The following is a 120511-nucleotide window of genomic DNA, read 5'->3' on the forward strand; positions in this document are numbered from 1 at the left end:
GCCTACGTTTGGTGCAGCAGCAGCAGCAGGGCTCATATCCACACTAACACCTCCCGGGAGCACACGGAGCACTGGGCTGCACTCCGCTCTGGCGTGGAGCAGCCACTGCTTGGCTGTTGTTCTCGCTGCTGCGCTGCCCGGCTATTTCCCTGGTCAGTCTGTTGCACTGGTTACGCGCACCAGCTGGCACGTAGCGGGCTGGTTATTCACCCTCAAGATTTGCCTTTTCTGTGTAAATTAGGGAACGGTGATTGGAAGAAGTGAAAGAAGGAGCCGGCTGTCCACAGTCAAGCAAACCTCACATAACGGCACAGGACATTTTGCATAACCAAGAGCCACTGCCCCCCCTGTAGAGATCACATTGCATCAGACCTTTACCTAAGCTTACAGGGTAAGCTGGTCTGTACACGAACACAGCTGAATCCAACTCTAATCGTAACTTTTCTCCTCCTTTCGCCTTTTCCCTCCCCACAGTCATTCCTCTTAACCACATATGTCTAATGCAGCAGTACAGGAGGTCCCTACCAGGGCTCGGGCTTCAGCTGCCATCCAAAGGCTCTGCCCTGGAGCCCGCAGCGTGCGCCTTCTGCAGCGAGACCAGGAGGCACCCAAGCGCAGAAATCCTCCAGCCACGAGGTGTGACCCCAGGCCTTCACAAACACCTCCTGAAGCACAGACAAGCAGCAGCCGTTAAGTGCTATCGCCATCGTGACATGGGAAACAGCCACTTCAGAAAATGAATGTACTTAGCAGAAAACTAAACTGAAAAAAAACAACCAAATAACCAAACCCACAGATTTTATATTTTTCAAGATGAAGGGAAGAACAAAGCAGAAAGGAACAAAATTTTTACTAAAATTTGAAAACTGTTCTGAAGTTGGGAGGGACGGGATGTTAAAGATCTTTCCCAGTATTCTTGCTCATTATTATTCACAGTCTTGTTAGCAGCAAAGACTCCAGCTCCCAGTAAAGACTTGTCAGGCGTGGTGCTGGAGGAGGAATACTTAACGGAGGTATTGTAATGTCTCCATAGACGCGATCACCAGACACATCCTTGACCCTTTTCTCCCATTGAATCCAATAGGGAAAAGCAGGAGATTCAAAGCCAAAACAGATTACAGGGAGGTCAAGAGGAGCAGCCAAAATCTTGCTACTGATCTAAAAATATCAGCAACTTTCCACAAAAAAAAACCTAAAACATTTTTGCTAATTTCACTGACCAAAAATGAAGCTAGAAAAGATACCTTTAAAGGCTTTTAAAAAAATGTATAGTTTAAAAGTTCCTGACTTGCAAAGGAGGCAAGTAAAAGTGAAAATATTCGTCATAAGTTCCCTTCATTTGATTTTGGAAATGTGCCAGCAAAAATCAGCCCAAGATGAAAGACAGGTACAGGAGATACATGCCAGATGGCAGATCAACCAGCTTTGACAGATCCCTCTCCTATGGATTAGAAAACCAGGTGCTGGACTTTCAGCTTGTGTAATTCAGTTTGGATTCACTGACTGCAGCCAACCAAGGTTCTGTTCTCTTGTCTCCATTTGTGCTGAATAACCTCAGGAAGTAAAATGAAAGACAAATGGTAGACTCTCTCTTACTTTCTTTTTTGAAAAACCTATCTATTCTTGGGACAGATACCTATTTCTGAAGGATTTGCATCATGTCTCATGAATAACATGAATGTTGGTTTTTCCCAGGCAGTTTTGTTGGTCCTATCTCCTCTCCCATGCATGGGAAACAGAGCAATACCAGGTGCTGTTGACTTCAACACCACATAAAACTCCCAAATTAAAATTAACCAAACAGCTTAACTAACATGAACACCCAAATCCTCAGCCATGCAGGGAATTTTTAATTCCTTCCTTGTCCTTCAGTGATGAGCTTCTCAACTTCATACTTGCCCTTATGTATTTTTCCTAGTATTAACCATCTATAAGGACTACTTATATTTTGACAGGTCTCAAGATACTCCTGGGACCATGAGCAACCTGTCTGTACCCTGATTAATTTACAACTCAGAAAGAGAGAGAAACAAATAGTAGGGGGGAAAGGTGAGAGCTCATACATAAGCGAAGCAGTACTGACAGTGATCATGTTAGCATTTTGTTAGCATTTGGAGCAGGTTAACAAAAATTATCTGCACTATTTTAAAATTTAAAAAAACCACAACCAACCCACTGTGTTTTTCAATGAAAAATTATTGCTTTTAATATTAGGTGCCACACATCTGGTTTCATACTGAAAATATAGATTTTAAAAAAATTTTTTTCCAACCTAGCATTACTGGGTTTGCCCCAGATTTCTAGGTCTTTCTAGCAGAAGTAAAAGTTCCCACAAAGTGTTGTGGGGGAATGAATAAAATGTGAAAAACAATTTCATGTCAGCTCAGTTCACCCACTTCTTGTGGACATCAACAACATCGCTGAGTCTGGAGAAAGAACTGAAAAGCAATTTGTGGAGGTCTTACAAATGCTTTTCTTGAGATGCCCCTGCAAGTAAAAAATCGGCAGAGAGCATGGAGGGGGAGAGGACCCTGGATAGCTGAGGTAACGTGACTGTGCAAACACGGGTTGGAAGAGGAAGGCTCTAGAAGTAGGCAAGGAGGTAGGGTAAGGAATGGGGGGTTAATGCACTAGAAGTTTGAATTGAATAGGTCATGAGAAAGGAGCTGAGACGTGCTACCAAATGAGACAGACCAAGGGCAATAACAAAGCTGAGCAGCTGCGCATAGGCAGGTACTGCAGTGAGCCATGCAGGCAGCTGGCAGGCCAGGAGGAAACCGGTACCCACTCAGGCAAGCAAAGGCAGTGACTGGACAGGAGATACTTAATGCACTGCACACAAGACAAGCTGGGAAGGGTGGTTGTAAGTTCAAAAGAGAGAAGGAGAAATGGATGAGGTGGTATGGGTTTGTTGGCCAAGTTCACAGCAGTAGGCACCCAAGAGAGGCACCAAGTAGGATTCAGGTTAGAACACAGCGAGTTATAAAGCCATCAGGGAGGAGATGAAGCTACGTATGCTGGATGTAATTTGAACTCATAGCACCAGAATCACTTTTCTCTATAAAAGCTAACGTCAGACTTTGTCTCAATAGGCTGTTTACTCTTTGCTGGCAGTTTTGAAAGGAAGACAACCTTTGTGTCCCAAAAACAGCCTTACAAACAAGTACATTAAGATTCTTTAATCCATTCCCACAGCTGCTGTGTATTTGTCTTGGAGCATGACTTTCTGTCATTTGCTATATTTCTAAAATTTGTGAAGAACTGGTTTGCAAAGGGACAGACAAAGCAGGTTTAACCTTGAGAGGGTATGGCTGATCTGTAAATTAAAATCAAAGGAAGCGAGTAAAGCTCATAGAAACACTCTGACAGAAACACTGCCAACTCTAAGCACAGAAAGCACAATGCAGCGCTCAGGAAACGTATTCTCACACAGGGATTAGATACACGTGGACTCTCCCTACAAACAATGGGACGCCAGTCCTGGCAGAAAGTCTCAGGCACGCAAAGCCACTCCTCCCACCTTAAAAGACTTTCTGCTTATTTCTCTTCCTGAGCTTAACACAAGCTGGCACGGGCTGAATGAGCATTAGGGTGAGAAGAATGAAGTCAGGGAAGAGGTTTCAAGGCTGCTGCAGAAGTAAATCACGCCATGCTTGGTACTTAGGGGAACGACCCGTCTTACAGAAGAGATAATTACTCCTTGCTGTTTCTGGGGGGTACCTGTGTTACGAATGGCAGAATGGCCCAGTGCACAGACCTGCAAAACCTAGCACAGGAGATGTGAATTGCTGTGAAATAGCACTGCACTGACCGCAGCGACACCACAGCTGCTCCCGCACAGACACCTCCTCATTGGCATTGCTGTCACAAGGAAACTGTCAAACACTATTCATATCCTCCTCTGCCATCCAGATCTGGAAAATTAAGTCTAGGGATGAGGCTTAGCAGTAAGAAAAAAGGGTAATCCACGATTTCCTCAAGGCATATCTAGCCTGGTGAGATAACGCTATACTGCTGAAAAAGCCCTGTAGCTGTGAAGAATTCAACCTAGAAGAGAAATAGTGAACATCCTGCAGCCAGAAGAAGAGCTAGAGCTTCTAAAACCTGATAGGATCTCTAACATACAGGTATTGCACCCAAAACAAGGTAATTCCAATAAAGATAAATCCATAGCAGAACTGAAGGTTCAGTTCAGACTCTTAATGATAACCTGATTTTATACAATATGGACAATCAGTCTGCGTTATAGTTCAGATACATTTACTAAAATTCCTGCTTTACATGTTTATATATGTGGTACGTCAGAAAAACTAATTTCTTACACCTTAAAATCTGAGCAAAATGTTCTGGAAGAAAAACTCAAAAGGAAAAATGTAAAGGCAAATAGGAAATTAAGAATCTCCATGGTCAAGAAAAGGACAGCTTTCAACAAAATACATCCTGGCCCAACAGGGCAAGGATAGCCACAGTTTAAAATAAAAAAAGTGATACAGCAGCTATCTGTCCCAGTTTAGGTGTGTAAATACTGATTCAGGGGTCGCACTCTACAGTGTCAGTAAATCACGTGTTGCAAAGGTGAAGAACTGCTTAAGAAACGTTTCTCAAAAACTGACTGCTGGGAAAAATTTACCTGCAACAGGGACATTCCTGGGGAGCTCCCTGAAGATTTAGGAGATTTAGGAGTTGGTATACATACAGTGATATCCAGAAAAAAAAAGAAAAACACATATCTAGAATGAATGAAGAGAGCAAAGGCACAACCCCAAGCTGAGGCTGTGGGCCTCTTTAGTGACGATCCTTAGGAAAGCAAGGAGACTCCTTTTTTAAGGCTACCATGTCTTTGCTCTGGAAAGGTGTATCTGTCAAACATAGCTCCTAGTAATAAAGAATAAAATACCGCTAATTAGGGGAAAAGTGGATTGCTTTCCTTGGTTTGACAATACCAAATACATTTTATGATCAGAATGTGGGAAAAAATATTTGGGGAAAATGTGTCACAAAAAAAGGGGGTGGGAGGTGGGGGACCTCCGAGGGGGGCCAAAACTAGGGTCTAAAAACAACAGCCACCACATAAATTTACATTTGACTATAGTTGACTAGCATGCCCTGAAATAATATTAAAATGGGTCTAATTAACACAAAACTCATCCTCAATACAGAGATGTGCAAACTTTTCAAGGGAACACAGACTTTTGCTTGGCATGAAGTTCTTGAGTAACTCTCTGGCTCCTGCCAAGTTTTGAGCCCTTCTGACATCTACAAGGCAAGGCAATACGTGGTTGGGTGTGAAAATACACGGCACTCTCTAAATGACAGCTTCCCAGATTAGCATCCCTCTCTAACACTTCACTCTTGTCTCAGGAGAAACTCAAGCAGGAACACTGCCTGAGCAACACCTGCGGGACCAGTGCTGAGGGCAGATACCCAAACGGGCAGAGCAACCCTTGATAGAAACAATTACCAATATGTTGTTACAATGCAGTGGGAGGAAAAACGTTAACTGATCTTACATCATTTTAAACAAAAAAGGGGTTATTCTGTGATCACTGAGATGCAACGTGAGTGCTCCTGTGGTTGCCTGTCTCCAAACTGATGTATGGGTTCCCTGATGTCTCGTAGGGGTTGCAGCAGTACAGCAGCTTTTGCTCAGGAGGGTGGTAACAGGGATGTGTATCCACAATACTCATAACACCTGAAAAAAACCAAGCACTATCACTCTGTCCAATTTGCTATAAACAGTCAAGGGGGTTGACAGAAATAAGAAGAATTAAGGTGAATAGACTGGTAGACTGATATGCAATATACTTTTTTTAGACAACCCGGACAGAAATGCTGTAAGAGACAGAACATTAGACATTTACTCTGAGATGATAGCACTGTGTTTCACTTTACAAATTTTTAAGTATCTGGAATGCAAGCTTCAAACACCACAGCACTTGACTCTTGCACTTTGGTTTTGCCTTTATCAAACCTGTACAAAATATCTGACTGTGGATATTGCACACTACTGGTAACGTGCTTCTGTTTTCACAGCTGCTTGTGAAAGCGTGTGTACCCTTACACCATCCTCAGCTGTGGCCACAACTTCTTGCCTGTTAAACTGTTCATTTATGGTGATGCTGCTGATCACATTCAGCCCAGTGTAACTCAAGAACTCAAATCCGGTGGAGTTGGCTAAACACTGATGTGGGTGAGAACCAGGCTCTCTAACTGTACAGCAGGTAATTGCCTGGAGATGTGCTCTGAGTTCATTGCAACGTGAAAAAGATTCTCCAATAAATATAGATGCTATGTAAACTATATGTGACTGACAATAACCAATTTAACTCAAATCACTTCTGCATTCCATAGCTTTCCTTTAATGGTCTTTTGAGAGGACACTTTAGGCTTTTATGACAGACTAGTGGGCAATGACACAGCTCCATTAATCCTCTCCTCTAGGCTCAGAATTTGAAGATGAAGCTCCCCAATCAAAGCTACATAAGTTCAAAGATACATTATCTTAATTCATTAATTTCTCTATTGCTCATGTCCAGTGCACTGGAAAAAAGACACCTCATTTTGACATGCATCACCACCAGTGCTAATGCTCTGTTTCCAACATTGCTTTGGTGATGAGTGAAGTTTACAAATTAGACAAAGCTAGAAATGAAGTCTCCTGAAACAAAGCTACTGTCTCTTCCTTTGAATCCTGTTAGAATAAACTCATTGAACTATTGAACTAACCAAAATCCAGCCAGGAAAACTAATATGATGAGAGTCCCAAACCCCAGAGAGGCACTTGGCCAAACCAAACTTCAGCACAGCATAGACCCAGACAGTAACAGGCAAGAAGTGTCAGCAGCAGACAGGACCGAATCTTTCAGCCTGAACTCTTTTTACCCTCTGGGGAAATGTGGATCTCAGTCAACACTTTGAGTCCTCAGACTATTTCCAGTTGAAGTTCATCACCCTGGTCCCAGCGATTTTAACAAGCTCTTCATGGGTGCAGTCATCCCATGTCACAGGACCAGCAGGGCTCAGGGAGACGCAAGGTCATAAAGAAAAACAGGTTCCAGCAGGCCACTGAGAAACAAACCCTACAACTGTACAGAGACAGCTTAGGTGACCACAGGGTTGCCAGTTTGCTGTTGTCTATCTTGAGTCACCAACTTGTCAGCAACTGAAGAATTACTCAGGGAGGAAGATGAGAAGAGTGAGAGATGACAAAGCTCCATCTTTCCCCTATGAGCATCGCTGCCATGGCCACGTCACTCTGTAATTGTCTCATTGCAGTCGTGCCCGTGTCCTTTCTGCAGGGGTCTCCGTTTTGACTCCACTGTAACACAGCTGGAGAGTGCCAAGCCTGTTCTTTGTGAAAGAAGAGCATCGAGGCCATGCTGAGGGTGCGTATAGCACCCCTTATTTACAACTATCATTAAACAATCCTGAATATCCTCTACCAGTCATCCTCCATCTCTAAACCACCCTTACAAACGAAGCAAACAGCAGGCACACTATGGCATAGCAAATCATTTGTGCTGTCACACACTTCATGACCTGTGAAATGCCCACTCCAGCACAGGAGGGAAAAACGCCCCGACCACAGAAATACATCAAGACCTGCAGGGCTTTCTGAAACACAGCTCTGCCTCCAGGGGAACAGCCTTCTGCCTTTGGGAAGACATCACTCTTTATAATTTATAACTTACCAATTCTGATATCACAGTAGCAACGATTTCATACTTGAGCTGAAAGTCCAGGTCAGTCTGTAGTCTTCTGCATAAGGATTAATCAATATAGATTAATTGAAAGAACACCACAAATTCAATTTCATGGTGCTATTACTACACACCTCTGCTTTACCTCAAGCATGCTTTACCTTCAGCAGTCTCTTTAAGCTATGTCTACTTTGATTAGATTAGACAGATAAATCCTGATAAAAACAAAATGGTTTGGTCATTTGAAGACACTTTCAAATCAGACATTAATTTATAAAGTTCTGACAGTCTAACAAGACAAGTTTCATACTTCACAGGGCTTCATATGATATTTGATTCTGACAATGTCTGCTATATCCTCTTATCCTCAAAGGTCAAATATGTAAATCATGGCCCAGTATAATAATTTCTTGCTTTGCCTGCCGCTGGCATGTGGCAAACAGATGCTGAAACCCAGCTGTTTAAATCCTCCATCAGTCATTTAAGTTAAAACCCAGCAGTGAAACAACTAAAAGGTATGTTTTCAGAGCAGTGTGCCAAACTGTACCCCAGGGATTTCCACTCAACTTGAAATACTAAAAGACTCTGACCCCTTCGATATGTAAAGAATACAACATACAGATGTTGCTTTATAAGGAAAACACATTACGAATTACTCACAGATTAAGCTGGAAAGATAATACAATGTTGAGTTTGACCCTAAACATAAGGCTAGAAAATTAAAGTTAGTTTGCCTTTTTCATTAGTGTCAGTGATGACTCTATGAAGGGATCAGATGTCCTGCAGGCTCCAGCTGTGTGGAACTGAATTTCTGAACCTATGGCCCTTTAGCATCACCCAAGCGCAAGGCACCTATAGGTTAAATTTACAAGAGTTAGCAATGGCCAAACCTCCACTGACACTTTGGGAAAACTGTGCTGGTCCATACCCCTTTTAGAAAAACCCTTCCCAGGGTGCAGGAAAGGCACAGGTACTAGTGCAAACCCAAGGGCCACAGTCCAACAGTTACCAGCTTTCCTGCTTCGGGTGATACCCTGCACAGCATGGAGAACCCTGGTGGAACTACCAACGTGTCTCTAATGAGACTGGTGACAATGACAGCTTCTGTACATCACAGTTTCACAGCCTTTTTCGACGGAGAAATCACCTCATTTTTTTGAAATCCTGGGAGCCACAGTGTTGACAAATTGTTTAAAATTGGCTAACCTGTTCTTTTCCCCCATTTCAGTTGTTTGACTGCACGTACAGGGCTGTGTCCATGCAAAGGTTCCCCAAACCTCCTCCTAATACGCGGGTAACAGGCAACGACTCTGGGCTGAGGAACAAAGATTTGGTTTGCTCAGTCTCCTTGCCTGACCCAAGGGCAACTCTGGAATGAGAAGGATTCTCCATGTCAGCGGAATGAAGGAACTTCAAACCATGGTCCAAGGGACCCTGCTTTGGGGTTTGGTCTTGTTGTCATTGGCAAGGAGATTTTATCACTGAAGCCATTGGGCACTGAATCTCCATACATGCCCTAAGGAAGGCTCATGGCATTTCATCCAGAGATGGTTTTAGTCTGAATCTCTCCTTTGCCAAACCTGCTGGACCATGGTTTGAAGTTCCTTCATTCCCGTGACATGGAAGTATGAAATGACTGGAGGCACTACATACAGCTCCCCGCTCCTTCTGTTACCCTATCTTCAGCATTGAAGAGAAGGACCCCAACTTCCCTAAACCCCACACAGAGACCAGCTTAAAAGAGCTGCATGCAAGGACAATTAACTTCTCAGGGCGCCCTTCCCTCCAGATTCCCATCACATGGCATGACACTTCATTTGGGCCACGGCTAATGCAGGGATACAGCCAGATGCCCTAACCGCACATCAGCGAAATGCTCATCCGTACCCAAGGAAGTGCCAGACGGTGAGACAAAACTCTGGTGTCCAACCAGCAGATCACCACAGGCAGCCAGAGCGAGAGATCCAGACTCAGCCTTTGACTGACGTGGCTACGACAACCCTATCCCGGTACACCGAGACAACAGGAGTAAAGCATTTTCCTGGACACAGACAGGTTTGACATGCTCAAAAATTACTTGTTTCCCTAATACCTTAAACATCTGATCATCCCTGAAGGCAGATAAATGTTGGAACAGGTTTTTGCCTGGTCTTTGTTTTCACCTCATTGTAGCACTTCCAATTACAAAGCTTCATTCCAAACAGACATTTTTCTCCCCAGTGTCCCTTCTCCTCTGCAGGGGTGGGTCAGGGCAGCGCACTTGGTGCAAGCCGCCTTCTTCCATTGCCTACAAAACGTCAGTCTGCTGCCATTACAGGACGCCAAAACAGACAGATTCTCAGCATCATGCTGATGTTCACTCCAGTCGGGACAAAATACCTCTCCTGTATGCATTTGGTATTCTCCAGACCAAGAAAGTGAAGTTACACTGCTGAATTTCCAGTTTTTTCTCACATCAGAGACTAGATAAGCAGTTTTTTTCTCAAGACAGCATTTTTAGGTAAGTAATAATAAGGGAGATTCTCAGAGGAGAAAAGACAGAATTAGTAACACTGCCATAAAATGGCAACTGCACCAGGAAAGGGTAGTTCCCTGCTCTTGAAAGTTAAAAAAAAAAAATCTTTTCAATTTCCCCAGTAGCAGAATATAATCTTTTAACAATGCCGCCCTGTTCATAACCAAATCCTTTTGTGCACAGACATTGTGTCTAGACAGCCTTAGAAAAATGGTCTCTACTTCACATGAAGGGGTTGGGTTCTATTGTATGTGCTTAAGTGTTTAACTGTATGCTCACGTACCGTTCACAAATAACGCAGCATAAATTCATTCCACTTTTCTCTGGAGCTGATGGGTGCTTCGCTGTAAGACAGGCAGGAAGCAAACCAGGATCACATATTCTCTCTGAAGCTTATAACCCTAAAAGCTTTCTAGAGGTCACCCAGCTAATACACACACAATAGCAGATGATATTAATAGGATAAATTTACTGCAGGAAGAGGAAATGAGTCCACATCGCTCCTGTTAGTACCGACCAGTTTCCCATATAGACACAGCAGATTTGTCCAATCTCCTCACAGATCTTTATTTTGCTTTTGGTGACAGCAACAGGACTTCCATCACTGACTCTGGCAGGAAAAGTCCTGCAGTTTACAGAAGAGCTGTACTTAATCTGTCTCACCATGTTTCTTTTCTTAGAAGAGGGAAGATCTCCATCATTCAAGCAAGTAGGTATGAGTGCACCCAAGGTAAAAATAATAAAATATTCTTTTTTAAAAAACAACCTTAACCATGGATAGAAACACATGGAGTTTATTTCTGAGATTAAAACATAATCCCCTTCTGCAGAGGGACAAACTCTGTTCTAGACTAACACACACCCGGTTTCTACATATCCTCCCCTCTAAGCATCTGACTGATTTTGCTTATTGACTTGCTATGTTCAGGTCTTTCACATCCTCATGTTAGCAGAGGAGAGAATGTCTTTCTTCTAGAAGAGCCAGGTGAGAGGCACGACTTGCCCCACCAGGGGATCCCACAGGAGGACAGGCAATGAGGGTATAAGCCTGGAGGGCAGGAGGAGAAGGCTCAAAAAAACCAGCTGGAGTCTACATGAGCTCCAGGTCAGAGGCATGCAGTTTGGGGTGGCAGTGGATTTGGCAACAAGAAGTGTTGCCTCTTGAGGGACAGGGAAGAGTTTAAGAGAGGTTGAGAGATGGTGTCTGGTAAGAGGAAGAAAAGGAAAACTGAATGACAGGGCACGTGCCAGGCTGGGGCAAGGAGGGACTGGGAGGTGTCCAGCCACCGAGGCGCTCAGGGAGGTGTGTTGCAGGAATGGAAAATCTAAGGACTGGGGAGCCCAGAGGGAGTGGGTGAAGGTTACCCCACGGCCCTCTCTCCCCAGGACTTGGCGCAGGGACAGACCATACCTGTACAGAGCATCCTCCCTGCATCATTCACAGCCCCATCCACTGCCACGGGGATGCCAGAAACCCTTCTCCTCCTCTCACCTGCTCACTCCTCTTTTTGCAGGCAAAAAAATAACCACTCCACCTCTGCAAAGAGATGTTTCCAGACAGTAAGATGCTACTTGGAAAAATGTATTAGCATGAACAAACTGATCAGGATAATGGGTAGGAATGACAGAATTCAAACACATGGAAAACAATTCAAGGTTACAGTAAAGGAAAATACATTTCAAAGCTGTGTTTTAGGGACTTCGACTGCTGCCAAGTCAGGCAGCACAGGTGGAGACAAGCCAGTAAGGAAGTAAGGTCACACAATTTTAACTGCTAGTATTTCCACAGCAAGCTTGAAATCACTGCCTCTAAGCCTTACCTGCATTTTGCATATCCTGGCTACTGAAAAAGATTGTTGTAAGGTAAATGCTCCCCTTCCATCTGATTTTTCTGTTTCTGTTCTGTTCAATAAAGCACTGAGATATAATACTTATCCCAGTTCTGCCTTGCAACTATCCTCCCATAATGAATGAGGGTTGTCAGTCAGTCATCCCACGAAATCAACCTTATGCAGAAGCAACAGCTTAAAAGCATTGGAAATTTAGTTTTTATTTATTACTGCAGGATCTGGATTTCATGCTCACTCTCCCTGCTGCAATAACAATGCAACCAAAACAGGACATTCGACGTCAGTGACTAATTGAAACCTGATCAAAAAAAAAGAAAAAAAAAAAAAAGCCAGAAAACACAAAAACCCCAGCATGACAGGTTCTGTTTTCCTAGACAATGAATCCAAGCATTTACATTTAATTATTAGCTTTCAAATCCCAATAATAGGTTGGATACTGTTTCATTAAGTTATATATTGCATACATTTCATTGCCAACGATTTGAAACTGGTTTGCTAATTTAGAATAGGAAAAAAGCAAGCAGTTTAATGATGGTGGATTTAACAGGGATATAAATTATTCTTGATTAAAAGGGGAGAAAAAAAAGGGGGAGGGCGTTGTCTTAACAGTCTAACTAATTTAGTTAATCTCTTCCTCATCACTGAATTCATAAACTAAAGGGTAGACTCTGTATAAACCTGATACCTGCTGCAAGATAGTGTGGGTTCCTGCATCTGAATGGTAGGGTTCCTTCTTGGTTTGGTCAGGTCTGAAGCACTTGGTACAAACCAGGGGGTGGCTGTTGGAGTAGCGCTTCTTATAATCCAGGCAAGGAGCCTAATATCCCTTTATGGTAAAGTTTACTAAGAAAATAAATTCTGTGTTCTCACGCCACGTGCACCTGACTGCTGGCAGTTCTCTCCTCTGCAGCTTCTGTCCCAGTTAAGTTCACCCACGTGTCAGAGCAGCCGGTGCCTCAGGCTTGGCTCCTGCAAGCCAGACCCAGGGAGCCGGGTAGGAGAGACAGGGAAGCCAAGCGTCGGTATCTGCACCGCTCCTGAACTCCTTGATCTTTGTTACTAAAGGGAATTTGGGCTGGACAGAAAGTTACGCACACAGACTCACTGCAACAAAAACAGATGAAAATTCAGAGAAAAAAGAAATTGAAAGTTGCTGGGCTAAAATGCCACGGGATAAGCAGCCACCTCTGTTCTCCTAAATTCTGACAAAAACCTACAATCCTTGCATATGCTTGGCCTGTCTAGACTGTAATTAGCAGAAGAATCAAAAAGGCTTATGCAGCCTCTGAGGATCTCATTTTTCTAGATATTGGTCAGAGATACCCCTAAATTAAGGCATTACATCTCTAGGAGCCTTGAGGCACAACTGGACATTGATTTCCATGCATGGAGGAAGGCTCGAGGGAGGAGGAACGAAGGTTGCGCTGGAAGGGGGACTCACACAGACTGGAAGCACAGCTCTTGAAAGCAGCTCCTTTTTTCTTTCATTTGGCTTCTGTGTTGCATATATTCAAATTGACCAGCAGCAGAATTAGCTCTGCAGCAGGAAAAAACAGAAATAGGTCCAGTGGGAAAAGAAAAAGGGAAGGAAAAAAAATTATTCCCTGGGTGATCTTACATTAGCATGTCATATCAAAGTCCTTATCTCCTATATCTTTAGCTGTTCTGTTACATTTACAGCAGAAGCATTTATAAATATTGGAGTAATTCTCTAAATTTCAAAATTTTCAAAGCACTTTACCAACAAACTCTGAATAATCAAATAGACAGCAATGGGATCTGAAGCAGGGCGGGGATTTCTTAATGAATCAGACTGGAAATTTTAGGGTGATTCAATAGATTGGAGGTCATTATAGAAATAGAATTGCAACTGAAAAAAAGCATTGAGACACTTTCCGCTAAAGCAGAGTTATGTTGCGATGTCTGGAGAACAAGGCTCCATGGAACCTCTCCAAAAAAGTCCCAGTTCTTTAGTTAACGGCATGGAAAGGCATTTGCTTAGATAAGGCTAAAATACCCACTGGTCCATTGTCACCGATCCTGTCCCCCTTTATGGCGATTTTGAAGAGAATGACAAATTTTGCTCAGATTCAGCCCATTGCAAGCCTTGAGGCTGGCCTCACCCAGCTCCGGCAGAAGGGAGCGCGTACAGCGGGAAACCTTCCCTTTTATCATTGAGAGGAATCTTTGTCCGGCCAGAATCCACGTTTGAAATCTAGTGCATAATCACTACCCGTGACAATTACTGTCTGATGAGCGTCATCGACAGCAAATAGCAATAATATCTCTTTGTGCCTGTGAAACAGTCTGTGGGCTAATAAACTAATTACCGCTGTCTGAATGCCACGTTTCCTTGCTCCAGAAACCAGGAGTGCGTTTTGCCAAGTTTCGGTTTACTCCGAGATCTGTCAGCTGCGCACTCCAGCCTGCTGCCTCCAGGACAGCTGAAGTGGAAGGCTGCATAATGCAGATGCCGTCTAGGTTTGAGGCAGCTACTTACACAGCCATTTTCCACTTACACACACTATTACGTAGCCGAAGGGATAGTAGGAAAGCATGGCAGTCATCGCATTGTCTTAGGGACAACAGATCAGCGTGAACTGTAGCGCTACTCGGCGCACTTTGCGGAATTAATATTACAAGATGCTCAAAATCGAGCTGCTGTTTGACACCGCTGAACCATGTCCACTTCACCAGAAGGTGAAGGTTCAAAACGGACCTGAGCCTGCTTCAGTCAAACCCTGCTTCCAGGTAACCTCTGCCTTGTGCTGCTGGAGGTCTGCGCAGCCTTTCACAAATGCGGGGTCTGGCTTTCCTTGCTGTCGGGGGAATCGCCCTTCCTCCTGCTCTCTGTTTGCCCCGCGCCGCTAGCCAGGGGCTCTGTCAATATTGCTTCTTGGGTTGCTGCTTTCTCGGTCGAAGTGCAGAGGCTTTGTACACAAGCAAAAACTTACCCCAGGTGGTGACAAAGAATTTTGAAAACAAGATGCAGAACCTATACAGAATATCCCTTTCTTAGTGCCTTTTTGGAAGACTTTCCCAGATTCAAGGATAATGCCGGTTCCCAGACGTTTTCCAGTGCGTATCAAAGGCATGAGCCACTGCCCAGCAATACAAAACATGTACTTCTTTAAACGTATCGCAAGCTTTCCATCCTTCCTGAGTGATCCCTAACCTGTCACACCTTCAGTGTCCTCGGGGGTGGGGGGGTGAAGCACTGAATAGACAAAATGAAGAGGAGGGCAGGGAACAAAACCAGAAAAACAGTAAAAGATAAAAGTTTCAGTATGACAGTTTTTATGTGCTGGAGACCCCCAGGAAAAGCTGCAGTCACCACTCAGCAGGGGGTTAGTGTGCTTTCTTTCAAGGTATTTACTAACAAATTCAGGATATTCGCTTTGGTTTTAGCACTTAATCTTTAAAACCACAGATAGTTGTGAACTTACAATGCAAGACTTTGTCTCAATTTCTAAGACCCAAGCTACTGCTTCACCATACAGGGAAGCAATAATTGAACACAGACTTGGGAACAGCCTTTACCTGCACATGAAACTGCTTTTGTAGGCCACCGACTTGTGACACAGGGTCCAAACCTAATGTAAGATAAACTAGGCACTCTGCTGTTATAGGAGAAAACAAAATATTCCTGAGAAGTGAAGACAAAACCAAAAAATTAGCAAAGCAATTATCAATACCAAAAGTAGGAAACCAAGTTTTCAATGCCAATCCTTTAAAGCTTGTTTTCTAACTTGCAAGTACTGAAAACAAATCCTTCCCTGAAGGCCAACTTACTTACTGCATGTTCTCATCTTTTTTTAAAAAAAATTGTTTTAGAAAATACTTGCCTAAAGAGACACAAAGTTGTAAAGTGATGTGAATATTGTATAACAAGTATTTAAAGAGATCTGTGATAATGAGCTCTTCTAACAAAGGCACATGAGATCCAACTGTTGGAAGATTAATTTGGAAAAAAATCAAAAACGGAAGGAATTCTTAAGAATTCCTAGGTTCCTGGAATAATTCATGTAGGAAACTGTATTTTAAAACCAGTAGCAGATTAAGTCAACCCAACCTTACTGCAGCATCCATATCTACTGCGCTTCTACTAAACCCGCTGAGCAGCACTGCCCCTTACCAGGCTCTATCCGTGGTCTCTCCAGGTCTCCCCCACGTACTTAACAGCCTCGAGCCTTTCTCTTCGCTTCCAAACTGCAGGGCAGGGCAGCACAAGGACCGAAACAGCAGAATGATGCTGTAAAAGAGCAAGTTCCTTCACCAGCTGCAAAGTTTAAGGCTCAAAGGGTTTATGAAGAACCCCGTGTGGCTCTAATGCCTCTTTTCTGTATCCACCGCTCTTTGCCTCCCTCACAGGCTGGGCTGTGTGCAGTACAAGGATGCTCATCAGCATAGAGGACCTTTAAAAAAAGTAAATTTAAATGAAAACTGAGCATTTCTACGGTAATTCTGGCAGCAACTTGTATTACCACCTCATTGTTTGGGTTTGTTTTTCCTCAGATACCTGCTCTTATATTCAATACATGCGAGGGGGTAACTTATCGCTGAAGTTCACCGCAGTTTAGATGGGGGGAGGTGGAATAAAAAGCCAAGCACCTGGAAAACACTTCATTGCTTCTTTATTTAGATGCGCCCGCAGTACAGAGCCTCTTGAGCATGTGCAAAAGAGGAAGATTACACATTTATAGCTGGGAGCACCATTGAGTTCGAGTTTCTTTGATACCATTTTTAAGAAAGTAAACTATTTCCAAAGAATGACATCTGAATCCAAGAGCTTAAGACCTGCTTGTACTTTATCCAGAGGTGGAAGGTATTCTTCTTTTATTATTACTTCGGTGTAGAGTAGAAGACATTTTCACAGTCTGGTTGGACCAGTCTATATATTTTCATATGCACCTTTTAATATATATAAAAAATGTTTCATCTTCCCCCCTACCCACAGATAGTTAAATGCATCTAAATTTAAAAACAGTAATGGACCAGAGCATTCCTATGGGGAAAAATGAACTTTTGCTGCCCTCTCCTGCTTAAACAATGAAATGCTAAAATATTAAGATCTATGAACCTAATGCTAGCCTTGAAACAAAAAGCATGACAGGTCATTCGCTATACTACAATCAAAAATAGGACAACAACAAGAAATGTATCAGTACTATTTATATTTGAAAACTCCTCATTGTTACATGAGGTTATGAATACAACATATTTACAGTAAGTGATCCAAATAACAAAAATTTGTATTCAGAGAGGTCATGATAAAATGCGTATGCTTCTGTGGATGCGAAGCAACACTTGGATAAAAGTTTTCAATCAAAATTAATTCCATTTTGTTTCAAGATACGGCTTCATAGACTTCAAAACAGAATACTGGGCTATACAAAATCTGCTGCACATACCAACTAGAAAAACTAATTTGTGGCTCACTCCAGAGCTGCTAAGGGAAGCAGGTGAGCCAAAAATGAAAAAAGCCACATGTAAACAAAAACATTCCTCAACCTTGAGCATTGTCACCTTCGTCTTGTTTTAGGGCAACTGCTTTGGGATGGTATTGTTACACAATTAAGAGAAAAGGCCATCTTTGTTTTCCAAGACAGAAATAAAAGCAAATTATTTCAGTTTTACTTGGGAAGAGAAGAATCTAGTCTTTCCCCTTCCTCACAAAACAATAAAGAGGTTTTTTAAGCTCCTAATGCATTTTCCTTTCCATAAGGAGCATGAGAGCCTGAGGCTGTACTTACGCACATTTAAGTACAGCTGCTGCATTTCTTACTCAAGCAATTCTTGGCTCTAACACCCTTGATTTTTCCATATATAGGAGGAGATAAAAAAATAAATCAAATCCTTTTATTTATGCTAACAAAACCAAGATTAAATTTACTGTAACCCCGCTAGCGAACACTCCAATGGCATTAGAATACTTTTATTTAAAGCATTCCAACCTTTGGAAGAGAGACAAAAAACACTCAAAAAGCAATGAAAGGAAAACAATAAGGGAGACTTGCAAGATGAAGAAAGCAATGTGCGCCCAATTTAAAGTATATGAGAGGAACTTCTACAGTCGTTCTATCCCCACAACCTGATGCAATGCCCTAGTATTGAAAATGCAGCTCTTTCCTTTTACCAGTGAGCAACCCTTTCTCCTGAAACCAATATGGCACAGGATACGAGCGACCACCCAACAACTGCTGTACGAGCAGTTAACAAAAACATTTACACAAATAAGGTAGTTTCTGGAACTCAAAAAGCAAATGAAAGCATAATTAAATAGACGCACTGATCACACTTGGGCCCATATGCTGCCGCCGCCTTTGCCTACAACTCCAGTGGGTACCAGTGGGAGCTCTGCAGAGCGCCAGGGCATCGCATTTGGATCGCGGCAAACAGTGGATCCCGGGGGTACGGTCGTATCACTGTGGCAAGTGCTTCTTCATGTACATTGCACCGTGCAACCTAGTGTCGTATCAGCCTTTTAGAGTCAAGTGACTAATATCACATCGTCTCGTTCACTTAAAAAGAAACATTCCTTCTCGGAAGTGATAAATCATCTATAAACTTTAGATACTCCCCACTATCCCCACATCAGAGGTAACATCAGAGGTTAACAAAATATTGCAACCCATCAGGTTCTCATCAGTTTTGTATGATCAACACCAGAATATCATGTCAAAACCAAAAATAGTTATGAACAAACAACACTCACCTAAACTCTAAGTACAGGACAAGGTGCTTTTTCTAATTTCATATTGTTGTGTTTTACTCCACCAGGTGGAAAATATTAATCTTTTCTTCCTGCATTGCATTCTATCTCAGTTTTTCACAATTGAACATAGTCTTTGAGCATGAATTTAAGTCCACCCTCTCGTAAAGCAAGATCATTTCACACAGAAATCACACTAGCAAGTATTTTTTGGTAACAGAAATGAAAGACTGTCAAAATCAATGGGCTAAGGGATACGATTTGTTATAAATTTATTTAATCTTCAGTATTTCAGCTTGCACCTTTGCTTCAGCACTTTAAAATAAAATGTTTCAACTATGACAGTAACTGCCTAATTTACATTGCGTCCCAGTCAATGTTCTTAAAAGAAGCTCATATTAATCCCACTAAACCATGTTGTGTTTGGTGTTGCATAAGACTAGTTCCACGTTTGTTTTTTTCAGAATTAACAGTGCCAAGTTTTTACAAAATCGTTGTTCACAACATTTGTGTGCGCAGACCCAGGAATACAAACTGTGACCTGATAATCCTGAAACAGTCAGTAGTCTAGGAGGGAATTCTTTTTTACCTCTTTTCCACACCTGAAAACAAGAAAACTTCAAGTCCTACTGTATATTTAAATGGTAGGAATAAAAATATACAAGCTTGTATTTATACTGTATTTCTATCAATGGCAACAGGTCATAAATTCATGTTTGCAACTATCACAAAGACTCATGAACACCAATTCAGTTTTATACTGTAAATACTGCTGGATTGATGGTTTAGGATTATCAATTCACTGTTGTCATACGTCTATAACAGTTCAAAAGCATCCTGGAGAAAAATCCTGAAACACATACCTTTCGGTATATAATAATGCAACTGCATTAGCTAAATATATACTGTACATAAGTCTTATCAGCATTTTACCTACCAAAGATGTAAGATTCCACTTTCAAATACAAAGCAGATAGCCAATAATGTATACTTATAATACAGCCCTCTTTCGTTGTTTTTGTGTTTGGTTTTTTTTCTTTTGTTTTAAACAATTTGGTCACAATGCACCTTTGATATAAAAGCATTTTAAACTTTATTATTAATACTCAGAACATTAGGATTTCCAGAATTTTTTTCAGTAGCATTTGTAGAACCTCTTTTGGTAACAAATACAGTAGTTAGGAATGAGCATCCAGATGAGAATGCAGAAGTCTATTATCCAGAATCCTTTCCAGCTAAGACCATAGGGCTGGTACTGTGATGAGTAATAGTACTAGAACCACAAAAACACTACAGTATGTTTCTTAGAGGCTACATCCTCTTTTGCTGGAACACTTTATAAATACATATTAAAAAGTAAGGCAACAACTCCAAACAGTCCAAACTGCTATCTCAACTCGATTTCCAATTAGATCCATAACCACTGGAGATCAGTTTCATCCTTGCACTGTTTAGCACTTGTCTATTCTTTCGAAATGGTCGAATAAAAACATACTGTAATAATTTAGCAATTAGTATTTCTAAAACAAGTTCCGTATGTGTGTCCAATGCCGCATCACTAATACTGGTTAGGTACTGAAGTCCAGGGTGTTACCACTGCCCATTTTTAAAGGATTGTGGACACAAATTTGGATTTGCAATAAATAGGTGCATGAATCCAAAGCTCCCTTTACTACTATGTTTATCACCTACTTGTTTTTTTTTAACTCCTAATGTTCAAATTAAGGAAGCACCAGAGACAGCCTGGTACTAAAAAAAAAATGCTCACACCAGTAAACAAAACTTTTATTCAGGACCTGTGTTTTTCAGGGCCCTGATCTGAATGGACATTCAACTTATGAAGATGTGCAAAAGGAAGAAAAGTCAAATTACAGTAAAGTTATCCAGAGAAGGAGGATGTTACACAAACTCATAAGGAAATGACAGTCTTTTTTCTCTTTTACTATAAATACACTTAACAGTTTAGCAGAAAGACAAGCTAAATTTTAAGATTGTTCACATTTGAAAGTTGTATTATACTCTCTGCTAACGATAAATAAGGAACAGGTCCTCACAATGGAATTCGACATCGCAATTTTCATCAACAGATCTTTGAAGACTGGTTTTAAAGAAGGGTCAAAACAATGACTATGTTTGCAAAGTTCTGAGAAGTCCATCTGCTGTCCAAACTTTGGATTAAAGTCCTTATTTTTTTTCCTTTACTTAGAGACAGGTATATACAGTGCTGTTGTAATAATGAAACAAATGTGAAATCTACTGTAAAGTTGCACAATACAGAAAACTGTTGCTCCATCTTCTACTACATAAATGTGTGACTCCACAGGTTAATAATGCTGTTTTGTTTTTGTGTTAAGTTGGAATTATTCCATCACGTCTAAGACCTCTCTTTAATTCCAAATCCTCCAGTTTTTTCCACAGTTCTTCACGCTCTTTCTCTTTCTTCTTCTCACTGATAGATGAAATAAGACAAAAAGTTAGCAGGACAGAAGACTATAGAATATTTATGTTAAAAAATATAAAGTTGACATTAATTAGCAGCACTAATTTTGTTGAACACAACTTCAATTTTCCTAATTTTTCTTTCTTTCTTTTTTTTTCATTTTTGATACCTACCATCAGTATCACTAAACGAAACAGTACGGAAACAACATAAACCAAACTGAACAAAGTGACAGTGTTCATAGACACTCATTTGTAATGCAGAGGAAAAAAATGGCAGTGGACATCTACTATGGAACAAATATATCATGATTATAAAAAATTACATTTCAGGACCAACTTACATTTAATTATTTTCAGATTTATTTATTTAAGGAAGGTATTTTTTTAATCATACATATAACAGGCACTTTCTAGAACAACCATTCCCTTATTCTTTTAGAACCACTGTTCTGACTTACATTGGCTGGTCACTTTCATACAGCTTAGGTACCAGCCAAGGGGAAGTTCAAGCTACAAGACGTGCCTTTTGTTCAGTGACTTACTCATTTTCCTTAGCAAATTCCTACAAGATCTACATAGCATCTCCTTTAATAACAGACTTTAATGGCTGATTTGATAAAATTGAACAGCTAACCTAACATTTACTTTATCTGCGTTATTTGCTTTCTGAACTTCCTGTCTCTGTCATAGCTTGCTTTGAATAAACTTCCTTGACCACTGCAAGGTACAAAATGGTTTCAATTCCTATTACCTTACCTTTTAGTTTCAGATGAAATGGAAATCTAACAGTTATAGAAATACAGATTCTCTGCCAGTCACAGAAAAGAATTCTTGAAAAATATTTCAGCAGCTTAGAAACATCCCTACACATCTTGATTCAGTCCAAATGCCAACATCCGGTTCATTTATTTGAAACTTTGATTTCCCAAGAGTATTTTAAATGTATAAAAATACAAAAAGCTTTCAGATAAATCCCTGACAAACAGTAAAGAAGAAGGAGGAAAAAAGGGCCCACCGTCACTAGATTCTAAAGTATTTAAAATTAAATACAAGAAAGTGAAATAGCCTGACATTTTCAGGCTACTTACCGTATTTGTCTTCTAATCATTAAGAAATATATGCCTGCTTACCTAAAAGACTATTAGAGGATGATCACCTCAGCCAACTTACCTATTTGACCTATCAGTCATTAACATTTAACATATTTCTCCTCAAGCTTTAAGTGGTCTCAAAGCTGCCCTTTTGAAATATGATTTCATTAAGATGCCAAAGATTTTCTGTAATCGTTAAGGTAAAAATCCCAGTTTATACATTAAGGTATTTACATGTTTTAAAACATGTAAATAAAAATGGTGAAATGGTTAGCACCAGCCTTGATGTGAGATACAACATCAGTAGATTCAAGAAAAATTCTTTGTGCATTTCGGTCAATAAACCCTACCCCTTATCCAGACACGGGACATACCACTACGGTGCCTGGTCCTGTTAAGAGCAGAGTTCCTCGCCTTAAGAGGCAAAGCGCAGTCACAAATTGGTTCAAGTCACTGAGCTCCTCAGCAAATGGCTGGGTTAGATGACCATCCCTAAGATTCTCTGCCTTTTCTGCTAGAAAACCACACAGTGTTGCCTCAACTGCACTAGCAGATTAAGCCTTATTTATCAACACCTGTTCAGAACTGATCTGGCAAGGTGCATCCAAGCCTCTAAAAGTAAAATACTGTATTAATGAACTAACTTATTAAATGTAGATTATTTTTTTGTGTGTATTAAACTTTGTTTCTTACAACAGCGAAGCTGAACACAAGGACAGTGTGACTCTGGCCACACAATTTAAAAAACGTGGCCTCCAGGAGACTTCACAGGCCATAGAACCTAACAAAGTCTGAGCACATACAGTGCCCTTTGCTCTGCCTGAGGGAACCCTGAGTCACAGAAAAGGTATGACTTAAATGAAATTGCAAACTGTTCCTCAAACTTCCTCAAGTTTCCTCACTGTTTTCACCTAACACTTTGGATAAGCTGTAACTTTTGAGAAAAGATGCTGCACTATAATTGGGAAATGAAAATTAAGGAAAATACAAGAAAAGACAAAAAGCATTTTACTAGGGTGGAACTAATGTTCGTATGAGCGGTGTATCTAATGGAGCCGGCATGCTAGAAGACAGACACAGCAAGACCTCTGAATAAGATATGAAAGAGTTGAGAGATGTCTCTTTGCTTTGAGGTTACATCTAGCCTACGAACAGTAGTTTGGAAAATCAAATCTTAGGGTTTTCCCTCATGTCTCTTTCCAAACCTCAGTGTAACTTTTTTGAAGCCTTTAAGTAAAGTGTTAATCTTTAAAACCTTGGTTTTCTTTTACTATTGAAGATCTCGATACATTTAAGTCTTTTGGAATGCAGAGTCAAAAGAAATTCCATGAGGAATACAGATTCCCAGCAATGCAATGGATACTGTATTTCATAAGGGGTAAAAGAACAACCTGTGCATGATATTATCTTATATCTTGCAAAGGAAAGCTAAAGAGCATGCAAGGGGAAAAATGAGGCATTGCATCTATGCAACCGCATCTGAGTGTAAGGGAAAAACTAAACAGCAGGCCTTATGCACAGCTGACAAAAAAAGCTTTAAAAAGTTACCGCTGACGATCTGACTTGTAAGTGGCTGTCAGCTCGTCAAACATGGTGCTGTTCATTTCCATAAATGCCTTCAACACATTGTAGACTAAAGCCACAATAGCCCTGTGAAACATTAAAAAAAGAAAAAAGAAAGGAGTTTATTAGTTTCAGGTAAAACAAACATGAAATAAACGTGTCTTCTCTTACCAGCATTTCTGCAACCGGTTCTGCTCTTGCAAGTATGATAATGTAAATTCTTTGATTTCAGTGAAACTACTTTTGATTAACATATTTAAAGGTGAGAATCAGCCTTCATGTCTCTACTGACTACTTAAATGGAGCAAACCAAAACTCCAGGGTAAAAGGTAACAACAGAAAGCTATTACATATAACTATAGACGACTCTTCCCTCATGCTGTGGAGCAATTCTGAATGCAACTCCAGGGATTCAAATCATCTATGCTGGCAGGAAGAATAGAATTTAAACACAAAATAGGAGTGATTCATATTTCCTTATAATTTTTCTATGAAGCTGAATATTCAGTGCATCTATGCAAAATACAAAGCTGTATGTCAAGAGTGATTTCCTTGTACTCATATATATTTCATATTCATTTTTACTTTGGTACAGTAAAAAAATTCTTAAAAACCCGTAAATCCTTCAGATGAGTGGTGCAGTATCTGTGTAAAACGGTGTGTGTGTGTACATACATATTAAAGAATGAAAACTTATGCATTTTATATATATAAATTTATATATTTATATACATACACATAATATAATATATATATAATGCCTATATATATATAATGCCTGCCTACTCTGCTTATTGCTGTTCCTGACCTTTCCCGAGAGCCAGTACACACCACTGTTTATTTGAATTTAAGTTGCTTAATTGCATAAAACAGGACAGGCGTGATCTGTTCATTACAGGAAGAAATTATGTAGAATAATAATACTAATAATAATAATAATTTCAAAAAGGCTTCAAATGCATTCTGTCCCACAAAGGTTCAAAAAAGGTAGCATCAGCTTACTCTTTTACACTATCTGACTGGACAACTAACGTAAAATATACTAGAATTTCCAAAGTAAGATGGGCCTGCCAATAGCCTGATTATCTAAGGGTCAAAATTCCTTCCTGGCAGAGTTGAAGATAAAGAAACTACAAAGCAACTGAAAAGGGAGAAGGCAAAGAAATCAATCTAAACAACTTCCAAAGAATTTGGAACAGATTATCAATCGAGAGATCCCAGTTCTTGATCCACTATGATGGTCATCATGCTCACACACGGGGCTGCTAAGAAACAGCTCTTTAGCCGCAAGGCAGTGAATCAGCATTTCAGGTGTCAGAAACCTTTGGAGCTAACGTATGTATCAGACAAACCATGTGCCATTTCCCACACACCTCTGTCTGTCATTCACCTCTTCCAACAAACTTCCTTCTTTGTTGCCTACATTTAAAAATGTGCTTATAAATTTGGGCAGGAACATGGGCAGGTTGGAGAACGGTAATGCGGTACCCTGGCGAGGGGGCTTTCTACAAGGGCCTGTAAGGATAGGACAAGGGGGAATGGCTTTAAACTGGAAGAGGGCAGATTTAGATTAGATATTAGGAAGAAATTCACTACGAGGGTGGTAAGACACTGGAACAGGTTGCCCAGAGAATTTGTGGATGCCCCATCCCTGAAAGTGTTCAAAGCCAGGCTGGATCTGATCTAGGGGCAGGGGTGCTGGAAATAGATAATCTTCAAGGTCTGTTCCAACCCAACCCATTCATTCTGTGATTCTACTACGCCACGGAAAGTGTCTTTTTGTCACCCGCATTGGTTACAGCTTTCCAATCGCATTAGCTTCGTCATGTAAGCATACAAACTTGAGGGTTTAGTAGGTACAGAACAAAAAGACTAACGTCTAAAAAGACAAAATATTTTACGAATACTTTACAGTAAGGTCTTAAAGCAACTGGGACCTGAATGTAATGCAGCTCATTAAAAATACTGGGTTTACTAAACGGTAATCATCTTGACTTAGAAAACCTTTTCAACTAAACTATAGATTACATGGCATCTAACTGCAATAATATTTTTCATTAAAACACTTTCTACTAGATCATTCAGTTTAAAAATAAAAATGTCAAATTAACAAGATATCAATATGAAGCAACTGGTCAATTACTGTGCATAATAGAGAACAGCTGTATTTAAATAAATTTAGAAAAAGCAACCTAGTGTAAGAATATGATATCTATGATTCATAAACATTTAGAAAAATGCCAGTACCAGAAGCATCGGTCTCATCCATGATACAGCCACAAAGCTTTATTAATGCCAAGCAATATTCTTCTAGACAATTTACAATCTGGCTTAAGACATTAACCAGTTTATAAAAACCATGTAGGCAAAACACTTGATGAGCAACACTTTTTCTTCAATAACAATGTAACATCTAATTTCCCTTTTTTCCAACTTGTGAGAAGGTCTATTTTTACCCCATAAGGTAGTGATTTTTGTAAACATACCAGATAATTAAAAACATTTTGAGACAAGCTCAAATACAGACTAATTTACATTGGCATTAACAGAGTTGCACCTGCTCATACCAGCTTTGGGTCTGGATCTCTTCCATTCAGCTGACATTCCCTAAGTTTATCAGTGGTATGTCAAATGGTAAGATAAAGTGTAATGGCAAAAACTTACGGATTCCAGTGTTCTTTAGAAATCCTATAAAGACTGGAAAACATGATGGGAAGTATAACATTTGAATTCTCTTCTATCAAACTCATGATGTATTCGTTATTCCAATAATACAGTGCTCTTTCGGCCACCTTTGAGTCAAAAGAATAAAATATTAACAGGAATTCAGATACCTATAATTCTGTAATTTTCTGAAGGAAAAACAAATCACAGAAATTTCACAAAGATCAATTAACAGGTATCATTTACTTTAGAATTAAAACTCTAATCAGTAGTATAAGAAGCATTAATGGAATTAAGTTTTTATTCCATAATTCAGATCCCACAGCATCCACTCTCTCTTTCCCTGAGCAATATGTTGTTACTCAGTGATGACCAGGTGCAGACACTGCATTAACGCTGCAGCTGTGGAGAAGAAGAGAGAGCAGCCAGACTTCTCATCACCCCCTTCCCTCACTGCTGTGACTGCAATCGGAAGGAAAAGAGCTGTGCTGGGATACCAGAGGAAGGAGACAGGGAAAGGCCCAGTAGCTGGGTTGAATAAGTGAGGAGAGATCTTAAGTGTGGGGAAGGTATCAGTGATAATAATCACCTTGGGGAGGAGCTGGGGGAGGGGTGGGGGGTGGTCAGAAGGGAAAACACTGATCTAAATTATGCTGAAAACAAATGTAGTCCAAGGAAGAGCGAAAAACAGTCACATCTGCCTTTGTGCTAAGATGCATCACCTAGCTTAACATAAAAGACGCTACAGGCCACGAATCCTATCTCCTCTTGACATACGATTCAATTTAAATCCTGTTTGTTCCCCTTCTTCCCATACACAATGTGAAGAAAACAGGCTATGGGTTCTATCACCTCTAATACAGAGGGAAGTAAGCAGGAAAACAAGAATGCTGCACAATACTGCCCTAAAAAAAAGGGAACAAATACATCATACGTGGTCTATCGGTCCAAAGGCCATATGATGAGTACCTGTAACCTACAGTCAGAAGGGCTCAAGTCTGTTTGGATACAGTTTAAGGCCTTACGTGGCTCAGAACAGTAAGTGCTGTGCTGTCACCCCTGGCACATCTAACAAGTTATTCATGGACCTCAAAACTAAAACTTCCACTGCAACATACCCTCTTCCATAGAAATCCAGAAGACAAGTAATTTAAACCACATAACATAAAATACTATTTACATCTGGGGCAGCATTATGTCTGAAATTGAGATTACACATTCCTATACAAGCAATAACCTTTACCACTGACCTGAAAATGAGGGCTAGAGACACACTTGGCAATTTGTTTAAACAAGGGTTCCTGGATTTTGACAAATTGTGATGGTTCAATTACATCCAAGATTTCCTCCAGCTCTCCTAGGAACATGACCTAAAGACAAGGAAGGAAGCATTAAATATAAAACCTCTGAATAATCTTAATCAGCACAATGCTGTTAACCCTCCAATACCACTTCAGGGAAAAAATGGAAGCCTTATTAGCTCAGCAAGACCACCTCTCAAAAAATGCCATCAGTTCTACCTTTAGCAGCTTCCGGATTCAGTCTCTCAAAAGAAGGAAGATGAGCATGTGCAAGTGCTGTATTTAAAGTACTCCTTTACAACAAAACTCAGAATTGCACCAGTATATCCATGCTGAAAACCTAGCCTCATACAAAGAATTGTCTGGAAGAAATGCTTTACTGTGAGGGTGGGTGGTGGGGCACTGGCACAGGCTGCCCAGAGCAGCTGTGGATGCCCCATCCCTGGGACTGTTCAGGGCCAGGTTGGACAGGGCTTGGAGCAACCTGGGCTGGTGGAAGGGGTCCCTGCCCATGGCAGGGGGGTGGAACTAGGAGACTTTTAAGGTCCCTTCCAACCCAAACTATTCTGTGATTCTATGCATTTGGCCAAGGCTTAATACTTTATTAACTAAGGAGAGTCTCTTAATTTTACTTCATTTTTGGAAGCAATATTCAAAATACTGGGTTTGCTGTGCCACAAAATCTCATTAGGGAAACTCAGATTTGCATCAAGTTTGAAATTAAAATGCAAAGGTCTAACTGCATCTTTTACATGTTTAGCAGGTAAATGCCAGACAATAAAATATCTTTCATCCTCCCTGGAAAAATACTGGCCTTACGTATAAACTATTCCAAATCTAACAGTTTTCCCATTTATCCTCAACTATCCTCCTTTCTGAAACAAAAAAAATCTCTGCAGATTTTGTGAATAGAAACCACAGTTATCAAGCTTTTCTCTTCATAGTCAAAAACATCCAAAGAAACAGAACTGAAGTATGGAGAATCACTTAGAAGAATTAATACCAAGATCCACCACAGCATGTGCTATGTACCTGGGAATAGCTAAAGATTCCCTGCCTATTTTATCATAGAACGAAATAACTCTTATGTTTTGTTAACAGTAGCGTATCACTCACCTCTTTCTGACTGCAGGTTTTTGGCCAGAATTTCATTAAACCTCTAATAACCTAAATTAGAAGGCAAAAAAATTTAGATTTTTTACTTTTCTCTCAAAAGGGCAAGCCATTTATGATACACAAAAAAAAGTATTAAAGAAATATTTACTGGTTCTGTGAGTGAGGGGTCTTTCTCCAGAAACTGTACTATGCAATACGCCAGCTGTGAAGCAGTAAAGATTTAAGAAAATAAAGTTAGAATGTTTCTATGAAGAAATCACAAAGAAACATTATTTTTTTTTAAAGAGAGACTCAAGGTAAGATGCTATACAGCTTTCTCAAATGGCATCCAATTTTAAACTGAGATGCATAGTTTGCACTGTGCAAATCCACTCAAAGTTCAGTTAAAAAACCCAACAGAACACATTCTTAAAAAAATTAGGGTACGAAGTAGCATATACAACAAAAATCAGAGCAACTTGCAATTCTAGATTGAGTCATACAACCAATGTTTTGAAGCTTCTGTTACTCTCTGAAACTGCGTCTTTTTACACATTTTACAGATCAACAAAATAATGAAAACTCTTGCAAGATGAGCTGACACAGCTAAAACCTGGAATAACATATTCAGAAAGCACAGTTTTATCAGCATAAAAAAGCCTGCACTATCTGAAAATCAGAGAAAAAGGCAACAGGTATCACTTATCAGAGGAAAAATTATGTCATGAAAGCTGAATGTATAGAAAGATGTATGAGAGCGTAAATGCAGTATTAAGGAATCTGCAAGGGAGAATGTTAAGGATTATGCAAAAATGTGGGCATTAGTATTTGGAAAGTTGCCAGGGTGAAGAAGAGCCTTGACAGCACAAGACTAAGGAAACCCAAACATCCTCCTGGGAGAGGGAATGGGAAAGGCAGACTTGTGAGAATGAAAAAATAGCAGAGAGGAAAACCAAAAGAGAGAATTTAACTACTGAACAAAAACCCCAAAATATTACAGATGTATGTCACACTTCTAATTATCTAATCAGAACAGAAGCAAGACATATATCATAGAAATCATATTTTAAAAAATCTATTGCATGTTTTCTACATTTTGAAAATTTCCCCCCACCTTTTATGTGCTACACAATTAAATTTCTAAAGGAACCTTATATCATTCTAACTCAGCAGAAAATATTTTCACAATTTCTACCTGTGCATGGAAGAGGGATAAACTCCTGACAGTATGTAAAGGGATCAGCACCTTCACCAGAAACTGTTTATGCTCTGCCTTAAGAGGTAAAGCAAAACCATTGATAATACTAGAAATTAGAAGAGAAATATTTGTTAGTGTTATCATCACAGAAAACATTCTTGAGGTCTGAACAAGCACTTTCTACATTAAAATAATTTGACAGTCAGTACCTGTTTACAAAGAGCAGGCTCGTACCATTTGTAAACAGGTGCTGACTTTTCTCCTGCTTTATATTAGCAGTGTAGTATATATCTAGGTAGTAATTCAGCTCTGACTTAGGAATAATCATAAGAACAGCTGCACAAACCTGTTGCCAGATAAGACTGTCTATGTGGTCTGTACATTCATGTAAGCAAGGTGTTCTTGAGTAATTAACTTACCAGAATTTAACTTACTCAAAATATTCACACTGTTAGTGTGCTAACAAACATAAAATTCTGCAGCATGTAAAGATGAAGTGCACAAAATCTAACACACACACACACACACAAAATCAGTCCAAAACTTTTGGCTGTAATTTGCATCCAGTTATATACTCTTGGCAAAGATGTGACAGACTTGCATGTGAACTTAAAATGAGCATGTGCACACATCTGCTTTCAGAATCAGGGCTTATAGTAATACTTTTTCCGAATCCGACACTATTCTGACATGTCCAGAAAGGAAGTTTGAGATAGGTAATAAATAAAGACTCATTTACCTTCCTAAAATTTCCAACAGTTCAGCTACGCCATTGAAGTGTTCAGTTTCATAAACAAATCTAAAAAAATAAGAGAAGTTAAATATAAGTAATAGATCAGTTTCCTAAAATGTTCATAAGCAAAAAGTACCTTCTTCCACAACTTACCGTAGAAAAATATTATTAATCTGTTTTCGGATAAATGCTCTAAGACCCAGAAACTTGCCATAAATTCTGTGCAAGACTGTTTTTAGGTAGTCTCGTTCTCGAGGGTCCTCACTGTCAAACAGCTCCAACAGCTGTGTTTAAAGGAAAAACAGAACTGAAATAGTAGATATTTAACAGGTATAACACACAGACTTCCATATAAAAGTTAAAATTCACGAAAGCACATGCATGTAAGAACATATCTGCGTTACCCAAGGTGTAGAAATACAGTATTAAAAAAATCTGCTGTAACCCCAGCACATCATCACGAAAATCAGTTTATTAATTTCCACTTCTGACATAACAAAACTTTGGAAATCTTCAAACAACTAATAAAAATCCTTCTCCCCAAAATGAAATCAATAAACTCCTAGATGCTGTCATATCTACAAAATAAGTTTGCCTCTTACCATCCAGCATTCCTTCACTCTGCAGAACGAAAATATCATCATTTGCTCTAATATTTTGTTCCAACAACATTGTGTGAAGGTCACATCTTTCACTTGTAATTTATATTAATGAGCTCTTAAGCCTTCCTAGGGATTGCATGGCCTTCACGCTGTGGAAAGACTCAATGGTGAAGTCTACGCACTGGCTTTGCTGTTACAGGATCTCCACCAACCACCACAAATGAAAGTATCAGGGGGAATTAATCCTCCAGGTCGAACAAAATGGTAACTTCAATATCCAGTTCAGAAAAAACAAACAAACAACCAACCACAAAACAAAGCAAAAACCCCAACAAAACAACAGCAGAAACCTCACCTTTACTAAGTAACTCTTAAACAAGATTTTAAAACAGCAAAATGATTACGTGGTATTCAGTCAAAAGAGAACACCAGCTGGTGCCTTGTACAAAATCCATCCTGAAACACTTGACACCTGAAGTTGCCTCTAAGAATTAAGGCATGAAATGAGCACCAGAAGTATCACCTGCAGACCTGTGTTCTATTCCCCTTGAATCCTCTACACAAAAATAAGAGCTTCCCCTGACCCCTTCTTCTTCATCTTTTTTGACACCACAACACTGCCTGTTCTAGCAGACATTTGGAGTAAGAAGGTTAACTTCATTTAAAAACCAAGCATACCAAACAAACAAGAAAACCCAAACCCCAAAATCTCCACCCCCTCAAATACACAGAAAATGGGGAAGTTCAACGTAGTAATCATAAGTGACCAGTATCTCTCTTGTATGAAAAAGAAATTAACTGTAAACCAGTACCAGTCTTGCAAAAGAAACGAAGACAGTTTGCCAAACAGGTCTTACAAACGTCTAAGATACTGTCAGAAAATTATTGCATGAATGGTAGAAAACAAAATTATCTCGGATTCACAAATAGATAAATTAAAAATACCTATTATAAGTAGCTACGTCAGTGTATGTATACCACCTGATCCCTGCTACACAACTTTGAGGAGGCGAAAAAGAAAAAAAAAGACAGAAAAATATGATTAAAGTTGTTAAACTGTCTGGGATTTTGCTTTCTAACATGCAGGTTTAGGACTGATGCACACATTCTTCATTATTTTGGATGTTTCTGTGGCTTGTAATGAGCTCCCACTATCTTTTCCTTGCAGTAAGAATCTGGTGGGAATTTCATGAGGCACCGATGAGGTTTGTCAGCTGCCCTCCAGAGGTTATAAACACATTGCTTTGTTCAATTAGGTCTACAGTTAAATAAATAAATAGTCACCTCATCCTTCCCCAAATAGCAAATTTCACCCAAAGACAGCAAACAGCTGGAAACACTTATGTTTTTAATTTTCTTACTGGATTGCTTTTAGGAGCAAAGTATTTATATTTCCAGTTCTCTTATACAGATCCTCTGTGGAAACGTTGCTGAACTAAGACTCAGTCTCCCATTTAAGAGACAGAGAGAATTATTTTGATATGTCCAATTTGTTGTCAGGTTTCAACAATGAAGTCTTATTTTTATGGATAAGCTGCAAGAGTTCCACAATTTATGTGACTATTCTGACACTAAACTCACATAGAAAAGGGAAATAAATTTTCCAAAATAGCAGCCTCCATAACATAGACACTTGTGGATGTATTTGAATGGTATGTCTCTTAGCAACCACTGCCTACCATTTCAGGCTGCACAAGCAGGCTTTAGAAATGAACAGTTACACTGTTAAGTACAGAAATTTTATCAAAACATACAGCTTAAAGCCAGAAACACATCTGTATTGAAAAAAAAAAAAAAAAAAAGGCAAAAAGCAAGCAAACAAGAAAAAGCTTGAAAAATGTCCATTAAAATAACTGTAACATTTTTTCATATAGGCATCCTTACTGCCAAGCAACACTTCATTAGTTCCTCAATCTTTTCACAAAAATTAATTTAGACAGAAAGATGATTTCAAAGACTGTCACGCCTGTGTTATCAGTGTCGTGAAACACCAAACATCCTTAATGCTAAGTCACAAATCAGTTCCCCATGTAAGCAATCTGTAGTTGCAGATTCTTACAAGTTACTCTAGCCACACAACAAACACAGTAAGCAGCAGAACACCTCAGTTCCTATAGGCTAAAGAACTTTTTATAGAAAAACGTGAATTTAAAATTGACCCACTGTGTATAGCAAAATATATTAAAATGCATCACCTAACCATGTGGCCAGAACTTACGAATTCTTAGAATTCTTTTGAACCCTAATTGTTGTATCATACATTTTCAGATACGTAAGTTTTAAAAACTCTGATTTTCCTCCTTCAGCAGATACCGTTCTTTTATTTAGTAGACTTAATAAAGACTAACAGGATTTTAAAAAAAAAAATAAATAAACCTTGGTTTAGACCCATTCTCCTGGGCCAAACTGTAAAGGTTTGAATGCCTTGGAAGGGCATGGGTGGGATGCCACCAGTCATGACCAAGTTCAGTTCAGCTGCACGTAACAGGAGCATCTAGGAATTATTTTCTCTCAATTTTGAAGTAGAACAAAAGCATTCCTTTAATGCAATCTGCTATATCTGAAGAAAATAAAACCAGTCCGGAAAAACCTGTCAAGAGCAATTACCCCCCCATGCATATTCTTACATTTCTACCAGGTGCTGGACAATCAGATTGGCGCACCTACTTGTTCAAATCAGTATTTAGACGAACAAAAAGGAAACTGCACCATACAGGTTTGGCCCAGATGAAAACGCTCTTGTATTTAGAAGGTGGGAGAAGTAAAGACATAAATATATCCTATTGCTTTTGTAGGGTGAAGAAAGTCCTGTGATATTAAGAAAGAAACTGAAGTCCCTTCTTTGAATCCTTTAATTTAAGGACAGAAATTGCTCTCTTCACTACATTTTTCAGGTATTCTTCATACAAATAATACACATGGGCAGCAAAAGCGCTGCTTCTATGGCCTGAGCACTACAGGGGAAAATAAAAGCTCTATGACAAAGGGGTGAGAAACATCTTCAGAAACGCTGAGTTTCTTCTGCCACTTTTTGGCTTTCATTGAAGTCTCAGCCCGCAAGGAAATTCCCTTTTCTAACTAAGTAGGATTCTTTCTAAATTTCCCCGATTTCAAAAGCAAGCTATGGACAGCATTAAACAGGAAGCTCTTTCTGATGCTGTGGCTAGACAAAAATTCACGGTGGAAACAGAAAACACAAGATAGGTCTATTCCCAAAAGCTGAAGACAAAAGTTGTAGCTGTGGAGTTTCCTGGCTTATCCCAGAAAACATTTTCCTTCAGCCATCTCTGTTCTGGTGTCTGTCAAGGCCTGGATGAAACTTCCTCAGTAAAGAAGACCAGCTACTGGAGTTTCAAGTGAAATAACAAAGCACACCAGAAGCCTAGCTTGTACACAAGGAGGAGGAAGATTACATAGGTGTCAAATACCTGGCCACCAGCTGACCAACTGACAGCGGCCATCTATTCCATTTACCCATAAAGATGGCCAGGAAAATGAAAGCTACACATTCTTTGCCAATGTCGTTTATTTTTGATGCTACTTCTTCTTCCCTGCTTTTAACAGAGGCTGAACTTTACATGGCCTTTTGATGTACTTCCTCCCTGACCACTGCTAGCATCACTGCTTTCAGTACTGTACTGGGAACAGGTTTGTCAATGAACTTCTGCCCCTGTTGCCAGCTCTCCAGCAGAGTCAGAAGGGAGAAATATTCTCCTATTCCAACAGAAATATTTTAACGATGTTAAGACACATTAAAACTGGTGCTTAAGTAGCCTATCTAGATAGCAGCATTTTTAAACTACTCAATAGTAAACCTTTCATTTTTCAACAGTTACTGTTTCGGCTCCCTCTCATAACCAGTAAGTCAAATGTTTTGATTCAGGTATCAAAACAGGAGACAAACCAACTATTTTATACATATCTATAGCAACAGAGACTGACATACAAACGCACAGACACATTTCCCCTACCTCCACAGACTGAAAACTTTCATTGTATATGCTTATTTGCAACACAAAAAGGCTAAACAAAGTTACACTTTCAAATTCTAAACAAAACCTTTTTAAAGACACTTTTTTCAAAAGCAAAATGAAACCTTAAAGAAAATGGATCAGCTTACCTGCAATACAAATTTCTGATCTATGTACTTTTTGGCAATGCTGGGCTGAAATTCTTGGCTTTCCAAAAATCGTATGAAAAACTCATATACAAGCTGCAAAAGAATAAGAAATATCCATGGCTTAGTTTATGACTTAATTACTCTTTATATTTTTAAGTATTTCCTTAAATTCTTTCGCTAGAAAATAATATACTTATTTTCCTACAGAGCAAAAGGTTAAAAAAATGAAGAATATTTTCTCCTTTATCAAATTGCTATCTTAGTCAGAATTAATTACATGACCTTTTAAAGTTAGCTTTGCTTATTTAACTCCAATGAAAGACATTTCATCACCAAGAACAAGCACTGCCACCTTGTAATGCTTGTTATCATCTTGTAAAGCTTCCTAGAGTAATTGGAAAGCACATTTAAACTGCCCTCTGAACTGCTGAAGTCACATCAAATACAGACATTACTATTCTGAAAGGGTTGGTGAAGAAATACTTAAATTAAATTAGGAAGTGCTTAGAGTAGCGTTGTACTACAACATGAAACACAGAACAAGAATACAAACTGGAATTTATTCAGAAGTTCCTGACTTACTATGAAGACTAGCTCAGAGCTAGAGAAAACCTGCTTACTTTCAAGAAATTCCATCTCTGCCTGAAATACTCAGCAGGACAGCAACAGACTTTTCATTTAGCAGAGAAAAAGAAGAGAATAAAAACCAGGCAAAAAGGAAGCAAAGTGAAACAGGGACTGTTGTGGCCTCGTAAGACAGCAACTCTGATCAGATGAGCAATTCTCTTTGCTGAACCTTTTCAAGAACAGCAGCCATTGAAAACTGTTTCCTTTCTGACTTCAGTGAGCATGATTATTGATACCGAAAAGGAGAAAGGAAGCTAAACTACATTTTAAAATAATTTTAAACCTTTCCATGCAAACGCCAACATGCTCCAATACTGCTACTGCTGCTTTAAGTCAGTGCTCTCTGACTTCTAAGAAGCAGCAACAGGAAATCAAAAAGAGCGAGAGAAGTTTAGAAATATGACATGGAAAAAGTGACAGCTTACATAACTAACTTATCAGGAAATCAATTCCATCACCTTCTGACAAATACTTTGGTGCATTTCTTCCTGACAATGGTAAATTATCCACTGCCTAAGAAATTCCATCATTTCCATGTAAGTAATAACTTCTAAAACTACAGCACTAGCGTCAACGAACATAGGATAACTGACATGTATGCCTGTGCTGTTTCCAGGCAGGCAGAGCTGTTCAGAGCTGGCTTGAAGCTTTTAAGATTCTTATTTTTTGTGAAATTTAAATATAAATGAGGGATGAAACCTACATTTCAACAGATTCTGAATTTGAGAGCACAAAAGAGTGAAGCAAACTGCTCACATGCAAGGATTGTGCACGCAACTGTCCACTAAAATCTTCATTTCAAGCTGAGGTCAGTCGTGCTCCTCTGCTTACAGAAAATCCGAGACCCACAAACTGTTACTCAGGCAAACTTCTAAATTTACTAGCGCTGTAAGCCATTGCCCTGACTAACACAGACAGGACCTGCATCTGTATTTTCTATAAGGGAATTTATTGCATTAGTATCAACAATGCTTCCTCCAAAATTAGTCGATGGTCTTTGTTCCAAACACCTTGTGTTGACACTTGAGGTACAGAGGAACGGATGATAGCACAGCAGTGAGCATGCATCCCTCTACAAACACCTGAAAGCAAACCCTGACCCAGGAAGCGGAAGGAAGACTTGGGGATGTACCCTGTCATTCATTTTTCTGATCAGCTGCCAACACCTGTGTACTTTTCTATGCAAATTAACTACCCACGGTAAAGCAAAAGCGCTAGCCGTTATCATCCCCGCAATGCTCTTGTTGAAGTTGCTGAAGAACACTTCTGCATCAGAGCAATTTGAAAGCAAAATAATTTTTAAATCAATGAAGGAAAACAAGAATATGAGGGACACCATCAATGCGACTTTGAAAGAAAGCTTCAACATTTTGCAAATTCCACGAAGTATGCTCCTGTGTTTGTAGGTCTATTATAGTCATGAACACTATTAGTAAGCGTCAGTGTCTCACAGGCTAGTTCTGATTCACAGGTTTTTAAAAAAAGCTGAGAAAATTATTAGATAAAGTATGCAATGATAAGCATTTTTTTTCTGAAATAAATTATCAAAAACCTGTAAATGTGGCCATGATGCCTCCAAGGTGGGCTCATCTTCTTCAGGATCAAATTCATTGCTGTCACTAGGTGGGAGAGTTCTGAAGATATTGCAAGATACCTGAAAAGCGAAAGAAAGAATGATGAGATCTATTTTTCAGATAGTTGCTAGTTTTCAGGGCTCTCTATGTCTATCCCTACCCTACCATCCATCGCATAAGCAGTATTTCTTTTGCCTACTGTCTGACAAAGTCCTTCAGCAACAGTACAGGTCTAAGGAACCTGTCACTTTACAGACCAGCCACCAGCCTCAGCTTTCCCTTCTCCAGGTTTTGTTTTTGTTTTTTTTCTTCTTTCCACTGATATCTCAGCATTAGCCAGTCTGCCACTACTTCTGTCCACCATGTTCCAGAGAAGCCCACCAACATCTAATTCCCAGTCCTACTAGGCATCAATGGGCTGAGAGCCATGACTGTTCAGGAGTTACGGGAAACACCACCAACATGCATTTAGAAGTGTTTTCATAAAACACTTGGTTATTTTCCTTTGCACATAAAAACATTAATGATACCTGCTTAAGGTCTCATCTGTCAGCACTTGTGAAGAATTTGCCAGTGCTATTCACACATTTATATGCCTGGTCACCTCATGCCAAGTACAGAACCTGGTACTAAATGAAAGCAACAAATAGCATTTGTACAACACTTAGCCTACATTTTATTTCATGGTTGGTTTACTTTGCTTAATCTTATTTAGAGGTACTTTGGTGACACTGCTTGGTTTTGTGAAGTTCATGCTGTCAGCAAAGACTGAATTGGAATGCTTTCCTGGGTTAATTACAGTGCTGAATGGAGCACACAGCTTATTATGCAGCAAATCTGACAAACTACAAACATGTTGTAGGGCCTTTCCTGCACTTTGAAGGTGATGTTGTGCCTTCTTTCCACTCTGCTACTGCGTTTGATCCATCCTTAAGCCAGTTAATCAAACAGCTGGGGAAAGCAGCATGTTATCTCCTAATCCCGTCTATACAGGATCTCCTCATTGCAGTTCAGACAAACTAAGCTATTAATAAACAAAACTAGCATGTTCTTCAACATCCTTATTTATTTTTCCAGCCTTTTACTCCTGTAAATGATGTAAAGCTAGTTTGTAAGGCCTGTTTTCACTATGTTGGCAACTTAGTAAGAAAGGGCACTTTAAAGCCAAGAGTTTAAATAAAATCCAAACTGATAAAACAGGTGGGAAAAGGCAAAGTGAAGGTTTAGAATTTGCAAGACAAACAGAACAGATTCAGGTACTCCATAAACAGAAAGATGAAACAGAAGACTGTAGGAAAGCACGTGGCACTCCCAGTGAGGAATATTCACTGATCATGAGGGAAAGACCAAATAAGAATAAGTATGGTTAAACAAGCAAATATAGGAAAAAAAGAGGTCACACAGGTTTCTGCTCGGACTTTTTCCTTCTTGCCACAAGAGGGTGTATTTCACTGCAGTTACAGTACAACACTTCACAGAAGCCACCTCTGTACTTGCAAAACTCACGTTCTCAGGTCGCACGACTTTCAGCCTTAACAGATGCAGCACTTATTACAGCCTGTGCTGATAAGATCCTGAACCCTGCTTGCCCTGTATGCATACCTGCCAAGTGATTACCAGCAGTTATTAGAATATATTTTTTCTCCCTCCTCCATCCTCTTCCCCTGACTCATTCATTTCTCTCAAGAGCCCCTCCGTGGAAGACTTTTCTAGTCTCATGAGAAAAACTCAAATAGCTACTCCAGGAATACACACGTTATAGTTTGTCTTTCCCCAACGATTCTTGAGCTCCTCCGTCTTCTATCCCTGATACGCAAAAGCAGGGACAGGAGGAAAGTGATGAGAATCAGCAGGACAGAGTTGTTTCTATGTTAAGAGCACAGGGCAAATGAGGGTAGACAGCCCAAAGGATTCCCACATAAAAAGGTGGAAATGTACCTGTTGGTGCCTTGGAGCTGAACATCTGGGATTCTGCAATCCCTACTGAAGCATGTTTGGTTAATGCTTCACATTTAAAAATCCAAGTTTTCTCATGATTTGGACCAAAACAGGGAACTAGCAAAACCAAAGGCACTTAGCAGCTATTTTTTTTTTCTGCTTTAAACTTAATTTGAAACCACAAAGAATTTTTGCTGCAAATTTAGCCATACATAAATTAATGAAATTTGTACCAACAGATCGGAGAAAATGTAAGTATTCATTAGCTGTTGTGTTTAGAAAATTAAACAAATATTCAATTATGGTACAAACAAAACCTGCAAGGAAAAGTACATACTTTCCGAGTGAAAAGTTAAACCAAGACAAATTCCTGTAAGGTTTAAATGCAGTCAAACCAAGCCTCGAGCAGTTAGTGGCAAAGCCTTAACAGCATGACAGAAGTACGAAGGGTTCAGCAACAATTAGTTAAGCGCCAGCACTGACACCTGAGTCTTGAGCTTGTAATAAAACCAGTATGATTTCTGGTGAGTGCCTATTAAGAAAAGGCCAGTCTCAAGGCAACTCAGAAGCAAGTTTTTTGCAAAAGAAAATTGACACGCAGGAGTAAAATGCAATGTAAGTTACAATATGGTCCTAGTATACAGTTTGCTCTCTTTAATTTTCTTTTTTACATTAGGAGTAAAGATAAGCTATATGGAGCCAAAACAGATACTCTCCTGAAAAGCACAAGCAAAACAGGTTATCTTTAAGTGTTTTCCCCAGGTTATCATAATTTTAAAAGATGTGTGCCATTACAGTTACATTAATCACCACAACACAGCACGATAGCTCATTTACATGCAGTGTCAATTTATAGCATGCTTATCTAAATCAGTAGCCTCTGGGTGGCTAATGTTTATAAGCCTCTAAGGGAGAACCGAAGGCAACAAGTTCTTCCATGCATGAACTGCCCAGCTGTACATCAGAGACTTCGACAGCCACCACACAAAGGCAGGAATTGGCTACAAATCTGGAAGGAATAATTTCTCTTGGATAGGCATAAGGTAGCTACTTAATATTTATCCCTGGGCTCCAGCAGCATGCCAAAATTCCTTCAGCTGGATAGCTGCATCATTTCTCTTCTGACCTCTGTTGGATCATCAAGCCAAAGGCCAGCCCTGCCAGCCTGTGCATACAGCCCCTGATGATTCTTCTCCCACAGCCACCACAAACGACTGCTGGTCAATACGGATTTCCATCTCCCACTGATTAGGAACGCCTTCAAACCCAGATGATATTTTTGCAAAGCAAATTTGAACTCTAATATTCTAGAAAGTTGTGTCTTGACAGATCTCTCCTATTATGTCCTCAGAGACATCTGCATGCTGTCCTCCGTGACTGTCCCTTCCAGAAGCACACGCCAAACCAAGCGTAGAAAAGGACATCACTGCTCCCCCTCTGTGCAGAATCTGAACATTCAAGCAACCAGAAGTCAGTTTAACAAAACCAGTAAAATCTACCCATTGGCACCGAATCTAAAATTTCCAAGATCAAGTTGGGAATGCCAAAATGATAGATTTTTAAATTGGAGATGCCCAGAAACCTCTAAGCTCCATGTCAGTGTGTCAGTCAGGCACAACTTCGACCAGAAGCAAGCAAAAACTTTTCCAGGCAATTACAAGTCAATGTCAATTTGTTAAAAACAAACAAGAAGATCGGGAAGGCTGCTCTGATACCCCCACAAAGAATGAGCTGCAAGTTCTGAACAGAGCTGATGACCAGTACCTGGCAATGCAGAACCCAAAACCATGAATATGCTGTTAAAAGTAACAAGCTTCAAGAAAACCTTGATTTTATCATCACATTTATATCTGAAGTAATTTTTAGAGAAGAAAGTACTAAAACCTTAAGTCTGAAGTCAGCAATAAATGTTCTGAGAAGCCCTCCCTTTGTCCCTCACTGGACTGCTATAAAAATGACAACGCAGTAACAGAAACACTTCACAAATTCAATTTCAGCTCAGTGCTCCTACTCTGTGCTGTTTGAAACAGAGATTTTTATCAGTAATAGTTTTCCTGAATGGAGCCTGAAGTGAAAACAAACATGCACACAGGGAAGCTTAACACATTAGCTATACAAAACCAGGGGAAGTGAATACCCAATTAGCCCACAGGGAATACCTGTTGTATTACCAGTAGCTGGAACCACCCAAATAAACCCCAGGTACATAAGGAATTGAAACCAAATATCTCTGCACACACCGTGTTTAAACTACTGTGCATATTAACAACATCCAGTAACAATAAAATGTAATTAAGCCATAACGTGAAGCCATGCCAACTGGGAGACAATGGCCCTTAATGGACTCTAATCTTGTCCTTCTGAAATACATCTGCATACGTTTATCTTTTTGATATTGTTTATGCATTTATATATTTTAGAGCCTGATGTACTACTGCGGTCACTCAGCTATATTCTCTCTCTATAAACCATTGAATCATTCTCAGAAGTTTGACTGAAGTACATCTTGCAAAAAGTAGTATCTAATTTTATGTAAAAATCATAAATGATTCCACCAGCATTCTTTTCCTGAAGTTTTACTACTATTAAACTACACCACACTGCTGCTGATTTCAAAGTTGAATCTGCCCTGTTGATTCTCGATAAACCACCAGATCTCTTTACTTCTGTATATATGTTTGCATATGCAGTATGTATGTATTTATATATAGACATGACACTTCCCCAACTTCTGTGCTGGGAAATGGCAAGAAAGAGCTTTTGAACCCAGGCAGTTGTTGGTTTCTTTCTTTGTTTTTAATCCTGTGATTATTTTTGCTTCCTTCCCTTGAGCTCCCACCTGTACACAGCAGGTGCACTGGGGTACGTATAAAAAGTCAGACCATCTCCCTCTTGTTTCCTGCATGTTCCTGTTTTATTTTTTCAACATTCACTTCTTTGAACGGTGCATTGTACCAGAAACTCATATTAAGATACTCACAACAGTAATCCACAATGCTTAGGTCCTTTTCTGCACCACTGCTTGCCTGAATACAGCCTTTCAGAGCTTAATATTAGATGCCTTCTTTTTGCCCAGCAGCATTAATTTTGACTTGGCTACATTCAAATGGACTCTGTTGCACTGCGAACACAGTCAACAATCCAGATCACACGGTGGGGGGAAAAAACGTTCCTCTCATCTTTTCTTGACCTTTAAGTCTAAAAATTCAATCTGCAAGAATTTAGCTCTGGATCAGGGCTCCTAAACTTGTTAGCTTACAATTTCCCACTTCAGCAGCAGTAGCAGCTTCCATCCATACAGATGAGCAAGCAGCAACACCAAGATCCTTTGGCTATGCTCATAGGAGCAAGTCTGTAGAACAGAAGAGCTGGTGCTCTGGTGCAATGACCACACCATGTACGTTTGGAGGGAAGAGTTTCTTTCTAGTGATCTCTTGCATTGAAGCCCATTAGCAAGTTGGAAAGCTTAGGTACACTCCTGGAGTAGGCATTTATCCAAAAGGAAGAAAATTTACAAACCCCGAGACTCCTCCATCACAAGCATCGAAGTGGAGTGAGGAAAAAATGGGAGATCCACTTCAAGAGCACATTCACCATCTCAGAAGTGCTAGCACAGCCCCATCCCCAGGCAGCCCCGGGTAGACTTCTCGCTGCTGGAAACTGGAGCTCTGAAATTCCACTCTAGGTCACCTAGACCTCAAGCACAACCGTGCACCCTACTACTAATGACCCTATTCACTGCTACCTCCATATGTAACTATGATTTGAGATGATCCAATGGAACAGTTATTAATTTAATGTGTGCCCGGTTGATACTATACAATACAATCTAAAAGCATCATAGCAGTAAGTCAAGTATCTTGGACAAATTCAAAGCACAGTACCAGCAGAAAAAGCCCCTCGTCTGTAGAGCAGGCATCAGATCAAGTGAAAGCCTGCCAATACATAAACTTGAACTCTAGACAGCATTACAAAACTCATACTGTCTCAGACTCCAAAGTGAAGAACATAACAAAAATTCAAAACCCAAGAAAACTATCCCCCAGAAGATTCACATTGTGCTTAACTACAGATACAATGCCTGAAAAGTATTAAAGATGACACAGCCAAAATGAGGGGTTGGGGTGCACATTCCTTTGAGATAAAGTAAATAAAGAAAGAAATAAAGAAATAAAATAGCTGCAGTTCGAAACAAGTACTTCTTGGAACAAAACTATTCTTCCAGTTTATTTCTTTGCTCTAGACCTAGTCACTGTACCATTATGCAGATAAGAGTCTGACGAATGAGAGGCCTATGTAACCAATAGGAGGAATAATGGATACGGGTAAATGTAATTACATACTGTCGGGAAAAATTATTAGGAGCAACTACTGCAAGAGGAGCTGCCTCCAACTGATTTTTTGAGAGGAGTACAGAACATCAGAGCCTCTTCTTTTAATAAGCATTGTGGGTTTTGTGCAAACTAGGTGTATAAAGAACATGAATAATAAAAAGCATCTAACAGCAATTTGGAAATAATGCGTAAAAGAAACTGAAGTCAGATTCTTTTCTTGCTTCTACAGAATTGATAACCCTCACAGTAAAGAAACAAGAACAGAATTTAAAATCTGATGTGATTTTTACCTTTTTTTTTTTTAACTCTGATAGCATGCTTGCTCCATCATGGCTACATCTACATGGCAATTTTTAATCAAAGTCCATTTTGGGGGCATCAGAGGACATTGCATCTTCCTTTCAGCATTTGGGATGGTTTCAAACAATCTGTTCAACTTCTACTGATTCAAGTTGAGTTTAAGATTAATTCCCAATATTTTACAGAAATCCTGAAGTTATCGAAGAGGCATTATTTATCAATTCTTATAAGGGTATATGATTTATTTCCCTTAAACTCAGAATGACATTCAGTATTATATTTTTAAATATAATGCAAGAACCAACAGGAACATATGCACAGGGTTTTAGTTACATCAAAAAGGTAAGACTGAATGTAAGTAGACTTGCATTAAAATCTCTATCCAAGAACATTTAAACAGAGAAAACCCTAAACAAGATGAACATTTAGCGAGCAGGGTGTCATACTTAGTCATATGTTATAGCTAAAGCTATAGAAAATAAAGAAACTCATAATGCCTATGAAGTCTAACAGCTAGAACACTTCCTAAAAATAGGTTCCTTAACATACTAAAAAAATCATGGCTTAACAAGATATTCTTTATGTTTAAGGTCTGTCACAAACTCCTGATCAGACTCTGCCCTCACATCTGTTGAGACAAACCTCCAGTAAAAGGAATGTAATCCCTCTAGATTTATATCAGTAGAGAAATTAATTAAAAAAAAAACACAACTTTAAAATGCAATTCTTGGTATTTATTTGGTTATTAATTTAACCAAGTTTCTTTCATTGTGTTGCTCAACATAGCTTCTGAGCTGCAAGACATCTAATATGGTTTCACTTTGGCTATAGAGATTACAGTCTTATTTTACTTGATTCATCACTACAGAAAAGACAAAGTTGGTAACATGAAGCACAAGGCATTTCTGCACTTAAGAGGAGAACAAACACTATTCCATTCTAAAAGGTGTATCTCAAAAAAGTTTCATTAGCAATCTCTTAGGGGCTGGCAACCATTCACACATGCTGCATAGACATCACAGTAAAGTTTAGGGGGTGGGTTTACAATTCTTGAAGCAGCAAGCAGGAGAGCTGAAGTGTTGCTCACCAACAGAGAGATTCATTCAGATTTCTCAGTTTAACAGCTTGTCAATTTTTCCCCATCCAATTTTTTTAAATGAAAGAAATCAGTTTCCTCAATCTGTGTCTTAATACCCAGAAACTACATACACCCTTTAGGATACCACAGATAATAACAAACATTCATTTCATTCAACTACCATCGTTTAAGCTACCAACAAAATCAGCATCATTAGTTTAAGCCTCCACATTTTGCTCAGACAGGAACAAATTTTAGATTAAGTGTCCAATTATTGGCTCATAAAGTCGTATTACTGGCATTTCCTTCTTAGCAGAGTGTGGACTAATTGGCAAGGGCCTTTTTTCCTAAGACCAGCCTAATTTTAAAAAATGTCATATGCCCTTCTGAACAACACATCAAACTGCAGGGGAAGCACGCTGAGCAATACCTTCCTGAATAAATCTGTCCAGCTTATGGCCATTAACACAAATCCCAACCGTTCTTCCCATCAACCGATATTGATGACAGTGACAATGCCACTGCAAGCTTGCTTTGGTGGCCATTAGTAAATTTAATTATTTTTTTCTTTTTAAATAACCAGTAACATGCCAACCGCTTCTGCATATACCAAGCTAAAGACGGTGGCTTAAAAAAGTGGACATGCACACAGGCTGACGAAGAGCCAAGTGATCCCACATTTAGCTATATACATAAACATTACATCATAAATTCAAGAGAGCAAGATGGAAATACGTGATACTACAAATTGGGGATGAAGGTTTTAATGGCATGAATTTAGGATTACTGGAAGTAAAAATCTCCAGGAGCTGTTATGCTGGCTATCACAAACGACTGTTTTTGAAACCCTTAAGTCATAACACCTCCACATTCTAGAAGTAATTAAAAATCTCAGAGTTTCTGAAGAATTTTACAGGCAACCTTTTCTATCTTAGTATCTGTAAAGCCAATGAACAGAGAATGCTAATATAAACGTATGTTCTAAAACTTTAAAACAATAAAAGGCTCTTCCACAGATACTACTTTTTTGGACGTTTTAGAAACTTAGATTTAAGGCAAGAAAAGACTTTGGCCATTAATTCTTCTTTGTAAATATTAGTAATTTTTTAAGTATCAGCTTCATACTGGTGCGCCTTTTTTTCTGCTCCGAAATGATGCCAAAACTCACAAAACACTTCTTTCTTTTTCCTCTATTTACAATACTTCCCTTCACCTCCAAATAGCCCAAAGGGCTAAACAGGAAATATTAATTCCTGGATTCATAAACATTAAATATAACAGGGAGGAGGCCTTTCAAAGGGACAAAGAACACATGTGCTCCATTTTGATCAGCTTTAAGATACTGGTCTTTCAATCAAAACACTCCCGTGACAATTGTGGCAGGCACGTCAACAGGGACATTGATTTGTTCAGGACATAGATCTGTCTTCTTCACTATCATGACAGGTGTGAGATTGCCAATGTGACAGTTCCTTTGTGAACACAGTTGGAGACCTAGATGAAGACCCTCAAAAGCAGATAAAGGCGGCAGTTGCACTCATGAAGTCAACTGTGTGCAGTTATGTCTGTCTCAGTATACGATTACAAGCACAATTCTGCTGGAAACAAACACATGCACTTTTTGCAAAGGGCAAGTTACACCAATCAGTGCTTCAGCACAAAGTGACTAATGCTGTCTCTTTACCAGGCAGTATGTGCTGAAAACTTTGTTTTATATAATATTGGAAGTCCTGCCTTTCCCTCTAGGACCTGTATAACTGTACCAAAGTGATGGGAGAAGTCTTACTTTTATAGGCAAAGAACTGGAGGGAAAATGGTATTTGCACCAGATAGCCTATCTGTAAAATACAAAATACACGCAACCCGCAAAAGCCTTGATGATGTGCTTTAGTAGAAACGCTGCATTAGCATTCGTTGGGATGATCGACAGAAATCACTCATGCATTTGCCATAGATTCATTCACATAAATTCAATACCAGAGTACAGCATCCTGCTCACATGGAATAAAACCACCAAAGTGTTTTTCCAAAAGCACATGCACCAAGAACGCTGCTGGCTGGGACAAGCACAGTTGGGGCGCTCCAGCTGCCCAACAGCTTACTCTTTCATAGAGCCACAAGTGTCTGTTGCAGGCTAGAGTTTCTTACAGAATTTAAATATTACAACTGTCCAGGAAATTCTTTAGGAAAAAAACATGTCCACCTCCCTAATTACTTAGGCACCTTTTTATTTGTAAAAAATCCAAGTCTGGGCAGTCAAGGGCCACTGGGTAGCCGTAAACAGGACTTGAGAATATTCTCAGTCCTCCCCTGCTTAAATACCCTGGGGCACTGAAGAGAAAACATAGCTTGAGGTCAGCACTGGAGCCCAAATGCAAGACATGATGAAGAAGGGCATGCATGATGCAATGAAAGGATCAGGGGAACACTGGAGGAAAGAAGATAGAACAGCTTTCCATATCCAAAAATGAGCTAAGCTGAAACTGGAATTCCTGAAGCTCCATTAGCAAGCATCTGTGAAGTCCACTGGAAAAATTTACACTGTATCTTTACTTCCAGTGACTCCTCCATATCAGTGTTACAGACCATATTTAAAAACATTATTTAAAGCCATGCCTTTCAAGCTATGTAGGCAACGCATCATTTCCTTAAGATAAAAACTGTTTTGTGAATCAATGTGACTGCAGGGGCAGTAGGACATGCTAGCAAACAGGTTTTGCATCTCTTCTACAGTGCAAGTTCAGCCTGAGTCATAGTTATCATTTATGATTCAAACTGAACTTCATGAGCAGTTACACGTGAAATTCTGGTTTCTTGGGGCCCAACCTAAGACAACACTAACTTGCAGAGTCTTTATTTTACAAATGTTGCTGCAGTAAACAACTATAATCGAAGTCAAAGCGAGAACACAACCTCAGTAACAGAAACGCATTAAAAAAAAACCAAATACCAAATTCTCCCAGGAGGTAAGTTTGGAAGCATCTCCTACACACAGGAGAAGTACCTAATTTTATTGAAGTTACCTGCGCATCAGTGTCCTGTCTATACAAAGGGTATGATATAATTTGTTCATCAAAAGGGGTACAAGTAAGATTAAACTAACATTTGCAAACCATTTAAATACTACAGTGCGGCACCAGCAGAAGAACTGAGCAAACAACCAGTAATTCTGTCTTCAGACTGGTATTTGAATGGCAACCACATGCTGAACAAATAACATAACAGACTGAAAAACACACAGTTCATTCAGTAGATTGGTCCAGTAGAAAAGAGAGAAGGGGAGGGTAAGGAAGAAGGGGAAGAATCTGATCACATAATTATCGGCTTTTTAACAATGCAAACACACAAAGAAGCCATATTAACATTTTTCTATACACCCTTAATTCTGTTTTTCCACTATTAACTGCTTGATGATTCTGTCACAATTTACAGCTATTTTTAAGTATTACAGACAAGCAACACAGCATGCATCTGTGTGCCAGCAAAGAAATGAGGAGCACATATAATGTAATGTAAAATCTATTCATGTTTTCCTTCTTACAGCACATAGCCAGTGGATTCCATGCTCACACAGGTACCATTAGAAAACCAACATCACCAAATCTATATTTAACTAATTGCCTTCTCATCCAGGTAACAGGTTAAAGGGTCCTGTATGGTAGTACAGAATAAACATTTTAAAGCAGTGATTGATTTTGCCAATCACAATGATCATTCTTCACCACATAGCTAGCATCTGGTACTGTTTCCATTTTTATATTGAAAACACTATTTGACAATTTGTATATACAAGGTATGGCTTTGTTGTTGAGTAATCTTGCTCACTCTAACAGCAGCTGCTATGAATCCACATAATAAACCCAGGACGTTTTCACACTGATCCTATACAACATTTTTAGCATTTATTATTTAAAAATCATTACCTGTGCATACCTTAGGCTATCTCCACCTAAAGTATACACTCAAGAGCTTGGATGAATTTCAAAGAAAGGTAAGGAACTTGCAAAAATTATTCCATTATTTATACGGGGCGTGGGGGTGAGGGAGGGGAAATGTGAGGGACACTGATTTTATGGCTGCTGGCTTTCTACATCAGGAAACAATCCAGGTTTCCTTTCATACACTTGTTACACTGTAATAACCATCATCTACCTGACTTTAATTAAGAATATATAAGAATTAATATTTTTGTCTTTGGAGAATTATCCTCTAGTGATGTCTAGTACAAAATATAAACCAAAGGCCTTATTTAATCCACCTACTCCAGGGTTCAATTTCGCCCACAACGCACATCTGGAATTGCAAGTGGATTTAAAGAGACCACGAGAAAGAAGGAACTCACCATTCTAACTACTTCAGGGTAAGTCTGCTCTGTCAAACAGCCTCTGCTTATTGTAATGTAGTCCACCAGTTCATTAAGAGTGGAGCGCTTGTATTCTTTCATTTTAAGGTCTGAAAGCGTGTCCATGAAGTCAAAAATGACACAGCACTGTTGAAGTTTCTTTAGGAACAGTTCAGGCTGCTCTGAAGATGGAACGTCTATGAAACAAGAAAGGAAATCTTGGTGAGTCTGGCATCTTATTATACAAAACAGGATTTCTTTTTGAACATAAATTTCAAAGGAAAGCAGCATTCATAGAATTTTGTAAAACAGAGCTCAGATTAACAAACGAACCATTTATAGGAACTGTATTACTATTGTATGTTTGAGACCTTGAACAACATAGTGCGGAAGTGATTTAATCACCTGCTATTAAGAAAATTAAGTTCACCAGAAAAGTCCAGGCTGAAGTGGAGAAGGCGAACACAACATTCAAGACTTAATTCTACGATATACCACTACATACACTGGCGGCTGACATTCACCATCGTTAACTTACACTCCAAAGAAGGATGAAAGAACTGTCAAACACATCAAGCTTGAGTAATTTGTATTTCTAAAAACACTGCGTCATTTATAACCCTATATGAATGTACATGAATATGTATATGAGTACACAGCAAGACTATAATTCTGCAAACAAGTTTTCAGATTCAATCATTACCCCCATGTGGACCCTTTCCAAAGCAAAATCAATTTCACTGAAACACAGTGAGGATTTTTTGCTGTACTATGAACACATAACATGCGTTAATAGGAACATTTTCACACAAAATAATAGTATGTGCTTGACCAACACAGTGAGCAGAATGTACTACTTACTGCTTTTGCACTGTTTTCTTAATTCTCAGCAGATAAAAGACAATAAAACACTAAAATTAACGTCAACTTCTTAGTGGTTTGTTGGTTTACCAAGTGCGTCAAAAGAGTACACAGAAAGCTTAGTTCATCTGATGTTCACATACACAAGAGGCTAACAAGAGCAGAAAGCTGCAGAAATGTAATATGCATTTTTACTCTGAAAGTACCCTGTCAGACTAGCGGGTACTTCAGTTCCTTTGATCTACCTTCTGGTTTTTCTTTCTTTAAAGGCACAAATGGTCCGTCAGCACTGGAATCCAGCAGACGACCTTCCAAACCACAATACAACACATAAATACATTTCAACTAGAAAATGTTAATACTAAAGGATTGATGTTTATTTCTTAAAACTTGGACATACTAGTAAAAAAACAACCTTAGACGGAACTTTCTGTTGTTGAGCTAAGGAATACTTGGTAAACCCTGGAAGCTGTCAGAAATTGTATAGTAGTTTTAAGGACAAAGTACCATGAATTTGTTTAAATTAAAACCATGTACACAACAGTTACTAGGTTCAAGTTCAAAAGACCTATGAAATAGTACAAGGTCATAGCACACAACCGCATATTTAAAAAGTACTGATAGAAATGCAAGGACCCCAAGGCACTTCACATCAATTCAGTGCATTGCTTCAACACTGAAAAGAATAAATACGGATTGCAGATGCTACATGCTTTCTGACCTGGCATGATAAAGCACAACAGTTTATTCAACCTTTTTTTCTGCTCACATCACTGCAGTAGTGGCAGGATTCAATAGGTTAGCAAACTGCATCATGCAAAGTACAACCAAGATCTTGGTAAAAGTCTAATTGATGATACTAGGCAGCACACACCGATCTCATATTTATTAGGCTTGGGTAAGCTCTACAACAGCGGTGTCCAAAGGAAATTAAGCAGGGGGAAGCAGTTAGTTATGATACCATGTTTCTTATCACTGGAATCGTTCACCCCACGTTCCCAAAGGCTACACTTATCTGTGGTACTGAAGATGCAACAAACATGGTCCTGCAGAACCCTATCAAGAAGAGCTACACAGGAGAAGAATCTCCCCCAAACACCTCTGGAAAACCAAAGGTCCCCAAACCAGGTCACCCTAAAGCCATTCCACTGGCCTCGAACACGTTTCAAATGCCTCACAGCAGGCACTGCTGAAACCTATGATAAGCCAAGGGGTCAAAGAAACTCATTAGCCTGCACCCATTACAAAAAAGACCACTTTTATTAGCAACCCTTCTAAGGTTACAGCCTTACAGGAGATAAAGAGCCTGGGGAAGCAAAGTACTTGTGGATGCTTTCTTGACTACCTGCTTTCAAATAATACAAAAAAGGAGAACGGACTTCAGAGTTTACTGTTATTAGCAAGCAGGCAACAATTAATCAATTAACAATTTATTCCAAAAGACAGATTTAAATACAAGCTGGGTGTGCGGGGGGGTGGGGGTGGGGGGGTGACAAAAGTGCAACCAGTTACTTTTCAAGAGTATTATTTTTAACTCTAACTTCCATTCTTTCTTATGCCATCACTCACCACAGAACATGAAAATATGTAAATGGTATCAATAAAATCTGCAACGTTATATGAACATAATGGGGTTTGGGTTGCATTGTTCTACATGGCTCACACACGTTTACTTTGACAAACAAGGGCATCATAGTCAAAGAAAAATACAGGCTGCACACAGATGGGAATCCATTCAGATACAATTCAGCACAAGTTATAACCAGACTCACATGACTCCAGATCACACTTCATGTTAAGGTAGGGTCAGTATTAAATAAAAATTAACAAACAACTAAAGCATTAAAATAACTGACAGAAGTTTGGTTTTCTCCAGTTAAGTATCTGGAGGTGTGGGAACAAAACAAAAAAATGTAATTAAGTTTTTCTCAAGAAAAAACACTCTAAAACACTACAAAAAATTCATGCCAGCCTTACTATGTCAATAAGCCACACAAACTACAGGGGCAAACTAAAAACAAACAAACAAACCAACCAACAAAACCCACCACCACCCAATCAAAAAAACCCACAAACAAACAGCAAAATCCCCCAAAGCCCCACAAAATAAAACTCCACAAACCAACTGTTCTGGTCATATCTGGTTTTCTTTATTAAGGAAGTTGCCACTCATACTACAAAATAAAATTGTAAGAAGTTTCACTTAATATTTCTCACCGTTCTTGGGAATTCCAGGTGACTTGGAATCAGGGAAACAATGCCTAAGTTTTTTCTACTTGGTAATGTGGGAAAAGTATGTAAGAGTAAATTTTAGGGGATCTTAATAAGTATAGCACAAGAAAAGGGCAGCAGAGATCAGTAAAATCAGTATTTCATGTTCCCAACCTTGCCACAGAGGCCACGCCATTAGCTAGTCTGGGTCGTGGTTTTTTTGATTGGTTTTGGTTTGGGGTTTGGTTTTTTTTGGAGTTTTCCTTTATCCTCTAATGCCTCTTTCACAGCTGTACAAACCTTACTGAAAGGTCACTAAGAATGGACTTCCCCAGCCATCTTCATGCCACTATTCAAGAGCAAGGAGCACACTAGTACTTGGGGTATGGACGTATTGAGCTCCACAGCAGAGCTGAACTCCTTAATGCAATGACTTGAAATGAAACACGCTGTTCCTTACAGATGTTCGCAGTTAGTTGATGAAAAACAGCAAATCATTTTCTTCTCAGCAGACGGATACTCAGAGCTTTCAATGAATTCTGCAACAGTTTACTCTTGTTCTGACGCACAGCCAAACATTCAGGCTGCAAAACTTAATAACCTGCGATATTACCATCGTGTCTACTTTCAGTTGGAAGAACTGATAATTGAGCAACTGCTCTAATACATCTGTGTAAAAACCTATAGTACTTCAATATTAATCTATAACAAAATCAAAATGACACTACTAGGTGGTGTGTGTGATTTATGACCAATGCACAGGAGAGCATACATTTATTAAAATAAAAATTTAAAGAAAGATAAACTTCTGTCTGGATGACTGTGAGAATTCTCATTTTCAGAAGGTCTCTGCTACAAGCTAACCTTCAGGCTTGTCAGTTTTCTCTTTAGCCATTTAAAACTGTACAAAGCTTCTGAAATACACCTGGTATTCAAAAATGCAAAAAAGAAATTGGTTTAGTGAAAGCAAGTACTAATATATCTGAACAATGATAATGAAGATAGAATCTGAGCCTTTAACAAAATCAAGTGTTTTATAAAGTTATCAGAAAAACTAACAAAAAATACTGTAATTTATTTTAGACATGGACCAACAAATGTTACTACAAGGACTGACATACCAATTCTAAAATGGCCAAAGTAATTCAGTTTCTCTCTTAACAGCCTTATTCAAAAATAATCTTAATCCAACCAGCCCATCCTTTCTCACCAGTCCTGTCTGCAGCCTCTGCCTTTTGCGTCCTTTTATCAAACAGACATAAAAATCTGACAGCAAACTTTTACTGCAAGTCTCTAACATATATAAAAATATTCATGTTTACACTGCATTCATATTTTAATTAATTTACAAGTATATGATTTTGGATTATAGAAAACTGAAACTATGCATCAGAGCTGCAAAATAGCATCCAGAAAACTGAGCTAGGGTTCTCCCCCAAGTGCTTAGTGAAAAGCCAAGAAGGGGGAGATGCTGAGCACCTGGCTCAGTTCCTGATCCACTTCAGCCTGTAGTTTTGCAATGAAGGGTATGATGCCGGGAAGTGAAGAAGTGAAAATGGGGGAGGGACTGAACTCCTTAAACCAGCATGGCAGCTGTAAGGAAAAGTCAGCGGATTGCAGACACAAGACAGCATAGGGCCTAGAATTACAATAAAACAAGACAAATGACACAGATTACACATAAAATATTAAGCAAAACCAAGATATGCTCACACATGCAACCCTGCACCCACATGTGTACTACCAGAACATTTATTAATAGCTAAAATCAAAATGGCCTTGGAATAACTATTGCTTCCAGTGTATATAGATTACTGTTATTAATTAGCTTGAAGATTACTTTTGCATAAAGAACTAGCATCATCTTCTTGTATGACAGTAAAAGCAAAGAACACATTAAACATAAAAAACAAAAAACATACTAAAAATGAAGTATGTCCAGAATGGGGGATAGACAGATTAATAGTAAGTTTTTTACTACCACAAATTTTTAGAACTTCCTTACAATTTCCCAAAATCTGAGAATGTATTCACTCACCTCCAACCACTGAGATTGTTTCCCATATTCTTTCCCAATCAACTGAATGGCAAAACAAATCCCCTTTTTCTTCAGTTTCTATATCTTCCAGTTATTTAATAAACCTAGGACTATTATTTTCATAGTTAAGTATCATGGTTTGACCCCAGCCAGCAACTAAGCACCAGAGAGCCACTCACTCACTGCCCCCACCCCCAGCAGGATGGGGAAGAGAACTGGGAAAAATCTAAAACTCACAGGCTGAGATAAGAACAATTTAACAACTGAAATAAAATTAAATATAATAACAACAATGAAAAAGAGAGAGGGAGAGAGGAATAAAATACAAAAGGGGGGAAAAAACCACCAGACACGTGGTCACAATACAACTGCTCGCCACTCAGCCAGTCCCTGAGCAGTGACCCCAAGGTCACAGCCAACTCCTCCAGTTTGAATACTTAAATACTCAGCGTGATGGTCCATGGTATGGAATATCCCTTTGGCTGGTTCAGGTCAGCTGTCCTGGCTCTGCTCCCTCCCAGCTTCTCGTGCCCCTGCTCACTGGCAGAGCATGGGAAACTGAAAAGTCCTAGACTTAAGGTAAGCATGACTTAGCAACAACTGAAACATCAGTGTGTGATCAACATTATTCTCATACTAAACCCAAACCACAGCACTGTACCAGCTACTGAAAAATAAATTAACTCTATCCCAGCCAAACCCAGGACATTAAGTAAAATGACTTTGTGACATAATAGCTCTAAAAAACCCAAACAAACCACTTCTGCTTTGCTGCCACTCACCAAGCCACCAAGTTAAGCATAACCAACTACTGAACCAAGGACCTACCTGCAGAAAGTAGGCAGCAGTGCATAAACATCTTTATGTCTGCATCTTTCCCCCCCGTAAGTCACTATGAAGATTCTGTTTTGTAAGAAGCTAACATTCAAGTTTTTAGTCAAATAAAACTTGCAAATTTGATTTTGAAAGCCTTCTGGTCTTCTTTGAGAAGTTCACTTCAGCAGAAGGTCCAGTAACACCCAGCCCAAAGCTTTCAGCAACACAAGGTCCTATCATACATATACCCCAGCACATAACGAGCCACATTTCTATAAGCCACTTTTCACAGCAGATAATTGTTCCTAACATGCCAAAAAGTACAACTGTTTGCCCTCTCTTTCTTACACACACTTCTGGAGAAAAGTAATCACTATCCTGATTGCATTAATTCAATTTTCCTGACTGGCTGTCAATATTTTGAATGCTTTGTTAAGTCAGTGATCGTTCATTTATAATAGGTGCTTTTTTCAAAGCTGCTTTCCCAACCCATTCTCTATACTTAATAATTACAGAGGCAGGGCAGCAGTTAGGCACCAAACATATAAAGTCTAACCAGTACCAACATTATCCACACAGCAATAAACACAGTGGGACAAACTCAAACCGACTTTTATGAGCGAACATGCACAAAAAGCAAAGCACAACATTAACATACTGTTTCCAGCACATTCAAAAATGCATGATTAGAAGTGCAACACCGGACACACTCCACCACTTTTCCTGGTAATCAGGGGCTTTTCAGATAATCAGTCACAAAATTGAAACTATTCCCCTGACCATAAATTTCTCCCTGATCAAACTGAACGAGTTCTCACCAAGTGGAAGTCTCCTGGGTAGCTTCACAGGGGTCATGGATACTGCAAATCCCTCTGCTGCTTGCTGATACTCCCCGATCACTTCACAGAGGTCTTCAACAAACACCATTTACTGGGATGAGTAGTTTGAAAGCAGTGTAGATCTACCACTTGATTTGAGTGCTTTGAGGCATATGGAGTAGCATTACAAGCAACAGGGGATACTGCTTAATAGATATACTCTTAAGACACAACAAAATTGTATAGTGTGGACAGACTTTTAAATGTATTAATCAAAATTCTGCCTTTACACATGTATGTAAAAATCTTACGAGCTTCAGTCCCTTAATAGAGAACCCATAGAGGAAGGGTTGCCCTTTCCTTCATCGCAAGACCAAGAATTAAAACCAAATTGACAATAAAAAGAACTTCAATAAAGCATATTTTTAAGAAACAGACTTCTGAAGTTCATGAAACTTCAAAAAACTTTTTTGCCTACTGCCACAGCAGACATGGCGCAGGCAACAGTGCAAGCCCCCTCACTTTCACCCATACGGCTCAACCCAGAGCCACGGCAGTCAAGGTTTCAGTGAGAAGATTCCTTTAGGCTACGCTTTGGCAATCTGTGACCAACACTTGTTCACCCCACCACTGCCCAGTGGTGTCTGCGCTGTGAACATCTTTCAACTTGGGAGCAGACCATGACCACAAGCTTGGTTGTCAAAGCTGCTGATGAGCCACCGCAAAATACTATTACATCCACACCCATTGCAAAGGACTGTATTAGTGCAAATCAGCACCAATGATGTGTCACTCTCAACCGAGCAAAGAGCTTCTAGAGTGCCCTAGGTTTTACAAGTCTGGGTACTCTTACTCATCGCTAACCTAACATGATGAATCCATTATGAAACAGAGTTATATCAAACATCTCAGATAATAATAAGCAGCCAAAGAAATACATAATGGATAGTGAAAATACATGAGCAACTAATGGAAGACAAGACCACCAGGGTATTTGGGTATACCAATGGCTGTTCCAGGTCTCTCAAAAATAGAGGCTTGCAAGATACTTGGTTGTTGTCATGGTTTAACCCCAGCCGGCAACCAAGCCCCACGCAGCCGCTTGCTCACTCCCCCTCACCCAGAGGGATGGGAAGGAGGATCAGAAAGGGATGTAAAACTCCAGCGTTGAGATAAAAACAATTTAATATGTAAAGCAAAAGCTGCACAGGCAAGCAAAGCAAAGCAAGGAATTCATTCACCACTTCCCTCGGGCAGGCAGGTGTTTGGCAACCCCCAGGAGCGCAGGGCTCCATCACACATAACGGTTACTCGGGAAGACAAACGCCATAATGCCAGATATCCACCCCTTCCTTCTTCTTCCCCCAGTTTATATACTCAGCATGACTCCATATGGTATGGAATACCTCTCTGACTAGCTTGGGTCACCTGTCCTGGCTGTGTCCCCTCCAATTCCCTGCCCCCCCCCAGCCCTCTGGCTGGCAGCACCGAGGAAACTGAAAAGTCCTTGATTTAGCATAAACACCACCCAGCAACAACTAACAACATCAGTATGCTACCAACATTGTTCTCACATCAGAGCCAAAACACAGCACTGTACTAACTGCTAAGAAGAAAATTAACTCTATCCCAGCTGCAACCAGGACAGCTGTATACAGTGTCCCTCACGATAGCACTAATAATCACCACTTAATAGTAACCGTGTCTTTTCATAATCAGGTAGCAATGCCTTCTGCCTTAGGTAAGTCGACAACACTTTTCAACCCCTCATTCTTCAATGAACAGGAAGAATTTAGACTAAAGGAGTAACCCAAGACAGTCAGCTTACCCATTCTGCCTACAAATACATTCAAGCCAAAAGTTACCCTTATCAAAGATGATAGCAGACAAAGTATGGAAAAGGATTCGAATGACACAAATTTTAGAGAAAAACTGATGGGAGAAAAGCAAGTGGACGAACATACCAGAAGATTTCAGAAGACATGGAAGAACAGCAAAGCAGCTGTGAATATTATAACAAGGGGACAGAGTAGGAAGCCAAAGGCGGCAGAGCTACAACATAAAAAAGTATTAAAAGACCAAGAGAGGAAAGCGAATGAGGTAGACCATGAGCAAGAGACTTGGAAATGACAGAGAGGAAAAAATTATTTGGTGAATAGGTAACACAATAAAAGTAGCAGAATACTTGGAAAAAATAGGGGCTCAAAGCTCCAAACATCAAAAAAGGGGCTAGATTTGATTAAGCACCTACATATCTGGAGGTTCCTGACACTCTGTGACACCTTTATTTATGGTGAGTTTGCCCAGACATCAAATTAACACTTTTTTTCACTCCCAAGCTGATCACAGGTTTTGTATGTTGCTTTCTACCCCTCCCCCCAAAATTTTTATTGATATTTCAGGAACAATGATTAGCAGTATTTTTTTTAATGGAAGCAAAAAGGCTCGCAAAAATACACATAAATACGTGGCATAAAATCCCTAAATAAGACAAAAATACTTTGCTGAAACACTAAGAATTATTGTGGCAAATTTTCCTGGACTGACTCAAGTTTCTTTTCTACTGGCTCAGAAGTTCATGCTAGTTGTTTTAAAGTAGGTTATTACTGAATTGCACTTTCAAAGTACAAGCTAACCTTCACTCAGAAAAGCGAAAGTCGCCAGCTTGCTGAACAGTCACCAGAGAGCTGCTGTCCATGTTGGTCCTGCTACCTGAGAATACTGACCCGAGGTAGTGAAGGAATTATCAGGATACCTTTGCCACACACCTTCTGCCTAACCTTCTACCATTAGATATGAAAGACATAATTCTAACCTTTCGAAGTCTTCTACAAGAGGAAGAGGGGAAAAAAAAAAAAAAAGACAGATTTTAAATGTTCTTAAAGAAAAACAAATCATCATCTTCTACTTTCTACATTTGTATAAACATAAGCATACATCCACTTACAGGACTTGTGGTTGCTTTGGGGTTTTTAATGTTTGTTTGTTGGTTGGTGTTTTCTTTTGCTTTATTTTTAGGCAGCGATCCATTAATTTAGCTAGGTGTGTAAAAAAACAACCCAATACTACGCTGAGAGAGAATACCAAACCCCAGGACAATCAGCTCATGCTTTGGTGCTCCCAGAGCTGTATTAGAACACCCTTAGTCTAAGAAACAAAATATACACAAACTTAAAAATCTCTGAATTTTAACATCATGCTCCATGACAAACACAAGTCTGACTCTACATGAAAAGTGTTTGTAGAGTTTTTGAGACTCCAGGATTAGTAACTATTATTACTTACTCCTTTTCTCAATTCTAGCTGGTAATGCCTCCAGTGCTGAACCTTCCACTGGTTCCTTTCAGCTCTTACCAGAAGGAGCTGTACACCAGATTAGTCAGGTTTTCCTGTAGGCATTTGAATAGTAAAAGCTACAGGTAGAGCAAATGCAAATCCATAACAAGCCTAACTTACCTACTTACTCAGCTCCTCTACCCTGAAACACATCAAAGAACAGAGACAGAAAACACCATGTAAACAAAGCCATCTCCTTTTCCAAGTGATTTCTCAAATTACAGACATAGAGCTAAGCTACACAGGAGTAACGTAGTGCTCCACTGGGTCACCCTACTGCTGTCTTCCTTTAAAATCACGTCTTTCAAGCTGTTTTCCAGTATATTTTTAACTGCCCAGCTAGTCTCCAGACCCTGCCATCCTCCATCCATTCCTGAATTCCTAATAGAGCACTGGAATTCCAAACATCAATAGACACTCAGCTCATTATTTCAACTTCGTCATGCTCTGCTCATATCACTTTTATCTTGTACTTTGTTTCTGTTAATTTTAGAGAGAATGATGGATTACACTGTAGCTACAACTTTATCTTGTTACATCGTGTGCAATTTTTTGTGTGTGTTGTAAATTAATGGCAAATCAGAAAATGGCAAGACTAGCAATTTATAATGAGCATCTCATTGTTTCCAGGTTCCTTGGATGTCAAAAAAAAAAAAATCTAAAAACCTGAAAAAATGTTTCAAGTTCCAGGCTACTAAGTAACACCTTTGCAAAAAAACCACCATGGCCTGCTGACCTAAGCCAGAAGAATCCTTAAGAGGATTATTGTCTTCCTTTTGATAAGATTCTTATCAGATCACAATTTTTTTCTGCATGACATGAGAAGCTTTTGCTCTATAATGATCATTAAATATAACAACACAAATATGTCACAGCAATCTTACTGTTACCTTCCATTCTAACCACAGTCACAATGCAATTCAGGATTTGCATTGGAATTTATTGATTTGGTGCATTAAGTACATAATGAAATCATGATAAAATTATATATCTGTAGATGCTTCCTGTAAGAGTGCAGAAATTATACCTTGTTTAGTAAGTGCTCTGAAACTGCCATCTGTCTAAATAAAAATATGCAGTATTAATTTTGCTCGAACTACAGAGTTGCTCTATGAAATTTACTCAGAAACACTTAAGACACCCACAAAAAAAAAAAAAAAAAAGAACCAAGAGCATGGGAAACCCAAAACATAACTCCCATTCAAATGGGCTCAGAACAAGTGCCACGATTGCTACTCTGCTTGATACTGACCCATTAATTTATCCCAGAAGTCACAGGAGTACTTTATTCTCCAGTGAAAGAAGTAATTAAGTGAGAGCTATTCTATGTAACAAAACCCATTAAGAGCTCAGGCTTATATTTAAAAATATTTATATTTATTAACTTAAATAATATACATACATATAAAATACAGGTTTCTATAACTCTGTTTATACACTAAGAAAAGTTTAATTGAACCCTGAAAGCATAACTTCCATTCCCTTCTCATTTGGTAGGATAAATTTAGTCAAGAACATATTCTACTCTATGCTAATTCACCACAATAGTCTCCCACATTTTCCAGTAAGGCACTACGCAATCCAACTGTCCATCATGTGTTTGCTTTCTCATTCTCTCCGCAGAGGGAGCCATGTATGTAATGGAGTAAGAATTTTACGGAACCACACACGTGTAAGATGTTATGTTTGTGTAAGAAAGAGACAAATTTTAATAAACATACCCAACAGTTATGATAAAAGGCGCAGAAACAAGCTGATGGTGCATTCTAAAGTCCCCACACACACAGGTGCCCCCACCCCCCGCCCGAAAGCTCAATTTCTTACACACGTTTTCTCTTTACTGCAGAAGATCCAGTATGACAGATGAACAAAATTACTGGATTTTGGCCTTCATTATTCATTTAGTCTTCTAAATACTAGTTTCAGCCCTCAGATCAGAATCAACACCTCAAGCCGGATTCACTGTTATGCCAAAAACAAGCTGGGGTTGCAGAGGATGATGCATCTGCAGCAGCATATCCCTCAGGAACACCAGCCACAGCATCCACTACTCATCTGCATTTCCTGAGCAGAAGAACATAACCCCTACTACACTCCACCCATGAAAAAACCCAGGCAAACCTGAAGGTACAACCCTGATCTACACACTGAGATAACATCTCCTTGCCAACTTAGAAACTAGAAAGCATTATTCAAAAGACGCTACGTGAGGACTTTCCATCCACAAGCAATCCACGTGGTTTCTTTGTCAAGAAACGAGGTTACCACATCATTCCCTCCTTTAAGATATGTTCCTTGCATAAGGCCTTCTACTGCTTATGCTCAACCAGCTGCCCTGAGATATGGTCATCTGTAAGGCTCAGACTGTGTTATTCAATACCTTATGACAGTACCTCAAATTAGTCAAGCTTTAAGGGAACACCCTTTCTCATATTGCCAAGCCCAGTAGACCTGTCTAAATGACAGAAAATAAATAGTCTAGTTTATTTTTATTTTGCAATTACTGTAGAGTTCTCCCTCATTCCCACAGAAATACATCCCCATTCTAGACCATTTAATCTTAATTTTCAGATTATTCAGGATCTGGAACAATTCATAAGTAAAAGGGAAAAACATGACATTTATATAATACTCCCCTGTAACCTGTCAAGTTAGTCTGTGTTATGCTGGATATTTGATTATATTTGCATTATCATTACATACGTCCATGTAAAAATACCAGCTATTCCTTTAAAAATAGGATCTCCTCCATCACAGAACAGCACAGCTCAGTTTTAAACCAAATTTCATTTACTAGTAATTATCATTCACCTTTAGAGTGCACCACTCTGTTGTAACTAAAGCAGGTGTTTTTTCTAAAATATGGAAACCTGACTGATATAGAGTATTAGGCTACTTTTCTACCTTTTAAACAATGAGGTTTTTTAATGCTTGAATCCTAAATGGGGTAAACATTTTATCTCCCCAACACAAGGTTCAAGAAATAAAAGCCTAATTTCTGAATATTTGTAATTGTCTAAAGAACTACCCTGACTGTAGCCTTGCTTTACCATAATGTGCATGGACATTTAAATTTTTTTTACGTTTCTTTGACTGACCTCTTCCAAAAACACTAAATTAAAAAAAAAATGCAGTTTTATTTTGGCAGAATATATTTACCTACATGCATGCATATCAATCATAGGGGGTTTTGTCCCTCAGAAATGCCATCTGCTACTGGACAGGCAAACCTTGGTTCAAGCTCAGATCACTGAGCCTTGGCACCTGAAGTGAATTTCTCTAGAGATTACTTAGCCCCCCTCCAACATGACTATCAATGTACAACAGCATATTACCTATAAAAACAAATATTTGACCCATTACAAATGAGTTTTGCATTAAGTTCTTAAGGTTCATAAACTAGTTTGAGAAAACTGAAAACTAGACAGACACGGTTATGTCACAAAACTAACGTAACTAAAGATCACTCTGCTGTGCATGAAGTCAGTTTTCAAAACTTTCTTAGTTTAGACTGTTACAAGTATTAGCCAGGCATAACAGTTCAGGCATTAAATACAATTAAAACATTTCCTCTGTGGTTACCAAATAATACTCTTCATGATCAACTGCTACCCTCTCTACCTCTTCCAAACTACTCATTAGTTAAGGTGCTTCTCTATTGAAGATGATAAACTGAAATTAGATTACCAACAATATTTATCCTCAGCTGTACTGTGGTTGCAAACTTAATCTTCAGTTGGCATCCTGGCCAAATTGAAGCCAATGGGAATGTTACATTGGTTCATTAAAATTGCAATTACACCTTTGCTCTAATCGGCAGAAGAAAGCTTATTGCTTACTAATCAAAAAAAGGAAAGCAAGCTCACCAGTTATATATTCCATGAAAAATTAATGGAGAAAAACTCAGCAGGAGAAGTGCATATTTTGCAGGTTTATACACACGTGGGTAAGCCTGAAAGCTCCTCATCGTAAGTGAGGTAATCCAAATACACTACTGGAGAATGAGCATAACTTTTAAAAGGCATTTTTTTAGAGTCTTTGCAGGTACAGATCACTGATCAAGAAAGCATGTATAGCACAGCAAACGTGCTTTGTATCTGACCGTATGAATACACAGATCATACTTTCTAAAAAGCATGGGCAAGCTAGAAAATGTAGCAGGCTTACTAGTACACTTACACATCCTTTGTGTATTTAAAAAGAGGACTTGAGGCACATTCTTCCTGCCGCCTTTACTTTTTTCCATGAAATATCAAACTCACTAATACGTTATTAAATGACAAGCAGAGCATGCCATTTACAATAAAAATTAGTATTTTAAGTAATTACCTCCACTAGACTGAAGTTTATCAAGAGAAGGCAGACAGCATTCTACATTCTCTTTACTTCACATTCAGGCTGTATCAGCAGGCACATATACAGATGGCCCTTTCCCAATCCAATAGCTAATATGCAGTAAAAGTAGGTCAGCAAAAAACAAAAGAGTTTTAAACTATACTAATCCAGTGGCTTCAGTATCCTAGAAATGACAGAAAAGGACCATCAAAACTCTTGTGGTCATAGGACTAAGTTATAACTGTAAAGACTAGAAAGCAAAATACAACCCCATGCCATCAAGTTCTCCAGGGTACTTGGTCTCAGAGACACAGGCAGTAATCAACTAATCACCTTCAAGCAAACAAGCTGAAGCAGCACTTCTGTGTGCCTTACTCCTTCCTCTGAGAGGCATTAAAGTATCAATCCTTAACCTAAGACCTAACAATCTAGCAAGCTTTACACCCACTCCCCCTGATTCCTGTCATTTTCAGAGGATGTTACAGCTTGTTTCACTTCAGTATCAATGCTAGCATTATCTGTCTTGTCAGAAGGCAGCCAAGAACTCAGCTCAGGCATTCCTTCAGCAGCAGGGGCCCTTCAATTTGAGCATCCAATTTGCTTCTTGCCATTTCTCAGGGCTGCTCCTACCTTTGCCTGCTCATGGAGTTTTGTACAATCATGTCTGTAATACTCCTCTTCAGAAGCTTGCCTCTTTGTCTTGCTTTTCTCAGTCTGCAGCCGAAGACCTCCAAAACAGCCCCCAGCTTCTCCAAATGCCATCTATTTTTACCTAGGCGATGCCATCTCATTCCGGATGCTGCTAATTGGCCCCTTAGTCACAACTGGAAAAGTAACCCAGTTGAGTAACTCTTTCTGAGCTGCTGCATTGAGGAATCTGTATGTCTCATACTTGCATTAATTCAGATGAGGAAGCTTCCAGTAAATTTGTTCCCATGCAAGATGAAGACCAGAGTTTAATACAGATTAACCACATTTTAGCCTCTAAAAGTCTATAGCAACTTCACTCATGCACTTTTTTTGAAGTAATAACCTTCCCACACAAGAGTTTTCTGCATTTAAAGTTCTAAATCTTGTAAGGAAGCACCACATAAAATAGGAGATAACTGTAGCACCAGAGATCAACTGTACTTTACCTAGTCATCAGCTTGTTGGGCTGGTTTTTTTCCCCCCACATATTACCTAAACCAATCTGTAAACTCGCCAGGATCTACTCAGAAGAAATGACAGAAAACCCATGTAAAGTTACATTTTTAAAGAGTGAAGGAAGCAATGATAATACACACTCACAAGCAACCCATTCTAAAACAGGTGTTTTTCCACACAGACCTTCTTATGTACATGATGTAAAACAGCTGGCTTCACAGCTACAAAATTATGTTTCAAGCAACTCTGCGAGCCCCGCTTGCTTCTTAATCACTTTGCTAATGAAAAGTTAAGTTGACGCATCTGGGAATTTCCTCCCAACTATTCAGCTTCTGCATAGTTATCAACTAAATTGGTACAAACAGGAAAAACCAATCATGAGACAAGACAGACCAGTTAGGCAGCTTTTACTAGGAAAACACTGGGAAAAGTAAATAACTGAATTATTTAAATTCATCCTAAATTACTTCACGGTCGTTGTAATACTTTACTATTCCACTAGAAAGGCAAATTTAAATGCTGAGTATTTAAAAGCCATTACTTCAGAAACATAGAACTTAAATGAGAAGAATTACCATTTTATTAAGAGAACTTGACTCATTCTTTACTAATGAAGACTGCAATCATTTAATATTAATACAATGAAACCCTTCTAGAAAATCTGAGGTTTCCACAGACAAACACAGCAAGCATTTTTGACAACATGAATGCGACTATCAGATGTCCTGAACATCATCTGTAAAAACTAAAAGCAGAGCTTTTCAACAGATTAGTAATCCTGGATTCAGTTAAATGCTGGCAGGATTAATACTGTTTCCTAGGACGAAAGAGAGATCCTGTTCCACCCGATAAAGACAGCACAGGCTGCCAAAAGTAAAGGGAAGGGCCTTCAGCTGTGGATCATTAAGAAACAGCCATTTTAAAAAATGGCATGTTTTGGAGAACATAGCATCCGGTAAAACGGTGGAGTACTTTTTCCATGTGGACCCAAGAGAACTTGAAATGATTTATTCTGCAAATGAGAAACTGAATGCTTCTATGATGGTTTGTTTTGCTGAGAAAGGAACTTCTTTCCACTTGAAATGAAGGCAAAACAAATCTGCTTTAAATGTGATTCTGCTAAAAAGAATAAACATGTACAAAATCCTTGCCCTGCAAATCACCACCACCATCAGCCCTGCACATCCCTACTTCTTACTCTCACATTAGTTTTGTTTGAGTTGGTTGGGGTTATTTTTGTTTTTAAAGAAACAGTTCCATATAGCTGCGTACAACTTTGAGCCTGACTGAGGACTCAAGCAATACAGCAAGAACTCAAGTTCATTGTGTCACTGAAAAGGATTGCACATCTATTTGGGTTCAAATGTATGGTGCCACAAAACCAATGAAGAATCCTTGCTTCCCGTGACAGGTCAGTGAGGGACGTGCAGTGCCTGGAGGCAGCGAGGAGTGAGCAGAGGGAGCAAGCCCCCGTAGCACAAGCAGAGCCCACCACAGGAGCACCACGCAACCTGGGCCCTAGAATCCAGCTCAAGAGCATCCCTCCTCTTTCTCTAACTCCCAAACCTCATGCTTGTTGGTCCAAAATGTTGGAAAAATTTAGAGCAGTTTCTAGCTGTGGAAAAAACTGCGATGGGACAGGACATGGTTATTCCCAGTTACAGACTCAAGATTCTCCATAGGATGTTCTGTTCAGGCATAGCCAAAGCAGTTTTTGCACAGACCAAGGCCTGAGGGTTGTTGACCATTTTACAGGAGGCTCATCTCCTCCCATCTCCGAGGCAGATGTGGCAGGTCAGGCGAGTCAGCGTGAGTTACAATAATCTGCATCAAGCCTAGAGACACAAGGGATCTCTGGTGGTACTCAGCTCCCATCACCCCAAATGCCCTGGGCTGGGCTCAGCCACAGAAGAGGACAGCACTGACTTCCCATGGCATACGTCCACCCAGCACGCTTCCTTCTCGGCTTGGACTCGCAGGTCCCTACTGCCCATGGGGCTTTTCTGCCATGTCAGTGTCATCTCTTGCACTCAACCAGGCCTACCAGAGATGGATAAGCTCTCCTGCATTGTCTGTCCTCACTCAGAAAAGGTGCAAATAGCAGCCCGGTTTGTCCTCTCTCATGCACGCAGCCTTACCTGGGCACGCAGGTTTCCTTGGCCTAATGCAAGGTTTCCATCAGGATACAGGAAGGTAGGGGAAATTAAAAAAAAGGCTGCTTGTGCAATGAAGAGAAAAATGGCAGGTTCTTCTGCTTTGGGCGCTACTCTTCCCACTATGAGATAATCCTTCCTTCAGGCATTGGCACCACCTCAGGGTACTAATGGTGCAAGTATTTACCCCCTCCCTTCAATAGCTCAGATCACCTGGAGAAAAAACAAATTCAACCAGCGTGTAGATAGATGCAAGTTTATGCATCAGTATTTTTTATTAAAATAATTGTAAGGCAAAGAAAATTATATTATTGTATTATAACCTACTTCACCTGTTGAGGAATAAAATTTTATTATCATTTCTACAAATCCTCACAATCCCTAACTAAGATCATATTAAGTAATGCTTGAATTTTCCTCTTCTTTTTCCAATGTTACAAGCGCTCAGTTAAAAAAGTTGAGGGGAAAATGGTTTAGATATTAGAGCAAGCTCAGATACTGCAAACACTTTGCCCGCAGTTAACACTTCCCTCTCTCTCACTTGCAGAATAACTCAGCCCAAGCAGACCTCTCCATCCCTCCCTACTGGGCCTGGTTCCAGTATCAAGAAGCTAATTCCCCTCCACTGCACTGCACCTGATTGCAGCCCAGCTCCTCTTACACAACAGGTCTGGCCAGTTCCTCTCTGCTTCCTGACTCTGTGACTGAGCAACAACTTCCCTTGGTCTTCCCCCTTCCCTGATCATCCAGTCTCTTCTTGTCACAACTTAGCACGTTGCCATTATCTCTTTACTTTTGGGTAGGTCTAAGGTAACAATCATAGGTCATTTTAAGTTTCTGGGCTTCCCCCACCTTAAAAACAAAACAAAAAGTAAGCTTTTTTTTTTTTTTTCTTAATAGAAGTAATGAACTCATCGAAATCTGTAGGAAGAAAAATTTTAGAACTACATGAAAATGTTTAGGGGGAAAAGAAAAGAAAAAAAAAACACCAAAAAAATGATGGCCAGATGAAATGTCTGAATTATAATAACTGAAACTCCTAATGTTTTCTGAGTGTCCAAGGGGTAGAATACACAGGCAAACAAGAGGTGTACAAAATTCCCACTGGACTGGTATTTTGAAATTAAGCTTCTTTTTTATTACACCTAATAAGCAACGCTGCTGTCCTTCCTTAAATCAAACAGAAACACAGTATTTTTTTCCTATAGAAATATTTAAAACATAAGACTGGTACAAAAGCTTCCAGATTTACGACTTCCACTTAAAAACTTGGAAAATTCAAATTCTAACTTGTTTTTTAAAGCAAATTTTACCTTTATTCTTCAAAACTTGTGTTAACTTTGGCAAAAATGTGCAAAAAGTAAAATATACTGCAATCTCTCTTTCAAATTAAAATACAAACTCAGTCTCTCTTGACATCCTTGCAGAGGTCACCCCTGCCTTGCTAATGTTACCATGTAACACACTAGCCAGTTAACACAGACATTAACACACATCTCCCTTTACATGCCTACCTCTCAAACAATGAGCCTGATTCAGCAACCCTTAATCAGGCAAAGTGCTAATATAATCAAATTAGACTTGTTTCTGAATAACATAAAACGCGGTGTTAATTCGGAAATGCTGGGAAAAACGGTTACACCGTGGAGACTGAACACACACTTCCTCAGATTTTAGGGCTCTCAAGGTTAGAAGTATTCTGAAGATAGGATCAGGTTATAAGTTGATCTAATTTCCACTCTCATGTCTCATAAAGCTCTGTAAAGATAAGACACATAAAAGTATCATGTAAAAAAGTAAGGGTCACCCGTCCTCCAAGTCCACTGCTTTGCTACAGTATGCATAGATAGAATATTTTTAAATTAAACCTGACAATGAAAGTTTACAGCTACTAAATAAAGCCATCTCAGGTTATAAACCAAACCAAAAAGCATCCTAAACTTAGAAGTTAAAACATAAACAATTACAAAAAGCAAACAACAAAATCAACAACAAAACCCCACCAAAAAAAAAACCCAACACCTTATTCTTTATGCATGAAAATTTCACAATGAGCAGTCACTCAAAATAGTATCTCAGGAAATCCATCTTTTAAGTATATAAGAAACTATAACAAAAATATTTTTTAAAATTTTTTTCAGTCCTCTCCAACTTGAAGAACCTTACCTTCATTACATCCACAAGATGAATATTGTTCTTTCCATCAATGTAGCACTCAAAAGAACATCCCTCCTTTTAACCCCAGTGCTTACTGAAGGTACGTTTAGAAGTCCAACACTAGCTTATAGCCTAATTCACTTGTCTAACAAGTGAATTATATTCATAACTGGATGGTGATTAACACTAAACAACTCAACCTCACAACACAACAGCACAGCAAATCATTCTTTTCAAACTGCCAATCGTTGAGGTCAAAACATTCATGCTTTTAAGTCAAATTACAATCAACTTCCTCCCCACCCATTCTATTATTTGTTATTCATGCATTGACAAGAGCATGGGAACCACTTCACAAAAAATCATAGGTGTCTTAGAAGAATCTACACTACCTAAAGATTAAATACCATTTAAAAACCAAGAGAGAGAAAGGACTCCTTAAGTCTTAAAAACAAACAAACAAACAAAAAAAAAACCAACAAACAAAAAAACCCAACCAAACCCCCAATCAGACTTATTTTCCCCTTTCATTTTAGATACTTCCTTTTATCCTCCCATCATTTCATTCATTATAGTGCCCCCTCAACTACAACCACCGTAGTATCAAGCCAAGCAATTCCCTTCTATTCCAAAGGTTTTTTAGAAGTTACCCAGACGAAGATAGCAACGCTTTGAATCACAAGCAGTTCCCAAGGTTCAGTGCCAGCCTCCAAGAAAACGTTAGGTTTAGATTTTAAAAAGTGTAGTTGTTAACAAAAAAATTAAGGACTACAACAACAAGCTTCCTATTTTATTTGCATTCAGAGCCATGCTATAGCCCCTCTCTCTATCTTTCTAGTCTATGTTGATGTTCAGGAAACTGCTTATAAAACAACTATTTTCTAACAAAATGCTAGCAACCTCCTTTGAAATACTACTTTTGACAGCAGCAGCATACGAAAGGCAACAAACTTGTAAGAGGTGAAGTTTTTCAAGGCGGAAACTACAAGTAATACTGCTGACACGTTTCTGAACCTGCGAGCTCTTGGTTCTGCCTACCCACCCAGGATCTTCAGAGCAGCTGTGACGTAGGAGCGACGGCCATCGTCCGGCTCGGAAGGCAGCTCCCCAGCTGTTTACTGTCTCTAACTTCACTCCAGTTTTCGTGGGTAAACACACGCTGACCAGTCCTTTCATTATCTGCATAATCCCAGCCTCTTTGATTACTGGACTGTAATACCAGTGCCCGAGTGAGCTTTCATTCCTGAATTACGGCCACACAGAACATGACCGGGAGAGTGCCAAACAAGATGATTAAGCAGCAAAATATGACCAGGCATGAATTACATTATTAATATTCCTATCTATCATTAGCTGCAGAAACAAGGGGGTTGTGCAGCCAATAGCAACTATGCATAAAGAAAGCTCCTCCACTCTGACACACTTTCAAAATAAGAGCAACTATTTAGAGTAATTTTATTCTTCAGTTGCTTTGACACCGAACTGTATTTCAACAGTTTACAAATTACTTCCTTCTTCAAACTCAACCTAGAAACAACATTGGAGGGAACTCCTCTTTTAAAAAGGCAGGCTCAAATTACAACCCTTTATTTTCAGAAAAAGGGAGCATAAACATTTTTCAACAAGCGATGCTGAAAAGCTTTCATTTCAGCAATTCACTGCCTGTATTTAAGTATATATCAAAACTCCACAAATTTTGGATTCATCTGCATATTGTGTTTCATTTCCTCAAATTAATTTAAAAAAAAAAATAATCAAAAACTGAGTTTTAAGGAGTCTGCATGAAACAGCCATGATAACATCCTTCTTTTTCTTTTAAAAAATCACATCATCGGCATCTCTGAGATTTCACTCATTTCTGTAAGGGCAGCCCTTCCCTTCTACCTTCAGTGATCTACCTGACTCTTTTTTAAGACATTTGTTTGGAAATGGGAAGGTGAATGCCTAAGAAGGGCAAAAGTTAGCATAAGGACATGTAACACATCACACACAATAAATTACTGCATTTTACACCACAAATTTAGTGGAATAAACATACTGAAAGTCTACACAGATTAACTTTTTGTGCTGTAGAAGATCACTTCACAGTATTGGGAGAAATTGTTCACTATTCCCTGAGGTTTTGACCCAAAGAAGGGAACAGCAAGCAAACACAAGACATTTGCCACTGAACTGTTTTCAGTTGACAACAAAGATCACAAATGCACATGGTATCACAAACGCACACGGTATCAGCGTTCTCCCCAGCAGTAATGCAAGAGGGGATAAAGGGTATGCAAAGGGTTGCACTCAGGACAGGCAGAAGGCAGTGAAAAAATAGAAACGCTTAAGCAGTTTAAAATTATGTTATATCTACAGCCTTACTTTAATGTGGTGAGGCTTGCTAAAATGTGCTAATGAGAAGAAACAGATCTAAAGAAGCAACAAAATGAACTACAGATCTGAGTAAAAAAATAATTAGAAAAAACCCAGCACACTACTCTTCAGAAGAAAAAATTATTTTTCATAATGAAATAATGAATTATTATAATGAATTAAAAAAACAGAATAATTACTTTAAAAAACAAAAATCTGGCTAGGAAGGAAGGGATTTCATGCTCAAAATGAATGAATGAAGCAACACTGCTCCACTCTGGATCCTACCTGAATTTCACTAAGCTGCATTATTACCTTTAATCAAGACTTTTAAAAAATGTTTGTGACAGTCTATGATTTTTTTAAAAGAAAAGCAAAAATAATTCTATCAGATTTGCTTCTATTAACATAAATTAAAGCAATCCTTTAGTTACGTGGCTGTAATAAAAGCAGTGAATCTTAAAGAATTTGTATAACATTGTATTCCATTTTATCTCGTTTTTCTCAATCCAAACAAAAATAACATTTTTAAAGACAGTCACTTTTATGCTGTATTACTCACAAGGTATTAATTTAAAAGAACACTGAGAAATAAAAAGATTCAGATTAAAAACAACCATTAATTTTCTATTCCAAATTTGAGACATCCTGATTTTTCTGAATGTTTACTTAGTGCTGTGTAGTATTCAGGACTAGTTCCCACCAAGTTCACTTGCATTTCAAGTCGTCATCCATTCTGTACATCACAACCCAGTGTTTCAGGCTGAGCAGCAAAAGAGCAAGCAGCTCTGAGCAACTAGCACAGCATCGCCCAAGATATACAGAGCAGAGGAAACAACAAAGTCTTAATTCCTCCAAGGAAATATCCAACTAGTCTAATTTCTGAAAGCCCCGCTTTTTACCCAAATCCCTTACCACTTTTCCTACAAACTTTCAAAGCTTTTAAAATGGGTAAAGCGGGGGGGGTCTTACAGCTGCTAATTTAGGAAACTGCAAGATGGAAAGGGCTCACAGAGCAGATAGTCCCTAAGATTTCCTAAGGAAGCACCCCCCCATTAATTAAGTCCAGTAACTCGCATTCAACTAAAATGTAACTTTTAGATGGAAACACGTAAACAGACACTCTAATATCACTTTAACCAGCTCCTGCCAGCAGATATTTTTCCTCATTATTAAAAACACATGCCTAATTTATGGCTTTAGCTGACAGCATTAGCTCTTCTTGTCTTAGACCAGTATTTTCTCACCATAAGACACTATGACCATATCTGCTCTCAAGCTTTTTGATAAACTATTCAAACAGATACTTTTTTAATTGTATGGCATAAGGCATTTTCTTTGGGTCTTTGATCATTTAATGGATCTACATCTCTCTCATTCTCCTATAGCTTCTTCAAGTATGCCAAGTCCCAGATCACATGATGCATCCTAGTATTGATCTTAGCAGTGCTACAAACAGAAGTGACACTGATGCCTCTGTCACACCTAAGAGGAAACAAATCATCCTCATTTGCTCTCTGAGGATGACACATGTACACTCCGGTTAATAACAGATGCTAAAACACCTGATCATTCTTAATTATGATAAGCCTATCTAGCTGTTACACACAAAATAATATTCCACTGTCTCAGAACTCTGCCAAATTTGGGCTGGTGTTCACGCACAAAGCAAAAGTCTAAGCCATGGCACAAAACCCACCCCTGATGAACAGCAAGTGACCACTGGAAAAATTCTAAAGCAACCATTTCACATGGGCAAAAGTGTACTGCTGAAATAAGCTTCTAGAAATTCTACCAAAAAAAATTGAAAATTTATGAAACTGTGCGTACAGAACTTTCAGCCACATTACTGTAGTAACAAAATAGTAAGCAAACGACAAAAACACATTTATGAAAATTGAAAACCCCTTTCTATCAGAAGCAGAACTAGTAATCAAGACAGATACACACAAGACTCAAAGCTCTTACTGTTTCTTTGCCTTGCTTTAAAAACAGAACCGTATTCTTTCTTTCAAATAATTTTGCAGAAATCTCAGATTTTAGTTAAACTTGCCTACAATGAAATGATCATTTCTGGAATAATTACGCCATGGAAAGCCACATTTTCCATTTAGACTCAGTTGAGAGATTCTTGTTCATTTGATTATTACTTTGTGAATCACTCAATGTGAAGCATAGGTGGGACACGCTGAAAAGATACTTTTTTCCTACAGTTTCTGCAGCACCTGCTAAAAATTTGAGGCACACAAAATTAAACCTATTCCATACAAAACATTAATCATCTCTTTTGACTTTTTTCCAGGTAGTTACAAATGTGTTCTACTGGAAATGCTTATCTCCACATGTGGGCAAATCTCAGCTTCTGAAACATAAATATCTCCATTGATGTTAACTATTTAATGACCCAACACAAGAGATCCTGTAATCAACTCTCCCTATGGAACAGGTCATAAAGGGAACTACACTTATAAATTAATTAGAAGTTCATACTCCCTGCTTAAATTAACTACCCCTGTCCTGAGCAATGGCTTCCTTAGGCCTCTTCTGTTTAGTCACACAGCACAACAGCTTCACACAACTTATCTCCCCTCTCCATCCGCCAAGAGGAAAAACAAAAAACGCTGGGGTGGCTCATTTCATGCATCCCACACAGCATCTCACACGTCTGAAATTACACAGCTGAAGAGTGTTTACACGCCGGCTCAGCAACAAGGCGAGAAACCAGGGCAGCACCCAGGACTATCCAACCTGCAGAGGAGGCCAGTGCAGGGATGCAGAGAGTGTAGATGAAGAAAACTTCCCCTCTTGGGTCACACACGGAGCTCTGCCTGCACCCCATAGAAACTCAGTCCCAGTCCCCACCACCTCACTTCTGGCCTCCTTAGGGTGCTCTCAAAGGCTGCAGCACAAAAGAAACCTTCAGGTAAATTTCCACAGTGTTACAGCTTAGAAAACCAGTAACAGCAACTGATACACTGAGTATTCTGAAAACTTCAGAAGACAACACTCCACAGCTTTCAGCTTAACTTACATAATCAGAAACAGTATTACTCCCTTTGAAAATGAAAGCCAAAATGTTGCATAAACAAACATAATTTACCAAAAAAAATTGTAAGATGGGGGGTGGGAAGAGAAAGAAGGGCTTGGGGTTGGATTCCCCCCACCTCACATCAACACTAGCAAAATATTTGTAGCTGAACTCTGGGGTTTTTTTATTCACCACGAACAGCAAAACATATCCAGACAATAAGTACGTTTTTAAACCAAAACTCCTCTGTTATTTTTTTCCCAGCAACTCTTCCAGTCATTAAATTGTTTTTAGGCAAACCTACTAAACAGCTGCTTAATATTTTCAAGTAGTTTTGGTCCAGGTAGCATCTGCCAGCCTCTTAGCTGCATTTAGTATCCTCCCACAGCTGAAGGCTAACAGACTTCTCTATTGAGACTTAAATCAGCAGCCTCTTTGTCTCCATGCAACTGCTCTTTTACTGAAAATGGTATGGAAGCACAGAAAGCACAGTATGAATTTAAGCAGTGAAGCTTGTAGAAAACTTCTTGTCGTCCAAAAGGAAAAAATGGAAATTCGCACTTATTTCCTCCCTGGAAAAAGTAAAATGCAGGCCTGCCCACCCTCCCTCCAGTCATATGGATGCTATCGCAATGGCATATGCAGGTGCAAAACAGACATTTCAGTGTTGAGATTCACTTGCTGCCCTTCCAGGGAATGGATTAGATGAAATCATTTTTCAGGGCAAGTAGCAGACAAGGACCATGCTGCTTTACATGCTAACTTTTTTTGGTTTTATCTATAAAGGAAATCTCTACTCATGGAGTTAATGAGCTTTCCTGTGATTTGCATCTCCTTGCAGGATTCTCAGAAGTTTTACAAATACAGAATGCTGAAATGCCACACTAGCTTTTTCCTCCTTTTTTAGTATTGTAAGAATGTGGGGGATTCAGTGCTCACATGCTCCTAACCATTTGTAAGAACAACAAACGTCAGGGCCAATGTGCCAGATTTACCTAACATTGCCAATTTTCATCTTCTAAAATACAAGCCCAGGAATATTTAACACCAACTACTTAAAAACAAAATAATAAAAAAATACAGAAGCTCTGGTGATGTTTGAACCCAGGCCTGCTATGTAGTATGGCTTCACTAACAAAAAAACCTGTGCTGTGCAAATTTGCTATTTAATATAATCATTATCCTCATCCTCCAAACCCAAACACCTTGTAAAATCAGACTAATATAATCATTATCCTCATCCTCCAAACCCAAACACCTTGTAAAATCAGACTACTTGTCACTAGGTGACAAATGGTACCTAATATCTTAGTATTAGACAAACACAGAAATCTGACCTTTGACAACGTGTTTTCTTTAACGATCTTCAATTGCTGTCAGTTGCCAAAACATACAAAAAAAAAAAAAAACCAGCAACACTTGGGAAAAGACCTTCAGCTGTATTTGCATCTAACACTTCAATATTCACCTAATAAAACACTCTTACCTGAAATTTACATATGAAAGCAGTGGTTTTAAATAAAGTTTGTTTGGGGTTAATTGGGGGGGGGGGGGCGGAATCTTCGGAAATTTTGACAGCTGATTATTGATGACTGGTCTTCCCTATTCTCCTATTCTACTTGAAAAATGCAATTTATCAAGTCCATCAATACAGACACCCCCCAACAGCACCAACAGTTTTGTTAAAGGGTCACATTTTGCCTAGTAATTAATATAGGCTACAGGCAAATCTTTCAGAAGTTTTTCATCCTCCATTATTCTAAGGAAGCAACCACAACAGAAGCTTTTTGTGCAATCCTTAATAAAACCAGCACACCAAATTGTCAGAACCACTACAAATCAGTACCAGGACGCACTCTTCCTTCGAAGACCAGATTTCTAAGCACGCATGTGCAGGCACACACACATCCCTCCTTGAACCCACAGCTAAATTTGTTTCAGGTTAATGCATCCACTCAATCTCAAATGGTCAGTGCTAAGAAACACACACTCTTGGTTTCTACCTTAGTTGTGCATTCAAAGGTAAATATTTTTAAGTTCAATTCGACTTCACACAATAACCACAAAGAATCAAAAGAAAATAAATCAATTCCTTTTCCTTAACACTGTAGGAGATGTTTCAGACTAGCCAGTTGGTAAATTCCATCTTTACTTTTATCATATTTCCAGATATGAAATACTGCAAAATTTCTTTGCTACTTATTATTTGTTCATTCCTTAGGAATGAAAATAAGTAGCAATTAATTGTATTAACTCGTCATTTCTTCTGTTATTTGCCAAAAATCTATCAATACTGACCTCAAATTAATTTCATCTTCCCTAACTTTACACCTTTAGATTCTATCACACTATATTCTTCCCTATCCCAAAGATGTAGTTCTGTAGGAGATAAAGTGGATTAAAGACATATTGAGGATTATAGATTATGCAGTTAGAATAAACACAGGCAAGTATTTCAAATAGCTGACCCTACAGAAAGGAATCACATTCTGTTCTCAAGATGACATACAAAAATAGAAAGCACATTCCACTAGGAAAATATTTACTTAATAATTTATCATTTAAGAACTACTACCGTACAAATCAAAGTACAAAGACAGCATACCGAAATCAATGTGAAGATATATACGCAATGAGTATAATACAGCTTCAATTTCAATTGTGATTGGATTTACAAAGTTTATTCTACATGAACCACACTTCTGTTTTACCCGAAAGTACTAAGTCTACCACTGCCTCCAATTTTTTTGGATAGGAGAGGCTGAGAAAAACAGTACTGCTGAAAAGTCTAGAAATAAAAAGATACAAATCTCAAAGTATCCAACTGGAAAGAAATGCCAGTGAGATAAGAGTCAATTTAGTCCAGACACTAATAACTTCCTTAATGATCTATATGATTAAAATAGCATATAGATAACATCTTCTGAGGATATTAAATGGGGAACTTTGAGCAGCAGCAAAGTCAGAAATAATACAAAGGAACCTAAGCAAATTTCTTACATGACCAGAAAATAAAGTGAAATTCAGCTTGGAAAAACACCAACTAATACATCTGGGATAAATAATCCCAAATATAGATATTCAATATGGACAAGAAACCTGGGAAACAACAATGCAGTAAAACTACATTAACCACAACTGCGGCATGAGCTCAAAAGAGGGGGAGGCACTGTCTATCTAGCCATGGAATCTAAGAATGGGGGGCAAGGCTGAATTATTTCCCTTTCACTCACTCGACTCCTCTCCCTAAAGGAAGCAGACGTGGGTGGGCACCCTACTCAACTATCTTTGCTGCAGCTATGGACACGAGATAGGTCCTGTTGCTCGAGATATTTAAAACTACACAGGTAAAAATACTATCAAGTACTGAATGCTTTATTTATCGAAAAAGATCAACTGTAATGAAAAAAACAGTCTGTGCTTTATTATTTTATATTATGTGTTGTTGTAGAGCTTTCCCATTATGTTTGAAATATCAAGAGTTTTTTAATCCAGAAATGTAATACTTATCCAAAAACAAATAAACGTGAAAATATGTTCATTTCCAAACCATTCGCTTTTTATTGACCATGAAGTTTTGGCACATTTCACCACAAGTGAAGTAACTTTGAAGATGCTGGCTCTCAAATGAAATTTTGCTGTAGTGCAATGCCTGTTCATGCCAGAACCAACCGTGCAAATGCAAAACAACGGGAGACCAACGATGCACTCCGGTCGAATAAGGTCACCTCAGAATCTATTCTGGAGAACATGTCAATCCTCTTCTCTGAAAAATCCTTGATTAGGAAAGTTTCTGCAACAGGAATGACTTAATGATCAAGCAGGAAATAAAATAAAAGAAACTTGCTTAGAGATACTTCAAAACCTGCTTCTAGCCGCTTGCTTCTGTTTCTAGATATTATGGCATTCTTTCATTAGGAGAACATCCTGAAAACTTAAGAAAACTACTTTTACAATGTTAATATCATTTAGAATCTCTCCAATTCCCTTATAGTCTGACAGAACCAGCTCAGAAGCACATACAGAATTTCTAGGAATGATTTAGGTTTCATGGGGATTTTTTTTTTTCTTTTGTAGGATGGCTGCTTTGGGGTGGGATGTCCCCCTCATCCCTAGGGCTAGAAGATCTGTCCCACTTGAGATTTAGGGATACCTGAACCAAATCTTAAACTGGGCCCTTCTTGCCCATCAAGCAAGGTGCTCCAAATGCTGTTTATTGAATTTGACTGTGGGCATTATGGATGTGGTAGTTCAGGGACAACAGGACACTGAAAGAACAGGAAGATAAACGGAAATCCAACACCTTTCTCCTCCCTTTGTGATTTCCTACTACTGGAAAGAGACAAAAACTGAGATACTCTGATGAGTTCACTGACTCCGTGGTTTCCTGAAAGACTGCATCTTTTGTATTTATTATTTGGGGCATTTGTTTGGTCTTCCTGAAATTAAGGAAGAGTGAGAAATTTCACTCTGTGACCTGAAATTTCACAGTTAATGGGAGGATGGGGTACACAAAACCTCAAGCGTTTTGTTCCTTTCTCCTTTCTTGCTACAATTCCTTTTGACTCATCGCAATGAAGTGTTTAGAATTTTTCCAGGAACCTTTTCACTGCCTAGCTTATGCCTAACCCACAATATAGATCCCATTTGCTCGTTTCTTTCATATTAAAGGACTCACTGCAGTTCTTTTTACTTGTGGCTATCAAGATTTAATCTGGCAGCTCAGATGATATTCTAAAGCAACTCCAGCAATGGACGTTTTGGTGGTTTTTTTTGAGATTATGGCGTCCAAAATACAGGCTAACAACCACCTTGATACACTGCCTCTTCCTCAAGGTGCATCTAAAAAGCCCTGCATCCCAGCCCTCTGCTGCGTACCTAGTAGGTCTGCTCTCCTACCTTTGCTATCCAACATACCCTGAGACAATTGCACTGCTTTTCCAATAGCCAAAACTAGGTGCCCGAACTTCAGCCACAATCTCCATCACTTAAGACAGACAATTCTCAGCTCTTCTCTCCACCATCCTTACTAGTCCTAAAAAAAGAAACTAGAGCATTGTTTAATCTTGAGTAAAACACCTGTTAAGGCCTAGGTTTCACCAAAAGCAGGTACAGACTTCTAGTTAAGATCACCTATTATAGACAGTGGCGACTACTTTCTCTCTCTCTTTGCCTTGCCTTTTCACCCTTTTTGCACTTTTTAAAGATGAGTAGAAATTTCATGTTTCTTAGCATTGGTGGGGAAAGTGGTTACATTTCTTCTAATAATAAGCAGGAGGGGGTAAAAACAAAAAGAAAAAAAAATCAGGAGACTGCATGGAGGAGAAAGGACAAGGAAAATTACTGCACGAATAACAGAAAGGAAAGACTGTCTTGCAGTAAGGTGTGATTACTGCAACAGAGCAGCATGGAGCTGGCATGCTCTTCATGGGGTGGATCTCCATCCTGACAGGTCTAGTCTTGTCTCCAGAAGCGCAAACAACCACTGTGACACACGGATGGAGCTTAAGAAGGTGAACAGACTTTTTTTTTTCTTTATAAATACAGCTGATTTTATTACATCGAGATTTTCAAGAACCTCTGCAATCCATCCCACCTGGTGTGCTTGTTTTCACATGTATGAGTGAGTTTTATCACCCTCTTGTGGAAAAATATGTGAACTGTATCTGTCAAAGGTTATAGGAAAAAGTAGAAAGGGAGTAAGGAAGATGGTGATAAAGAACAAGCAAAGGAGAAGAAAGGAGAAGTATGGGCCGGGTGGAATAAAGGAAAAGTGAAAGAGAACCAAGATGACTAGTAACACAGTACCACCTCAACTTATTCAAAAAGCTACCCCAAAAATGTTATTTGAAAACAGCAAAGATAACGAGCTGCCAAATTTACTCTCCCTTGGTAACACTCACAATATTCAACAAATAAGTTATGTTCTCTACAGTGATTCAAGTACTGTCTCAGCTGTAACCGCCATCATTCTCACTTTTGTTTCCACACAGATGGGAAAAAGTACTCTCCATAAGCAGTTCTGAACAGTTAACCCTGTGTGAAGTCATAAACCACTTAATACATAAGACTTCCTTATTTATAAAGAGACTGCATATAACATCTATGCCCTGCTGTCGGATTGTGAAAGTGGAAAGCACATGAGCTAAACTTGCAAAGAAAACTAACGGAAGGTTATGCATTCACGTCACATTCTACTGGGTAACATAAAAGAAAAATTAGAATACTTAATTCCTCTAGAATCTGGAATCATCCTCTCCTCTGTTTCTGATTATCACCAATATCAATTTGTAATATGAGAGGTTTAACTTGCAGTAATCTTCCTTTACAACACAACCCATATGACAAGAGATTCAAAACTTGAAAGCAACAAATTTACTGCCACCTGCATTTTAAAACCAGAAAATCCAAGTTTGGTACAAGCACACACAAAAAAGACGACAAGACACTCACCATAAGAATAAATCGTAAAATTAAAACTCATGACACTGCAAAGAAGCACAGAAATCCTAAACAACAAAAGGTCAGCTCAGATCAGGTAGACAGCACAAGCAGGGTGATAAAATAGAGATCTTACACAACGTATCCCTAAAACTTCCCAAAAAATCTTCCAGGAATCCCACAGAAAACTAGACTGTAACCAACACAAACCACAGTTACTTCTTAATGACACTAAACATTGTTTCTGATGCTCCTCAAAGCCTTAGAAACCCATTAAAAATAACAGTTCTAATGAAGATCATCTAACCTTATGATAAAAGAATCCCTAAAGAAACACTTCCCTCGCATTACACAAACTCATTTATACCTAGCCATCATTCACAATGAAAAGTATAAAATGCTTTATTTCATTCTTTTAATCAAAATCTGTCAGTAAAGTACTTCTCCAGAGAACATGTAATTTCAGCTTAACCTTACTCTTCATGAAGGTTATCTGATTTTTCTGAACAAAAATCACTGTATCCAAGTGCTTAACCATTACCTCCAGGTGGGGGTTCAAGTCCTAAAATTAATACTTTTACCAGGAGGTACACACAGTTATCTGCATTTATTCATCATCCTTGAGATACCACTGATTATTTATTTTAGCTTCTGCAAAATACCCATCAAGTAAGGAAGGCTGAGTCTGCAACTGACGTTTTGCAGCAGACACATCTTTTTAACTTCATAAAAATCTTGAAAAAAAAACCCAACTAATTATGCACAAACTTTTATAACCAGAATAACAAACTGCTTGCCTCCACCTCTATTACAACTTGATCAGTTCTGAAGTCCAACATTAAGTTATTAGAACAAGCTCTTCAGACCAGGGAACGCAAGCAGATGCTGTTACAGAAGAGCTAGCAATATGTCCAATGATGTTCAACAGACTTTACAGCAATCTGCTATTCTACTTTTTCTTTTAGGAAGCTATCCAGAAACGATCCCTTTCACTTTCTTGCCTTCTGCCCATTTAACCAGGTACATCAGCTCTGTTGTATTGTGTTCCTTCTCTGTCCCAGACCCTTGCAGATGCCAGGGGAAGGCCCATGCACTTTACATGCAAGGAAAATACCACAGTTAAGAACCTGTCATACAGACTGGAAAGGAAAAAATAACGATAAAAATAAATAAAGGGCATAAATGCAAAATAATAATCTTTTTTTATAAAAATGTATTAATAAAAACACCATAACATGTTAAAATGTTTTAAAATAAAATTATTATTAAATATATGCATTTTCAAAGTGATACACACATCACGATCTACTAGAAAAACCTTCCATCATTGCAATTCATTATTACTCCTGATCAGAACTGATTCCCCTGTAGCCTGACTTCAAGACTTTGTTCAAAACAGTCAATTTTTTCAATCAAGTGCAACAACTGTGGGCACAAAAGTATTCTACACCAGTTCTCTGGACAGCTACCTTATCTTTTGAAAATGCTTAATAAAAATCCTCAGACTGTAGCTGCAGCAATTTTTACTTTTTTTTTTTCCTTTAAGCAGCAAACCACACACAGAAGCCATCAACCCTTCCTAAAAGTTCACCATTTCAGTTGTTCTACATTAATTGTTTGAGAGGACACAGGATCAGGAACATCACTAAAATTAGGAGGAGACAAAATGTTTTTAACAATCTGGTTTACACTGTTGTCCCCACAGACACTCATCTTGGCACAGATGAGAGGTAGTGCACTGTGGTATATGCTTGGGAACTTCTTGAAGAAGGTTTGCCACCAGAAAAAACCCTCATGTAACTGTACCTGCCAATAAAGACTGACACTTAAAACCAGCGAGGTTTCAAACTAAGAAAAGCCCTGTCATACCCTTCTGAAAGACGACTCCGGTATTTTTCTAACATATTTTCCTTAACCTTTGATGAAGTAATGGTTGCCCATTTGCTGATAATTATGAATTAGACAGTTACCAAGATAACACAGTCCCACCACTGATCCATAAATGCCTAACCCTACCAAAACTCACTGAACTCAGCAAGCCCTCTCGGCTGTTACTTCTAAGGATTTTTGCCTGATTGAGCCAAAGAAACAGTAATAACTTCACTGAAAAAACTGTAGGTGAAAGGAAGTTACCCTGAATCTAAAAATAGGTTTCTGTCTTCCTCCCACTCCCCAGAAAGCATAAATGAAAATGCTCTTTTCTCAGGGAGGCAGTAGCTTAGAACAGATGAACATGAAGGGACTATATAGTCTATTACTACTATATAGTCTACTACTATAAAGCTTTACCAATTAACAGAAGTAGCATTCCATTGTAAGTACTGAATTTTAAAAACAGAATAGAAAATTAAATAAGCTCAAAATCTAAATTTTATATGATATTAAATATAACTTATTTTACATACACAAATTATATTACACACATTTAATATAAACAAACACAGATTTTATAAATACACACGAAATTCCAGAGATATGGAATATGTCCCTTTCACAGCAGTAAAGCTACATATCGTAATCAATTATAAAGGCGGCCATCATGTATACTATATAGAAATAACTGCATGGATAAACCAGAACTTGTATTTGTCAAAAGTACTTTAGGAAAGGAATATAAAGGAGGTGCTTATTACAGAAACAGGAGGTTCTGTTACAGACCCACAGGGTTACACTTGGACACAGAAAAGAAAACTGTGATATTATTAGACAAATAAATAATACTGGGAAACATATTACAGAGACATACTGTGCAAATACAGACTGAAACCAAAAGTTTCTGATGATGGTAAAGTCTAAACATCCCTGCAGAAAATCATCAAGATTTTAGACTCAATCGTGTGAAGAGTACAGAAATACATTTTACACAGTGATGACAAGTTACTCCACTTTAAAAATAAATAAAAGAGAAAAGAAAAGGAAGAGGTGGGAATGATCATCACTTAACATTTCTAGGAGGTAGACTAACAAATTCCAAGAGTAAAACAATTACACTGAGGACTTCAGGTTAAAAAGCAAAACAAAAAAAAACACACACACCCCGCCCCCCACAAACAAAAAACCACCACCACCACAGCTATAGGAAAATCACCAGGCCTAAGGAGACTTAGAAATAAATAAAGACAACTGAATGGAAACATTAGAAGATCGGGGCCAAGCTGACATTCTCACCAACTGCAGTTTCACTAATACACTGTCAAGATAAGGAGGTGTTATTTTACTATGATCTTAACTACAAGTCAGCATTTCCATGTGTAGTCAGCATACACATGCCCATTCTCTCTACAAAACTACAAATCTACAAACTTCCAAATGTAGGAGACAATAACAAGTGGAGAAAAAATCACAAAGACTATAATTAGTAGATGGCCCTTTCTAAACACCATCAAACAAATACCTTCTAGAAACAACCAGAAACATTTAAGATTATTGGAAAGGATTATTCTACAACCACCAGATGCTGAAAAAAATAGAAAGTTAAGTATATATTAAAAAAACAGTTGCCAAGAGCACAAAAGAAAGTGAAGAAATTAATTACATATGACAAGAACCTCATAAATCTTAAGAAAAAATAACAGATAGGCCATGTCCTTCTCCTTTTTGGGGCTGTGGCCCTATTCCCTAATCTTACAGAGAGATGGCCCGTTATGTCCAGATTTATTTCAACCAGAATGGGCACAAAATTCCTAAAAGTAGTTCCAGGATTGATGCTTGATTCACCATTAAGTATGTACAGCACAATATAAGTTCCAGCATTTCTTTCACAAAATGAATTGGTAGTCCTGGGATCTATTTCCAATTATGGAAATAAAGCAAAATTTTATTTTGAAAAGCCATAACCACTATGACCCTCAATTCCTGTTTATAAATTAGGATAACATATTTAGCTTAGGTATATTATTAACAGTTTATTGACACCTGTAAAGTATTTCAAATGTCACAAACTGAGAGTAGCCCAGTGAAGACAAGCAGCCAACCCCCATGGAAGTCAACAGAAAACAGAAGCTGCATCTTTCTTCTTATACAACCCAAATCCAAACTATTTCCCGTATGCACAGTTCTGAAGACAGTATCCGCAAGTCTGAAAAAGCCAGACCTTTTTATGATAAAGGAGATTTTTTAAAAATCAAAAGTAATAGTGTTTGAAAAAGAAGGTGCACATCTTGCAGTTCTCACTTAGTCAAGAGGCTTCTGGAGTTAGTAAGACTTTTTTACTGTTTAGGAACTTCAGCATTTGACCTCTAGATAGGATTCATAAAAAAAAGCTTATAATAAAATATCAACCATAGGGAAATAATACAATGATCAAAAGCAAACAGCAACTGAAAAGAGATTTTCCCTTTTTGACTATGCAATGCTCTTTTGTTGCCACTACAGCAACTCTTTAATGCCATGGAAACTATCTGATAAATGTATTAGAAGCTCAATAAATTTCATAATATTGAGGCAGCAAAGCAATTGGTACTGTTGACAGAGAACTTCTGTTCTGAGTGTCTATTTTAAGGAAGAAAAATTATCTAAAAATAAAAATCAGACTTTGAGCTGTTTTCATCAAAAATATACAATGGTTTTAGAAAACCTGAAAGTAAACTACAGTAACTACATTAGATCATTGGAAAATGTGGGAGGATGATAGGAAAAAATAGGCACACCTTGAAATTACAAAAATGGGATACACTGATTTAAAATTTCACAGTCTTACTTTTGGATGGTTTGCTTTACCTAACATGTATGGTTAATGAAGGCAAGTGGTATGGAAAGAACACTGAGAATTACATGCAAGTTTCTGTCCAATTTCTCAAGATGCTACACACGTATTCATAAGGCGTATGATCTTTTTAGTCATCTGAATGTCTGTTGTCTTCTTCTGGACAGTCCCACACACATTACAGGTGTGGTAGAAACACAAATGAACTCCCCCTCCCCCTTTTTACAGGTAATACTGAAATTGCTCTGGTTTCATGTGTCCAGTGCTACAATATACTTTTTTCCAACCAACTCTAACGTTGCACTCCAACCAATGTACCTCCAGAGACTTCTAAGCAAAAAGAGTACCTATACGAAATGAAAGTAAAATAACCCTCCGATAAATAATACACCTATCCAATACACACATAATACTATCTTCCTCTACAAAAGAAGCATGATTTGAGGCATGCCACAAACCCAGTTAACAAACTTGGGCTGGGTTTGACTAAGGCACAGAGGCAAAGGTACTCTTTCCCAGAAAGGGCCCTTCACCAGGACTGCTCTGCCACAAACCAGTCCCCCACAGGACCTGCCAGCCTTGATGACACCAATAACCTCTTTAAAAGTAAAGCCAAAATCTAAAGCCATAATGCACTGCAAGATACACCAGGCATGCAAACATTTAAAAATGCATGCGAGATTGAAAATATGTAAGAATACACATCTTGAAAATGCAGGACAATTGTATCACAACTCCCATATGCACTTCTCATTGCATTCCTCTACACTTGAAACAAAGGAGAAAAGGCTGGTTTTAAAATGTTATATTGCACATTAGTCATATTAAAAAAGATAACTCCAAATTAGATTTAGTCACAATGCAATAAATAAAAATACAATTACATTTTCAGAAAAAGTTAAGTCTTTACTGTAGGCAAACAGAGCAGCTTTTTGGCTTGTGGCTTTTGAAAGCCCAAAGGCAGCCCAAAAGAGCCTTTGAAGGCACATCTTAGTTTCTAAATACATTGAAGGTTTGTTTCAAAAAGATAAAATACACACACTTCTGTTACTTAAATTAAAAAAACTAGAAAAACAACAAGCAAACAAAAACCTAACAAACAAACAAACAAACAAAACAGTAACAACTTAATTTCTCTGTATTTTTTTTTCTGGAATAAGCAATACTGAAAATTCCGGTGATTCTTATTACATTTCCTAAACAGCAGCTTATCCTTCAGACTTGTACATATCATCAAAACATACTGTCTCTTCTATTATTTTTTCCTGAAACATTTTTATTACCAGATGAACAACAACGCTGACTTATCTATCTGTTTTTGCAATACAGGCGTGTATGTTCACAGAAGGCAACAGACTGCATTAAAACACTACCAAAACAAGCCATTTCACTATATATGACTCTGCCCCTAGGGAAAGGAATGAGAGCAGATAAGATGTGACAGATGTGTAGTCACGTCACTTAATACACTACTGGAAGGTGCTCAAATCATTATGGTGACAGGCATATATAAAAACTTGCAAAGAATGGACTAAGCATTTATCTAGCTTTCTGCATACATGATTCTTGCAATCAAAGAAGATACTGAAGTCCATAAAAGTGCTGCTTGAGAGAAGGCAGCCTGTAAATGACAATATACAATATATTTGGGGTTTTTTTTTAAAAAGAAGAAGGGAACATACCACGTATGTTTTTGTCAGCAAAGCTCCTCAATCATGAATATGAAAAACATCTAAGGTTGAATTTGAGGTCTGTCCTCTAAAGATTTCCTGTACTGAAATATTCCTGAAGAGGTTTAATTAAACTTGAAATTTACACAAAACAAGAAGTTTAAATAAACTTAGCAACTGTAGGTCTCCAAACTGACTGCGTTTTTCTGAGACTTTAAAATGCTATTTTGCTGAAGCCTCTTCTCTGTTTTGGTTTGAAAGACCCAAACAACAAGAATAAAATTGGAAATCATATGGTTATTGGACTGAGGTAATAGGACTAGTCACTTGTTTGAAGTGTAAACCTGAGTTTAAAAAATTAGGACTTTGAGGCAATTGGCCACGAAAAGTATGAAAAACGCAGGAGAAAATTGTTTCCTCACTTCTTTCAGGTTTAATAATCCTGAATGTTACAAACATTAATGTAGGTCAAGAATATTTCCAAACAGTAACATGATTTTTAACTGCCAGTGTCCCTTCAGCAGGGACCAATACCACTACTGTTTCAGGTAGATTGTTAGGTTCAAATCCTGCAAATTAAATCTGCACAGGTAGATCCCTGTGCCTCTGAGAATCCGCATTGTCAAAGAGGGAAAACTAACTCACAGGATCAGGTTCTTCATTTGAAGCTGGACCACTGTAACTGATTATGACACTAATCATAAATGTCTCACCAACACTCTCTGCTCCCCATCTGTTTGTTTTATCTTATTATAGTGTTATATCTCAGTCCACAGGACTAACTACAGTAGTCAAATAAAGCACCTGCCCAAGCCTATGTTTCTGCAAGACCAGGTCCTCAGACAAAGACAATGTTTTTATGCTTGTGCACATACCCAGTTTATTCCCCAAATGGGACTACACAACAGAATGAAAAAATTATAACATCAATTTCTTCATTTATACAAATACAAATCTCAATGTTTTCCAGTAATCTAGCCATTTAAGACAAAGGATAAACTCCATTCACCTTCTGAAGTGCAGCAACTACTATTTTTAAAGGAAACAACCTGCATATCAAAAATGACCTGCAAAAGTACACTGAGCTTTAAACTTATTTTAAAGGAGCATTGGCTTCTTCATTATACTGTCGCAATACAACAAGAAAAAAATTGTAAAATAATACTCATTACAGACTACAAAGTCAAATCTGCTGGCACCAACAGACCATAAACCGAAAAATGCTGAAGGTGGGGAGCATTCTGGTACAGCACAGCTCCAGGCCTCCCACTCTTCTACTTTCCTCTATGCTTCTAGCTTGATCACTGTCAGGCACAATGCAGTGGGGCTAGGTGGAGCTTTCTTTTGATCCAGTATGGCCATTTGTGCATTCTTACAAGTACCTCACAGAAAGGAACCCAAAATATTTTAATGACTACTCCACTAGAACTGATCCTAGAATCCTACTTTTAATTTGAAAGACACACATTAAGGGGTGAGGGTTTTTGTGGGGGTTGGGTGGGGGGGGGTTCCAATTTCTCTCTTCTTATGAAGAAGTGGGGTTAAGAACTAAATCAAAGTTCAAATACATATTTATTAATTTTTTCAATAATCTGATTAACATATTTTCCAAACAGGTAGAGGAGGGAATATGGGAAATATACTTGCCACAAAGCAAAAATGGGACACACATAATCTTGCTATTTTGCAGAATTATCAGCAACGACCACACTTGTTTTCACTACTTATAGCAGAAAAGAATAGCAATGAAAAAAATCCACAAAACCAAATAAACCATTTGATAATTCAGTGTAAAAGAAACACTTCTGAAAGGCAATCCCCCCTTCCTCACCAGACATAATTCTGAGAAGTGCTTTTGGCCCTGTATTTGTACTGAAATTCAGTGACAACTGGGATTTAGGGGAAGCATTCAAGATATTACAGAGATATTGGCATCCTTTCAAGAGTAGTATGCTGGATCATAATTTTCTTTCCCAAATTAGAGGTTAAAACTGCCAGAAGAAACTCAACGCGAGCTGGGATACTCAGGTTCTCAAAACAGTAGTGTCTTGCCTAAGACCTGATTGGCAGCACATCCACCCTCTTGAGATGCTGCAGCTCACTGGACCTTTCAATTTCCAAACCCAGCAGAAGCCAGGAGCTGGGAACTACCCATTCACAAATGGTAGGAGAGGGGGTCCCACCTCCCCACTAATACCTTGCTGGAGGGCAATGAAAACATGCCCGTGAGCTGCACTGGGCACCACTGTCACAGGCTGCAGACCCACACGACAAAGAAAGATACTAAAAACCAGTCTCCCTCTGCTCACAAGTCAATTTACCCATACCAAAATTACTGGTTATTTATGTCAACTGTTGAGGATTCACCAACTGAAATACACGCAGCCTGGGTGCCTTGAAAATCCAAGTCACAGTACAGGTTAACATCAGCATTTAAAACTTTCAAGAGCATTGCAAACAACTACCACACCTTCAAATCACAGATAAACTATTTTGTAGAGCTTAACTATATGCATTTCTGGCATGAAACATTTCTCATTGCTAGCAAAATTTCCCTGCAGTTCCTGGCAACAGAATACTTTGAGTTTACAAGCTGGCTGTAGAGTAAAACTGTTTTAGTAATTAAAAATCATTCCTGATCTTACCTTTTAGCAGAGGCAGGGGAGTTAACTCGATAGGCTTGCCCTGAGACCTAAACTGGGAGGAGCTTTGTGACCTCTTCTGTCTGGCTTTTCTGACGGACTTCCGAGAAAATCCGTCTACTTTATCCACTGATGGAGGAGTAGTTGGTGCTGAGGACATATCCCTACTGAAGGAAAACAAATGTCAGAAAGATATTCCAAATGGATGAAATGGGCAAAGATTAACCTAATTTTTCAAAAAATCATCATCATCTTCTTTCTGCACCACTCTCCTGCTGACAACTCACCCGGATATACGATTAAGACAGCAAACTCACCAACATATGTACAAATTGTACAGAATAAACTTATGGAACAGTGTAACAATTCTTCTCACTCCCTTTTTTATCTGTGTCTGCCATTTGCCAAAAATCCTGCAACAGGAAAAATTCAGACCTAACGCTGACATAATTACGTCAATAGAACGTCATACAACTGTGGACTTGTCACAGGATTGTAGCCTTAAACTATATGCTCTTTGGGACAAAGTAATTTCAACTCATTCTGCAAGGGACCATGCACGCTAAAGAATGGGTACGCAAAAAGGTACAACTGGTTCTTTGCCATTAGTCATCAATATGCATAGAAAGAAAAAAAAAAATAGGACAGAAGAAAAACTCAGTTTATTTGCCATACCTACATACAAGATTTTCTAGAGATTTAAGAAAGCATAACAAAAAGTACTGCTATGCTTTACAATTTCACTAAAACAGACAAATTTTACATATTACTTCTTTATTCTCCATTTTAGAAACATTCAGCTATTTTCTTGTGAGTCTTTTCACACATAGTTATTCCAGGTCCTGGCATTTCTGTAAGAATAGCAGTGTGGTAACCATAACTGTTCTAAGGGCATAAACCAGACGAGGTTTGCAGGGAGAGGCAGAGAGCCAAAAAAGGTTTCCACAAGCAAAAGTTTGTTTCCCAACTCTATCAGCTGGTCTAAGAAATAAGCATTGCTTCTTCCTATAAAATTTGCCTTAGTAACTCCTGTAGCTGATTCCATGCTACTAAGAAATACCAAAAGGAAACATTTCAACAGTGAATTAATCCATCCAGCTATTGTATTTACCAGTCTCGTCCTGTCTGTTAAAAAGGCCCATCGCATCTTGGCTGAAATACATGAGTAATACTTAAGGGAAACGAGACAGGAGAAATCTAGGCCTACATATTTCCAGCAGCTCTTTGTACAGTTAACTTCACCAGCATGTGCGCTCCTACTGAAATCAACAGAACTATCTGCATTAATAGCACGATTATTAACAAGGGCAGCTCTGTTGATTTCACTAAGGCTACACACAAGTGCAAAGTTAAGCATCGGCATAAGCATTTGCAGGATCAGGGTCTTAGAACATGTCCTTGGAAAGCATTACTCATCCTCAATGTCTGTTGACTTCAATTACCAAAGTGACTCGTATGCTAAAAGAAGTTGATTCCACAATATAGAGAACACTTTCGAGTACTTATTTTATTAAAATATTTGGTTACTCATATGCTTCATCAATGATTAAATCCCTTGAAGCAGACACTATTTGGGTTTGTCCTTTTTAAGAAAAGCTTTAGAAAGTACGATTTATTGCAACAGCGTAAACAAGTTCCGAAAGATAAGAACTATTTAATGCAAAATTACATACGTGTACTAAATCTATCAAAAATGGGAGTATAAACTCCACAGCTTCTTCGAGGAAGCATGTGCAGCACCCAGAAGCTGAACTGTGCAGCTGGCATTACAATAAGGGAAAAGCCTTGTTCTATCTTTTTGATTTCTCCTGAGGTATTCTTTCACTACTGAGTTATGCATTCTAAATATAATATGCTATCAGCAACATGAACCTGCACCTTAAACTGGTCTTGTTTATCATCTGGGGAGAAAAAAAAATACCACCATTACCAGGGTATTCAGGCCCCAGCCAAGATTAATAAATAAAAAAGTCAGATAAACTGAAATAGAATGGCCTGTACTTCAGCAACCCACTTCTAAGATTTCAACAGTCCGCCAAAACACACATAAACACAAAGTTACCTGTTACATAAATCAAATTCTGGAAATATCAACAAAAATGTATTCTTAAAGTCTGAACTGGTTGGCCCTATTTCATCTCATCAAAAAGATTCACCTCTCCATCACGTGCATCATTGAAGTGTAACCATTTCTGCAGAAATGTTTGCATGCTCTCACAAAATTAAATTACAAATAAAATAAAATTAAAAAAATGGACAGGGACTAAAGTAGATCACTTAAACTGCAGGATCATTGTGTCAGCAAGAAGCTTTACCAACACTTCTCTGCTGTAAATTTAGTAACAGTTTCCCTAACCTGCTTTATAAATTATTAAAATCTAATTCTAATTCAACAAGACTACATCCAGCCTAACAACCTTACAGTAAACACTGATCTGGTTTTTCATCTCTCCAAATGCACGCTCGCTCCCCTGAATGCACTACCACAGTGAAATACAGTTTCAGCTGGGGGGGGGGGGGGGGGGGGCGGGGGGGGAGCCCGAGATTATTTATTGTGTGCGAGTGGGAAAGCTGCAAACCCAGCCGCTGCTTCTTGCTCCTTTCAGCAGGGGATCGCATTTTATTCCCCAAGTATTTCGGTCAATAGGAAGCCACGCACATCAGCTCGGCTGGTCCCCGGGGGGAGGCGGGGGGGGGGGCAATGCACGGCGAGGCGAGTGGACGTGCAAATGCCGACGGAGAGCAGCGGGGAAGGGAGCCCGCGGCTCCTGCGCGCCCGGGGAAGCAGAGGTGTCATTAGCTGCCTCCCGCCCGCTGCTCTCGGCTGTCATTTCCAGACGGGAGCCGCGGAGCACCGCAGCTGGAACATGTCCTCCCCGCAGCCCCCCGCACCTCCCCGCCGCCGCCCGGCTCCCCCTCGGCCCGCCCGCGCCTCCCCCCCGCGCCGCCGCCGCCTCGCCGCTCCCCCGTGGGCCGGCGCGGGGGGACGGAGGGATGGAGTTACCTTGACCCTCCTGGTAGAGAAGCCGGAGACGGGATGGAGGCGGCGGCGGCGTGAGCCGGGCTTGGCGGAGCGCGGCCGATGCCTGGCGGCGGCGGCCCGAGTGTGGTACGCGCCGGGCTCGGTCCCTGCCGCGGCGGCGGCGGCGGCGGCGGCGCAGGAGCCTGTAGGCCTCGGCGGCGTTGGCGGCCTCCCCAGCGCAGGGCGGCGTTGGCGGCGGGTTCAGGAGCGGGCGGCTGCTCGGGCTCCGCTCAGTCCCATGCACTCGGCGCGGCCCCCTGCCTGCGATGGCTGCGGCCTCACTCACATTCCCGGCGGAGCCCTGCGGAGGGGCCCTGAGGAGGCGGGGGGGCGCGAGGGGAGCCGAGTGCGGGCCGAGCCGGGGGGGAGCGGCGGGCGCGGTGCGGGCGGCCGGGGGGGGCAGGCCGGGCGGGCGGCGCGGCGGTGCTGCGCGGGGAGGGAAGGCCTCTTCCGCCGGCGGCTGGCTCAGGTGAGAGGGGGGATCCCGGTGGGCGTCGGGGTCGCGCTCCGGCTCGCTCCTATTGTCACTCTCAGCGGGCTCCGGCCATGGCACTCACACACACTCACTCACTCACTCACTCACAACCGAGCGTGCTGCCACCGCCCCCCGGCCCGCGGCCCGCCCCCCGCGCCCGCCCACTGGAGCCTGCCGCCGGGCCGCGCCGCCTCATTGGCGCCCGCCGCCGCCGCCGGGACAGCCGGGAAAGGGGGAGCGCGGCCGGGGCGGGGGCGGCGCGGTGCGCAGCGGCGGTGAGCGGCTCGTCATGGCCACCGCCATCGCCCTCGCCATCGCCCTTCTCGTCCCTCCGCGGGCCGGGGGCGAGGCGGACGAGCGCCGGCCGCCGCTAGAGCGAGGCCCGTCGGCTGAGGTAAAACATCTCGGCGATGCCGGGGTCAGACCCTGCGAACGCTGAGGTAGAGCCCTTGTCCCGCCGCAGCGGAGCGGGCAGCACGGACCCCCTTCCCGGGGCGGGCCGCGGGCGGGAGCGGCCTCCCTGCGGCCACCGCGGGACCGGGGCCGGGCTGTGCCGGGGCCCGAGCCGCTCGGCGGGGCCCGCCGCTGCCTTGGGTTGCACGGTAACGAGAGCCGGGAGGCAGTGGCCTCCATATCGCGACAGGGCTTCTGCAGCACTTACCCTTGGGTTTCTTAGCCAGTCTGTGATTGCTGTCTGAATAATTTTGCGCCTTTTTTTTTTTTCAAGTGTATTTATGTGTAGAGTGGCCCACAGAAAAAGCGCTTGTAGATAGTACTGTTAAATATTATCGAATTTGTTTAGATTTATTTACCTGATGGCTTGGTGTTTGGTGGTTTTGGTTTGGGCTTTCTTTTCCAAAATGCAACTGACAGTATTAATACAACTGCGATATTTAAAAATACCATTCACTGTTTCCCCTGTGTTTCTGGCAGAAAAAAAACCTGACTCACGAGCAGCAGCCCTCCTGCATCGGTATGACCAAAACTCGCTGAGGTGCTGTCATTTTTTAGGAGATGAGCTCAAGGGCAGTTTGAGAGCTGGTTGCTTTGTTGGGTCAGTCACACCCCCCCTGTTTGTGCAGGTTCTGGGTGCCTGAACCCTCTGAACATACTAATCCTACAACAGCTACCTAGTTTGTGTCCCTAGTTTGCGTCCCACTCTACTTCTCGACTCGGCTTACCCTCCAGGTGTGTGAGTACCGATGTTGGCGTAACGGAAGAGGTGCAGGACTGTGGCAGACTCAATTTAGATGGCTTTAAGCTGTTGTGAAACTACTTTCAAAATCACTAATTTTCAGGCAGGTAAGCTCCCTGGTCCGGTTCACGTTGAGGAACCTGGAACTCGCTGCTACTGAAATGTGACTGTAATTGATGTGAACAGTTTTGCCTCTCCTCTCAGTATGCCTCTTGCATATCTTAAGAAATATGTGTCCCCTAAACTTTCTTACCTATAGACTAAGCAGTTCTATTTCAATCTTTCCTTGAGTGTCACAGTATTAAACCCCTTAAGATGCTTATTTCTTCTCCCCATGTCATCTTAAAATCATGTGCGTCTTTTTTTTGAACTGTAGCATCCCAAGACTGGACGCAGTACTACAATTAAGGCCTCAACAACCCCAGCATCTGCTGTTGTGCCTGTCAGAGACTGCATTTCTGTTTACACATGCCAATACAAATACTTTTGAGTCAGTATGATCTATTCACAATTTTGCTGAATTTTGCTATTTTACCCCTGCATCCATTTCTGCCAACCTACCAAGCCAGTTATATCGCCCTCAAGTAGGCAGTAATGCTATTCGAGAAATTACTTACTACAACAGCCCTAATGCTATCCTTTCATTTTTATTGCCAGACAGGTGGACGATCAAGCAGTGAAGACATCTTTTAAAATAAAATTGCACGTGATTTTAAGTCAGAAGACTGTAGAATGTGTCATCCTTTGTAAATTGATTGCATTTGTCAGAAGAATTTTATCTAAAAACCAAAACTTAACTAAGATTGTACTGTACCACAGTTACACGATAGTTGTGTAACTAAATTTAGGAGAGAGATTTGTTCGTATTCATAAACATTTCAAACTTTGATTTTACTTAAACCAAACCAGCTAAGCTAATTGAAATGCAAGCAAGGGTTGGTAACAAAGAATGTAGGTCAGGGAGGTTTTATACCAATAGAAGGTAAAATTTGGCAAAAGCAGCGTAACTTCCTGCTGTCCCCAGCAATAAGCGGCAGAACCTGCAGATGCACATGTTTTGCTTTGTTATGTGTATTTTATTCTGTTTGTTGTGTTTGTCAGTGACATACTTTAATTCCCAGATTTATTCACTGTCCTGTGTGCTGCTTTTGGTCTGGACTGAACAGTGCAAGGAGTAGCTCATAAAGTTATTGATAGCATACTCTGCGAAAGCGAAGTTCTAGCACAGTCTGACGGCTAGACTGGCTTTTTAGGTGAAGTTGAGCGTGTCATTTTACATGGTTGTACTTTGGTGTTCCCAGTATGAAATGAAATCCATCTTTGTAAAACACTAAAGATCTAAAACTGGAGCATGTGATGGGGTCATTTGCTAAAATAATGGCCACAGAAGGGGTAAAAATCAAAACTGCTGTCCAAGTCCACTATCCTAGCTATAGAATTAGTTCTTAAGTATAGCTGAACAAGCTGGTAAATAATGCATTCAGCTAGTTTATTTTGTATATGAAAAATGCATCATGTGGTATGTTTTGTCCATTTTGATTGTGTAAAGCATTTTTATGATGTGTTTTATATCAGGTGATGTTTTTATGGTAACAATTCAAGAAAAATACAGGCTTTATCAGTGAATAAACAGAAATCTTACCTTTTCTTGATCAGTTGGTTGGCAGAGTTTACAAAACTGCCTTCCCTTTTATTTCCAGGTTGCTTTTTTTTTTCTGCTTTGGTCTGTAAAGTCTCCATCTGTGAGGAGATTTAAGACCACAACATTAGACGTGAATGTAAAACTGCTAATATTTCAAAGGGGCACTGTTATTTGACATTCTCCTGTTCTCTGTTTAGTCTGGTTTTTGTACCAATTGCTACTTTTAAAAATGATTACATGAATCCCAAGCAGAGATGAAGAAGAAATAAGTACTACAGGTGTTTTCCATATATGTGTATCTGTATATATTTATATGTTTATATAAATAAATGTATCAATTTGTAAGAATAAAAATTAACTGTCTTCTGATAAAGATCACATGACCAACATCTCACATACAAGTCTGTGTAGGCATATATATAAAAATATGCACGCATTCAATACCTGCAGCCCTTCCTGAAGGTCTACAAGCAATAAGTTCTTTTGATCAGTGTTTCACCATTGCTCTCAAAGGCACAAGACAAGCCTGTCCTTTTTGAAAGTTATACTGCCTTACTGTCCTACAAAAGGCATTTTTAAAAATAGCTTAGAAAGGAATTTTCAGGGGCAGCTTATCACCAGTTACAGGCACTGTGCTTTTTAGCACCCAAACAGTCAGAACAGCAGTCGAGAGTCCTCCAAAAGAGAGATTTTTTGTACCAGTGACTCAGATTTTTGCCACTTCACTCAGATTTTTGTGTGACTGAAGTTCCACGATAGACCATCTGTTATGGCCACCCAGGCATGAATACGGAGCTCGCATCCACATTGGCATTCTGCTCTTTACATAGCAGCTTATCAGACAGGATTGCTACATAGATACCACTGTGGAAGTCCTGCTCCATTGAGTGATAAACATAAATGGATCTAGCAGGAGCTTGTAAATGTTTCACATAGCACATCTGACATGTATTTGCCTACAGTAAGGGTCACATAAAGGATCTTCTGAATGTCAAAGGCAGCATTATCAGGGGTGCCGTGGGATTAGTTCAGATATTCCCTGTTCCAATACTAGTAAGCAAGAAAAGACTTGATCTCCCCAGAGAACTAATTATTCAGACCAGCAGGAAAAAGACCAGAAAGAGAAAGCATTATGGAGGAAACAGTAGTGCTGTTTGAAGAGGTAAATCAGCATGCGAACAAGGCTTTTCTGATACGTCTTTTAACAAAAATGAACACAGTGGAATACTGCATCAAAGAAACTGTCCTGTTCCATCAATTTGATTGAAGCAGCACAATCTGTGATTTTTTTGTTTACTTTTGAATGGAATTCACATGTAACAAGAAAACATTCTATTTAGTCTGTTTACCCAGCAGTTGGCTTCTGATTTGTATGTGTTACATTTTGGGGAGGAATGGTATGTCCAACTTTTGAGCAACATTTGTAATCGATGTACCGAGTTTCTGTTATAATAAGCAAGTGCTGATTACTTTTTGCTTACTGCTCCTCCTTGTACCAGCTGTGCAATAACGCTGTCGGTGCCCTCAGGAGCTGAATTCCTGATGCATGTGTGGGGTAAGGATTTTAGGGTCATAGACACAACTACCAGAATGGGAACTAATTCTTCCTCTCTGTTTATAGACACTGCGTCATTTGAAGTCTGTTTCTGTAGTCAACAAGGCAAGATAAGTAGGAGCTTGCTCGCCTCGGCAGCTGGCTAGCTGCCTCTTCCTAGCACAACACTGCTTTCACTTATTACCCAGTTCACGATTTTGTTCTTATTTTGTTCCCTCCCCCAGCATCTTAACTTGCCTTCAGGCCCCAGGTGCTCCTTTAAGCCTAGTTTTCTGAATATTTTCTTAACTTCCCTTCTCTGCCTGTTTACCCCTGCCTTCTTCGGGCTTTGCGGTATGTTCCTTAGCCAACCTGTTCTCTCCAACTGTCACTCTCCAACTGCCTCTGAAGGTTCCAGTGCTCCCCCGATTCTCTCCCCACAGGGAACTGCTTCTGGTGCCTGAAATTACACCTGGAAACAGCACCTGCCCATGCGTGATGTGGTCCCCTGTGCCTCTGGGGTTTGTCTGAATCCCAAGTGAAATGAGGTCTGCTTCCATATCTTCACTTTGTGATCGAGGCTCCTCCTTTCAGGTATCTCTGCATTTAATGTGTTTATAAGCCAACATATACACTATTATGATCTCCCCGTATAAACCCATCCTCTTCAGGTGAGCACCCTCTACTGTGGCCCAGCTTCCTGCATCACCACACCCCGAAACAAATAAAATTACTAAAATACCAGCGTGTAGTTAAGGTGTCCAGCAGTGCTTTAAGCATATGAACTGCTGCTCATAGTACTTCCCGTATCTGGTGAAGTACCTACCAGATCACTCCCAAGCTTGGTGCATCTCTCATGGTTACAGCAGCAGCTGATAAAACACTTGAGATTTTCCGCAAGTACAGAGACCCTGAGGACAGAGTAGGCTGAGAGAGAGATACCTTGTTCTCTTATAAAAGAGAACAAGCAAGTATTCATGTTGTATTTTTTTCAGCTTGCTACATCTTTTAACTCATGGTACAGCTTTAACCTATTAGATACTCAAAGTTTTCGAATTATGGCAAATGAAAGTGTTTTATCTGTAGCTCAGTTCAGCCTAGTAAGGAATGCTTAACATCAGAGGGAGTCTTGCAGCGCCTAAATAAGTTTAAAATACCAGCCCTAATGGGTTCCAGAGCTTGCAGTACGAAGCTGGGTAGAGGAAGAGCCATACAGGTGCCAAGGGCACTTCCACTGAGTTTTTAAACAACTTAGAGAGACATCGGGAGCAAAGCTACTTGGAAAGAAGTGGCTGAGTGTTAGTCCCAGGTCTAAACACAAGTCCTCCTGGGAGCCTGCTGCATGGGCAGGTGTGCCCTCACGCTGAGCAGAACAAAGTAACCCCCCTGCATCCGTGGTAGGCGAGGGTTAGCCGTAAGCCAGTCAGTCCTGCTGCCCCTCCCCTGGCTGGCAGGTACACCGGTAGAGGCTTTACTGTTGGGAAGCACTGGGAAGGAATCTGTATGAATGCTACTAAAATAGGAATGACAGGAAAAGAAAGGTTATAAGAGCATTTTGTAAAATCTTCCGAGATCCACTGTCAAGGTTAAACAAATAGGAAAATTTCCCCACTGAGAAAATTATGCGAATAAGGAAGCTTGTCGTTCTTTCGTGACCCTGTACAGGAATTATGGATACCCTATAAATTACAGTAAGGACAGACTTCACATGAGACAGGAACTGGAGTTGAAATCCAAAAGCTATGAATCCTACAAAAAGACAGCAATTGATTAGATTTAGATGGAAAATAGCAAAGAACCACCTAAACAACCTCCTGACTAAGCAGTCCACACAAAAATAGATAATTGGAACAAGAACAAAAACGGTGTTGTTCTGTGCAAGTGCTGGAAGTTTAAAAACTTCGTGGAAGAGTTGAGACTATCTCAGTTTAGAGGAGCACATCAATAGAACTGGTTTTTAGGAAACACTTAGAAGGAACGGCACTAAAGCCTCTGCAGTACTTGATAACAAAATGAGATGAGAATGCTAAGGTTAGGAAAGGAGTAGCAAATAAAACAGAGACATCGTTATTCCACTGTTTGGTATAGACTATGTTTGGAAAAGAGAATATAGAGAAAGCAAAGTAGTAAGATGGCTTGGTACAATTTCTGCCCAAGGAGAGGATTAATACGCTGGGGATTTTAAGCTCAGAAGAAAAAAAATTTCATGCTGGATTTGATAGCGGTCTGTTATGATCTTCAATGGAATGGAGATGAGTGAATAAGTGACTTATTTTTCAAAACTGCTTTGTATTATTTGTTCTTCTGTTATCTGGCAAGATGGAATATTACAAGCTTTCATATCCTGTTAGAGAGGCAAAAGGTATGAACAGGTTCAAGTAAAATAAAATTTTAAAAAACTAGATGCCCAAGGGCACCAAGGAGATTAAATTGTCCTTGTACTTCAACAGGCTACCATAGTTGCAACATGCATTACATATACAACACATTAATGAATTTTATTTGCCAGCAAATAAAAATGCACCACTATCAACTTCAAAGATCTGTCCTATAGCGAAGCCTACACACCAGATTTAGGGTAAGATAATTCAGTAAATGTAGAATTTGAGCCAATATAAAACCTGTGATATGTTTTGATAAGATTTGGCATATTATCATTATTGAGTATCATATCTTTGACATGCTGTCCAGCCCCCACACTTAGAGAATTTTCAACATTATCCAGTGTCAGATGGGTCCCAGAAGAATTTATAGCAAGAATCAATAGCCAAGACTTGAATGAGAGAAGATCAAAAATAGTTTAGATTTTCCTTTTTAAGAAGATGCAAGGAGGAGCTAAAACCATGATTTGCTAAGGCACCAAGCAGCACCAGCAGACACCTCTGGAAAATTCATCTTAAGCTATATTTAGTGCATTCAAAGAAATTGTGGCTCCCACTTGAGCCATTTCAGCTCATACACAGATAAAAAATAATCGGATCACATAGACTGTTCGCTCATCTTGAATAAATATTTAACGGAATTGTGCATTTCTGAGTCATGTTTAGTTCTAATATATGTCTTTCTAGGTGAGCTCCTACCTCTGAGCAGATTCATCTGTAACTGCAATTCTATAGGTGTACATCTGTATTCAAAAATACACTAGACAATTAAATTCTGACATTGAGAGCTTTTAGTACACAAATAGCTAATTAGAGCCCTTCAAACAAGAGCAATTCCAGTGTCTTGCAGTTACTGGGCTTTAATGATGGGCTGTTGATATAATTTCTTGAGTCCTTGAAATTTAGTTTTTGGATTTTTGTCACCAGCTTGTAGGTGGAGTGTGAAATACTCCTGGGCAATGCCGTCCAATGCCTGCTTGAGTACAATTTTTAAATGTCTGGGTTTTTCTTGTCACTGATTTGTACCTAGTCAAATTCATATTATGATCTTTCTTAGGTTTCTTTCTTGAAAACTCACTGCAGCTTCATTTAGGGTCATCAAATACTACATAAGCCGCATCCTGGAAAATATGAAAACATCCAGAGTTACCAAACTTTCTTCCAAACTACACTATTTTTGACCCAGAATGTCATTCCTCAACATTCGGACTATTCTGATCGCATCAAATGTAATTCCACACCCAGTGAAATCCACCTCAGGCCTTTTCCCAGTGTGATGCAGCTATTTTTCTTTGGGAAGTTATAGGAAGTTACACACTGCCATTCCAATACACAACAGCGAATATGCTTTGGATATTTTTTTCATAATTCCTGGTAACATTGCACTTAGCAAACTGTTTTGATACATATATGTAAGCAATTTAACTTGCCTCCTGTTCCCCACTACAACTCACTGTTTTGCTTTTAACAAATTGACAGAATTATAACAAATATGCGTGCCAAAGCTTTCATACGGTGCTGTTGCCTATCATCCCATTCAAATTGTTTCTTCAAGAAAATTACCATCTAGCTTTGGTCCTGCTGGTGATAGTCTACGGGATATTTCAACCAGAATACCATGTATGCAGAATTCTTTATTTTAGTTGCAAAAATATTTGCCATCTGAAATGTTACCCATTTATTCAAGCCATTACACAGAAATGTAGGTAAGGTAGCCTGCTTTCAACTGAGCTTTACAAAAATACTCATTACCTCTTGGAAGAAAAGAAAAATGGTAAAAGACATTTGCAGGAAAAAGTAGAGCATCTATTGGTGCTACATGTTTAATTTTATTTGATTTACTATACTTAACTTTTTCCTTTGTTGGCAAAAACAACCTTAGCTGTTGCTAATGCTGTTTGCCAGCATCTCCATCTGCATCTTTGGTTACTCCTTGGATTCATTCTCTTAGCACTTGCAGAATTCCACTTGCATCCTCTGAACTCTCACGGGAATTTTTCCCTTTTGGTGGTTAACATTCACAGCAGCATGAAGTTATTCACATTGCAGGTGACATTTTCCTGTAGTCAAAGACACCTGAGCCCAGCTCCTTCTCATGTATCTTACCGGCTCTTGGTGATCCCTGCCAATGATAAGGGAATGCCTCCATCTCATCTTTAGAGCTCTTGGATTCACGCTGTACGCACCCACATTTCAGTCTTGTCAGTAACATCAAATCCCCTTTTGGAGAGTTTATCTAAATTAACCTCAGCTTGTAATTTTGCCATGTAGGTTTATTTTGAAAGTGGACCTTTCCTTATCTTACCTTTTGTAGATGATTTGTTTTGGGAGTGGTTTCCATAAAGCACCTCAGAGAGCAGTCAAATTAGTCTTGAAGTTTGTGCCGTGTTTGTTCTAAATTTCCGTCCGGCCTGTTTTCTGCTGACCTTTACTTAAATGATTAGTGTAAGTGTGCATGCATGTACATTGCCAATACGATCTTGCTCAAGTTCAGTTTTACTACATAAAACAAGCTTTTCTCTTGAGCTTAATGTCCCAGTTGTTTTATTAGCATTGTAACCAGGCTGCTCATACAAGGCACATCCACTGCACATCTGAATAAAAGTAAACATCCTGTGTTTCTCAGCCTGCTATAAACCCCAACAGATGGCTGCTACTTTTACAAACTGCGCTGAATAGGATGGTTCACATTTCCCATGCAACAGACTTATTTCTGGAATCCCAAACGCTGTATACTTCTTGCAGGAACACTGATCCAGCCACAACGCAGTTTAGCCCAAATCAGTCCTGCTTGGTGACTCTTCATAGGTCAGACCCTCTTGCTTTTTGGAATGTCCAGCTGGACATACCTTACATTGCTGATCCATCCAAAGTTGCAGGAGGACTGATAACAGCTTCCATGTGTAGGTCCTTGATCATCAAGCCTAAAAGGTCCTTTGGGCAATACTGATGTTTATTAGAACCTTTGTGTGTTTATTTTTTTCCCCCAAGTATTTTTTGGAGATAGAAGGTATCTCTTAGAATGACTGGATTTCACCTTGATGCTCAGAACCAGTCCCTGGTCAGGGCACGGGCAGAATCTGCAGGAGGCGGTGTGCATCTCCTCTACCACAGCCAACGGTCGGGAGACATATGCTGCAGGCGTATGTCCAGTAGTACACTGATGTCTGTGCTTAACCCTGTCACTGGCATCAACTCCCAGGTGAATTAGCAGCAATGCCACCTCGAGACTTCACCCTGTGTGTGTGCAAGCATGTGTTTGCAGGAACCTGTTCCCATCTCGATTTTTTTTTTTTCCTACAAAGAAGCCACAAGGGAACTACTTTGGCTGCAGGTCCAAGGAAATAGTCTCTGTTGAGGCTTAAAAACAATGTTGAGGATGTTTTGTCCTGAGGGAAAGGCAGTTTGGGAGTGAGCTTTGTCTTACTTAAAACTTTTCTCCACTGAATAACAGGCTTGGTCTCAGCTACTTGTGCCCACTTTCCATTGCATGATAGAGTATCAAAGGAAAAAGTTCTTGAAAGACCACTCTAGAAAGACATCTAGAACTTGTGTACTAACTTTTTTGCATGGATGATCTTCAATCAGATGCATTCAGAGGCTCTACAAATCGTACCGTTTGCTTAGAAAGTAATTCTGAAGAATGAAGACAGTTTCTGATGTTTCTCCTCCAAATATACTATTTACAAAAATGGCCGAGTGCAACGTACTCTACGTTAGCTATCCCTGTTTACCTTCATCACCCAGAACCTCTCTGATTCATGAAAAGCTAATACATAATACACATATATCATAGGATATTTTCCTCCATCATACCAATGCAGAAAGCTCCCAGTAGCTCTCAAACACATATTTTCATTAAGGATCCAGTAAACTGGTCACACTCCAAAACCCATCTAGCCTAATAATTATTATTATTTCCTAAATCAAAGTTATTTACATTTCCAATTTCCTTGACAATTCATTGGGGGATTTTTAACAAACTACTGTTAAGCCCAATTTCAATGTATTTAAGATATTTTGTAATATGTCGATTGTATCTATCACTTTATCTGTAGTGAATTGAAGGGCAAGATGGCTACTTGGTCATTTCAGAGCAACCTATGAGGGAAGAACTGTGAAACCAGAGATTTTACAGGTCTTTCACCAGCGTTCTCGTCACAACACTGACATTTTTCATATAACTCTACATAATGGGAACATCCTTGTGGAGTAGTTTTTCAACAGAATACTCTGTGGGTCAAAATCTCTGTAACTAGTTTGAGTAACAGATGAGGCTCTGTTCAGCCTGTCTTCCAACAGCTTCTTCTTGAAGAGAGACTCCCAGGCCGTTATGTCTGTTTTCCCACTAATGGGACTAAGTATCATTGACTAGTGTATGCAGCCAAAGAGTTTCTTGGCGATGATGGCTTTTTTTACAAAAGCTTGTGCTCATAAAAATCAGTATTACAGAAAAAAACAACCACCTATCAACATTTTCTGTTATAGAGAGAGGAGTTTCCATTTGCTTCATCTTGTCATGTATCCTGGCCTCTTCTGAAGCACTGAATTCGGGTGGACTACCTGCATTCATTGAACTCTGCCAATAATTTAGTGTATTTTGCTATTAGTAATATTCCAGTTCTTGTTTTGGTTCTTTAATCCAGGAGAAAGATTTTAGGATTGCTTATACTGACCTCCTTGCAGGTGTTTTTAAACAAGCTATGAACCACAAGGTCATAATTACTTTTTTTTTCCCCCCCAAGTTTTCACCACAGCCATGCCTCTTCAGCTTTTCCAGCAAGTTTTTCAAACTCAGCAAAAGCATCCATGAACCATTTTGCCTACTACAGTAAGACATGTTTGTGCATGTAGACTTACCTTCTCATCTGGGAAGCTGGACAATAGTATAAACCGATTGACTACAAAACCAGAGTAACATTTCCACCTATACAAAAAATTTATGGTTCTGGCACAACTGTGCTTGAGCAAAACCATCATGAATGATATCAGTGGACAAATGAGGCATCAAAGTCAGTTATTTCTCACACAGAAAGTTGGATTCAAGTGTAAGCCAAGTCATGAGAGCATATGTAACATCTACTGGTGTTTGCTATATTAAGAAGCAATAGGCCATGTGTACAGCCTTGCAAATCTTAAGTGGGAGAGAAACTTCATATGAAAATGCTAATCGTTATCACAGTCTAAAACACATGCTGCCAGACGCCTTTAGGAAGCATACACAGCCTCTTGCCTCCTTGCGCCATACATATAATGCAGGATCTGTGTATGAGTATATCCTACATCTAGCTCGTATTTTTCCACCATTAACTTGTAACTGCTGCGCATGCCATACAGCTGGCCAAAATCTGTTCTACCCCATCGGGAGCTACATCATTGCTAGAAAAGGATGAAAGCAAGGTCAAGCTCATCCAGCCCTTCAAGAGGGCAGCAACCTGTGTGGCTATTAGAGAAGGTTACAGTAGGCTCAGAGTGTTCAGGAGGGAAATACAAGTAACTCCTTGCAAGAGTAAATAAGACCCATTCAAATGTGTTTAATTGTGCGTGCCTCTCTGAAAATCTGGCTCATCATTCTTCCTTCCATTTCTCACTCAGAGGGTCACTAGTGCCTGAAAACACCGATATGCCAAGGAAGCCAATTGCTCATGAGAGCATGACTCTGCTCCACACAGATATTTTCCCTTCTGTCACTTGGCATAATTCAGTATGTGACTTGAAAATTCAAAATAAAAACAACAGAGAAGAACCAGGTCCAACAGTGTTACAAGCAGAATTCTAAAACCTTCCCTTTAAGTGAAAAATACCTCTCCTCTAGAAATACCACCCATTTCTCCATTCTTTTTAGCTTAACCAGAACGATTTATTTGGAGCTGTTAACTTTTGAGGAAAAAGGGACAAAAATACGTCAAACATAATATGTATTAGACTGTTAAAAGCACACCACACTGTGCCTCCCGATTCAGCGATACACAATTTAGCAGGCAAGTTTCTCCCATCTCTTAATTCTCTTCCTGTGAATTGCTTATTTCTTTTCTCTTTCCTTCTCAGGGTCATTTTCTCCTGTAACTTTGTTGTTCTTTAACACATTTTAAATATAGTTATGAAATACATAAGTATTTAAACATATCTTTGTTCCTACTGCTCTCATCTGTGTTTCAAACACAAGTTTAAAGTTATGCATCATTCTAAGGAGGGAAGAACCATCGCCTATACCATCCTTTACTAGCTGCTGGTCATGCCCATATCCCAGGATGCCCAAAGTTACTTCAGCTTCACAAGTTTTTCCTGAAAATTGATAAATGATACACCATGAGCATAGACAGACATCTGAAAGCCAAATGTAAGGTGTGACCTTGCCTTCAGTTCCTTACCAAGCCCAGTGAGTGCTGACCTCCCAGCATAGCTATGAGCAGCAGGAAGCAGCTGGATAGCTCTGGAATGATTGCTTAAGTAACGATGCATCTTCTTTCTCCAGGTGGAGCACCTGGTTCTGCTCTGGAAGGTGAAACCAGGAGCTTTCTTGCTTAGGGTCAGACTGTCTTGCATGTGGAGATTCTTTTACTAACAGTTACGGCATCTTCCTCAGCAATTGCTTTGGTAATTGCTCCACTACCTCTTTACAGAACGTGCTCTTTTGGTACTCAGCAAATCTCTCCAACATCTGTTCAGAGCCCTTAACACTTCCATGACACGCCGCTATCAAGGCAAAGCAAGTGATTAGGGAAGTGGTTGCAAAAGCTCCTTCTTCCTTTGGCTCCTCCCTTCGTGCGGAGGAGCTCGTGCCTGTACTTGAATCCTGAAAAGTACTCAAAAATTAAGACAAAGACACTAAACAAGCGTGAGTCTCTTCACTCACAGAGCTGCACCTGCAGCATGGACCATACCCACGCAGTCCCCAAACAATCCAGTGCTGCTGACAGCCCAGGTGCCATTCCAGAGCTGGATTTGGAGAAGTCAGGCTAGCACAGGTGGTCTAAGGGAGGCAGTTTCATCTTTGTGTTTAAATTTGAAGTTCAAACATTTAATCCTTCAAATGAAGTAAAGCTGAGAAGTTATGGGAGTGTAGATGCCATAATGCCTTTAAGAGTATTATTAAACCGAATTGACAAGACTGATGATTTCTTAACCAGGGGGGAGAGAAGGGAGAAGAATTCAATGGCAGTTAGTAGTCCTGGCTAAAGAGTTAAGATTCGTTCTGCATTTTGTCAACCAAAGGAGCCTGAGAAGAAAAAAAGAAAATATTTATCAGTGTTTAAACATGATGCTGTAGGAAATGAGTAGTTGTCATTTCTTGTAAAAAAAAGACCAATTTTAGCATTTCCAGCCATGGTCTTGCATGGGTGTAGGCCAGTTGCTGAAATAGTTAATTTTGGCCACTGTCATTTGAGTGTACCTTATTTCTAACTTGAATGATGTTCAGTTTCGGCTCACAGGCATTCATCCTGTCACACCGTGATTATTGCAATAAATATTATTGCCAGATTTTATTCCTATATGCAGCTGTCAGCTGAAGAGCAGAGTCCGCAGCACCCACAGGCTGTTCACGCAGGGATAAGCAGCCTCTTGACAACCTTCTGTCTCCTCTCCAGGGGGTTCCTCCAGTGCCTGAGAGAGGTGAAGGACTACAGGGTCTTGTGGATGGAAGGTCACAGAGCTGGGCTGGTACTTTCTAGGGGTTCATATTCGAACCTAAGGTCCCAAAGCAGCACGTATCCCTCAGCACAGGGCACACACCCCACCTTTAGGTGGCCCACACTCACACGCGCTGCAGAGGGACGGTAAGCTTCCTATAATTTTAATGTTATAGGGAAAGTAATTCTACAAAGATTGATTCCTATAACACATAGGTGTAAACCACAACATGCTGCAGGGGAGGTCACTTGATTTTTCTTTATGACCTCTGCAAGGAAAATACTGGTAAGTTTAGGGCTGCCACTCTGTGTAGTCATCCCACCAAACCTGAATTCAGCAGATCTCACAGGCATGCGGCAGGATTAGATGCTTATATTCTTAGCTGTTAATTAATTATACCACTAATTCTAATGTATTCACAGAAGCCTCTGTTCCAAAAAAACGTGGCTGAACAGTTTTATACATTTAATGCTGGAAGCTTTTCATATGTAAGTAATTTCAACAGTACGCAAGCTCTATTATATACTGTACTTGAATAGATGCACCATAAGTTAGGGAAATGACAATTATTTGTAGAGTTCAGTCTGTTGTGTATATTTCCACTTTACTAATGCAGGCTATGTTGCTATGTGCACATTTCAAAGCAGCTAAGGATTTACAACTTGCAGGTATGTAATGATACTGCCACTTGGTCTTTGTTTTGTTATGCAAAAAGCAACAAATACAAAACTTCAGTGAAAATAAAACAAGGGTAGAACAAACATTGGGGAAGACACTGAAATACAGATTTTTAATCTAAATGTTTAGACAGTGTTGAAATTTACAAAAAACTTGTCTTACAGAGCTAAATTTAGATCTGGGTCACACTAAGTTAACTAAGGACAGCAATAAATTGGGCAATTCTTAGTCCCAGATGAAAAACACATTAGGTAAGTTTCTTCTACTTCATCTGTAAGAGTAAAATCCAGCCAGTGGTACCACTACCCCACTTACAGAACACAAGAAGTGCCCCTCAAAATAAGAATATAATTTTTTGCAAGAAGCTAGTCTTGGGGTTCGGTTGGGGTTTTTTTGGTTGGTTTGGTTTTTATTTTGTTTTCTTTTTGAATCAAAAGCATTTGCATCTCACTAAGAGCTGCCAGCTTGACAACCCCATTTTATTTCTGGAAAAACTCAATATTTCCAACATTCCAGGACTAAGGGAATCCATTTCAGTAAGCACAGTCTGAAGCACGTTCATTGTGCAAGTGGTACAGTAACACCACCACCTTCTTACAGGTGAGACTCTTAGCAGTTGGCTCTTACCTTCAGTCAGATTCTGCTGTCCATGCTGTTTCTCCTTCCTCCAGAGACCAGACCACACTCCTCCTCCACCACCCAACCTCCTCTCCCACCCTTCTCGGGGCTATTTAACCACTTTTGGGAACGAGCTACAGCTGTGCATCATCCATGTCAATCAACCCACTGCCTACAAAGCAAGGCCACAGCTGCATATTATTAATGTTAATCAACCCACTGCCTTCATTCCTCTACACATGGGTTTATCAAACTTAAATGAAATGAAACAAACTTGTTTAATCATCTCTTCTTACATAATGTACAGTGGCAACCAAGTGCAGCCTTGGCTCCTGCACACACCTCGCGCTGTTATCCCAAGTGTGTGTGGTATTAAGAGCTACCACTTTTCATAAAACCCACACAGGAGCACAATAGGCAAAGCAACAAAGGTTGCTACAACAGAGCTGGGAAGGCAACAGCCTCCATGTGCCTCACGTAATTTCGGTTCACACCATCACCTTCGCATCGTGCCTCTGACTCGGTGTTAGTGCTCTCCCCTCGGGCTCTCTTATGGACAAAAGCACATGAATAAAAACCCGACAAGATTGCTCTAGCGTCACCCATGGTAAAAAGCCTCCATTCAACTTTATCTTGGGGCTACTCAGGATCACACAGCCTGGACTTTGTTCTCTACCAAGACCCCGACTGTCCCTGGACAGGCTCCTGCCCCTTGCGCTCAACCGACTGGTGCTGAGCCACGCTCTGCAATGAGAGCTTTCCTGCCACCTGCTGCAGCTGTGTAGCAGCCACACAGGCACTGCTGTGTCTGCCCAGCTGCCTTGGCTTTAAATCCAGCAGATCCCACTTCGGGGTTCCCCAGCTGTAAGTCACTAGCAACTGGTGGCGTTTGCGACATGGCCTCGGAGGTGTGCGGGTGCGCCATGCTTCCCTGGGACAGTTTGTACACCAGCCACATGACAACGTGTGTACAGGTGCAAAGTGTGAAGAGGTCTAAGGGCAGAGCTTGGCAAAAATCCTTCCTCAGAGAAGTTGAGCAAAGCACAAACTCCAGCCCCGCTTCACCCCGGCCCAGGCCCAGGCCCGGCTGCCTGTCGGACTGGCGCAAGCGGTTGCCTGCCTGCACTTGCCTTCCACTAGCACTCATTAGCAAGGAAAACAAAGCTGGTCGAACAGAGCTGGCAGGGATCCTACCACCGCGTTCGCTAAATGGATCTATTAAAATGTAAACAAGAGATCACATTGCAGGGCGTCATCATCAAATACCAGGGGTGACATCTTAGCCGATTCCCAAACAGCACTGAGTCCTCCTCCTCCATCCCGTTGCCTTTGACATTGGCTAACACTATCCTACTCCTTTTGCACACCTTGTCCACAGTTACTCGCACTTTTCCTCCTCACACCCTAAACGGTTGCCCGCTGGGGTCCTTTGAAAGCTTCTCGTTACCCATCAGTCACCTGCAGAACAGCACTGGGGTCTCACGCCCAACAGAGGCATCTCCCGCACATTTTGGAGCCATGCTCCCTCTCTGAGGCCTTCTGCTCTAGGAAAATAGGCTGCTGGGACCATAGTGTCCCCCCGCCCTCCCTGCAGAAGGCCTTGAGTTTGATGGAGCACATGACAGGCCACAGAGGTTACACCCGTCTTACTCCTGCCTCACCGATCCACATCTCATAGGAGTTTCTATCAGTTGTCTGACTTTCAAATGAACATCCCTCTGCTTTCTCGCGTGCCGCCACCCCTCTGCTCTTCCCAGGGGCTCTTAGGAAGCAACCACCAAACGACACATTCCCCTGCCTGCCACCCCTGTCCACAAAAGCTTTACAAAAATTGGTAAGGGGCTGAGGGTTGGTTGGGGGTTCTGGGTTGGCAGCGGTGGCTTGGCTGGTGTTCCCAGCTCCGTACCCTTCTTTTCCTGTTCACGTGCAGGTCGTTCCTTCCAGTACATCAGCTGCCTGCTCCTTGTCTCTCTGTCCTCTAGGGTTCTAAAGCTCATCAGAGGCTTCAAAGCTTTAAATTAATGAAATAAATTCTCTCTGCTGGTAACATTTATAAACTCCAGAAGAGGCCAAAGCAGCAGCAGCCTTGTGGTGCAGAGGAATGGGAGAGAAGCAGGAGCTCTCGGCTCCAATCCAGTTCTGGCACAGATTTCTTATGTGCAACTGGGGAGCTTTTTGCATCACTGTCCCTGTCTGCAAAATGACAAACACAACAGCCACTCTCTGTTTGACACGCTAAACCAACAAGCTCTCTGGCAGGACAATTCATCCACACAGCACCACGTACAGCGTGCAGAGAGCTGTTGGGCCCAGGGAAGCCGTGGTCTCTGCTGCTGCCTCCAGCCACAACAAATGAACAGGAAGGAACACAGTTTAGAAATAAGTCAGTGGCACTCGGAGAAGAGGTTTTTAGGGAAGGTACAGAGATATGCTATTTTGTATCATTCTCTAAAAGCCGGTATAATACATACTAACGGTTTTCAAGACCATTCTGCTCATGAAATGTATAATAATGAAACCACCTTGACTGAACAGAATGCATAGCGTATATAGAAAAAAAGCTGCACTTTTAGAAGCCTAGATTCCACTTGGGTGCTAAAGTTTAGAAGTTTTAATTTCACTCCTTGAGAATAACTATGTAACATACCTTTAAAAATAATCTAATTTATTTTAGTTATACTGGAGATAATAGGGAAAAAAATCTTAAACCCCATCTAAAATCTGGGAAAAATAACCTTTGAATGACAGAGCACCATTTTCTTCCAGAGGATTAGCAATAGTTTATTATTCCAGGTATATATTTAGACTGTTTCATTTACACAGTTCCTTTAATATCAACCATATTACAACCTTTCCGACAGCTGATCATACTGATAAGCAATTCCAAGCTCCTGCATGTGTTCTGTTACAGAAGTGCCTCTTGGACCATCATCTTATCAATGCCTACAAATACCTGAAGGGCTGGTGCCAAGAGGATGGGGCCGGGCTCTTTCCAGCGGTGCCCAGCGACAGGACAAGGGGCAACGGGCACAAAGTGCAACAAGAACAAACAGCAAGAAGTTCCACCTGAGTATGAGGAAGAACTTCTTTACCTTGAGGGTGACCGAGCACTGGCACAGGCTGCCCAGAGAGGCTGTGGGGTCTCCTCTGGAGATATTCAAAACCCAACTGGAGATGGCTCTGCGCAGCCTGCTGTAGGTGACCCTGCTTTAGCAGGGGGTTGGGCTGGGTGACCTCCAGAGGTCCCTTCCAACCCCAACGATGCTGGGATTCTGTGATTTCAGGTGTGAATACACACCAAATCCCTTTGCACATTCAGACAGGTAACAAGGCAGGCGGGTGCAATGCTCTGCACCTTCCATTCCTTTTTCAATATGCTGCACGAAGCCACATGGCCCAAAACGTCAGCAAGAAAACAGGGCTATTAGAGCACTTACTCAGTAACATTCTTGCACTTTGAGGATCAAACCCATTTATTTTAAACCAGTATGTTTCCTGTTTCTTTGGTGCTGTCCCAGCGCGCACGCTGGCAAGCCAGGCAGTTGGAAATCAACCTGGGCACTGTCAAGTTCACCTTTGCCTAAAGAACAGAAATTGTTTGAGATCAAGAAGCGCAAGGCAGGGAACAAATACAGGAGGTTCTTGGAGACAGCAAAGAACTTCGGTAACTCTTTCTTTTTTGTAGTAAGATGACCCTGGATCGCATAGTAAGTTAAACCAACTTTTTTAAAAGTAGGAAGGAGAATGGAAATACGAATTGCACTTTGTATTTTCTGCTACAGGCCAGCTACACGTGTACGCTTTATTCTCCTACACCTTGGACTCTGACCCAGCAGAATGCTGTGGTTTGCATCTCTATGAGCTGTCTAGAGCTGACACTGGCCTTTCTCCTATGAGGTTTTGTAGGAGGGTTCATGAACGTGGTACACATGGAAACCTCTGATCGACAAGAAAAACCTGCATAGTAGCTTAACACGCCCAGCAGTGTGGAAAAAACGTTAAGAACTTCAGGGTTTTTATGTTTTGCAAACAAAAGGAAGTTCATTTCCTCTGCAAGCTCACCATAGTATTATGTGCAAAAACACGCCTGGAGCTCTTGAAATACCTTTACTTATTTCTGCGTCTACCAAATTTATTTATAGAGCCATCTGGAAAACACTGGCTTTTCATTTACAAGATACTATAGAGCTTTTCAGAATTGTTTCATAAACCAAACTCTTTAAAAACACCCACACCTACAGAAGTTGTCAACTAAAATCAATTCTCGGCACTGTTTTGGGGTGTATTTAAGGAGTATTGACAGGACTGTTAAAACTGCCATATTAACGCATAAACAGGTAATTTTCCATGTGCTAAGTTTACTATGTTAGTAAATCTAGCAATCAGCAAATGTGTCCAATACATTACACATCCCTCTAAGAAACCACCAACACTCCAGTTATGTCTCATTTGAATGCAGTACTGGGGCATTCTCACAGTTTAGAAAATAAATGGGAATAAATTCTTAAGCGAAATGTAATAAACATGCAGGCTTAGAACATCTGGAACAAAAGTAAGGTGGAAACTGGGAAGCACAAGTGTCCTGGTCGGCAGGTGAATGCATGAAGGGGAGAGCAGCTCTCACTCATGCACATGCCACTGAGCAAGCTCATAACAACCCAGAGTTACAGCTCTCTCACTGTCTAGGCATCCTGGCAATAAACCACAACAGAAATGTTAAAATAATAACAGTAATAAAAATAAATAAGGATTTGCGCTTATTTCAGCCAAGATGTTTTAACAAAATGCCACCATTCATTCCTTGGCATGTGGTGGGATGCCTGTGTGCTCCTATTACATTCCTTAATTGCCTTCAGACTTTCTACTGTTTGCAACAGTTAGGACTCAATGAACTGAACCCAACTATAAGAATTGATTCCATCAATCATTTAATCTTCTCGTCACTCTAATACCATACACATATAGAAGACTGCCCAAGACCTTTATCATTACCCTGTTAATGGTTTGCTATCTAGAGGTATTCCTTTGGACCCATACATCATTATAAGTCTTCATTTAGCAAAACAAGATTGTTTCAGAAAATGCTCCTTTCTTTCTATTAAACATTAGGTCGTCCAGCACTGGCCTCAGCTGGACTTTGATTTTTGGGGTGTGAAGCACAAACACCATCCCAGCTCATCCAAGACACTGCTGCCCTGATGGGTGTGGTCTCTGCCCATACTGGCATAATGACAGGCGTAATTGCTCCCCACTTAGTTCTGCCAAGAAGATCTGATGTTGAAACATAGAACCGCTTGGCACCTATGTGCTCATTTGGTAGTTTAATTATTACATTTACATGTTGAAGTATATTAAGTATACATTTTTTTAGTGTGGCATAGCAAATGTAACTCTGTTTCTATGTGTTCCTACCGCAAATCTACAGCTACACAAAGTTTGCAAAAAATACTGTACCTCAGCAAGGATCATCCTCGTTTCTCCCGATCCCTCATTTATCCATCCTAAATTGAGGCAGCTCAGCAAGACCATTACTGTAGTCAAGTCTTGAGGCTTCCTTCTTCAAATGATCCCCAAATTACTGCTAGAAAATGTTGCACTATGCATCGTCTGGATGTCTGAGCATAAGATTTTTAAAGAAACATTTGAGATCTCTGTGTATAAGTGAAAGTTCCCACCATCAAAGCATGTCAGCCTCAATTTCTTCCAAGACACGGTGATCAGCTCACATATCAACTAGTATCCTCTGCAGCACTCCGGTGAGTATTGCAGGCTCTGTGGTGCTGGGGGATACCCGAGAAACACCTGAAATTGTTACCAAACACAGGAAGGTATTTCGGAGGCGTGTGCAGCTGGGCAGTTGCTGACAGAGCATCACCAGAATTTCCAGTCCAGGGTCTGTACTTCTTCCTCCCTCACTTCTGATACAAGCAGAAACAAAAGCACATAAAGAAATAGCTCTTCTCTAAGACAAGACACATGAAACTCTGAATGCAAAGTTTACATCCACCAGCACAGAATAAATTTTGGCAGGAATAATTAAAGTTTAAGGTAGTGTTACAAACACTGCGCTGGTTTACCTTTTGCCTTCATTCTTCATATACCCAGAGTACTGAAATCGAAGAAATCAGAACCACTGCACGTGATTTATAGGCATTGCTCTCCAGCACCCTCCAGAAGCTCCAGGTAAAGCTGAGTCACTCCCAGCTATTTACCTACTCTGTGTTCCATATTTTTTAACCTGGACCTGAAGTAGCAAGGTTGGCATACATTGTACTCACAGGCACTCAACTCCGTTAGTAATTAAGAATTCCTCTACTAAAAACACCCAGAAAAATCCATTGTGCATCTGTGCTTGTGTTTCAGCTTTAGTCTAATATATTTGCCAGTATTAGTAATACCAAGTACCCTGCCTGGGATGCAGCAGTCCTTTGGTGATGTACCATGTATTTTGGCTTCCCTGGACCTTCTTTTCTTCCCACTTTTATTAGACTTTTCCAAATGATCATTTTAAATGAGCACTGAGAACTGTCTTGAACTCCTCCCAACATTTCTCGTTGCCAGTTCTGAGTCTCTGTGACAACAGGCTGCTCAAGCACCACCTTTATGGGATCTGAGCAGCATCAAATCTTTATTCAGAGCATGAGAGAGTAAGACTGAAATTGATATTGAACTGAAAATTTAATGTATTCCCATAAAAATATTGGTGCCAAGATTGCAGCAGGAGTATACAGAGTAGTATTTTCTGTCACTCCGTTTCCAGAGGAGAAGGTAACTTCCAAAGCACAGAATTCAGAGTATCTAAAGGCACGAGGACGTAAGACTGGAAGAAAGGCATGTGTTGGAATCTGAGCAGGGCAGAACACCATGACAGCAAGCTGAGGCCAAGCAGCCAGCAGCAGCAACTGAAGTTAACCCCACTCCACTCCCACCAGCCAACAAACCTGTGCCAGTTTACAAATTGGTATAGTAAAAGGAAACAGAAACCAAGAAGTTACCAAAGGTCCTCATGATTGATTGTTAGATCATCTGCAAATAAATCTGATAAGGAACCGAGGAACAGAACACCGTGTAATGACTAACAGTAAGCTCACGGACTGAATTGCTACCTTTAGCTGTCATCTCCACACCCACTTTTGCCTTCCTCTTTTTCCACGGCACTTGAAATCCCCATATCTGTTGGTTCCCGCAGGGTAGAGGCAGCAGTACTGGCACGACTAGTGGCTCTCCTCACTGCTCGCAGAAGTTACAATACCCAGCCCCTGTGAGCAAACACCTTCTGCATCTCTTGCACGCTTCGCTGCCAAATTGTTCATCTCGCAGACAAACAGGAACTGGCTTTTATGCTTGAAGAGTGTTTATGTCTTGCATAATTTATTTAAGGTCCTATCCTGCCTCCATCGAGCTCAAAAATAAGCCATTACACACATTTCAAAGGCAGAGGGTCCAGCTCCTTAGCTGAGGAGCTCCCCTGGGCAGCCAGCCCTCTCAGAGGGGGGGCAGGGGCCGAGCTCCCTCGTTTACTCCCCCTCTCTGCTTCCCACCCCCCGTCTGGTGTAATCAGAAGTGCAGAGTCCAGCAGCCTGGGCAGAGGATAGGGGAAAGGGACAGGACTCACACCTCTCCAGAAGAGCAGAGAGCAAGACACAACTCACTACTACCCAGAGGAAAAGACCAAGAAGCTGAGTAACAGAAGACTCTTTCGAAGGGATGGAGACCAGTCGCCCAGTTTAACCATGGCAAATGCAGGTGAGCTTTACGAGATGGGCCAAAAGCGTCAGTTCTTCCAAGAGTACAAAGGCTTTGCGATTAAACCCATCCGTACCAACCCCTGTAACACCTGGCCTGGGCTCCATCCCGACAGAGCGGCTGCCCTACCGCAGGCCCAAGGTGCAGCTACAGGAGCATGCGGGTGCCCAGCTTCTAACACCGTTAAAAACCTATTTCCAAGTCAGCGCTTCACATGACAAAATATATTGCTTCATATAAAAGTATGACCTACAGAGCTACATAAGATCGCTAGCCAAGAGAAAGCCATCATTCAAAAACATAGCATAAAGCTTGCAGTTTACGCCTTTAAAATGTTTTGCTGTATCAGCATCTTTGCTAATTAAGATTTTAATGTAGCTGTGCAGTTATGTCCATTTGAATACGTAGGATACACAACCTGGCCACAAAACAACTTCAAGCTGACAACTAGCTAAATAAATTCCACCTAGAAATGAATTCACACCTTTAGGCTTGCCCAAAACCTAAATTTAGATTTTGCCACCACCATCCTGAATTGTTGGTGGTGTCCTAGACTCTGCTGGAATTATGCACCGACTATGGGATGTTATCCTAATACATCTTTCACTTGAACAGAACAAAACAGTGAAACAGGAACGAGAAAAGGCAGCAAGCTCGTACTCAGTGGGAGCGCACCTTAAACTAGACGATGGTGAGTGTGCAAGATTGGATTTTACTTATAGAGAAAAGAAAAAGAAACAAAGAGGAAATTTAGGTACGTGCCAAATTCAAGTGAATTTCTTTTAATGTCTTCACAGCAGGATCATCTCCCACTGCTCAGAAATACTGTACAACAGGTTTACTATCATCTCTGAATAAAGACGGGAGCTGTTCTCAGTGCTTTGGTAGTCTAGCTGGATTTTTGCTTTTCATTTACTGGAAAGAATCTGATACTGCTTCCAAAATTAAAGCTTCTCCTGGAGTTAAACAATTCACACGGCAATGATTTCTGAATGCCTGTTACTTGCACATAGTTTTAATAACATAAGTTTTATAAAGGTCAGACCTGGACTTCTGTAAGGCCTTCAACATGGCCCCCCACGCCATCCTTCTCTCTAAATTGGAGAGATACGGATTTGATGGGTGGACTGTTTGGTGGATAAGGGATTGGTTGGATGGTCGCATCCAGACGGTGGTGGTCAACAGCTCGGTGTACAGATGGAGATCAATGACAAGTCGTGTCCCTCAGGGGTCCATGTTGGGGCCGGTACAGTTTAATATCTTCATCAGTGATGTAGACAGTGGGATCAAGTGCAGCCTCAGCGAGTTTGCAGGCAAGACCAAGCTGAGCGGTGCAGGTGACACGCCTGGGGGACGGGATACCATCCAGAGGGGCCTGGATGAGGTTGGGAAGTGGGCCCGTGTGAACCTCATGAGATTCAACAAGGTCCTGCACCTGGGTCAGGGCAGCCCCCAGTATCAATACAGGCTGGGGCACGAAGGGATGGAGAGCAGCCCTGCGGAGAAGGACTTGGGGGTGCTGGCGGGTGAAAAGCTGGACGTGAGCCGGCCATGTGCGCTCACAGCCCAGAAAGCCAGCCGTGTCCTGGGCCGCATCAAAAGCAGCGTGGCCAGCAGGCTGGGGGAGGGGATTCTCCCCCTCTGCTCTGCGCTGATGAGACCCCAGCTGGAGTACCGCATGCAGCTCCGGAGTCCTCAGCACAGGAAAGATACGGAGCTGTTGGAGCGGGTCCAGAGGAGGGCAGTGACAATGATCAGAGGGCAGGAACACCTCTGCATGAGGACGGGCTGAGAGCGTTGGGGTTGTTCAGCTTGGAGAAGTGGAGTCTCCAGGGAGACCTTACTGCAGCCTTTCAGTACGTAAAGGGGGTGTATAAGAAAGATGGGGACAGACTTTTCAGCAGGGCCTGTTGTGACAGGACAAGGCGTAATGGTTTTAAACTGCAAGAGGGTAGATTCACACTAGATACAGGGAAGGAATTTTTTACAATGAGGGTGGTGAAACACTGGAGCAGGTCGCCCAGAGAGGTGGTAGATGCCCCATCCCTGGAAACATTCAAGGTCAGAAGATGTCCCTGCTAATTGCAGGGGAGATGGACTAGACGACCTTTAAAGGTCCCTCCCAACCTGAACCATTCTGTGATTCTATGTTTCTTAACAATGCTGATGCCAATTTACATCAAAATTAACCTAAGAGATTAAATACAGTCAGGCAAGTTAACCCGCCTAATTTCAAGTCTATTATTATTTATATGATTACATACACATCCTGCCTTGTGCTCTGTGCTCTATGAAATATTGTTTGCAGTTTAAAAAAGCAAGCAATGCTAATTACTCATTAACATGTGGTTTCCATTTACATTTATTTTACGGATATTATCCTGAAATTAAGTCAACACGTACAAAAAAAGAATTATCAAGTATTTTCAGAGGCAACACAAGCCTGAATCTCCTGACAGCTGCTCTGCTTTTGCAAATTTTAAGGCACATACATACATTTTCCCCCTTCCATTGCTACTGAAGTTATGCACATAAAAAGGAAAAATCAACTTTTTAGGGAAAACATGGCTTTAACTGTGATGGATGTTGATTAGTTACGTATCAATCTAATTCAGAAACAAGGTAACAGCTACAGGTTGCATACTTCAAATGCTTTTAGTACCAGAACTCCCATCCATGCTGCTTTAATTCAGAGACAGTTGGCACAACACTTCACTTGACACTTGAAACAACAGACACTTGAAAGCAAGCAGAGTCAACCCAAAGCTCCTTCTCCCTGACTGTGTGTTTCCGTATGTGGCACACAGAACTGTCTTCATGAAATCCAGTGTTAGACAGACCCATGACCTTCCCCCACTGTGTGTGTCAAGATACCAGGAAACTGTATCTTTGAGTAGACAAACACCTCAAAAGCGAATTATAGAACATCCTTGCAATGAAATAGGTCTCAGAGTCATCCTTTAGCTCCCCACCCACTGCTGCTGGTACTGAACGAAGTCAGGTCCATGAGGGCACAACGGTGAATTCAGAGGGGTCTGAAGCTTTCGGTCCACTTAGTTACAGAACCATGAATTCCACAGAAACAGGCAATAACTAG

The 120511-nt window shown here is 40.1% G+C and overlaps 1 protein-coding gene across 4 annotated transcripts; it reads right to left on the minus strand.

Annotated features, from left to right (window-relative positions):
• Window positions 1-16682: 16682 nt before the first annotated feature.
• PPP2R5E (protein phosphatase 2 regulatory subunit B'epsilon) lies at window positions 16683-94086 on the minus strand. 4 transcript variants are annotated; one of them, XM_056345807.1, is made up of 14 exons: window positions 93496-94086; window positions 90495-90658; window positions 49780-49976; window positions 37766-37867; window positions 35587-35679; window positions 31018-31148; window positions 30871-30930; window positions 30129-30237; window positions 29103-29156; window positions 28955-29005; window positions 27788-27907; window positions 26538-26665; window positions 23874-23960; window positions 16683-21226 (listed from the first exon to the last, which is right to left on the minus strand). In XM_056345807.1, exons 2-14 carry the CDS (start codon window positions 90649-90651, stop codon window positions 21127-21129), a joined length of 1389 nt encoding a protein of 462 aa, XP_056201782.1. In that variant the 5' UTR covers window positions 90652-90658; window positions 93496-94086; the 3' UTR covers window positions 16683-21126. The 4 variants fall into 4 exon arrangements, with proteins under 4 accessions (XP_056201782.1, XP_056201781.1, XP_056201780.1 ...); XM_056345806.1 differs by having other exon boundaries at window positions 23859-23960; window positions 90495-90655; window positions 93496-94084; XM_056345805.1 differs by having other exon boundaries at window positions 23859-23960; window positions 93496-94083.
• Between the last annotated feature and the right edge of the window lie 26425 nt (window positions 94087-120511).

The sequence above is a fragment of the Falco biarmicus genome, chromosome 7 (genome assembly GCF_023638135.1).
Source record: "Falco biarmicus isolate bFalBia1 chromosome 7, bFalBia1.pri, whole genome shotgun sequence".
Classification (NCBI taxonomy): Eukaryota; Metazoa; Chordata; class Aves; order Falconiformes; family Falconidae; genus Falco; species Falco biarmicus.

Coding starts and splice junctions, on each gene's coding strand:
- PPP2R5E (XM_056345806.1), bottom strand. CDS start 90,651: ATGTCCTCAGCACCAACTACTCCTCCATCAGTGGATAAAGTAGACGGA. Junction 37,868..49,779: donor ACCCTGAAGTAGTTAGAATG/GTGAGTTCCTTC, acceptor TTCGCTTTTCAG/GTATCTTGCAATATCTTCAG. Junction 30,238..30,870: donor CTGTTGGAAATTTTAGGAAG/GTAAATGAGTCT, acceptor TCTAATTTCTAG/TATTATCAATGGTTTTGCTT.